This window comes from Salmo salar, chromosome ssa04, assembly GCF_905237065.1.
Source record: "Salmo salar chromosome ssa04, Ssal_v3.1, whole genome shotgun sequence".
In the NCBI taxonomy this organism is placed as follows: domain Eukaryota; kingdom Metazoa; phylum Chordata; class Actinopteri; order Salmoniformes; family Salmonidae; genus Salmo; species Salmo salar.
This window is the reverse complement of record NC_059445.1, coordinates 25,395,022-25,539,200: the sequence shown is the minus strand read 5'-3', so window position 1 is coordinate 25,539,200 and position 144,179 is coordinate 25,395,022. Positions and strand designations below refer to the sequence as shown.

General features: G+C 41.4%; 2 protein-coding genes and 2 long non-coding RNA genes across 7 annotated transcripts; 1 reads left to right on the top strand and 3 right to left on the bottom strand.

Moving 5' to 3' along the window:
• Positions 1-10,850: 10,850 nt before the first annotated feature.
• On the bottom strand, positions 10,851-18,746 carry LOC123742572 (uncharacterized). Its single transcript, XR_006769730.1, has 3 exons — positions 18,441-18,746; positions 11,030-11,337; positions 10,851-10,926 (listed from the first exon to the last, which is right to left on the bottom strand). It is a non-coding gene; the product is annotated as an uncharacterized lncRNA (long non-coding RNA).
• Positions 18,747-23,839: 5,093 nt separating this feature from the next.
• LOC106602780 (T-lymphocyte surface antigen Ly-9-like) lies at positions 23,840-39,638 on the bottom strand. Its single transcript, XM_045717634.1, has 9 exons — positions 39,464-39,638; positions 33,795-34,115; positions 33,131-33,433; positions 32,742-32,843; positions 32,575-32,630; positions 32,189-32,316; positions 29,510-29,532; positions 28,918-29,199; positions 23,840-28,766 (listed from the first exon to the last, which is right to left on the bottom strand). The coding sequence occupies exons 1-9, from the start codon at positions 39,504-39,506 to the stop codon at positions 28,570-28,572; spliced, it is 1,455 nt and encodes a 484-aa protein (XP_045573590.1). The 5' UTR covers positions 39,507-39,638; the 3' UTR covers positions 23,840-28,569.
• A 32,313-nt stretch (positions 39,639-71,951) lies between these two features.
• Positions 71,952-105,493, bottom strand: LOC106602781 (leucine-rich repeats and immunoglobulin-like domains protein 1). 4 transcript variants are annotated; one of them, XM_045716748.1, is made up of 6 exons: positions 105,313-105,493; positions 78,278-78,601; positions 76,041-76,319; positions 75,783-75,899; positions 75,282-75,352; positions 71,952-74,435 (listed from the first exon to the last, which is right to left on the bottom strand). In XM_045716748.1, the coding sequence occupies exons 1-6, from the start codon at positions 105,362-105,364 to the stop codon at positions 74,316-74,318; spliced, it is 963 nt and encodes a 320-aa protein (XP_045572704.1). In that variant the 5' UTR covers positions 105,365-105,493; the 3' UTR covers positions 71,952-74,315. The 4 variants fall into 4 exon arrangements, with proteins under 4 accessions (XP_045572704.1, XP_045572705.1, XP_045572706.1 ...); XM_045716749.1 differs by having other exon boundaries at positions 75,290-75,352; XM_045716750.1 differs by lacking the exon at positions 75,282-75,352.
• Positions 105,494-105,527: 34 nt separating this feature from the next.
• Positions 105,528-143,389, top strand: LOC123742435 (uncharacterized). Its single transcript, XR_006769585.1, has 3 exons — positions 105,528-105,656; positions 141,690-141,871; positions 142,466-143,389. It is a non-coding gene; the product is annotated as an uncharacterized lncRNA (long non-coding RNA).
• The last annotated feature ends 790 nt before the right edge of the window (positions 143,390-144,179 follow it).

Genomic DNA, 144,179 nt, shown 5'->3' with positions numbered 1-144,179 from the left:
GGAGATGTGGTAAATCCCTCTGTCTCTGAACAGCTTCTCTCAAGCAAGGGATCTGACACCACAAACCATGCTCTCAGTCCCCTGCACCTAAATTTAGCAGGCACTCTTATCAAGAGTGACTTACAATAAGTGCATTGAAATAAAGTAGGTAAAATAACCAGACGTCTAGTTAGGGTCTCTAAGCTAGACAGGATGTGGTGGGGCTGCAGAGAAACAGAGATGATAGATAATGGGGGCAGGGAGAAATACACCATCTCTGACTGATATCGTCAACCACACGGCCAAGGTGACAAGCAGCAAAAACCTGTTGAAACTAGATTCATTGAAAGTATTCAAATTAGGATTCAGAGTAGGGCAAATGCCAAATAAAGTTGTGTTAATTGTATAGAATTGGACCTTTTGAGGATATGGTAAAATATTTATTTGGCTCTTGCAGATGGCGGAGTCTTAGCAAAAGATAAGGGATGGCTGCTGTGTGAAACTACACTGTAAAAAGTAGAAAGTCTCAAAACAGCATGGTTGTGGAATGAATCCATGGAGAGTAGTGCACCTAATCAAAAAGCTGATCAAATCAAACGTTATTGGTCACATACACATACTTTGCGGATGTTATTGCAGGTGCAGCGAAATGCTAATGTTTCTAGCTCCAAAAGAGCAATACTGTAATACTAGGGGCAGCACATAACCTGGCAGTTTAGAGCATTGGGCCAGTAAACGAAAGGTCAAATCTGTCATTCTGCCCATGAGCAAGGCATCTAACCCTAATTGCTCCAGGGTATTGGCTGATCCCTGGCCAAAACCCCACTCTGAGGGTGTCTCAGGGGAGGGGGATATGCAACAAAACACATTTCCATTTCACACCTCACACTTGTACAGGTTACCCACTTGTACATACAGTGTACATGATTGTAAAACTACCCCCCTAATTATAACAATACACACAAATCCCCAACATAAAAATAATGGAATTAAGAAATATCAGAACAAGTAATGTCAGAGTCTGGAATATATATATATATATACGGCACTACAAGTAAAGTTTGGGTCACTTAGACATGTCCTTGTTTTTGAAAGAAAATGACATTTTTTGTCCATTAAAATAACATCAAATTGATCAGAAATACCAATACCAATTATCAGCAACCATCACTCCTGTGTTCCACTTCTTAGACTTGCTTTCAATAAGAATGACAGATATACATATTTCAGCTAAATAAATGATCCATCATAATAAATGAAACAAGCTAATTAAGAGAGACAAGTTAGGCCAGAACAAAATTTTTGCGAAAAGTGATAAAGAGTCTAAAAACACTCAAGATCAAATGGCAAATCAAGATCTACAGAAAAAAAAGTAAATCTATTGTTAATAGCTTTTGTTATTAAAGCTTTTGTTATTACATCTATGGACCTAAAGGAGCCTAACAGCCATTGCTGCTAAGGAGTAGGAGGCTTTATCTCAAACGCCTGCTTTTTTTCTATTATGTACACAGCTGCTATCCACTGGCAAGCTAAACAATGACCAGCTATAAAAAGATACAGGGGAGGCACCTACATTTAAACAACAAAACAGTCATAACTGAAAAGAAGCTTTGGCCAGCAGTAGCATAGCAAACACCAAGGGTGCCACATGTCCCCCACATTCTGAAATATCATTTGTCCCCCAGTTTTATCATTGGAATGTGATACAAAACGAGGCAATGGTGTGCTTTAGGACCATACCGGACGCCTCCGAGTGGGCGGGTAGGTTGTTTTGGAGTGTTTATCCGACAGGATAAAAAGTTATGTCCTCCACTTCCAAAACCAAAGTTGTGCCCAGTATTAAAATATATGTTCCATTTGTTTTAACTTATACATTGGGATTGGGACAAAAGGCAGCTGAAAAGAAGGATTATCCTGACCCTGCTACTAACTCAATAAATAGTTATTGAATTGGTCCTTATCAGTGGATGTCAGCAGAGGCCTCTATTTGACAGGTCTGTGAGAATGACCTACAAAAAAAGCCTGAAGTTATAACATCAGCGCAACAGTTCAAGGGATTTTTTCTCCCATAACAACTGTGCCTCAAAAGGTTTTCTGGGTGATTATTATTTTACTTTCATTTTGGTTAAATGTCCTCTTTATGAGCTTATCATGTTGGCTTCTCAGTGACTTCCAGTTCTGTTCCTTCATGCTGGTGTCCAACATCCCTGCTGTCAGCCATGCGATGTAACTGCAGTGTATCATAAACTGATGCCATTTCAGGGTTGTCTCTATGCGACTCAGTTCTGGTATACTTCTTCGCTCCTCCTAGGCAGGGAGAGGGAGGTAGGGAGGGAAGGAAGGAATGAGAGGTACAGGGAATAAGGGACAGGGAAAGACGGGAAGGGCAGGAAAGCACCAACAACAAAAAATAATAGTATGTTTCATTATTAGATACTTCGTACCAGAGGAAGGAGCAAGACACGTCTGACGCTCTCTTGTCTACACTCATTGTTCTGCAGCTGGTAACTCAACTGTCATCACAACACATGTAGGATCTTTCCTAAAACTAGTGGGAGGAAACACAAAGCCTAACTTTAAAAGTCCACAGACTTTTTTGCACATACTCTAAAAGACAATGTGAAGATAAAAGGCATTACTGCCCATACCATATGTGCTGAGTGGCTTCTCATTGTGCAACCCAACCATATCATATGGGCAAAACTGGTTGCAATGACATCAGGCCGGGTATCAAACTCAGGTGGGATGTGCAACTCAAGACTTAATAAAATCGCCTTGGACAATATGACAGGATTATTCAGTCTTTCAGGCATGATAGAAGATGCTTGCATAGTGCTAAACCTTACAGTTGTAGCCATGATGGCTGCAATAGCTGGTTTATTGTCTATCAGCCTGTAGCATTATTACTAACCTGGTTACCTGTTTGTTTTATGTAAGTAATCGTTGCATACTCAATGTCAACTTGCACTCTTTCGGATGAATCTATGAAGACAAGTAAAGTCAATTAAATATATGGCGGTGTGACTGAGCCACTGACAGAGACATACAGACGCTCATCTCCTGGACAGGTTCTGTAAAACCCTCAGGACTACTGTTTGACGATGGTACCTGCTCTCTGCTAGCGGTATTTGTGGCACCATAGAAGCCAATCTTTAAAGTAATGATTTTCAGAGCGTGTTTGTTGTGGGTGCCAGCTGCTTTTTCAACATTTAGAGAGGTGGTATCAGGAAGGTCTTGAGATGATAAATACTGTCTGACTAAGCAGAGGAATTGTGACACTTTATTTGACCTGCATCCTGTGTTCAAGTAAACAGTTCCTACTTTTACCAAATTACTTTTCTTGATAATAAAAAAGGCAGATTATGAGCATGTTTTGACTGACCTCAGACCTCTAAAGATGAATACCTGCCTTGTGAGTGTTCTTATTTCCCCTCTGCTTTAGATTGATTGCAAGTCCAACCAGCCCTGAGGCAACCAAAACCAAGATTACAGCAATAATAAGCATACCCCCGAGTCATCCCATCACTGTCTGAAATAAATAAAACACAAGGGAAATGATTAGTGTAAAATATCGCAAGGGGTTTGGCAGTATGTTTTAAATGGGCTCAACTAATAGTTTTACTTAATTGTTTTGGAAGTTGCTATTTTCTGGATGGCTTTAATTCAGAATTGATACTCTTACCTGTCTCCTTGGGATGACCATCTTCACTGCAACATTTTGGGACAAGAATCAAGATGAGCATCTATTATCTGCTATGGTTGGTCTTATTCAACAACACAACAAACCGTGATAATCCCTCATATCAAATCAAATCAACATTTTATTTGTCACATGCGCCTTAATACATGGCAGTAGAGCAAAGTGACTAAGTGCATAGATAATAAAACAGAGAGAAAATAGAAGAAGAATAGGGGATTGGCAGCCCTTGGATTAGCTGTTCAGGAGTATTATGGTCAGACAGTTAAGAAGCCTTTTGACCTGCAGAATCACGCCTGGTATCGCTTTGCCTAGCGGCAGCAGAGAGAGAACAGTCTATGACTAGGTGGCTGGGAAATTTTAGGGCCTTTCTTGCCTGACACCCGCTTGGCAGCAGAGGTCTGGATGGCACAGGGTTTTGCCCCAGTGATGTATCGAGTAACAAAAGACTACCTCAGTAGTGCCTGCGGTTGCCAGCAGTTGCCAATACAGGCAGTGATGCAACCAGTCAGGATGTTTCGGATAGTGCAGCAGAACCTTTGAAGATCTGAGACTCATGCTAAATCTTTTCAAATACCTGAGGGGAATAGGCTTGTATGCCATCTTCATCACTGTTCCTGTGTAGTTTGAACCATGTTAGTTGTTGGTGAACAGGAACTATGAACTTGTAGCTCTCAACCACTGCAGCCTCTGTTGATGAAAATGGTGAATGTTTCAGTCCTTCTTTTCCGAAGTCCACCCAGAACTACATTGTTCCTGATCACGTTGAGGGAGAGGCGTTGTTGTCCTGGCACCACGACCAGGTTCCTCCTGACCTCTCCTCATAGATTGCCTGGTACGTGTGGTGATCAGATTCCAGCCACTGTTGGTGTATTCGGTGCAAATTTAATGATGGCGTTGGAGTGTGGCCCGGCCACGCCTAATGGCTTGAGTGAATAAACAGGGAGTACAGAAGGGGACTGAGCACGCACTCCTTGAGAGGCCTGTGTGGAGGATCAGCGATGGATGTGTGTTGTTAACCACACCTACACCTGGGGGCGGCCCGTCAGGAAGTCCAGGATCCAGGTTGCACGTTTAGTCCAGAGTCCTGCTTAGTAATGGAGCTTTGACGGCATTCATGGGTTGAAACGCTGAGCTGGCCCCACCACCTAGTATCAGCATTATGTGTAGCAATTAAGTTTCTTCGCTGTCTTCTTCTCTTCTTAGCTCCTCTCTGGTGTACCTATGTAAAAGGCTGTAAGACTTCCCATCACCAGCTGAGGCAGTCTAGTGACACTTACTTGTCACAGGTTTTGATCTCTTCCTGTGCTTCCTCCTACTGGATGATGTTTACCTGGAACTGCTGAGAAGGAACAGGAAAGGAGTGGAAGTTGAGTTAACAAATCCACAGGAACAAACAATTTACATTTTACCATTACTGTACTGTAAATAAAGTGCTACTCCACTACAGATCTGTAACCATAGAAGCATAATATTATTTTCTCAATTTCTCATTTAAATGCATCTTACTGGAGTTCAAAAACAAGACGCACAGGTTTTGTGTGTGGTCATCAGGTAATTATTACTAGACACTACAGCAAAACTTGGCAACGAAAAATTGGGAAATAAGATTTATTATGAGGTAGAATTTCAGATCGCCTTCGATTGCCACGCTGTTACAGTGAATACAACATAGTTTTAAGAGAATGCCTAAGAAAGTGCTGTTCATATTTTGAATGACTTCGACAGTATTGCTACATGGAGATGATATCACGCTATTATCTGCAATCACACGCCTGATGCTCAGAACGCCAGCTCCACGCATCGCCCGTCTTCAGCCGATTTTTCCTCATCAACTGACACACACAAACACACAGGAAAACATGAACATGCATTGAGGTGAGGTGAAGAAGAACATTTCTGTGCATGCACTAAAGTGGACCGGCATTGATGTTTTACAGGGACATAACTCACTGTAAACTTTTAGAACACCTATATTCAAGGGTTTTTTTTTCTTAATTTTTACTGTTTTCAGAGAAACTACACTGTGAAAAGGAGAAAGTTTCAAAACAGCATGGTGGTACATTGCTAACAGTTAATTTTGTTTATTGCACAGACCAGAGGACATTTCCAAAAAGATTATCATGTGAGAAGCAAAATCGGCAGTCTGGCTTTTTTATGGCAATTAATTGAGACCTTTCAGGTTATGCTTTCGTATATAGGACTTGTTTTACTGAATAATTTTTTAGCATCTTCACAAAGGTCTTTGCTGTGTTTGGGATTGATTTGGTACTTTGGATCCACAGCAGCGTATTTAGGAGACAGAATGTGTCTCCTTTGGCCCTGAGCGGTATGACGCTGCGTTGGTCCTATGGTGTTTATACTTGCGTACTATTGTTTGTACAGATGAATGTGAATTTATGGCTTTTGGGAAATTGCTTATGATGAACCAGACTTGTGGAGGTTAATTTTTTTGAGGTTTGGCTGATTTTGATTTCATGATGTAAGCAAAGAGGCATTACCTTGAGTAGACTGAATTGACTCAGAGATGTAGTTAGCTTATCAGAAGCTTCTGAAGCTAGACATGATTTTCTGGAATTTTTCAAGCTGTTTAAAGGCACAGTCAACTTTCTAGTGTATGTAATTTTGACCACTGGTATTGTGATGAAGAGTGAATGGTATATGTGAAGTAATTGGTAAACAATGTTGGAAAATTATTGCGTCATGCACAAAGTAGATGCCCTATCCAACCGATTCTGCCATAGTTTGTTAACAAGAAATGGGGAGTGGTTGAAAACAAAATGACTCAACCTATGTATGTAAATTACCTTCAATTAGAAGCTTTTAGTGTAGTTGAAAATATACGTTCAATCTTTCTGAGATGGTAGCAAGGTGAATATGCCTTGTGGTCGGGTGATTGAGGTACTTGATATAACTTTCGACCTTCCTGTGAAAGCAGGTGCTGTGGAGTAGAGGGAGGTAGTAAACGGAGATCTGGTGTTTGTATGTAAACTCAACGAAAGCGTTTTAATACACAGAAATGAAGCTGTAAACCTACATATTGAATTGTTAAGAGAGTGAAAACACTTTTTTTTAGTGCATGTAAAAGATAAAACACAATAAACAATGGTTTAGAAATGAAAGTTAAAGGTAAATATATTGATTTTAAGGACCTATTGAGAATAGTTTTTGCGGAATTTCACCTTTATTTTTTTCTATGCTTTATTAAGACAGATTGGAAACATGAGGGGCAGTAAGATGGTATATTTCATTTCGGAATTTTACCCCTCTCAACCACATAGCTACATTGTAAGAATAGAGTCTGTGGTGAATTGAAATTTAAATAAAAAACAAAAAATTATAATATATACAGTGCATTTGGGAAATATTGAGACCATTCCCTTTCACATTTGTTAGTTACAGACACATAATACAAATGACAAAAAAACAGAAATATATTACTTACATTAGTAATTTGATCCTTTTTATGAGACTCAAATTGAGCTCATGTGCATCCTGTTTACATTGATCATCCTTGAGATGTTTGGACAACTTGATTGGAGTTGTAGGAATGTCGAGAGCTAGAGAGGATAGTGTAGCACAGATCTGGGGAAAGGTACCAAAAAGAGCATAATCAAGAAAAATAAAGGAAGAAGTTTAGAACCACCAAGACTATTCCTAGAGCTGGCCTCTCGGCCAAACTGGAGCAATCAGGGAGAAAGGCCTTGATTATTGATAGAGCTCCAGAGTTCCTCTGGGGAGAGTGGGGAGAACCTCAGAAGGACAACCATCTCTGCAACACTCACCAATCAGGCCTTTAAGTGGTAGAGTGTGCGAGACGGAAGCTACTCCTCAGTAAAAGGCACATGACCGACTGCCTTGGAGTTTGCCAAAAAGCACCTAAAGGACTCTCAGACCATAAGGAACAAGATTATCTGGTGTGATAAAACCAAGATTGAACTATTTGGCCTGAATTATGGAAATTGTATGTTCAGTAAATTGTTATGGTAGTGCAAGTGTATTGCCTAAAGTGAAAACCAGTGTAATGTACGGAATCTGCAGTACAGTAGCATACTACATTCAAAGGGCAATTTTGAAACATGTATCATATTTTTTGCTATTGGATTAATTGGTTGCTAAAATAACTAAACACAATATTTGCCAATTAATATCCAGCAATATGCTCATGTCTGTCATGCTTGTGATGCCCACGTTTGTCTATCACTCCGTGTGAAGCCAGTTGACGTGATAACCATCTATTGGGTTGACAAAATACTTTCTTTCCGCAAAACCTCTCATGTTATAGATGCTCTGCAGGAAATCACTTTTTCCATTTCCTGGTTGTTTAGTGACAAAACAAGCAACTATAGCGAGGGGAGAATCATTGTACCAATCTAAACCGCTGTGGAATATATTTTCCATAACGAAAAATATTAAGTGTTTTCCTCTGTTTGAAGCTGTTGTACAAAACCAAAAGTAAAATACACAAAAGCAAAACTCAAGCATGGCAAAAATAGAAATAGTGACATAGAACATATCTACCACTTCTTAGACTTAGCTTTCAAATAAGAATGACAGATAACATATTTCAGCTAAATAAATGATCCATCATAATAAATGAAACAAGCTAATTAAGAGAGACAAGTTAGGTCAGAACAAAATTTTACGAAAAGTGATAAGAAGAGTCTAAAAACACGCAAGATCAAATGGAAATCAAGATCTACAGAAAAAAAAGTAAATCTATTGTTAATAGCTTTTGTTGTTAAAGCTTTTGTTATACATCTATGGACCTAAAGTAGCCTAACAGACATTGCTGCTAAGGAGTAGGAGGCTTTATCTCAAACGCCTGCTTTTTTATATTATATAACAGCTGCTATCTACTGGCAATCTAAACAATGAGCAGCTATAAATGATACAGGGGAGGCACCTACATTTAAACAACAAAACAGTAATTACTGAAAAGAAGCTTTGGCCAGCAGTAGCATAGCAAACACCAAGGGTGCCACATGTCCCCCCACATTCTGAAATATCATTTTGTCCCCCCCAGTTTTATCATTGGAATGTGATACAAAACGAGGAAATGGTGTGCTTTAGGGCCATACGGACGCCTCCGAGTGGGCGGGTAGGTTGTTTGGAGTGTTTATCCGACAGGATAAAAAGTGTCCTCCCACTTCCAAAACCAAAGTTGTTCAGTATTAAAATATATGTTCCATTTGTTTTAACTTATACATTGGGATTTGGGACAAAAGGCAGCTGAAAAGAAGGATTATCCTGACCCGGCTACTAACTCAATAAATAGTTATTGAATTGGTCCTTATCAGTGGATGTCATCGAGGCCTCTATTTGACAGAAGGTCTGTGAGAATGACCCACAAAGAAAGCCTGAAATTTTCTCCCATAACAACTGTGCCTCTAAAAGGTTTTCTGGGTGATTATTATTTTACTTTCATTTTGGTTAAATGTCTCTCTTTATGAGTTATCATGTTGGCTTCTCAGTGACTTCCAGTTTTGTTCCTTCATGCTGTGTCAACATCCCTGCTGTCAGCCATGCGATGTAACTGCAGTGTATCATAAACTGATGCCATTTCAGGGTTGTCTCATGCGTTCTGGTACTTCTTCGCTCCTCCTAGGCAGGGAGAGGGAGGTAGGGAGGGAAGGAAGGAATGAGAGGTACAGGGAATAAGGGACAGGAAAGACGGGAAGGGAGGAAAGCACCAACAACAAAAATAATAGTATGTTTCATTATTAGATACTTCGTACCAGAGGAAGGAAACAAGACACGTCTGACGCTCTCTTGTCTACACTCATTGTTCTGCATCTGGTAACTCAACTGTCATCACAACACATGTAGGATCTTTCCTAAAACTAGTGGGAGGAAACACAAAGCCTAACTTTAAAAGTCCACAGACTTTTTTGCACATACTCTAAAAAGACAATGTGAAGATCAAAGGCATTACTGTATACCATATGTGCTGTGTGGATTCTAATTGTGCAACCAAACCATATCATATGGTCAAAACTGGTTGCAGTGACACATCAGGCCTGGTATCAAACTTAGGTGGTCTGTACAACTCAAGACTTAATAAAATCGCCTTGGACAATATGACAGGATTATTCAGTCTTTCAGGCCTACAGATAGAAGATGCTTGCATAGTGCTAAACCTTACAGTTGTAGCCATGAGGGCTGCAATAGCTGGTTTATTGTCTATCAGCCTGTAGCATATTATTACTAACCTGGTTACCTGTTTGTTTTATGTGAAGTAATCGTTGCATACAATGTCAACTTGCACTCTTTCGGATGAATCTATGAAGACAAATAAAGTCAATTAAATATAAGGCGGGGGTGTGACTAACTGACAGAGACATACAGACGCTCATCTCCTGGACAGGTTCTGTAAACCCTCAGGACTACTGTTTACGATGGGTACCCGTCTCTCTGCTAGCGGTATTTGTGGCACCATAGAATCCAATCTTTAAAGTAATGATTGTCAGAGTGTGTTTGTGTGGGTGCCTTCTGCTTTTCAACATTTAGAGAGGTGTATCAGGAAGGTCTGAGATGATAATACTGTCTGACTAAGCAGAGGAAGTGTGCCACTTTATTTGACCTGCATCCTGTGTTCAAGAAAACAGTTCCTACTTTTCCAAAATACTTTTCTTGATAATATAAAAAGGCAGATTATGACATGTTTTGACTGACCTCAGACCTCTAAAAGATGAATACCTGCCTTGTGAGTGTTCATTTCCTCGGCTTTAGATTGATTGCAAGTCCAACCAGCCCTGAGACAACCAAAACGCAGATTACAGCAATAATAAGCATACCCCGAGTCATCCCATCACTGTCTGAAATAAATAAAACACAAGGAAATGATTAGTGTAAAATATCGCAAGGGTTTGGCAGTATGTTTTAAATGGGCTCAACTAATAGTTTTACTTAATTGTTTTGGAAGTTGTTATTTTCTGGATGGCTTTTAATTCAGAATTGATACTCTTACCTGTCTCCTTGGGATGACCATCTTCACTGCAACATTTTGGGACAAGAACTGTCTCCTTGCTGACAGGGTTAGCAGCCACACAGCTGTAGGTGGAGTTGTAGTTCTTTCCTCTACCTCCAAACGGAGAGATAGATCAGTGGTGAGGTCAGGACTGCTGGTCTGGTTTAGTATTTCCTCTCCCCTGTACAAGGTCAAGGTCACCTCTTTTTGTTGTCCACAGAACACACCACACTACAGGAGCTGCTGTCACACTCTGTCACCTGAGGTTTGGAAACAACATCTGGAAGACAAATAGTAAATACATTGGAGGAATGGAACTTATATTTAATGTTTTTGTAATATAGCACGCACGCACGCACACACACGCACACGCACACACTTACAGTAAAGAGTGAGGTTAAATTTAGGTATCCTCTTCTCTCCGTCTTTATTCTCCACAGAATAAACCCCAGCATCTTCTATCTGTAGGTCTGACAGACTGAATAATCCTGTTACATTGTCCCAGTTAACGCGATTTTTAAATCTCTTCTAAATCTATGGCTTTGTCCATTGATCACACTTGCAGTAGTGTCTTCTCCATACCTTAAATATCCAGTTTTAAACACTCTCTCTGGAAACGATAAAGACTGTCCCACAATGCCTTTCATCTGCTGAGTCTCAGACTTTACTGTTTGCTGGGAAGCACAGAGAACTGTGGACAGAGAGAGACTCAATGTCAACACAATAACAGTATTCCAGGAGGTCTGAAAAACAGTCACACAATAAATCTCACAATACCTGGATAAGTGTTTAACATGTCAGTAACTGCACCCATATGATATTGCAATCTGATGCCAGAAGATAACAATGACATTCTATCGTTAGTTGATTTGTGCAGCACGTCTACAATGTAGTTGCCTGGAACAACACTATTGACTTGAGTATCACAGTTTCTCTTTGCTAATAACAGGTCTGATGTGATGGTGAAGGTCAGGAAACAAAGTTTTAGGACTGGTAAGTTTAATATTTTGTCTGTAGTTGAGTTCACATACATTCTCTGAGCAAGGGAAAATCTTTCACTAAAAGATTGTTTTCTTTTCCTTCCAAAATAAAAAAAATCAAGGATAATTGAAAAACACATGGTAGAGGGATATTTAACAAATTTCCACTAGCTAAACAGGTGAGGCTCAAAACTGTGCCCCACCTGCCCTGAATGACGGGTAGCCACTGTTCATGCCACGAGAGGTACCGGATCCTGGAAAATAGGTTTCGGAATGAAACAGTCCGAAACTGAGAGGTGCCGGATCCTGTTCTCAAATTAAGCACTGGTTTCATTGTCACATCCTCTGAAGAGACATACAGTGGGGGGAAAAAGTATTTGATCCCCTGCTGATTTTGTACGTTTGCCCACTGACAAAGAAAGGATCAGTCTATCATTTTAATGGTAGGTTCATTTGAACAGTGAGAGACAGAATAACAACAAAAATATCCAGAAAAACGCATGTCAGAAATGTTATAAATTGATTTGCATTTTAATGAGGGAAATAAGTATTTGACCTCCTCTCAATCAGAAGGATTTCTGGCTCCCAGGTGTCTTTTATACAGGTAACGAGCTGAGATTAGGAGCACACTCTTAAAGGGAGTGCTCCTAACCACAGCTTGTTACCTGTAAAAAAGACACCTGTCAACAGAAGCAATCAATCAATCAGATTCCAAACTCTCCACCATGGCCAAGACCAAAGAGCTCTCCAAGGATGTCAGGGACAAGATTGTAGACATACACAAGGCTGGAATGGGCTACAAGACCATCGCCAAGCAGCTTGGTGAGAAGGTGACAACATTTGGTGCGATTATTCGCAAATGGAAGAAACACAAAAGAACTGTCAATCTCCCTCGGCCTGGGGCTCCATGCAAGATCTCACCTCGTGGAGTTGCAATGATCATGAGAACGCTGAGGAATCAGCCTAGAACTACACAGGAGGATCTTGTCAATGATCTCAAGGCAGCTGGGACCATAGTCACCAAGAAAACAATTGGTAACACATTACGCCGTGAAGGACTGAAATCCTGCAGCGCCCGCAAGGTCCCCCTGCTCAAGAATACATATACATGCCCGTCTGAAGTTTGCCAATGAACATCTGAATGACTCAGAGGACAACTGGTGAAAGTGTTGTGGTCAGATGAGACCAAAATGGAGCTCTTTGACATCAACTCAACTCGCCGTGTTTGGAGGAGGAGGAATGCTGCCTATGACCCCAAGAACATCATCTCCACCGTCAAACATGGAGGTGGAAACATTATGCTTTGGGGGTGTTTTTCTGCTAAGGGGACATGACAACTTCCCCGCATCAAAGGGACGATGGACGGGGCCATGTACCATCAGATCTTGGGTGAGAACCTCCTAATCTTCTCAGGTTTTGGCCTGCCATATGAGTTCTGTTATACTCACAGACACCATTCAAACAGTTTTAGAAACGTTAGAGTGTTTTCTATCCAAATCTACTATTCATATTCTAGATTCTGGGCAGGAGTAGTAACCAGATTAAATCGGGGACGTTTTTTATCCGGACGTGAAAATACTGCCCCCTATCCCAAACAGGTTAAACAGGTCAACATTCACAAGCCTACAGGGCCATACGGATTACCAGGACGTGTACTGCGCTGACCAACTGGCAAACAGCTCCCTCTGAAGCTGGATCCTGGACTTCCTGATGGGCCGGCCCCAGGTGATAAGGGTAGGTGACAACACATCCGCCCAGGGGCGGAAATCCCGGGGGGGACGGGGGGGACACGACCCCCCCATCCTGGGAAAAATATGATTTGTCCCCCCCAATATATCACTGAAACATAACTATGTAGTTTAAATAATATTAATAATACGCAATGAAAGCAATTATGCTGATTATAGACACTTAATAGCGCGTTTTTAACCTGTTAGGGCTAGGGGGCAGTATTGACACGGCCGGATAAAAAACGTCCCCGATTTAATCTGGTTACTACTCCTGCCCAGTAACTAGAATATGCATATAATTATTGGCTTTGGATAGAAAACACCCTAAAGTTTCTAAAACTGTTTGAATGGTGTCTGTGAGTTTAACAGAACTCATATGGCAGGCCAAAACCTGAGAAGATTAGGAGGTTCTCACCCAAGATCTGACGGTACATGGCCCCGTCCATCGTCCCTTTGATGCGGTGAAGTTGTCCTGAGAAGAAACCTGAGAAGATTCCATGCAGGAAGTGGCCTGTCTGACAAGTTGTGTTTCATCTTGGCTCTTTTTATTGAAGACTGAGGATCTTTGCTATAACGTGATACTTCCTACGGCTCCCATAGGCTCTCAGAGCCCGGGAAAAAGCTGAACGATATCGAGGCAGCCTCTGGCTGAAACACATTATCGCTTTTGGCAAGTGGCCGATCAGAGTACTATGGGCTTAGGCGCGTGCCCCAGTCGACCCCATACTTTATTTTATTTTGTCTGTTTACCTAAACGCAGATTCCCGGTCGGAATATTATCGCTTTTTTATGAGAAAAATGGCATAAAAATTGATTTTAAACAGTGGTTGACATGCTTCGAAATACGGTAATGGAATATTTTTTTGTCACGAATTGCGCCACCCTTATTTATCGTTTCGGATAGTGTCGAACGCACGAACAAAACGCCGCTATTTGGATATAACGATGGATTATTTTGGACCAAACCAACATTTGTTATTGAAGTAGAAGTCCTGGGAGTGCATTCTGACGAAGACAGCAAAGGTAATAACTTTTTTCTTATAGTAAATCTGACTTTGGTGAGTGCTAAACTTGCTGGGTGTCTAAATAGCTAGCCCTGTGATGCCGGGCTATCTACTGAGAATATTGCAAAATGCGCTTTCACGAAAAGCTATTTTAAAAGTGCATAGAGGAGTTCTGTATCTATAATTCTTAAAATAATTGTTATGCTTTTTGTGAACGTTTATCGTGAGTAATTTAATAAATTCACCGGCAGTGTTCGGTGGGAATACTAGTCACATGCTAATGTAAAAAGCTGTTTTTTGATATAAATATGAACTTGATTGAACAAAACATGCATGTATTGTATAACATAATGTCCTAGGGTTGTCATCTGATGAAGATCATCAAAGGTTAGTGCTACATTTAGCTGTGGTTTGGGTTTATGTGACATTATATGCTAGCTTGAAAAATGGGTGTCTGATTATTTCTGGCTGGGTACTCTGCTGACATAATCTAATGTTTTGCTTTCGTTGTAAAGCCTTTTTGAAATCGGACAGTGTGGTTAGATTAATGAGAGTCTTGTCTTTAAAATGGTGTAAAATAGTCATATGTTTTTGATCCACTGCCAGTTCCTTAGCTTGCTAGGTAACAGAGAGGTCGTATCTACTGTCTGAAAGGCACTCAATGCACTATCATTGGATATTGGAGCAGGTGTTCCGCTAGCGGAACGTCAAGATGTAAGAGGTGTGTTTGCAGATGACACAACAGTGGTAGGTCTGATCACCGACAACGACCAGACAGTCTATAGGGAGGAGGTCAGAGACCTGGCCGTGTGGTCCCAGGACAACAACCTCTCCCTTAACGTGATCAAGACAATGGAGATGATTGTGGACTTCAGGAAAAAGAGGACTGAGCATGCCCCCATTTTCATCAACGGGGCTGCAGTGGTTGAGAGCTACAAGTTCCTTAGTGTCCACATCACCAACAAACTAACATGGTCCAAGCACACCAAGACAGTCATGAAGAGGGAATGACAAAACCTATTCCCCCTCAGGTGACTGAAAAGATTTAGCATGAGTCCTCAGATCTTCAAAAGGCTCTACAGCTGCACCATCGAGAGCATCCTGACTGGTTGCATCACAGCCTGGTATGGCAACTGCTCAGCGTCCGACCGCAAGGGACTACAGATGGTAGTGCGAACGGCCCAGTACATCACTGGGGCCAAGCTTCCTGCCATCCAGGACCTCTATACCAGGCGGTGTCAGAGGAAGGCCCTAAAAATAGTCAAAGACTCCAGCCACCCTAGTCATAGACTGTTCTCTCAGCTACCGCATGGCAAGCAGTACCGGAGCGCCAAGTCTAGGTCAAAGAGGCTTCTAAACAGCTTCTACCCCCAAGCCATAAGACTGCTGAACATCTAATCGAACGGCTACCCAGACCATTTGCATTGCCCCCCCCCCCCCCTACTCTCTGTTGTTATCATCTATGCATAGTCACTTTAACAACTCTACCTACATGTACATATAACCGGTGCCCCTGTACCGGTACCCCTCTGTATATAGTCTCGCTATTGTTATTTTACTACCGTTCTTTAATTACTTGTTACTTTTATTTCTTATTCTTATCCGTATTTTTTTAAACTGCAGTGTTTTTTAGGGGCTCATAAGTAAGCAATTCACTGTAAGGTCTCCTGTTGTATTTGGCGCATGTGACTAATACAATTTGATTTGATTAGATTTTTATTTATAATTTTTTGCAGTTTGTAGGATCCATGTCAGCCTATAGGTGTCTTATAGGTGTCTTCGGAAGTGAAAGTTTTACACAGGAAAAAGGAGGACTGTTCTGCATGGGTGTGTAGGCCTGGGAGTGTAACTGTACAGTGCTTTTGTGAAACATTGTTTTCACATTTTCTAAGTGAATGAGATATGCAAATTGGTAAAGACTAACATGATCTTCATTATCACCCGATTTGCATATTAATTTGCTTAGAAAACGTATTCTGCCTGTTCTTCAACAGAAGCTAGCCTCCGGCTTACATACTCCAGGCACTTGATAATAAAGTATGCAGACGGTATAAGTCTAATATCTTTCTGTGTTTAAGTCTCACCCACACAAACTCACAAACCAAACATCTTTTCATCTAAAATGTTTTAGGATCCTGTTCACTAGAATTTTCTACTAGAATTTAATTGACTTTAAAATATTAATACTTACCTAAAGCTTCCACTCCATGTAACTTGCAAGAGAGAAAACAACAATTTCTCCAATTCTAAACATTTTATTTGAACATCCTTAATGTGGATAATGTTTTTGAGGCCCAAAGACTATTTTACATGGAAAACAACATGACTTAATTCATTTGCAAAAATGTAAAAAAAAAATGTTTTTGCTTTGTCATTGTAGATTGATGAGGGGGGAAATCATACATTTTAGAATAGGGCTTATGTTTGAAATTACGATATTCATTTTAGTACTTTTATGTATCGAATGGTTGTAATCGATATAGGAATGTCCAAAATTGTAATTTGGGTTATCAGGTTGATTGTGGAGGTTTACACTGCTAAATGTATAGTAATTTAGACTAAGAATGCATTGAGATACTGATCTGTAATTATGATCATGATTGGAAAGTTAATACTAGAATTATGGATAATTATACTGTATGTTAAATGTACATTCTGCCAGAGTCGGTGTGCGTTAAGTTGAGGGTTTTGTCTTTAAGTGATAGCTTAACTAATGTGAAACACTAAGCATTGTCATTCTAAATTTGGGTTGAATAATGAATTGGGGTTTATTTATGATTTGTAACTGAATTATATATTTTTAACTGACTGATTGATTTGAGTATGTTAACAACTACATGAGTGGAGCAATTAATGTATTATGGATTGATTGTTTTGATTGTTGTTATGTTAATGCGCTCCTGACTATGGGATAGTGTTCACACCAGTTCAACGATACGAAATAAGGGGGAAATGTGCCAGAGTTCGGATAAACCACTCCAAACCAATTTGTTGTGAAAGCCCGCTAAGATTTGAAAAGCTATGCCTCCCCTGGCTCAGGCGACCCCCCCCACAAACACACATGCACAACCAGAAATTGATTGATTGGAGACAGCTTGTGTCAATTCCAGAACATGTTCTAGAATGTTCTGCAGCAACACTGGTGGTTAATGCTAGAAAAACTGGTAAAAGCACAGCGTCTCCATTTCTAGAACAAAATGCAGGGCCCTAACTCCCTAAGTATTACATATGGATTGTGGATCCTTGAAATGGGGAATCAGCATACTTGTTGATACCCTCAGAACACAATTCTGAAGCGTTTGTACGGATATTTGCGTCGTAGCTCTTATTGCTCTTGAATGCCTTCATTCTCAGTTAAGATGTTCAGTTAAGATGTTCCATAGTTTTTTTGTCCCATGGTATGAAACTCAGCTACTCATCAAATGTACCATTCGAATGTAGCTTCAGTACCACTTTGAGTGTTAATTTTACCTAAAGACTTTTAGATATAGATTTTTTCATTTTGTGCATGAAGCCACGTCCATGTCCTGTAATGATTCAACATGGTTGAGGGAATTGCTAAGTTCTAACACCATAAAGGTGTATGTTTTATTGTCACATCCATAGTCATTAGTCTTTTCAAACATCATTGGGCAGGCACTGTGAGCCTAAACATAGTAAGCCTGTGAGCTCTGTGAGTTCATTTCAAATGACTAGCTACAGTCTCAGTCTCAGAGAATTATAAAAGGTTGTCAGCCTGTTGTTTCCAAAAGATTATTCATCTCTCATCTAAATGAGTTTATGAATCAATAAAGTATTGGCATACTCTGTAGTTGGTGTATAGATCACAACCTTTTATAGCCTACACCTCTTTCATCCCATGAAAGAGCTCTGTTTTAGAAACTAGTCTCTGTCTGTATCTATCCCTTAATGTAAATATTCCCATTCGGTCTGTGCTCCACACACTACAGCCCCTAGTCCAGGCTCCCTTGTCAAGAAACACAACAAGCGTACAAACATATGATAGATCAAAAGTTACCAATTAAAACATTGAATACTTTATGTTAGTGAAGCAAATCAGTAACAACAAAAGAAACATACCATAAATGATGAAATATAGCAGCATGAGCCTTGTCCATCCAAACAAATGGTTCATTGCTCTAAAGCTCGAGCTGTTCAGATGTGTGCAAGATGTGACCTTGTCCTGGTACAGAGGAGAGAATAGACTCAACCAGACCAGCAGCTCTCTAGGGTGTATTCATTACGCAGATTCTGTTGCAAAACCTTACTTAAAATGGAAGCAAACGGAACAGGTAGGGACCTACCTGAATTTGTCCAATAGAAACTCTAGTTCTAGTTGCAACTGTTTGGATTAATGATTACACACCTGATATCATTGCCAACTCCATCTACAGTGGTGTAGCTGACAAGCCTGTCAGTAATCACATCATCACTGTCAACATCACAACACCCTGTGGAGATGGAGGACTTGGAGAAGACGTATGTGTGAGAAATCATATAATCCATTATTGCCATCAGCTCTGAGCTCATTACCCTATAATACCTATCCCTCTTGCGCTAGGGGGACAGGTTAGTAGACTTGTTGTCTAGTGACGAACCAGAGTGTATGTTGTTACAGTGCACCTTCTAGTGGAGAAGATAGAGAATTTCACTGTGAATGGTTTGCACTTCGCATGATCTTGTGTTGTAGCCTGTGTTCTATTATGTGAGGTATGAACACTGAGTGCACAAAACATTAGGAAAACCTGCTCTTTCCATGACATAGACTGACCAGGTGAATCCAGGTGAAAGCAATAATACCTCAATCCATTCAGAAAGTATTCATACCATTGACTTATTCCACATTTTACAGCCTAAATTCAAAATAGATTAAATATATGTTTTTCCTTCACCTATCTACACACAATACCCCATAATAACAAAGTGAAAATGTGTTTTTAGAAATGTTTTCACATTTATTGAAAATGAAATACAGAAATATCTCATAAATATTTACATAATTCTTCACACCCCTGAGTCAATACCTTGTAGAAGCATCTTTGGCAGACATTTCAGCTTTGTCTTCTGGGTAAGTCTCTAAGAGCTTTGGACACCTGGATTGTACAATATTTACAAATGTTTCTTATTATTCAAGGTCTGTCAAGTTAGTTGTTGATCATTGCTAGACAGCCCTTTTCAAGTCTTGACAGATTTTCAAGACGATTTAAGTCAAAACTGTAGCTAGGCCACTCAGGAACATTCAATGTCGTCTTGGTAAGTAACTCCAGTGTATATCTGGCCTTTTGTTTTAGGAGTGTCTTGCTGAAAGGTGAATTTGTCTCCCAGTCTTTTGGATAGCAGACTGAACTAGTATTCTGCCTGTGCTTACCTCTATTCCATTTATTTGTATCCAAAAAAACTCCCAAGTCCTTGCCAATGACAACCATACCCATAACATGATGTAGCCACCACCATGCTTGAAAATATAAAGAGCAGTACTCAGTGATGTGTTGTACATAAATCCCTGAGCGGTTTCCTTCCTCTCCGGCAACTTAGTTAGGAGGGACACCTGTATCTTTGAAGTGACTGGGTGTATTGATACACCATCCAAAGTGTAATTCAAATCTTCACCATGCTCAAAGAGATATTCAATGTTTTTTTTAAAATATTTTTACCCATCTACAAATAGGTGGTCTTCTTTGCAAGGCATTGGAAAACCTCCCTGGTCTTTGTTTTTGAGTCCATGCAACTTATTATGACTTTATTTAGGCTTGCAATAATGAAGGAGTTGAATAGTTATTGAGTGAAGACATTTAAACTTTTCATTTTTTATTAATTTGTACACATTTCTAAAAACATAAGTCCACTTTGATATTGTGGGGTATTGTGTGTAGGCCAGTGACACAAATCAATTTTAAATTCAGGCTGTAACACAAACATATTTTGAAAAAGTCAAGGGGTGTGATTACTTTCTGAAGTCTCTGTATATACAGTATATGTAGGCCTAGGGACTCATTCAAGCTTTGGTTGCACTGTATGTAAAGTTTTGTATTTGTTTTCCCCCACACAACTCCACACAACATAGATGAGAAGCATGGAGGAAGATGCTATCCTGTTGTCCCACCAGCAGCCTTGGTGGTGTTCCCAGGAATCTTTGCAGTGTCATTCAACATAGGGTGAGGCCAACAAAGGTAAGATACATTTACTGTAACACAGTTCACTTATACTGTACATGTTCTTCATAAACAGCTATTTCTGTCTAATCTATTCTGCGTGCATTAATTTTCTCACTTCATATTCTCCAGAGAATCTTTGAAAGTTGAGTGATGGTGGATGACCAATTCTATGAAAAGCAGAGAGCAAAGTTAGTGAGAGAAAGTAGGTTGGTTGAAATTGAAAACCGGTTGGATAGTAACACAACGCTGCTTGGAAGAGTCTTTGGAATCTCCCTGATTTAACCCTTTTCAATGTTTACCAAAAGAAAAATGATACAATTCATTATTTTTTCAACCTGAGACTCATTGGCCTTTGGCTCATTTTCTGTGAAGAACATGTAAAATAAGACATTTCCATTGAGTGCACACTGTGCACCCCCCTACACATTTATATTACATATGTGGTGTTCGGTGCCACTGGAACAGAGAGTAATAAAAGTGTGGGAAAATGTGTTGGTAAAAACAAGTAAAAATTAAACAAAAAGGTTTCCTGTGTGCCTTCACTCTGTATCCCTCCTCCCTGGGCCTGCTGTTTCAACATAGCCGCAAGAACCTGTCTGTCTCCCTGCCTGTCTCCCTGTCTTCTGCTTTTCTCGCACTCTTTACCCTTTGTAATGTGTGAAACTACACTTTGTCTTGCGGGAACCTGCACAATGTTATTACAATACTTTATTTCGATACATTATTTCGATACATTGAAAAATCGTAGTATTTTCTCACACTCTACCCCAGCCAGGTGCAAATTGGGGCAGGTGTCACACCCTAACCTTAGATTGCCGTTTATTTTCTCTTTTTTGGTTAGGTCAGGGTGTGATGTGGGGTGGGCATTCAATGCCATTCTAGGTTTTCTATTTCTTTGTGTTTGGCCGAGTATGGTTTCCAATCAGAGGCAGCTGTTTATCGTTGTCTCTGATTGGGAATCATACTAAGGCAGCCTTTTTCCTCTTTCTGTGTGGGATCTTGTTTTTGTATTGCTCAGTGAAGCCTGCAGAACGTGATGTTCCTTTTTTCTTTGTTTATTGTTTTGATTGAGTGTTCTGAGTTAAATAAATACAAATATGAACACTTACCACGCTGCACCTTGGTCTACCTTTAACGACGAACGTCACAGCAGGGACACAACAAATAAATTGCTTTGCATGTGTGGCTTCTTACCACAATCAATCACTATGGCAAAAATAATCTCTGCTCAGAGAAATCATTTTTGCAGAGAGAAGCTAGTGTGGAAGGAGAGTCTTCCACTTCGGAGTCTGACAGTGAGTTGGAAGAAGAGGATTAGTGAGATTGACCCTTAGCCAGCCCTAGGACCAGGCCGTCAGCAGCCAACCCCAGGACCAGCCCGTCAGTAACCAGCTCATCAGCAGCCTGCAGGAGAAATATGTATGTCAAATTGTGAAATTGAATGGTCTTCTTGCCCAAGGTATGAGCCACCCCGCATGGCTGCCAATGTGATAAGGATGCAAACAGGGCCGACACGGATGGAGGTTACTCATGTGCAAGACATAAAGACTTTTTTTGAACTGTTCATCCCAGACACCATCCAGAAAATTATTCTGGACTGCACTAATTTGGAGGGAAGGTGTGTTTTTGGAGAGATGGAAGGAGGTCGACCAAACTCATTTACATTCATACTTTGGGGTTCTTATCCTTCCTGGTGTTTTCAGATCCAATGGGGAAACCATTGTGGGATGTAGAAACTGGCAGATAACTTTTCTGTGCAACAATGTCTCTGGAAAACATCCACATTATTTCCAGGATTATCCGCTTCGATAACCGAGACACCAGACCAGCTCGTCTGCAGAGAGACAAGCTAGCTGCAAGCAGGTCAGTGTGGGTGGACCGCCTTCCCCTGTTTTACAACCCTGGGCCCAACGTTACTGTTGATGAGCAGTTTATGCCATTTAGGGGCCGTGGCCGCTTCAGGCAGTACATACCGTCTAAACCCCCAAAATATTGAATCAAGATCTGGATTGCCTGTGACGCTGTTTCATCATATGCGTGGAAGCCAGATGGAGGAACCCCTGATAAGAACCAAGGGATGCGTGTTGACCTGGATGTGACACATAGACTCCGTGGTCACAACATCACATAGGATAACTTTTTTAATTCACACAAGCTGGGACAGGAGCTCCTCAAGAGGATCCTGACGATGGTAGGAACAGTACGAAAAAACAAGCCAGAGCTCCGACCTCAGCTGCTGAATACACGAAACAGGCCTATCAATTCCTCTAAGTTTGTGTTCACGTCCGACACGTCCCTAGTGTCCTACATGACAAAGAAAGGCAAAAATGTGGTACTCATGAGTACGCTGCATAGGGATGGGAGAATCTGTGGCCAGGAACATAAAAAAACAGAAATCATAATGGATTACAATGCCACAAAAGGAGGGTTGGACAATTTAGACAAGCTGGTGACTGGCTACAGTTACAAAAGAAGAACCCTACGCTGGCCACTTGTGATATTCTTCAACATTCTTCAATATCTTGGACATCTCGGCGTGCAACTTGTTTGTCATCTGGATGGCGTTGAACCCAGATTGGAACAGAGGGAAGCTCCAGAGGAGACAGCTCTTTCTCAAGGAGCTGGGCAAGGTATTAGTAAGACCTCAAACCAGAGGAGGCAACATATCCCAAGTACCCCAATTTCTGCAGCAATCTTGTGGAGCATTTAGGAAGACGATGCTGGTGCCCCATCTGCCCGACCCACAGAACCAACAACTCCAATACCTGAAGTAAGTGTGAGTGATGCTGTTTCATGTGTGTGTGTCTGACTCTCCTACCTTGGCCTGCTGTAACTATATAAGTGAGTGAGTGAGATGTTAGTAAAATTCCTGAACTAAGTCTTCTCATCATTCTAGATTGCAGCTGGTAGCAACAAGAAGAAGCGCTGTGATGCGTGTGGACCCAAGAAGGACAGGAAGACACAGTCCACATGCATCAAGTGCAAGAAATACATTTGCAACACACACAGTAAAACTCTGTCCCTCATGTGGTGTGTAGACCAGACTTAATTTGTGTTCAATGGGGCTAATTTATAATTTCCCAAAAATACTGTATGTAAAAGTTGTCCTTCCAACTTGTTCATTTCAAAGCAATAAACATAAATAGTGATGAAAACCATGTTTCATATATATTTGTTCAAGATAAACATGATTTATTCCACCCATGTCTTGATTATAATTGATTTTTGTAACACAAAAATCACATTTTATAAAAAAAACGAACAGCGCTTTTATTGATAATGTGATCTAGCAGAGTTAAATGGCAAATATTGTCACGATTACCAGGATCAGTAGAAAGGCAGAGTCAATTGCGGGAGACAGAGGTCCGGTAGATCGTAGTATTTAATAATAATCCGGAAAACACAAGAAGCCGAAAGGCACAGGGCGCACACAATAATCAAAAAGGGAAACACGTTCCCAAAACAAATGACGCACGGGGCGCAGCCCGGTCAATAATAGAAAATAGGGAGCAGTGCTCACTAACGTCTATCCTGAAATGACATCAAACAATCCCGCACGAAATCCTGAACTGAAAAGACACACTAAATACCACCCCACTAATGACAGACAAGAAACAGGTGCGGAACAGACAGACAAAACCAAAAGACACAGAAACATGGATCGGTGGCAGCTAGTAGGCCGGCGACAACGACCGCCGAGCGCCGCCCGACCGAGGAGGGGCGCCACCTTCTGTGGATACTGTGACAAATATTAACAATGTATGCTGTCTATATTGCTTGTAATTGATATAAGTCAACATCTAATTATTAAGTATTAAGCATTTTTACATAAATTGTTATGGCTGTATTGTTTTACAAACCCAATAATGTCGTGGGTCCATCAGACCCGCGAACGTTGGGCCGGTAACCGAAAGGTTGCTCGATCGAATCCCCGAGCTGACAAGGTAAAAATCTGTCGTTCTGCCCCTGAACAAGGCAGTTAACCTACTGTTCCTAGGCCGTCATTGTAAATAAGAATTTGTTCTTAACTGACTTGCCTAGTTAAATAAAATGTAAAATAAAAAATATATATATATATTAAAAAATAACAAAAAATAACAAAAACATGAACATCACACAAGGGTAAAGGCTGGGCTGCAGGTGACTGAACACAGACATATGCCTCAGGAATACATTTTGGAAGAGCAGCCAGATTGTGGGAGGGTTGGGGGCCTGTGTGGGGTAACCAGAGATCTGTGTAGGTGTGTTGCATCGGCTAACTCAGCCAGGTGAAAGCTAGAAGATTTTACTTGGAAGGGGTGGGTGGGATAAACAAGCTGTGAGGGGGGCTGAAATTTGACTTGGCAAAGAGCTCATCAACTGCTTTAGCGTTTAAATGAATAATTTACCCCGTCCACAATCAGACATACAGTGCTGAATGTATCATCAATATCATATTTGCATATAACTGTACCGGTCTCTGACTCTCTCATTCCCTTCATAAGTTAACCTGGTTGCTTTAGCTCATGTAAAACTACACAAATAAATGTATAAAAATTAATGAGTGTCAACATACTTGGATTCAGTCAACACCACAACACCCCATATTGTCTGTGTGTGTGCGTGTGTTAGTGTGCGTGAGTGTGCATGTACACTTCTCTATCGCCATCTATGTCAGCGTGTGGTTATCGCTTATTTGTTCTCTCTGTTGTCAGTAGCCTATATGGGTCAGTCGCTGTCATTCTTCTAATAGGGGAGATGTGGTAAATCCCTCTGTCTCTGAACAGCTTCTCTCAAGCAAGGGATCTGACACCACAAACCATGCTCTCAGTCCCCTGCACCTAAATTTAGCAGGCACTCTTATCAAGAGTGACTTACAATAAGTGCATTGAAATAAAGTAGGTAAAATAACCAGACGTCTAGTTAGGGTCTCTAAGCTAGACAGGATGTGGTGGGGCTGCAGAGAAACAGAGATGATAGATAATGGGGGCAGGGAGAAATACACCATCTCTGACTGATATCGTCAACCACACGGCCAAGGTGACAAGCAGCAAAAACCTGTTGAAACTAGATTCATTGAAAGTATTCAAATGTGGGATTCAGAGTAGGGCAAATGCCAAATAAAGTTGTGTTAATTGTATAGAATTGGACCTTTTGAGGATATGGTAAAATATTTATTTGGCTCTTGCAGATGGCGGAGTCTTAGCAAAGATAAGGGATGGCTGCTGTGTGAAACTACACTGTAAAAGTAGAAAGTCTCAAAACAGCATGGTTGTGGAATGAATCCATGGAGAGTAGTGCACCTAATCAAAAAGCTGATCAAATCAAACGTTATTGGTCACATACACATACTTTGCGGATGTTATTGCAGGTGCAGCGAAATGCTAATGTTTCTAGCTCCAAAAGAGCAATACTGTAATACTAGGGCAGCACATAACCTGGCAGTTTAGAGCATTGGGCCAGTAAACGAAAGGTCAAATCTGTCATTCTGCCCATGAGCAAGGCATCTAACCCTAATTGCTCCAGGGGTATTGGCTGATCCCTGGCCAAAACCCCACTCTCTGAGGGTGTCTCAGGGGGAGGGAGATATGCAACAAAACACATTTCCATTTCACACCTCACACTTGTACAGGTTACCCACTTGTACATACAGTGTAACATGATTGTAAAACTACCCCCTAATTATAACAATACACACAAATCCCCAACATAAAAATAATGGAATTAAGAAATATCAGAACAAGTAATGTCAGAGTCTGGAATATATATATATATATACGGCACTACAAGTAAAAAGTTTGGGGTCACTTAGACATGTCCTTGTTTTTGAAAGAAAATGACATTTTTTTTGTCCATTAAAATAACATCAAATTGATCAGAAATACCAATACCAATTATCAGCAACCATCACTCCTGTGTTCCACTTCTTAGACTTGCTTTCAATAAGAATGACAGATATACATATTTCAGCTAAATAAATGATCCATCATAATAAATGAAACAAGCTAATTAAGAGAGACAAGTTAGGCCAGAACAAAATTTTGCGAAAAGTGATAAGAAGAGTCTAAAAACACTCAAGATCAAATGGCAAATCAAGATCTACAGAAAAAAAGTAAATCTATTGTTAATAGCTTTTGTTATTAAAGCTTTTGTTATTACATCTATGGACCTAAAGGAGCCTAACAGCCATTGCTGCTAAGGAGTAGGAGGCTTTATCTCAAACGCCTGCTTTTTTTCTATTATGTACACAGCTGCTATCCACTGGCAAGCTAAACAATGACCAGCTATAAAAAGATACAGGGGAGGCACCTACATTTAAACAACAAAACAGTCATAACTGAAAAGAAGCTTTGGCCAGCAGTAGCATAGCAAACACCAAGGGTGCCACATGTCCCCCCCACATTCTGAAATATCATTTTTGTCCCCCCAGTTTTATCATTGGAATGTGATACAAAACGAGGCAATGGTGTGCTTTAGGACCATACGGACGCCTCCGAGTGGGCGGGTAGGTTGTTTGGAGTGTTTATCCGACAGGATAAAAAGTTATGTCCTCCCACTTCCAAAACCAAAGTTGTGCCCAGTATTAAAATATATGTTCCATTTGTTTTAACTTATACATTGGGATTTGGGACAAAAGGCAGCTGAAAAGAAGGATTATCCTGACCCTGCTACTAACTCAATAAATAGTTATTGAATTGGTCCTTATCAGTGGATGTCAGCGAGGCCTCTATTTGACAGGTCTGTGAGAATGACCTACAAAGAAAGCCTGAAGTTATAACATCAGCGCAACAGTTCCAGGGGATTTTTCTCCCATAACAACTGTGCCTCTAAAAGGTTTTCTGGGTGATTATTATTTTACTTTCATTTTGGTTAAATGTCCTCTTTATGAGTTATCATGTTGGCTTCTCAGTGACTTCCAGTTCTGTTCCTTCATGCTGTGTCAACATCCCTGCTGTCAGCCATGCGATGTAACTGCAGTGTATCATAAACTGATGCCATTTCAGGGTTGTCTCTATGCGACTCCAGTTCTGGTATACTTCTTCGCTCCTCCTAGGCAGGGAGAGGGAGGTAGGGAGGGAAGGAAGGAATGAGAGGTACAGGGAATAAGGGACAGGGAAAGACGGGAAGGGCAGGAAAGCACCAACAACAAAAAATAATAGTATGTTTCATTATTAGATACTTCGTACCAGAGGAAGGAAGCAAGACACGTCTGACGCTCTCTTGTCTACACTCATTGTTCTGCAGCTGGTAACTCAACTGTCATCACAACACATGTAGGATCTTTCCTAAAACTAGTGGGAGGAAACACAAAGCCTAACTTTAAAAGTCCACAGACTTTTTTGCACATACTCTAAAAGACAATGTGAAGATAAAAGGCATTACTGTATACCATATGTGCTGAGTGGCTTCTCATTGTGCAACCCAACCATATCATATGGGCAAAACTGGTTGCAATGACATCAGGCCGGGTATCAAACTCAGGTGGGATGTGCAACTCAAGACTTAATAAAATCGCCTTGGACAATATGACAGGATTATTCAGTCTTTCAGGCATACAGATAGAAGATGCTTGCATAGTGCTAAACCTTACAGTTGTAGCCATGATGGCTGCAATAGCTGGTTTATTGTCTATCAGCCTGTAGCATTATTACTAACCTGGTTACCTGTTTGTTTTATGTAAGTAATCGTTGCATACTCAATGTCAACTTGCACTCTTTCGGATGAATCTATGAAGACAAATAAAGTCAATTAAATATATGGCGGGGGTGTGACTAACTGACAGAGACATACAGACGCTCATCTCCTGGACAGGTTCTGTAAACCCTCAGGACTACTGTTTACGATGGGTACCTGTCTCTCTGCTAGCGGTATTTGTGGCACCATAGAAGCCAATCTTTAAAGTAATGATTTTCAGAGCGTGTTTGTGTGGGTGCCAGCTGCTTTTTCAACATTTAGAGAGGTGTATCAGGAAGGTCTGAGATGATAATAATACTGTCTGACTAAGCAGAGGAATTGTGACACTTTATTTGACCTGCATCCTGTGTTCAAGTAAACAGTTCCTACTTTTTACCAAATTACTTTTCTTGATAATAAAAAAAAGGCAGATTATGACATGTTTTGACTGACCTCAGACCTCTAAAAGATGAATACCTGCCTTGTGAGTGTTCATTTCCCCTCTGCTTTAGATTGATTGCAAGTCCAACCAGCCCTGAGGCAACCAAAACGCAGATTACAGCAATAATAAGCATACCCCGAGTCATCCCATCACTGTCTGAAATAAATAAAACACAAGGAAATGATTAGTGTAAAATATCGCAAGGGTTTGGCAGTATGTTTTAAATGGGCTCAACTAATAGTTTTACTTAATTGTTTTGGAAGTTGCTATTTTCTGGATGGCTTTAATTCAGAATTGATACTCTTACCTGTCTCCTTGGGATGACCATCTTCACTGCAACATTTTGGGACAAGAACTGTCTCCTTGCTGACAGGGTTAGCAGCCACACAGCTGTAGGTGGAGTTGTAGTTCTTTCCCTCTACCTCCAAACGGAGAGATAGATCAGTGGTGAGGTCAGGACTGCTGGTCTGGTTTAGTATTTCCTCTCCCCTGTACAAGGTCAAGGTCACCTCTTTTTTGTTGTCCACAGAACACACCACACTACAGGAGCTGCTGTCACACTCTGTCACCTGAGGTTTGGAAACAACATCTGGAAGACAAATAGTAAATACATTGGAGGAATGGAACTTATATTTAATGTTTTTGTAATATAGCACACGCACGCACGCACACACACACACGCACACACACGCACACGCACACACTTACAGTAAAGAGTGAGGTTTGTCCCAGTGAACGCGATTTTTAAATCTCTCTTCTAAATCTACATGGCTTTGTCCATTGATCACACTTGCAGTAGTGTCTTCTCCATACCTTAAATATCCAGTTTTAAACACTCTCTCTGGAAACGATAAAGACTGTCCCACAATGCCTTTCATCTGCTGAGTCTCAGACTTTACTGTTTGCTGGGAAGCACAGAGAACTGTGGACAGAGAGAGACTCAATGTCAACACAATAACAGTATTCCAGGAGGTCTGAAAAACAGTCACACAATAAATCTCACAATACTTGGATAAGTGTTTAACATGTCAGTAACTGCACCCATATGATATTGCAATCTGATGCCAGAAGATAACAATGACATTCTATCGTTAGTTGATTTGTGCAGCACGTCTACAATGTAGTTGCCTGGAACAACACTATTGACTTGAGTATCACAGTTTCTCTTTGCTAATAACAGGTCTGATGTGATGGTGAAGGTCAGGAAACAAAGTTTTAGGACTGGTAAGTTTAATATTTTGTCTGTAGTTGAGTTCACATACATTCTCTGAGCAAGGGAAAATCTTTCACTAAAAGATTGTTTTCTTTTCCTTCCAAAATAAAAAAAATCAAGGATCATTGAAAAGCACATGGTAGAGGGATATTTAACAAATTTCCACTAGCTAAACAGGTGAGGCTCAAAACTGTGCCCCACCTGCCCTGAATGACGGGTAGCCACTGTTCATGCCACGAGAGGTACCGGATCCTGGAAAATAGGTTTCGGAATGAAACAGTCCGAAACTGAGAGGTGCCGGATCCTGTTCTCAAATTAAGCACTGGTTTCATTGTCACATCCTCTGAAGAGACATACAGTGGGGGGGGGAAAGTATTTGATCCCCTGCTGATTTTGTACGTTTGCCCACTGACAAAGAAAGGATCAGTCTATCATTTTAATGGTAGGTTCATTTGAACAGTGAGAGACAGAATAACAACAAAAATATCCAGAAAAACGCATGTCAGAAATGTTATAAATTGATTTGCATTTTAATGAGGGAAATAAGTATTTGACCCCCTCTCAATCAGAAGGATTTCTGGCTCCCAGGTGTCTTTTATACAGGTAACGAGCTGAGATTAGGAGCACACTCTTAAAGGGAGTGCTCCTAACCACATGTTGATGCTCCAGATACTCAACTAGTCTAAAGAAGAAGAATAAGTCTGCCTTGAATTCTAAATCAATCACTGACAGTGTCAATGACAAAACACACCCACACCATCACACCTCCTCCTCCATGCTTCACGGTGGGAACCACACGTGTGGAGATCATCCGTTCACCTACTCTGTGTCTCACAAAGACACGGCGGTTGGACCCAAAAATCTACAATTAGGACTCATCAGACCAAAGGATAGATTTCCACCGGTCTAATGACCTTTGCACATCTTTCTTGGGCCAAGCAGGTCTCTTCTTATTATTTCTGTTCTTTAATAGTGGTTTCTTTGCAGCAATTCGACCATGAAGGCCAGATCCACGCAGTCGCCTCTGAACAGTTGATGTTGAGAGGGAACTGTTACTTGAACTCTGTGAAGCATTTATTTGGTCTGCAATTTCTGAGGCTGGTAACTCTAATGAACTTATCCTCTGCAGCAGAGGTAACTCTGGGTCTTCCTTTCCTGTGGCGGTCCTCAATAGAGACAGTTTCATCACAGTGCTTGATGATTTTTGCACTTGAAGAAACTTGAAATGTTCGGCATTGATTGACCATCATGTCTTAAAGTAATGATGGACTGTCGTTTCTCCTTACTTATTTGAGCTGTTCTTGCCATAATATGGACTTGGTCTTTTACCAAATAGGACGTTGTTCTGTATACCACCTCTGCCTTGTCACAACACAACTGATTGGCTCAAATGCATTAAGAAGGAAATAAATGATTTTAACAAGGCACACCTGTTAAAGAGTTACCATCTCTTGCCAATTACTTTCATAATTGTTCATATTTCATACACAACGTTAAGGATGGAGACTTCGTACATGTAGTGTATATACATTCAAGTTACAGTATTTCCTTTCCTTTTTTTTATTACATAAACAAATAACAACCCATTTGACATTAGCGTTTTGGCGGGAGACAAAGCACATTCCTTTGTGAATTTGGAGAGGGAGACCCTGGATCTCCTCTCCTGTAATTTACAACAGGGCATGAAGTGTCAACCCCCCACTAGCTCCCGCCTCCCCCTCTCTGTGGGTGAGAGAGGGTCTGGTTGAAATCATCCATTTCCAAGCTAATCTGACCTATTTGGATCCTCACAGGACAGTCATGACAGTAGTTTGGTAAATAGTGGAGAACATAACAGAGACTCTAGAGGGAAGATAAAGGCAGGACAAACCTACATGAAAACATTCAACCACAAGTTTAAACATGCCCATGAGATCAGCAGGTTTGGGCAGTCGGTTACAATCATTTTGAAAATAAATGGTAAAAGCGTTTCAGGGAGTGGATGTGGTGCCATGATTTAAATCATTTGCTTGTTTACATGCTACTAATCCCGGTTTTCAGACAAAATGTTCTGACCAAATAACAACAATAATATTGCATTTTTATCAAACACATTTCTTGCAAAGTAAGGTACAGCACTATGAAAAATACACATTTAAAATGACAGTAAAGACATACACACAGCATGTAACATTGACATAGTGGTATGGTTGCCTACCTATAGCACCATGCTAACGTGAAACATGTAGGACCAATGCTGTTATTGGTCTGGTCCCTCACCGGAGACCAATCCGGAATGGCTAAACCTACCAGGGGCCCAAGCCCCCTCCGGCGTAGCTCTCAGGGTCATTGAGAAACACAAGCCTCTTAACCACGCCAAGGTCACAGCTTTGAGAGAGGAGTGATTGAATCTAGTCCTGTCTGAACAGAAGGTAAGATTCTGACATCTGAGTATAAAACAGACTCTTCTGGTGAACAGACTCCTCCGGTGCCAGATACCAGTATATACCCAACCTGTAATGCCAGCACAAACAAATAGAAACAGAAGCCTGCAATTCAATGAGATTTGCATATTGTGCTTGTTCTTGTGTATTCTGTATTTTCACATTGGCTGGTATGTTATACAAGCCAACAACAAGTGACCACTTCCATCCTAAATGTGTATGTGTGTGTGTGTTCACAGATACAGAAGTTGCATAGAAAACCAAGTAGCATAATATGCATGCACATATATAGACAGTACATACACACATCCATACACATAGACCTTACCAATGTATGAAATTTCACTTCAGCATAATGTTGGTCTTCTTCTCTTTGCTTGCCGGCTGCATTGAAATAAAGGGAAAAGGCACAATATTACACGATTACTTATGTTCTGTGTTTGTTGCCTTCAGGGTGCTCTGTATGATGTGAACTGTAACACTGATTGTACTTACCTCCACATTTTCTTATTTTAATTGCCCAGAATATACCACCACGTATTATCCCAACTGCTAACAATGTGACCAGTACGATTGCGACAGGATTGGGACCAGACTCTGTTAAAATAAATACAATATGATAATATGCATGTTGAGGGATTTTGTAAAAACTGCCTTCAGGTTTTACTATTAAAAATAAAATAGGTTATTTTTCCCCTTACTATGCTACAAAATAAGTTGTTAGTGAGGAAACAAAGAGCAGACACTGTCTGGGAGTCGGCTCTGTCCAATGAAATCTCTGGTGAGGTCGTTATAAACAGAGCCTGTTATTTACTGGTCTGTCACTACGGTCCCTCACTGATCCACAAAACAGAAAAACAATACTATATGCAGTGTTGACATACCTGTGAGGGCAGAGCGTGTGGACAATTGAGGGCAGAGAATTTCAATGTTGAGTGGAGTTGGTTTTGAGTCAGCAGGGTTGGAAGCCTCACAGCTGTAGGTGTCAACATTTCTTTTGTTTAACTCCAGAGGGAGAGAGAGATTGGCGAGAAGATCAGGGCTGCTGGTCTGGTTGAATATCTCTTCTCCTCTGTACCAGGACAAGATCACCTCTCTCCCGTTCTTCACAGTGCACACCAATGAACAGCTCACTTTTTCAAATGGACTGTCCACTGAGTGACTGATGTGAGGAGCAGACACTGAGGCTGGGATAGCAGAATGATTAAGCAGTGACTCAATGACAAACAGAGATTTAAAATAAAGTGTGTGTAAAGTAAGAAATAAGATGTCATAAATGAGATGTAAACATATATGAAGAAGTGGGCTATTTCTTTTTCAAATATGTGGCAGACTCAGGCGGCAGACTCACAGTAAAGTTTACAGTGTAAATGTTGTGAATTGCTTGGGATTTTTGAGACCAGCCATGGTACATGTTATAGTTTAAAAACAAGTAACTAAATACAAAGGTCTTTCTTGATCTTAATTGAAAACAACTCTGGGAGATAGGTAACAGAGTAAATGGGAGAATGGAAAAAAGGGAAGTAAAAAATTAAGCCATACACACACCATAGACAGTTAGATTTGCAATCTTCGATGTAGTCCCTGTATTGATGATAACTATTTTATAATGTCCAGAGTCGTTGATGGTGAGGTTTGTGATGGTGAGAGATCCAGTCTGAGTATCCAGCTTCAGTCTGTCTTTGAACTTCCTACTGTAGTCCGTTTTAATCACACCAGCATTCAGCAGAGCTATGTTATCAAATGAATCTGAATGACTCAAAGTGAAAGACCATGATATAACTATGCCACTAGGTAGTTCAGTAAGTCCAGTCGGTAAAGTTACTTTCATTCCCTCTTTTCCCATCACATTTACAGCATCAATCAGATCTGAAAGGAAGAAAGAAAACATAGTCTAAGGGCAGTAGCTACATCAATACAAGACATTAACAGGACTAAATCCTGTAGGTGATCCCGGATCCAAGCCAAGCACATGATAGACTGCATGCAGTGACCAACGTACATTTTTGTTTTATTGTCTTTGTATTATTATTAATATTATTTTATAATCCATTGAGTTGTAGTTATGACTACTAGGTGCAGTCTAGTTCACATGTCTAACTTGTGAACACTAAATAAGACTATTTTACCTTTATTTAACCCAGAGCTGCCAACTCCCAAGCATTGGCCATGAGACACACGCATTTCACCCTTTTCTTACACATTCACGGCACACCTCATACAGGACTGCCAACTTTTGAAAAAAGCGTGGAGTGATGTTTGCTATGTGAATTTCATTGCCCCCAGTACAATCCCTAGACGGGGGACTGTGGGTCCCCCCCCGGGAGATTTTACTGTTTTAAAGCAAATTTACTGCAATCCTACGTATTTTGACATGAATTAGGTCTAAGATCATGGTGCAATATTAGGTGTATTCAGTGTCATGACATTGGCCTCTTTGGGTACAGGAAGGACAGTTGACCCCCTCCCCTTTGTACCATCCCCCAACCTACCTTCCACCCAACCCAGGCCCTGTGTGAAAGGGTTGTAAAAACTCTAAGAGGATAATCTCCTACCACATGTTTCATAGAGAGACAAAGGAAATTCTTCCAACTCATAGAATTGGAGAACCGAGCGACATGTGTGTTCTGGAGAAGGTATGGAAGATTGGTGAAGAATCGATACGAACTGGTCCACTTGGTACAATTTTGTGATACTCAGAAGAGACAATATAGCCATATTACCATAAAACTGTTTATATAATAGCCTCAGCGATGAGACTTGCATCATAATGGTTGTATAAAATGTATTAATAAGGATAAAGCTATTTGTAATACATTGAGATGCTATGTACTGATGTTAATGTGATGGAATTGGATTTCTGTACCAATTCTAACTCAGCCATCGGCACGCCCCCCATGTTTTCTGTTAATTACTTAGTGTAGTAAATAAATGATTTTAAGACAATTGATGTATGGATGATTTTAGTAAAGACTGGGTTCGTGCAGATACAACAATTTACGACGTTTGGAATGAGACTGAACGCGAGGTAAAATACACCATTTAAACCAGAAGATAATCGGCCTATATTATAATATAGGAAAGTTATATTAGGAAAATTATAACTTTGTAATCTGAATATTCTCCTTGGTGCCCCGATCTCCTAGTTAATTACAATTAAACGATTAATCAGTTTAATCGCGTGATAATAATTACAGGAAGTTAATTGATAAACATGTCTTCAGTTTAATGGTACCCCAAAGACACGACATCAGGATGCTTTTAACATTAAATCAAAATTGTTACTTTGAGAATTTTGGGGGATGAAATGTAAAGTATGCTAATATTTGTTAGGTGGTTTGACACTTTATTCAGACAGTAATGAAATGGGGAGAGAGGCAAATGCTAGAAACAGTGGGAAGGTTGGATGCAGGGATTGATCTCTGTTCTCAGTTGGAAAGTTGTATGTGACACATGCCGAGGAGTGTTACGCACTACACCAAGGCTCTGCACAGGAAATATTATTGGTTGATGGCAGTGGGTGACCAAATAATAGATTGCAGTCTGCTTGTCCATAGACTGCTTTCAAGGTAAGGACACAAACATTGTATATTTTCTAATTTGGGTGAACTATTTAAAATAGGGCTGGAAGAATCCTGTTTGCTCTCCAAGAGCCCCCCCCCCCCCCCCGATCTGTTTCCCAAGTGCTGGGTGTTTGAAAATGTTCTTGTTATAACAATTAATTTCTCAAAATCACCCAACTTTCAAGAGAAATGAAATTAATATCAATATTCAGGTGTTTTATGTTTACTAGTTGCGATCCTTGACATCATCTTACATAGACAAAATATAATGTGTTTATGAGTCACCGTACTATCTCTGCCTAGCATGTGCACAATACTAAAATGTAAAAATTATATTTGATTCCTGGAGCATTTAATATCCTATGCTTATTTGAATTATTCAAAACTGTCCATGAATGGCTGCAAAAAGACATAGCCTCATATAAGTCATTTTCAAAGACACAAGTAGGCATATCAGATTTCAAATATGTGATTACACTGACAAAATTGTGAAGAAGTGGAATAATCAAATAAGTGTGGGGAATAACAGTAGTGTTCTTGCTCACAAGCACAGTAATTAGCCTATATATATATTTTAGCCCATTGTTAAGAATGAGAAATGTTCCACTGATCAGACTCAATAAAGTAAATAGCTAATTAAATCTCCTGAAGACTAGGTGACACAAATCTGCCCCTACGCCCTAACCAAATTATTTGTCTAGTTATTGTCCCCCTGTCACAGTATCCACAGAAAATGGTGCCCTTCCTCGGCCGGGCGGCGCTCGGCGGTCGTCGTCGCCGGTCTACTAGCTGCCGCCGATCTGTGTTTCTGTGTTCACTGTGTTTTGTCTGTCTAGGTCCGCACCTGTTGTCATTTCTGTCATTAGTGGGGGGGGTATTTAGTTTGTTCCTTTGGGGTTGTGTGTTGTGCGGGATTGTTTGTTTGTCAGCGGGTTTACGCTGTGGCCGTGTCTTCTCTATCGTTTTTATATTGGAGGATTTATTTTCTCGCCGGGCTGCGCCCCGTGCGTGATTTTCCCTTTGTGGATTACCTGTTTCCCTTTTGGGTATTGTGCACTCCCAGTGCCTTTTGATCACCTAGTGTTTGGGTGTGAATAAACTTCGAGCTACTGGACGATATCTCCTGCATTTGACTCTACTCCTTCCTCCTGCCCTAAGTACCCGTGACACCCCCCTCTAGAATAAAACTTACACTTTTGGGTTCACAATCTGTTTGCAAAATTATTTTCATAGTTACAAATCAGGTCACCCTACCAAACTTCCCTGCTAAAACCTATTGTAGTGTATGTCTGTCTGTCTGCTGCCTTTTCATTGTCACAGCCAAAAAGCCAATCAGCAAAAGAGCGGACTAACGCAAGTGTGGATTAAATCGACTTTAGTACATACTGTCTGTAGTGTCTTAGCTCTTATTACTAATGGATATAATAAGAAAGACTCTGAATACATTGAAGTGAACTGGAGCTTCACATTTACTAAAGCTAGTTAGTACAAGAATAACATAGAGCACCACTGCACATGACCAAGGACGCGTCACGATCTGAACCTCTATCGTCGTCCTGTCTTGCCACAGCACTGTGAACCGCCACACATTGAAGCATATGATTAGTCTAGTTATCTAAGGAATCAAGAGGATTGGATGGAAAAATAAACTCCCCTCAAGGTTAGAGTGGAGCTGAATGGAGAGAGAACTATCTCTCCTGAGTTTATAGAACTCTAAAAAAGAGTAGCATGGTACCACTGTTTTATGTACAATATACAATGCAGTATTTTGACAGCATGTACAAAAGTTGATTTAATCCACACTAGTCCCCTCCTTTGGTGATTGTCATTTAGGCTGTGACAACGTAAAGGCAGCAGACAGACCTACCTACAGTGTACGTTTTAGTCTAGAGGGGGGACAGTAAATAGAAAAATAATTTGGTTAGGGTGTAGGGGCAGATTTATGTAATCTTGTCTTCAAGCGATTTGATTGTTTATTTACTTTTTGTCTGATCAGTGGAACAATTCTCATTCTTAACAATGGGCTAAAATATAGGGTAATTACTGTGCTTGACTTGTCAGCAAGAACACTACTGTTATTCCCCACACTTATTTGATTATTTCACTTCCTCCCAATTTTTCCACTGTAATCACATATTTGAAATCTGATATGCCTACTTTTTTCTTTGAAAACAAATGATATAAGATATGTATTTTTGCAGCCGTTCATGGACAGTTTTGAATAAGTCATACAAATAAGAAGGTGAAAATCAACAAAGACCTCTCTCTCACAATCATCTCTGCTGTGTACAATGACAAGGGCCCATATGAGTGTGTCTGTCATAATCGGACTGTTGCAGATGTAAAGCTAGATGTTCTGGGTAAGTTGAACAGACATGACGAAACTTTCCATTTTGAATGTTGACTGGGAACAAGAACTATGGCTACTTTACTCAGGGACAAAACACTATATCCACCATTTTTTTTATAAGAAATGATTGGTTATGGGTACCTTCATGTGTCTGTAAAATATTACTGTTCTCAGAAATTTACATTATTTTTTGGGGGGGGCAAACTGCCATATATAAAAAAAATTTAACTGGAATGGAATGTTCGTATCCTGTATATTTCACAGTGATATGTGATTGGTTTCTTAGGTATCTCTTTATGTAGTGTTGTGGTGTCTCTCATGCCGTGATGTGTTAGGTTCTATTTGTTTATATACATTTTTTAATCCCAGCCCCCGTCCACTTCCCCGCAGGAGGGCTTTTGCCTTTTTGTGTGCCATCATTGTAAATAAGAATTTGTTCTGACTTGCCTAGTTAAATAAAGGTTAAATAAAAAAAATATAATAAAAAAGCATTGGCTATTAAATGCTCCAGGAATCAATATAATTTTAAACATTTTAGTATTGTGCACATGCTAAGCAGAGATAGTACGGTGACTCATAAACACATTATATTTTGTCGATGTAGAGTAAGATGACGTCAAGGATGTTCAACTAGTAAACATAAACCACCTGAATATTGATATTCATTAGATTTTTCTTGAAGGTTGGATGATTTTGAGAAATTAATTGTTATAACAAGAACATTTTCAAACATCCAGCACTTTTGTGTCATTACCTTGAAGAGCAGTCTATGGATAAGGAGACTGCAATCTATGATTTGGTTCCCCACTGCCATCAACCATGAATATTAAAAATGTACTTCACATTACATCCCCCAAAAATCTCAAAGTAACAACCTTGTCGAATTTTGAGTGTTCATTTCATGTTCAAATCATTCTGAATACAACTGATGTGTTTTTTTTTACCCTGGTCATGCGCCTAAGTCATGTCAAAATACATAGAATTGGAAGAAATTTGCTTTAAAACAGTACAATTTTCGTCTGTACCAGGGGGCAATGAAATTCACATAGCAAATCTCACTCCAAACATTCTTCAAAAGTTGGCAGCCCTGATTTAACCGGTAAGTCATCGAGAACACATTTTCTCTTTTACAATAACGACATGACCAAAAAGCGATAATGAAATTATAACAGCATTTTTTTTCTGCAGCATCTGCCACAACACTTGCAATAATATAGCACATTCACATCAATTACACAAGAGTCATGTAACATGATAGTAGCCTACTTTTGTAATTGACTCTCAGTTTGACAAGGCAGACTTACCACTTTCGAGAAAGAGTAATATCCAGAGAACGGATCGTATCATTTTTCTTTTCAATAGGGTGTTCAGATGAAGTGTAATTCAAAGATACATTTTTGCCATGTCTCTCTGTCGCTCTCTCACTCACTCACACACTCTCTCACTCTCTCACACGCATTGTGTGCCCAGTCTCTCTATTCCTCTTAATCTCTTTCACACATTGTGTGCACTGTCTCTCTCTCTATCAGGAAAACATGTTAGAGAAAGTGGGGAGTGTCCCTTCTTGTATTTTTTGTGAATTAAATTAAATTCAAAGGGCTTTATTGGCATGAGAAACACATGTTTACATTGCCAAAGCAAGTGAAGTAGATAATAATCAAAAGTGATACAAACAATAAAAATAAACAGTAAACATTACATTCCCAAAAGTTAGAAAGGAATAGAGACATTTAGAATGTCACAGTATTGCTATATCTAATGTTGTAACGATGTGCAAATAGTTGAAGTACAAACATAAATATGGGTTCTATTTACAATGGTGTTGGTTCTTCACAATCTTGCTGCTATCAAATAAAATAAAATTGTATTAGTCACATGTGCCGAATAGAACAGGTGTAGACCTTACAGTGAAATGCTTACTTACGAGCCCCTAACCAACAGTGCAGTTTCAAAAAATACGGATAAGAATAAGAGATAAAAGTAACGAGTAATTTTAGAGGGCATCAGTAAAAACTAACAATATATGCAGGGGGTGCCGGTACAGAGTCAATGTGCGGGGCACCTGTTAGTTGAGGTACTACGGACATGTAGGTAGAGTTATTAAAGTGACCATGCATAGATGACAACAGAGAGTGGCAGTGGTGTGGGGGGGGGGTAATGCAAATATTCTGGGTAGCAATTTGACTAGATGTTCAGGAGTCTTATGGCTTATGGGTAGAAGGTGTTTAGAAGCCTCTTGGACCTAGACTTGGTTGCTCCGGTAGCAGAGAGAACAGTCTATGACTAGGTTAGCTGGAGCCTTTGACAATTTTTAGGGTCTTCCTCTGACACCGCCTGGTGTAGAGGTCCTGGATGGCAGGAAGCTTGGCCCCAGTGATGTACTGGGCCGTTTGCACTGCCCTCTGTAGTGCCTTGCGGTCGGAGGCCGAGCAGTTGCCATACCAGGCAGTGACGCAACCAGTCAGGATGCTGTCGATGGTGCAGCTGTAGAACATTTTGAGGATCTGAGGACCCATGCCAAATCTTTTCAGTTTCCTGAGGGGGAATAGGTTTAATCGCTTCACAACTGTCTTGGTGTGCTTGGACCATGTTAGCTTGTTGGTGATGTGGACACCAAGGAACTTGAAGCTCTCAACCTGCTCCACTACAGCCCTGTCGATGACAATTGGTGCGTGCTCGGTCCTCTTTTTCCTGTAGTCCACAATCATCCCCTTTGTCTTGATCATGTTGAGAGAGAGGGTGTTGTCCTGGCACCACACAGCCTGGTCTCTGACCTCCTCCCTGTAGGCTGTCTCGTTGTTTTCGGTGATCAGGCTTACCACTGTTGTGTCATCGGCAAATTTAATGGTGGTGCTGGAGTCATGCCTGGCCGTGAAGTCATGAGTGAACTGGGAGTACAGGAGGGGACTGAGCACGCACTATTGAGGGGCCTCTGTGTTGAGGATCAGCATGGTCAGGGTGGAATGCAATAGAGATTGCATCATCTGTGGATCTGTTGGGCGGTATGCAAATTGGAGTGAGTCTAGGGTTTCTAGGATGATGGTGTTGATATGAGCCATGGCCAGCCTTTCAAAGCGCTTCATGGCAACAGATGTGAGTGCTACGGGTCGGTAGTCATTTAGGCAGATTACCTTAGTGTTCTTGGGCACAGGCACCATGGTGGTCTGCTTAAAACATGTTGTTATAACAGACTCTGACAGGGAGAGGTTGAAAATGTCAGTGAAGACACTTGCCAGTTGGTCAGCGCATGCTCGCAGTACACATCCTGGTAATCCGTCTGGACCTGCAGTACACATCCTGCCGATTCATCTGGATCGGCTGTGGAGAGTATGATCACACAGTCTTCCGGTACAGCTGGTGCTGTCATGCATGTTTCAGTGTTATTTGCCTCGAAGCGAGCATATTAGTGGCTTAGCTCATCTGGTATGCTCGTGTCACTGGGCAGCTCTCGGCTGTGCTTCCCTTTGTAGTCTGTAATGGTTTGCAAGCCCTGGGACATCCGACGAGCGTCAGAGCCGGTGTAGTACGACTCGATCTCAGTGCGGATAGTGCCTGTAATCCATGGCTTCTGGTTGGGGTATGTACGTACGGTCACTGTTGCGACGACGTCATCGACGCACTTATTGATTTAGCCAATGACAGATGTTGAGTACTCCTCAATGCCATTGGAGGAATCCCGGAACATATTCCAGTCTGTGCTAGCAAAACAGTCCTGTAGCTTAGCATCTGCTTCATCTGACCACTTTTTTATTGATCTGGTCATCGGTGCTTCCTGCATACATTTTTGCTTGTAAAGCAGGAATCATGAGGATGGAATTATGATCAGATTTGCCAAATGGAGGGTAAGGGAGAGTTTTGTATGCGTCTCTGTGTGTGGAGTATAGGTGGTCCAGAGTTCTTTTCCCTCTGGTTGCACATTTAACATGCTGATAGAAATTTGGTAAAACTGATTTAAGTTTCCCTGCATTAAAATCCCCGGCCACCAGGAGCGCAGCCTCTGGGTGAGCGTTTTCTTGTTTGCTTATGGCGGAATACAGCTCATTCAATGCTATCTTAGTGCCAACCTCTGACTGAGGTGGTATGTAAACAGCTATGAAGAATACAAATGAGAACTCTCGGTAGGTAGTGTGGTCTACAGCTTATCATGATATATTCAACCTCAAGCGAGCAATAGCTCGAGACTTCCATAGATACTGTGCACCAGCTGTTGTTTACAAAAATACATAGCACACCGCCCCTTGTCTTACCAGACACTGCTGTTCTATCCTGCTGGTACATCGTATAACCAGCCAGCTGTATGTTGATATTGTCGTCATTCAGCCACGACTCTGTTAAGCACAAGATGTTACAGTTTTTAATGTCCCATTGGTAGTTTAATCTTCCCTGTATCTCGTCAATTTTATTGTCCAAAGATTGCACGTTTGCTAGCAGAATTGAGGGAAGTGGGGGTTTATTCGACTGTCTTCGAATTCTCAGCAGGCAGCCCGCTCTCCGACCTCTAATTTCCCCGCCTCCTCTTCGCGCAGATCACAGGGGTTGGGGTCTGTTCCCGAGGGAGCCGTATATATCCTCTGCTTTGGGCTAGTCAGAGTCGGGAAAGAAGCAAAAGGATTCTGCCAGTCCTTGGTGAGTAATCTCATTCCTGATGTCTAGAAGTTATTTTCGGTCATAAGAGATGGTAGCTGCAAACTTATGTACAAAATTTGTAAAAATATAAGTTACAAACAACGAAGATAAATGAACAAAAAAACACAATTTTACATGGCACGCTGGTATTTCACCCAATAGTCTCGGGAGTTTATCAAAATTGGATTTGTTTTGAATTCTTTGTGGGTCTGTGTAATCTGAGGGAAATATGTGTCTCTAATATGGTCATACATTTGGCAGGAGGATAGGAAGTGCATCTCAGTTTCCACCTCATTTTGTGGGCAGTGTGCACATAGCATGTCTTCTCTTGAGAGCCAGGTCTATATTCAGAGATACTAACATCAGATAACATTTACATATTAGCCATTTCGGAGACTCGCTTAGATAACTAATTTGATGATACAGCAGTAGCAATACAAAGATATAACATCTATAGAAGAGACAGAAATGCTTATGGAGAGGTGTTTCTCTATATTTTCAGAGCCATATCCCTTAATGCTTAGAGAAGATCTTAATTGAAGTGTTATTGAAGTGGTGTGGTTTCAGGCTTACTTGGCACATCTGAAGCCTTTTATTTTGGGGTGTTGCTATAAGCCACCAAGTGCTAATAGTCAGCATCTAAATAATATGTGTGAAATGCTTCATAGTGTATGTGATGTAAACAGAGAGGTCTACTTTCTTGGGGACCTGAATATTAACTGGTTTTCATCAAGCTGTCCGCTCAAGAGGAAGCTTCTCACTGTAACCAGTGCCTGCAATCTGGTTCAGGTTATTAATCAACCTAACAGAGTGTTTACAAACGCTACATGAACAAGATCTTCCACATGTATCGATCACATTTTTACCAATACTGTAGAACTTTGTTCTAAAGCTGTATCCGTACCCATTGGATGCAGTGATCACAATATAGTGGCTAAATCCAGGAATGCCAAAGTTCCAAAAGCTGGGCCTAAAATATTGTGTATGAGATCATACAAAATATTTTTCTGTGACTCTGATGTGGATTTGTTGGTCTGATGTGATTAATAAGGAGCATCCAGACGCTGCACTTGATGAATTTATGAAATCGCTTCTTCCAATTATTGACTTTCCTCTAGGCTGTGGTATTCATACCATTTACTCAGTACTTCGTTGAAGCACCTTTGGCAGTGATTACAGCCTTGAGTCTTCTTGGGCATGACGCTACAAGCTTAGCACACCTGTATTTGGGGAGTTTCTTCCATTCTTCTCTGCAGATCCTCTCAAGTGCTCTCTGGTTGGATGGGGAGTGTTGCTGCACAGCTATTTTCAGGTCTCTCCAGAGATGTTCGATCGGGTTCAAGTCCGGGTTCTGGCTGGGTCACTCAAGGAAATCCAGAGACTTGTTCCAAAGCCACTCCTGCTTTGTCTTGGTTGTGTGCTTAGGGTTGTTGTCCTGTTGGAAGGTGAACCTTCGCTCCAGTCTGAGGTCCTGAGTGCACTGGATCAGGTTTTCATCAACGATCTCTCTGTACTTTGCTCTATTCATCTTTCCCTCAATCCTGGCTAGTCTCCCAGTCCCTGCCGCTGAAAAACATCCCCAAAGCATGATGCTGCCACCACCATGCTTCACCATAGGGAAGGTGCCAGGTTTCCACCAGACGTGATCCTTGGCATTCAGGCCAAAGAGTTCAATCTTGGTTTCATCAGACCAGAGAATTTTGTTTCTCATAGTCACAGTTTTTAGGTGCCTTTTGGCAAACTCCAAGCGGGCTGTCATGTGCCTTTTACTGAGGAGTGGCTTCCGTCTGGCCACTCTACTATAAAGGCCTGATTGGTGGAGTGCTGCAGAGATCGTCCTTCTGGAAGGTTCTCCCATCTCCACAGAGGAACTCTAAAGCTCTGTCAGTGACCATTGGTTTCTTGGTCAGCTCCCTCCCTCCCATGTCCAATCAATTGAATTTACCACAGATGGACTGCAATCAAGTTGTAGAAACATCTCAAGGATGATCAATGGAAACAGGATGCACCTGAGGTCAATTTCGAGTCTGATTGCAAAGGGTCTGAATACTTATGTAAATAAGGTATTTCTGTTTTTCTAAAAACCTGTTTTCACTTTGTCATTATAGGGTTTTGTGTGTAGATTGTTGAAGGGAAAAAATTCTTTAATACATTTTAGAAAAAGGTTGTAATGTAACAACATGTGGAAAAAGTCAAGGGGTCTGATTACTTTCCAGAGGCACTGTATAACCTCTAACTTGAGTTCAGTCTTTGAAGTGGAAAGGTCTAGGAGCAACAATGACTCAGCCATAAAGTGGTAGGCAACAAAAGCTCACAGAATGGGAATGCAGAGTGCTGAAACATGTAGCACGTAGAAATTGCTTGTCCTCAGATGCAACACTCACTACAGAGTTCCAAATTGCCTCTGGAAGCAATGTCAGCAGAATAACTGTTCGTTGGGAGATTCATGAAATGGGTTTCCATGGTCGAGCAGCTGCACATAACCCTAAGATCACCATGCGCAATGCTAAATGTTGGCTGGAGTGGTGTAAAGCTTGCCGCCACTAAATCTCAAATCAAATCAGCATAAAATGACATTCTAGAGGATTCTGTGCTCACAAATGTGTGGCAACAGTTTGAGGAAGGCCCTTTCCTATTTCAGCATGAGAAAGCCTCCGTGCACAAAAAACTTTTTGCTCTGAAATCAGAATACAGCCCATTATGCACATACCGCATTTAATTGTACCAATATTCGAAAAATGTTTGCATGTGCCTTGTATTTTGCCTTGTAATCACACTTCTCAGGAACTGAACTTTAAATCTTGGTATATTTCGCAGCTACAATACATGTACAGCATGTACACAAAAAGGTTATACATGTACAATGGCGATTTTAGCTTGTACATTTTGGTGGGGCAAAATAAATAATTTGGGATGCATGCCAGCAAAGCCACTACACAACACAACACTACTGGCACTATAACAGTGACAAACGGTGCCCACAAACTGTTAGGGCCTACATAAAGTTGTCCCAAAAGCAGAGTCCCAACAGCATTCCCAACACCTTACCACCGCTACACCTGGCTTTCAGCGGAGCCTTGTCTGGCAGCGAAACAGTTCATTCAGCCTCATTTACTGCCTTTAAAAAAACATAGTTGATATGGCTGACTTGCTGAACAAATGTGGTTTCTATTGACAATTGAGATGTGTAAACTATGGCATAAGGGACGACAAGCAGATGAGAGGCAATCCGTAATTTCGATTAAGATATTAATGAGCAAGCGACGATGGACGTAGTCAATTTAACTATTTGTTCATCACTTTTGAAATGTACAGCGGCAGAATTCAGAACATGGGCCGTTCTTACAGTGTACTCTCTGAACAACACGTCAGAACCATAGGATAAATAAAGGGAGCATATAAACAGACAATGAAAGCCCTACAATATTCAATGATTACATTTCCTTAAAACAGGTTATAGGCAACATGTCCACCACCAAGTTAGCCTGTCTGGGCTAGGGGGCAGTATTTTCACGGCCGGATAAAAAATGTACCCGATTTAAACTGGTTACTACTCTTTCCCAGAAAAGAGAATATGCATATTATTAGTAGATTTGGATAGAAAACACTATGAAGTTTCTAAAACTGTTTGAATGGTGTCTGTGAGTATAACAGAACTGATATGGCAGGCAAAAACCTGAGAAAATTCCAAGCAGGAAGTGGCCTGTCTGAGAAATTGAATTTCTTCTGTCTAGTCCCTTTCGAAACTACAGTATCTCTGGGGTTACGTTGCACTTTCTAAGGCTTCCATTGGCTCTCTAAAGCCTTCAGAAAGCGGATTGAGGCGTCTCCTGTCTCTGGGCAGAGTATACTAGCACAGTTTGTCAGTGGTCTGCCTAGTGACAAAGAGATTGGAGCTGCGCGGTCCCGCGACCATGCTGTTTTTTATTTTTCTCTTTGAATGAATACACTATTGTCCGGTTGGAATATTATCGCTATTTTACGAGAAAAATACCATAAAAATTTACTTTAAACAGCGTTTGACATGCTTCTAAGTATGGTAAAGGAACATTTCAAATTTTTTGTCTCGAAATGCGCTCGTGCGTTACCCTTTGGATAGTGACCTGAACGCACGAACAAAAGGTATTTGGACATAACTATGGATTATTTGGAACAAAAACAACATTTCTTGTGGAAGTAGCAGTCCTGGGAGTGCATTCCGACGAAGATCAGGAAAGGTAATACAATTTTTCTAATAGTAATTCTGAGTTTAGTGAGCCCCGAAGTTGGCGGGTGTCAAAATAGCTAGCCGTGATGGCTGAGCTATGTACTCAGAATATTGCAAAATGTGCTTTCGCCGAAAAGCTATTTTAAAATCTGACACAGCGATTGCATAAAGGAGTTCTGTATCTATAATTCTTAAAATAATTGTTATGTATTTTGTCAACGTTTATGGTGAGTAATTTAGTAAATTCGCCGGAAGTTTTGGGTGGGAATGCATGCTCTGAACATCACATGCCAATGTAAAAAGCTGTTTTTGGATATAAATATGAATTTGATTGAACAAAACATGCATGTATTGTATAACATGATGTCCTAGGAGTGTCATCTGATGAAGATCATCAAAGGTTAGTGCTTCATTTAGCTGTGTTTTCGGTTTATGTGACATATATGCTTGCTTGGAAAATTGCTGTGTGATTATTTGTGGCTATGTACTCTCCTAACATAATCTAATGTTTTGCTTTCGCTGTAAAGCCTTTTTGAAATCGGACAATGTGGTTAGATTAAAGAGAGTCTTGTCTTTAAAATGGTGTAAAATAGTCGTATGTTTGAAAAATTGAAATTATTGCATTTTTGAGGTTTTGTATTTCGCGCCACGCTCTTCCACTGGCTGTTGAATAGAGTGGGACGGTGACGTGCCACCTAGCCCATAGAAGTTAGAACAGTAGGTGAAATTAAGAGGTGAAAATAGACCAAATTATTAGGGTGAGGCACAATGAATGCTGTTTGGGTCTTTGCGTGTCAAAAAAGACACACGTCAAATAACACTATTTCACGCGTTAAATAAGCTTTTAATTGCAAGCCAAGCACCACCACTACTATCTGTAGTACTGTCAAAGCTGTACAAAAAAGTTGGCAATCAAGCACACGCCATGAACGATGTGTTTACAATAACGCATTGGTGAAAATAGACCAAATTATTAGGATGAGGCACATTGGCTACTAACAGCTTACTACACAATATACACTTAGTGTTACTTTCTTAGCTACAGTATACATATCTTCCTTGCATATTACATAATTTATGCAGCAGCATACAAGACATTTTTGGACTCACCTTGTGAAGGTGGCGCAGCGGGCCTTTGTGGGCAAATTTTGTCATCAAACTTTCATAAAAGTCTGGCATTCTCTGGATTTATGGTGGGATCTCAGGAAAAAAAACACAGCCACTCCATTGAATAGCAGGCTAACATTACTAGTTGCTTTGCAATGCTTGCAGTTAGCCACTGATTCCTTCCAAACGACTCATTGTTGAATTTGCGATTTCCAACTTGTTGTGTAATCTTTATGTCCAATGGCCGATGAGCACCGATATGTTTTATCTATAGTTTCTCTTCATTATCTCTCTTGATATGACAAGGATTAAAGGATTTGCCAGTAGATTGTTGACTTGATTCATGATGATGACTGCTAGCTCAGACTTTGAAAGTAAGATGTTGACATGATCAGTCCGATCAAAGCTACTGTACACACTGTACATATGCAAAGCGAAGGCGGCGCCGGAGAAGATGGCTGACATTTATGTGCTCCTAACCGATTCTGTTTTTATGTCAATTTTTTTGCATTGTTTGTGACTTATTTTTTAGCTTATTTTGTACATAATGTTGCTGCTACCGTCTTAAATGACTGAAAATAACTTCTGGACATCAGAACAGCTATCACTCACCACGAACTGGCAGAAGCTTTTTTTTCCTTTAACGAGTCCGATGAGCCCGATGTGAACGACATACTGCTCTCCCGGGAACAGGCCCAAATCCCCATCATTTACGTGAAGAGACGACGGAGAAAAAGAGGACGGAAATGGGCTGACTTCTGAGAATTCAAAGGAGATTAAATAAACCCCTGGTGCCTTCCATTCTACTAGCTAACGTGCAATCATTGGAAAATAAATCCGATGATCTACGAGGAAGATTAACCAACCAACGGGACATTAAAAACTGTAATATCTTATGCTTCATGGAGTCGTGGCTGAACAACGACATTATCAATATTACAGCTGGCTGGTTACACGCTGTATGGGCAGGATAGAACAACGGTGTCTGGTAAGACAAGGGGTGGTGGACTATGCATATATGTAAACAACAGCTGGTGCATGATATCTAAGGAAGTTTTGCTCACCTGAGGTAGAGTTTCTCATGATAAGCTGTAGACCACACTATCTACCTAGAGAGTTTTCATCTGTATTTTTCGTAGCTGTCTACATACCACCACAGATCGATAGTGGCACTAAGACTGCACATAATGTGCTGTATTCTGCCATAAGTAAACAGGAAGACGTTCATCCAAAGGCAGCGCTCCTAGTGGCCGGGGACTTTAATGCAGGGAAACTTAAATCTGTTTGACCAAATTTCTATCAGCATGTTAAATGTGCAACCAGAGGGAAAAAACTCTAGTCCACCTTTATTCCACACACAGAGACGTGTACAAAGCTCTCAAAGCTCATCAAATTATAAGCTAAGGACCCTGGAACGAAACACCTCCCTCTGTAACTGGATCCTGGACTTCCTGACGGGCCGCCCCCAGATGGTAAGGGTAGGTAACAACACATCCGCCACACTGATCCTCAACACAGGGGCCCCTCCAGGGTAAGTGCTCAGTCCCCTCCTGTACTCCCTGTTCACTCATGACTGCACAGCCAGGCACGACTCCAACACCATCATTAAGTTTCCCGGCGACACAACAGTGGTAGGCCTGATCACCGACAACGACGAGACAGCAGGGATGCTGGCCTTATAGGCAGAGTTGCAAAGAAAAAGCCTTATCTCAGACTGGCCAATCAAAAGAAAATATGAAGATGGGCAAAGAACACAGACACTGGACAGAGGAACTCTGCCTAGAAGGCCAGCATCCCGGAGTCGCCTCTTCACTCTTGACGTTGAGACTGGTGTTTTGCGGGTACTATTTAATGAAGCTGCCAGTTGAGGACTTGTGAGTCGTCTGTTTCTCAAACTAGACACTCTAATGTACTTGTCCTCTTGCTCAGTTGTGCACCGGGGCTCTCCCAGTCCTCTTTCTATTCTTGTTAGAGCCAGTTTACGTTGTTCAGTGAAGGAAGGAGTACACAGCGTTGTACGAGATCTTCAGTCTCTTGGCAATTTCTCTCATGGAATAGCCTTCAATTCTTAGAACAAGAATAGACTGACGAGTTTCAGAAGAAAGGTCTTTGTTTCTGGCCATTTTGAACCTGCAGTCGAACCCACAAATGCTGATGCTCCAGATACTCAACTAGTCGAAAGAAGGCCTGTTTTATTGCTTCTTTAATCAGAACAGCAGTTTTCAGCTGTGTTAACATAATTGCAAAAGTGTTTTCTAATAATCAATTAGCCTTTTAAAATGATAAACTTGGATTAGCTAACACAACGTGCCATTGGAACATGGTTGCTGATAATGGGCCTCTGTACGCCTATGTAGATATTCCATAGACAAATCAGCCGTTTCCAGCTACAATAGTCATTCATGTCTACACTGTATTTCTGATCAATTTGATGTTATTTATTATTTTAACTTTTGAACGGTAGTGTTGATATTTTTTGCTAAAAATGTTGGGCTCAAAACAAGTGGGGCTCTGAATGACGGTTTGCCAATGTATATGTACACTCCCTAAAGCAAGTGTCACTTATTTACTTTCAAAAGGCAACTTTAACTGACTGCTCAAACCTGTTCATCTTATGAACACGTATGGAATTGTTGAATTGCTGGACCAGTCCTCTGAAAATCTTACTGACTCTGTTGATAACTGGCTACAAAAACATTTAGAGAAAGCATTGTTAATACAGTAGTGTTTCTATTTTGTACCACATACTTGGAATTATATATAGAAATTAGACTGACTGATATAATGGCTGTGTATGCTATTATATTGATTAGCCTTACACCAGCCAGATACAGAATACTAACACATACAGTAGCACTCTGTTGACATTGTGTAAGGATGTGGGTTTTGGCAAGTAAAAATGTACTGGTAAACCTTTGTCCACTTTCGAAAAAAGGATGTCTTTGGCAGACAACAGCAGAGGAGTGATAATATGTTCCAAGTCATGCGACAATGCACATGACAGAGATTACTCTTATGGTGGGGGCTGAGTGAATAACAAGTGATGACTCTTATGGTGGGGACTGAGTAAATAACAAGTGATGACTCTTATGGTGGGGGCTGAGTGAATAATAAGTGATGACTCTTATGGTGGGGGCTGAGTGAATAACAAGTGAAAACAGCAGCTTTGGGTTGGTTGTAGTTGGTCCCCTTACAGGGCTGAAATGTCATTTAATCTATGATGGATTGACCATAACCACCACACATCACTAAGAATAAGGAAATTACTAATAAAAAATAGTTACAACAATTTTGTTGTCATTTATTTGCACAAATGCAAATATACAAAGCAAAGATCCTGAGAAAGATGCGGGCTGTCCAGACACCATAGGATACGAGACATTCAAGGCCGGTTTCCTGGACACAGATTAAGTCTAGTCCTGGAGTAAAAAGCTATTTCAATGGAGATTCTCCATTGACCGTGCATTTTAGTCATGGACTAAGCTTAGTATGTGACAGTGGTGCATAATAATAATTAATAATGAAATCAAACTCATGATTCATTGAATACTGTCTCTCCATAAGATCGTTCAGAGTTGCTATAGAGTAGCTCATGTTATACAATGGCTCCCTCTAGTGACAGACAGTTGAAGGACAGACTACCAAAGCGCATTGAAGACGTGTCACAGAAGACATGGAGAAGATTGCCCTAGGTATAGAGAGTTTGTTTCAAATAAATAGGAAGATACAGTATAGAGAGTGGGAGAGAGAGAGAGCATAAATGTACAGAAATCAAATTGCGGATATTCAAAGCACATCAAGTATATTAATGCTATAGATTGTGGTTATACCTGCACGTTGCAGACAGTGCTCCTCGATGTTGAGTTTCATTGTCTGGTTACTGACAGGTTTAGCAGCCACACAACTGTAGGTATCATTATCCTCTTCCTTTTTCTCCAAAGGGTAGAGACAAATTGGTATATGTGTGTGTGTGTGTGACTATTTGTGTTATCCAGTTTTTCCTCTCCTCTGTACCAGGCCAGGGTAACGTCTTTTCAGATCTCCACAGAACACACCACTGAACAGCTTTCAGTAACTGATGGACTAACAGCTGACCTGGGGCTCCTAATGTAGGGAGCTGGGACTCCAACTGCAAAATTAGAGGAGAAACAGACATATACAGTGCCTTCAGAAAGTAAAAACACCCCTTGACGTTTTCCACATTTTGTTGTGTTACAGCCTGAATTTAAAATTAGTTAAATTTCGATTTTGTGTCACTTGCCTACACACAATAGCCCATACTGTCAAAATGGAATTATGTTTTTAGAAATGTTTACAAATTAATCGAAAATGAAAAGCTGAAATGTCTTGAGTCAATAATTATTCAATCCCTTTTTTTATGGCAAGTCCAAATACTTCAGGAGTAAAAAATGTGCTTAACAAGTCACATAATGGGGTGGCAGGTAGCCTAGTGGTTAGAACGTTGGACTAACCGTAAAGGTTGCAAGATTGAATCCCTGAGATGACAAGGTAAAAATCTGTCCTTCTGCCCCTGAACAAGGCAGTTAACCCACTGTTCCTAGGCTGTCATTGAAAATAAGAATTTGTTCTTTAACTGACTTGCCTAGTTAAATAAAGATATACAAATAATAATAATAAGCTGCATGGACTTACTCTCAATAATAGTGTTTCAGATAATTTTTGAATGACTACCTCATCTCTGTACCCCACATATGCAATTATCTGTAATGTCCCTCAGTCAAGCAGTGAATTTCAAAAAGATTCAACCACAAAGACCAAAGAATATCTACATTAAAAATATATAGTGAACAAAAATATAAACGCAACATGCGACAAGATTTTACTGAGTTATAGTTAATATGTGGAAATCAAAAATTGAAATAAATTCATTGGGTCCTAATCCATGGATTTCACATGACTGGGATTGGTCACAGATAGCTTTAAAAAAAAAGGTAAGGGGTGTGGATCAGAAAACCTGTCATGCAGCGCAACACATCTCCTTCGCATAGAGTTGATCAGGCTGTTGATTGTGGCCTGTGGAACGTTGTCCCACTCCTCTTCAATGGCTGTGCAAAGTTGCTGGATATTGGAACACACTGTAGTACACCTGTAGTACACCTCGATCCAGAGCATCCCAAACATGCTCAATGAATCAAATCACATTTTATTGGTCTCGTACACATGGTTAGCAGATGTTATTTTAATGTGAGTTCCGATAGTGCAGTAATATCTAACAAGTAATCCAACAATTCCCCAACAACAACCTAATATACACAAATTTAAAGGGATGGAATAAGAATATGTACATACAGTTGAAGTCGGAGGTTTACATACACCTTAGCTAAATACATGATTACTCAGTTTTTCACAATTCCTGACATTTGATCCTAGTAAAAATTCCCTATCACCACTTTATTTTAAGAATGTGAAATGTCAGAATAATAGTAGAGAGAATGATTTATTTCAGCTTTTATTTCTTTTGTCACATTCCCAGTGGGTCAGAAGTTTACATACACTCAATTCATTTTTTGGTAGCATTGCCTTTAAATTGTTTAACTTGGGTCAAATGCTTCAGGTAGCCTTCCACAAGCAATAAGTTGGGTGAATTTTGGCCCATTCCTCCTGACAGAGCTGGTGTAACTGATACAGGTTTGTACGCCTTCTTGCTCGCACACACTTTTTCAGTTCTGCCCACAAATTTTCTATAGGATTGAGGTCAGGGCTTTGTGATGGCCACTCCAATACCTTGACATTGTTGTCCTTAAGCCATTTTGCCATTGTCCATTTGGAAGACCCGTTTGCGACCAAGCTTTAACTTCCTGATGTCTTGAGATGTTGCTTCAATATATCCACATAAATTTCCTGCCTCATGATGCCATCTATTTTGTTTTACTGTGGATATAGATACTTTTGTACCTTTTTCCTCCAGCATCTTCACAAGGTCCTTTTCTGTTTTTCTGGGATTGATTTGCAGTTTTCGCACCAAAGTACATTCATCTCTAGGAGACAGAACGCGTCTCCTTCCTGAGCAGTATGACGTGTTCCCCTGGTGTTTAGACTTGAGTACTATTGTTTGTACAGATGAATATGGTACCTTCAGACGTTTGGAAATTGCTCCCAAGGATGAACCAGACGTGTGGGGGTCTACAATTTTTTTCTGAGGTCTTGGCTGATTTCTTCTGATTTTCCCATGATGTCAAGCAAAGAGGCACAGAGTTTGAAGGTAGGCCTTGAAATACATCCACAGGTACTCCTCTAATTGACTAAAATTATGTAAATTAGCCTATCAGAAGCGTCTAAAGCCATGACATCATTTTTTGGAATTTTCCAAGCTGTTTAAAGGCACAGTTGTAACGGCTGTCGTCGGAAGAAAACCAAGATGCAGCGGAGGTTGTGTGTTCATCTTGATATTTAATAAAAATGAACCACTACAAAACAAAACACTCGATAGCAACGACAGCAAACAGTCCTGTCTGGTCCCAACTGAACAAAACAGAAAACAATCCCCCACAAAACCCAAAGGAAAAACCTGCTCCTTATGTGTGACTGGGAGCCACACATGGCCAAAAACAAAGAAATACCAAAAACCTAGAAAAATAACATAGAACGCCCACCCAATGTAACACACTGGCCTAACCAAAATAAAGAACAAAAACCCCCTCTCTATGGCCAGGGCGTTACATTACCCCCCCCCCCCAGGTGTGGACTCCGGCCGCAAAACCTGACACTGAAGGGGAGGGTCCGGGTGGGCCTTCTTACGGCGGCGGCTCTTGTGCGGGACGTGGCCTCTGCCCCACCCTTGGCGTCGCTCTCTTAGGTGGTGCACCTGGCCGCGCCGAAGGTCTGGTGGGCAACCCTGACTTCGCCCGGCTGGCGGGCAACCCTTGTTGCGCCTGGCTGGCGGACGACCATGGCTGCGCCCGGCTGGCGGGCGGCGATGGCTGCGCCCGGCTGGCGGGTGTCCCTTGCTGCGCCCGGCTGGCGGGCGGCGATGGCTGCGCCCGGCTGGCGGGCGACCCTTGCTGCGCCCGGCGGATGACTCTGGCTGCGCCCGGCTGGCGGGCGGCGATGGCTGCGCCCGGCTGGCGGATGACCCTGGCTGCGCCCGGCGATGGCAGATCCGGACATGCGGGCCAATCTGGCAGATCCGGACAGGCGGGCCACTCTGGCAGATCCGGACAGGCGGGCCACTCTGGCAGATCCGGACAGGCGGGCCGCTCTGGCAGATCCGGACAGGCGGGCCGCTCTGGCAGATCCGGACAGGCGGGCCGCTCTGGCAGCTCCGGACAGGCGGGCCGCTCTGGCAGCTCCTGACTGGCGGGCGGCTCTGGCAGCTCCTGACTGGCGGGCGGCTCTGGCAGCTCCAGACTGGCGGGCGGCTCTGGCAGCTCCTGACTGGCGGGCGGCTCTGGCAGCTCCTGACTGGCGGGCGGCTCTGGCAGCTCCTGACTGGCGGGCGGCTCTGGCAGCTCCTGACTGGCGGGCTGCTCTGGCGGCTCCGGACTGGCGAGACCCACTGGAGGCCTAGTCCTGGGAGGAGGCACAGGACGGACCAGGATGGGGAGACCCACTGGAGGCCTGGTCCGAGGGGGAGGCACAGGATAAACCGGGCTGTGGGGGAGCACTGGAGTTCTGGTACGGACGCTCGACATGCTTACTCCAGGCTGAATGCCCACTTTGGCCCGGCACAGGCGGAGAGCAGGCATTTGGCGAACTGGACCCTCCCAGCGCCCTGGAGACCCAGTGCGCAACGCCGGCGCAGGATAACCTGGACCGAGGAGGCGCACTGGAGACCAGACGCGCTGAGCTTGCACAACCCGTCCTGGCTCGATGCCTGCTCTCGCATGGCACTTGCGGGGGGCTGGCATGTAGCGCTCCGGGCTATCAACGCGTACTGGGGACACCATGTGCTTTACCACATAACACGGTGCCTGACCAGTACTGCGCTGCCTCCTGTAAGCACGGGGAGTTGGCTCAGGTCTACCGCCTGACTCCGCCAATCTCCCCGTGTGCCCCCCCCAAATTTTTTGGGGGGCTGCCTCCCGTGTCCGTTGCGCTCCCTCTCTTTGTACCAGCGTCTCTCAGCTCTCGCCGCCTCGATCTCCCACTGCGGGCGGCGATAATCCCCAGCCTGAGCCCATGGTCCTTTACCGTCCAGGATTTCCTCCCAAATCCACGACTCCAGATAGCTTCTCCCCATTTTTCCAACGTCCATGAGTCCCGATAGCTCTTCTCCTTTCTCCGCTGCTTGGTCCGTTTCTTGGTGGGGGATTCTGTAACGGCTGTCGTCGGAAGAAACCAAGATGCAGCGGAGGTTGTGTGTTCATCTTGATATTTAATAAAAATGAACCACTACAAAACAAAACACTCGATAGCAACAACAGCAAACAGTCCTGTCTGGTCCCAACTGAACAAAACAGAAAACAATCCCCCACAAAACCCAAAGGAAAAACCTGCTCCTTATGTGTGACTCCCAATCAACAACAACGAACTTCAGCTGTGCCTGACTGGGAGCCACACACGGCCCAAAACAAAGAAAGACAAAAAACCTAGAAAAAGAACATAGAACGCCCACCCAATGTAACACCCTGGCCTAACCAAAATAAAGAACAAAAAACCCCTCTCTATGGCCAGGGCGTTACAACAGTCGACTTAGTGTATGTAAACTTCCGACTTCAACTATATAAATATATGGATGAGCGATGGCCAAGCGATGGCCAAAGCAAGGTGCAATAGATTGTATAAGGTACAGTATATACATATGAGATGAGTAATGTAAGATATGTTAACATTATTAAAGTGGCATTGTTTAACCTCTTACATCTAGACGTTCCGCTAGCGGAACACCTGCTCCAATATCCAATGATAGGCGTGGCGCGAATTACATATTCCTCAAAAATACAAAAACTTCCATTTTTCAAACATATGACTATTTCACAGCATTTTAAAGACAAGACTCTCCTTTATCTAACCACACTGTCGGATTTCAAAAAGGCTTTACAGCGAAAGCAAAACATTAGATTATGTCAGCAGAGTACCCAGCCAGAAATAATCAGACACCCATTTTTCAAGCTAGCATATAATGTCACAAAAACCCAGAAGACAGCTAAATGCAGCACCAACCTTTGATGATCTTCATCAGATGACACACCTAGGACATTATGTTATACAATACATGCATGTTTTGTTCAAACAAGTTCATATTTATATCAAAAAACAGCTTTTTACATTAGCATGTGATGTTCAGAACTAGCATACCCCCCGCAAACTTCCGGGGAATTTACTAACAATTTACTAAATTACTCACGATAAACGTTCACAAAAAGCATAACAATTATTTTAAGAATTATAGATACAGAACTCCTCTATGCACTCGATATGTCCGATTTTAAAATAGCTTTTTGGTGAAAGCACATTTTGCAATATTCTAAGTACATAGCCCAGCCATCACGGGCTAGCTATTTAGACACCCGGCAAGTTTAGCCTTCACCAAAATCAGATTTACTATTATAAAAGTTTGATTACCTTTTGTTGTCTTCGTCAGAATGCACTCCCAGGACTGCTACTTCAATAACAAATGTTGGTTTGGTCCCAAATAATCCATCGTTATATCCGATTAGCGGCGTTTTGTTCGTGCGTTCCAGAAACTATCCGAAATGGTAAATCAGGGTCGTGCGCATGGCGCAATTCGTGACAAAAAAATTCTAAATATTCCATTACCGTACTTCGAAGCATGTCAACCGCTGTTTAAAATCAATTTTTAGGCAATTTATCTCGTAAAAAAGCGATAATATTTCGACCGGGAATCTCCTTTTCGGCAAACAGAGGAAAAATCACAAAGACGGGGGCGGCCAGGGCACGCGCCTAAGCCCACAGTCCCTTGATCGGCCACTTGAGAAAGGCGATAATGTGTTTCAGCCTGGGGCTGGGATGACAAAATTCTGTTTTTTCCCGGGCTCTGAGAGCCTATGGAAGATGTAGGAAGTGTCACGTTAGAGCAGAGATCCTTTGTAAAAGATAGAGATGGCAAAGAAATTCAAGAAATGGTCAGACAGGCCACTTCCTGTAAAGGAATCTCCTAAAGTTTCTAAAACTGTTAGAATGGTGTCTGTGAGTATAACAGAACTCATATGGCAGGCAAAAACCTGAGAAGATTCCTTACAGGAACTGGCCTGTCTGACAATTTCTTGGGCTTCTTGACTCTCTTTATTGAAAACTGAGGATCTTTGCTGTAACGCGACACTTCCTACGGCTCTCAGAAACCGGGAAAAAGCTAAATGATGTCTTTGGAGCCCCTGGCTGAAAAACATTAGCGCATTTGGATGGTGGTCGATCAGAGTACAATGAGACTGAGGCGCATGCACGAGGCGACCCCATGTTTTTATTTTCTCTGTCTTTGAACTAAAACACGGTTTCCTGGTCGGAATATTATCGCTTTTTTATGAGAAAAATGGCATAAAAATGGATTTTAAACAGCGGTTGACATGCTTCGATGTACGGTAATGGAATATTTAGAATTTTTTTGTCACGAAACGCGTCGGGCGCGTCACCCTTCTTTACCCTTTCGGATAGTGTCTTGAACGCACGAACAAAACAGAGGATATTTGAACATAACTATGGATTATTTTGGACCAAACCAACATTTGTTATTGAAGTAGAAGTCCTGGGAGTGCATTCTGACGAAGAACAGCAAAGGTAATAACATTTTTCTTATAGTAAATCTGACTTTGGTGAGGGCTAAACTTGGTGGGTGTCTAAATAGTTAGCCCGTGATGGCTGGGCTATCTACTCAGAATATTGCAAAATGTGCTTTCACCGAAAAGCTATTTTAAAATCGGACATAGCGAGTACATAAAGGAGTTCTGTATCTATAATTCTTAAAATAATTGTTATGTTTTTTGTGAACGTTTATCGTGAGTAATTTAGTAAATTCACCGGAAGTTTGCGGTGGGTATGCTAGTTCTGAACGTCACATGCTAATGTAAAAAGCTGGTTTTTGATATAAATATGAACTTGATTGAACAAAACATGCATGTATTGTATAACATAATGTCCTAGGATTGTCATCTGATGAAGATCATCAAAGGTTAGTGCTGCATTTAGCTGTGGTTTGGGTTTATGTGACATTATATGCTAACTTGAAAAATGGGTGTCTGATTATTTCTGGCTGGGTACTCTGCTGACATAATCTAATGTTTTGCTTTCGTTGTAAAGCCTTTTTGAAATCGGACAATGTGGTTAGATTAACGAGTCTTGTCTTTAAAATGGTGTAAAATAGTAATATGTTTGAGAAATTGAAGTAATAGCATTTTTAAGGTATTTGCAAACTGAGGTGGGTCTAGGGTGGCAGGTAAGGTGGAGGTGATATGATCCTAGTCTCTCTAAGCACTTCATGATGACTGAAGTGAATGCTACGAGGCGGTAGTCATTTAGTTCAGTTATCTTTGCCTTCTTGGGTACAGGAACAATGGTGGCCATCTTTAAGCATGTGGGGACAGCAGACTCGGACAGGGAGCGATTGAATATGTCCGTAAACACACCAGCCAGATGGTCTGCACATGCTCTGAGGACACGGCTAGTGATGCCGTCGGGGCCAGTAGCCTTGCGCGGATTTACACATTTAAATGTCTTACTCACGTCGGCCACGGAGAAGGCGAGGGGGCCCGCAGTCCTTGTTAGCGGGCCGAGGTGGTGGCACTGTATTATCCTCAAAGCGGGCAAAGAAGGTGTTTAGTTTGTCTGGAAGCGAGACGTCGGTGTCCGTGACGTGGCTGGTTTTCTTTTTGTAGTCCGTGATTTTTATAGTCTTGTGTCTGAGCTGTTGAATTGCGACTCCACTATACCGACATTTTGCTTCTTTTATTGCCTTGCGGAGGGAATAACTACACTTTTTATATTCAGCCATATTCCCAGTCCTCTTTCCATGGTTGAATGCGGTGGTTCACACTTTTAGTTTCTGCAAATACTGCCATCCATCCACGGTTTCTGGTTAGGGTAAGTGTTAATAGTCACAGTGGGTACAACATCTCCAATGCACTTCCTTATAAACTCACTCACCGAGTCAGCGTATAGATCGATGTTATTCTCTGAGGCTGCCTGTAACATTTCCCAATCTTTAAGTGTGGTTTCCGATTGGTCAGACCAGCGTTGAATGGTTCTAGTCACGGGTACATCCTGTTTGAGTTTCTGCCTATAAGACGGTAGGAGCAAGATAGAGTCATGGTCGGATTTGCCGAAGAGAGGGCGAGGGAGGGCCTTGTATGCATCACGGAATTTAGAGTAGCAGTAATCGAGTGTATTGCCCGCGTGAGTGCTGCAATCAATATGCTGATAGAATTTAGGTAGCCTTGTTCTCAAATTTGCTTTGTTAAATTCCCCAGCTACAATAAATGCAGCCTCAGAATATATGGTTTCCAGTTTACATAGAGTCCAATGAAGTTTCTTGAGGGCCATCGTGGTGTCTGCTTGAGGGGGTATATACACCGCTGTGATGACAACTGACGAGAATTCTCTTGGGAATTAATATGGCTGGCATTTGATTGTAAGGAATTCTAGGTTGGGTGAGCAGAAGGACCTGAGTTCCTGTATGTTGATATGATTACACCATGTGTCGTTAATCATGTAGCATACACCCTCACCCTTCTTCTTCCCTGAGAGGTGTTTATCTCTGTCGGAGCGACGCATGAAGAAGGCCGGTGGCTGAACCGATTCCGACAACGTATCTCGAGAGAGCCATGTTTCCGTGAAACTGAGAATGTTACAATCTCTGATATCTCTCTGGAATGCAACCCTTGCTCTAATTTCGTCTACGTTGTTGTCAAGAGACTGGACATTTGCAAATAGTATACTCAGAAGCAGTGAGCGGGTGCATGCCTATGGAGCCTGACCAGGAGGCCGCTCCATCTGCCTCTTCTGCGGCAACGTTGTTTTGGGTCGGCTTCTGGGATTAGATCCACTGTCCTGGGTGGTGGTCCGAACAAAGGATCTGCTTCGGGAAAGTCGTATTCCTGTTCGTAATGTTGGTAAGTTGGCGTCGCTCTTATATCCAATAGTTCTTCCAGGCTGTATGTAATAAATAACATTTAAGATTTTCTGGGCTAACAATGTAAGAAATAATACATAAAAAACGAAATACTGCATAGTTTCCTAAGGACTCGAAGCGAGGCAACCATCTCTGTCGGCGCCATCTTGTCGAAATGAGTGACATGTCTGGGTGAGTATGCAGGCAATGGAAGAACTGGGCCATTTTCAGCTTCCAGGAATTGTGTACAGATCCTTGCTACATGGCCGTGTGTTATCATGCTGAAGCATGAGGTGATGGCGGCTGATAAATGGCACGACAATGGGCCTCAGGATCTCATCACGGTATCTCTGTGCATTGAAATTGCCATCGATAAAATACAATTGTGTTTGTTGTCTGTAGCTTATGCCTGCCCATACCATAACCCTACCTACACCATGAGGCACTCTGTTCACAACGCCCACACAATGCCATACACGTGGTCTGCAGTTGAGAGGCCGGTTGGACGCACTGCTAAAATCTCTAAAACAATGTTGGAGGCAGCTTAGGCAAAAGAAATTAACATTACATTCTCTAGCAACAGCTCTGGTGGGCATTCCTGCAGTCAGCATGCCAATTGCATGCTCCCTTAAAACTTGAAACATCTGTAGCATTGTGTTGTATGACAAAACTGGACATTTTAGAGTGGCCTGTTATTGTCCCCAGCACAAGGTGCACCTTTGTAAAGATCATGCTGTTTAATCAGCTTATTGATATGCCACACCTGTCAGTTGGATGGATTATCTTGGCAAAGGAGAAATGCCCACTAACAGGGATGTAAACACATTTCTGCATAAACTTCATGGAATCTTTTATCTCCGTTCATGAAACATGTGACCAACACTTTACAAGTTGCGTACATTTTTTTGTTCAGCATTCTGAACAGAACCACAATTTGTTTTGTTTCATTCCACTGTTCCGACAAGCATAATAAAGTTCTGAACCGGTTCGAACCAAAAGAAAGTACTGGTTTACATTGTTGGAATCGGCTAAACTTTGAACATTGAGATATTAAATGAATGATAGGAAATGAAAGAGACTGGGTTATGTTAGAAGTTAATGGTTCTCAGAAGAAAGAAGACTTTGGAATGTGTTTGATGGAGAGGAGAGTGATGTGTTGATACAGGGGAGACAGATGGACATCTGTGTATTAGATGAAAGAGGGGTTGATGTAACAGAGCCTCTCTATGGAGGGGGGTGTGTGGAATCAGGAGCAGGAGAGCAGAAGGGTTCCAGGCAAATCCACCGTTTATTTTGGCAGATCCGAAAAAACACAACGACACATACAGGGGAGAAACCTCAACTCCATAATGCCTACAAGCAAAATGTCCACGGTAACACATACCGTACAAACAACTAACAACGCCAGTGGTGCAGGCACGCACCCCTTACATGTTGCCTACAGCAAAATAATCCCGCACAAAGCCTAACCTGCTGCGGGGAAATATAAAGCCACCGAAATCAACAAAACAAGACACAGGTGTGTAAAACCAGACAGAACTAAATGAAAAGGAAAATGGGATCGGTGGCAGCTAGTAGGCTGGTGACTATGACCGCCGAGTACCGCCCGAACAGGGAGTGGAGCCACCTTCGGTGGAAGTCGTGACAGTTGAGGTCAGGAGGTCAGGAGGTGAGGACAGATTCTCTTAAGAGAGTAATAAATGTTTGGAATCCTGTTACCCTCTTTATTAGCTTCCTGTAAAATGTAAGGACTGGAGAGAAAGGGGAGTGTCTTAAGTAGGATGCATATAAACTGTGAAGTCTGAAATCTTTAACTGTCTGATTACAGCTGTACAGAACCTTTGGGAAGAATAAACTTGGTTAAAGCGTCTCTAGTGTCTGTGGGTTATTTACTCTGAAAAATAAGAACCTAACAATATCCTTTCTTTCTGTTCCTTTTTTTAACCTGTAAAATCATCAGTATTGTACATTTAGCTCATTAAGTTACTTCAACAATCAGTGCGGATAACGCAGTCAAGCTAGTTGTTTACATGAGTGTTGGCCAGACAAGTGTAGCCTATGGCGCAAGATGTCATTGAAATTTTGCGAGAGTGGGTTGAGGAGGAGGCTTGAAGTCGCTGGGCATCTTGTTATGACATGCATTATATGAATTAGGTCCACAGACTAATACCTAGGTGGAGCGGCATCTATGGAGGAACTTTTAATGTCCTTTGTGTCACGTCCTGACCAGTAAGGGGTTATTTGTTATCATAGTTTGGTCAGGACGTGGCAGGGGGTATTTGTTTTATATGGTTTTGAGTGTGTGTTTATGTAGAGGGGCGTTTGATTTATGTATTCCGGGGTTTTTGGTTTAGTTCTATGTTGTATAGTTCTATGTCTGTTCTAGGGTATTTAGCTCTATGTTTAGGTAATTGGGATTGGGGCCTTCAATTGGAGGCAGCTGGTTATCGTTGCCTCTGATTGAAGGTCCTATATTTAGGAGTATGTTTGTTATGGGTATTGTGGGAGGTTGTTCTTTGCACGGCTGTATTTAGCCTGCAAGACTGTTAGGTCGTGGCTTGTTTTGTTTATTTAAGTGTTCACAAATAAAGTTAAGATGAGCATTCGACCCGCTGCGCCTTGATCCATTCACTACGACGAATGTGACACTTTGAGCTAACTAGCTAAGAAGCTTGTGTGTTACGTTCCCCAGTTTCTGTTGTGGTTTGTGTATTATCATGTATGTATTTCAGGAGATGGATTCCTGAAGTTCTCAACGAGCAGCTGATTGGTCAATCAACATTGATTGTTTGGAGAGCTGACCCCGCCCCCTCATCAGGACGCAGCTGTCTCCAGTTCTGTTGCTCAGAAGGGAGATGATTGCTGAGAGACAAGGCTAATGGCTGAGGGTTATAGCATGTTGGTTGTTTCCAAGAATTTTGGTATGTACTGTGTCCGTTGTTGCTGAGGGAGCTGATTGGTTGTGTGTGTCAATAGGATGCAGTGTTTTGATTATTGACTTACATTTGTGTAATTTTGTTTCATTTGTTCCCAGGGGGGAAGGGGAAGGCACCTAGGGAGTGTTTAGGCAAGAGGCCCGCGGGCATACATATACCCGTAGTAGTTTGCTGTCTATGCACACTAGGAAAGACCTGGGCGGACCATCCCCTGTATTTTGGTTAGTGCACCAGGTGGTGCTAGATAGGTAAGTAGTGGGTAGTCAGGTAAGGTAGGAGAGGGGGCTTTGATATTTACTTTCTTTGCTTTGGTTCCGTCCAGCCCCTTTTTCCCAAACCTTATCACATGAAGGAATAAATTCCCTGTTAACGGTATTCTCAACATGAAATGTGAAAACTAGGCCTATAGTATTCTTAACTAGCATTGAAAAAGTTAATCCATTGTTCTCTAGACAATTCAAATTATCTCTCCCTATCTTCTGAATCAAGCTTGTAATGTCAAATCAAGCTTGTAATATCAGTACATTAGCCTAGGCTTTAGAGGGGGGAGGGTCAGGTTTAGTTTTAAACAAATACAGGCGAAGATTTCCGATTGCAGGTAGACACTAGATTACGTTTCTGAGTGACAGAGTGAGGGCTTTGCATAGGCACTTTGTTGCGTGACTAGAAAAAATGCCTGGAACGTAAAATGACGTTATTAACTGGTTCCCATGCTTTAAAAAATAACGTTCTGGATCACTTTCGTTCCAGGTTCCTTTCTGTTCCTTGAAAAATGTCATTATTTTACGGTTTTGTTCCCTGAACCGGTTCCAACCCCTGATTCACATACTTTCATATTCTAAATTCAATATCTTTAACAGTACATACAGCTATTCCTAATCAATGAATTAGTATCTGTACGAAAATAAAGGTTATTTACTTACAAGTAATGCACAAGGTATTCTGTCTAGCATATAAAACCATCAAATTGTATGTACACCGAGTATACAAAACATTAAGAACCCCTGCTCTTTCCATGACAGACTGACCAGGTGAATCCAGATGAAAGCTATGAACCCTTATTGATGTCAGTTGTTTAATTTACTTCGATCAGTGTAGAGGAAGGAGGGAGACCGGTTAAATAAGGATTTTTAAACCTTGAGACAATTGAGACATGGATTTTGTATGTGTGCCATTCAGAGGGAGAATGGGCAAGAACAAATATTGAACGCTGCTGGGTTTTTCAATATCAACAGTTCCCTGTGTGTATCAAGAATGGTCCACCATCCAAAGGACATCCAGCCAACTTCATAAAACTGTGGGAAGTATTCGGGTCAACATGGGCCAGCATCTCTGTTGAAGCTTTTGACACATTAAACATGACAACAACAATAACCCATGAAATAGTTAGCAAAACATATTCTTACTATTTCAAGGTATATTTTGTGTAGTTACATTAGATCTTGACCAGCTACACCATGCTGGTCAGACCAGCTTGACCAGCATCCAACCAGCACTGACCAGCATAGACCAGCATGGACCAGCTTGAAATGTATTCTGGTCTATGCTAGTTTTTTCAGCAGGGGTGCTCTTCCTTCTCTCCAATCCAAGTGGCTATTCCTCGCGCACCTAGAACCTAATGCTTCAATATAGCCTACATATTTGTCATTTAACTTTCAAATGTATAACCTTTTGTATGTGGCATAAACACAACCAGTCACAATGTTTCAATCTGATTAGGCCACTTCAAAAGTCTGCTGTAGGGATGTGCACATTAGTCCAAAATATAATATAAACCTTTTTCTGCGAGTTAAGTACATGTCGGATTAAAATGTCACCATATCATGGGAATGCATGCATTTTATTAGGCTACAGATTAAATAAATTATGATAAACTTCAAAGGGTGGTGAAAGTGTATGGTGATGAGGCTGATGCTCCTTTCAATAAATATCAAGGATCTTATTCTGGTGACATGATGATTGATGCTTGGCTGCCATTTGACAAATTAAAATAATCTGGCACTTTTGCATATAATAATCTCACCATATGTAGCAAAATTTGAATTATATATGTTTTTACATTGGATAAAAGTAGAGACTCAGAGCCACAAAATGGTATATCATACAGTACAATCTGCTTTGAATGTTGATAGACTTGTAAACTCACTTTTGAGAAAAGGGCCTTTGTTTGTTTTGGTACCTACTGGAGAGCTCTCCTTTGTCTACACCCATTCAGCATTGTTCACACCCTCTTAAGCCAGCCCCACCCATCTCTTTAAGGATTCACATGAGGTCATGTGCTAAACAGTGAGTAGTGTATAAAAGATTAATACTAAAAGTGGTAGTAGCCTACAATAAGGAAACAATCCAGGTAAACAGTGTCCAGATAAAAATATTTTAGAATTATTAGATGATGCTTACCCAGACACACTTGTCTAAATTGAGGGGTCATGTGAAAGAAATGCTAAAACCCCCAGCCACATCTTGCCAAGTGGATGGGTCTCTACAGAAGGTGGAAACGGTATAGCCAAATGGTTACTTGCATAGTAGCAATATCAGAAATAGATAGTATCAATATAAATAAAATAATATACAGTATGTACAAGAACAATATCAATAACGATATAAATCAGGAGTAAAGTGGCTGAGCAGCAGGATAGCAAACATGTAGCGGCAACGTGTGCTAGGAGAGAGTCATTTGAATAGAGGCACTGCAGATAGTGTTGATGACTGGTCCATCCGAAACACGCATCAACAAGGGAATCTATATTCGGAGAGCCTGTTTCTGTCTTGCCCTTGACTTTGGTGCAGGGCATGTGATGTCCATAGCCTCTTCGTCGTAAAACTCCCTGATCTTCTCAAAAATATATGTTTGTCTAGCTGTGTCCAGTCCAGGTGGTGCTTGTACAGGCAGACCATCTATGGGAGGAAGGATGTCAGCGTTGCGCAGCAGAAACCTGGTCTTGACAGTCCGGACGCTCCTTGGCGACAACAACACCAGGCTCCAGAGCATCGAAGCTGTAAAACAGGAAATAACAAAAAAATTAGAAGACATTACAACCTTGCACAACGTCAATTCAACTCTCAAGTTTAGATAAGAATAACCTTATACAATGAAAATTATTTTCAACTGAAGTGCTGGTACTGCATGAACTGTCAGGTGTTGTTGCCAGCCGTAGCTTTCCACCAGCACCGTACCATCCTCCAGTCCAACCAGCTGTTGGATGTTGACACCTGTCAGAGCGCTGTCCTTTACAACACCAGCAATCTCAGACAAAGTGTTCACTCTGGTCTTTCTGAAGAGCTGCTTGATGAGGCCGAAGCACCAGTCGGGGGTTTGGCCTGTGATCAGGAAGTGAAGGTCCATGCTGTGGTGGAGCTTGTGCATGGTCTGCCAGGCACAATACCAGAGCACAAACTTGTTCTTGTTTTGGCCACTGCAGTTATCACAATTCAGGTCCACAGGTGTTTCCCCAACTCTGTAGTTGGTGAAGAAATGGTGCATTTAGTTGATGACTGCGCTGCTGCCTTTGCTTGCTTGGGCCAGCTCTCTTTTTGATGGGAGGCATTAGACCATTCTCCTTGTATGACTGGTGGAGGAGAGTCAGGTGTGTTCTACTGATGCTGAAAGACAAATTCCAGATACAAATATGTTAGCATTATTATACAATAGATGCGAAATGGCATTCTGAGATAACATCACTATACACACTTCATACACGTAATGTTAGCTAGCTAGCTAACAGCAAGCTTTAATAATATGCAACATGTAACCTAATGCAAACCTGATCTACTTTGATTGGCATCTGTGCAAGTGATTAACACTAGAAAAGTCTGGCCTCGTTGGACCCCCCTTCGGACCAATGACATGTCTGTTGAAATTCAACATTCTAGCAGTCTAATAAATACATTTCATTTATGCTATCGTAAAAATTATAATCTGGTTGTGTTTATGAAGGTCTTAGGTAACATTATGATACGAAAGAAAATGTATTTCAAAGAACACAATAGCATTTCCATTAGTTTAGGCTGTATGTACAAAATAAAAACCACTACAACACCACAACTCAAGTGTGAGAATCCATTAATTACTTAGCATTTTTAAAGTTATGTCCACCCCGTTCTTGACCTTTCCTAAATCAGTCTATCTAACACACTATCCTGGTTAGAATCTTAATATCACAAACAGAATTTGTGTTATGAACAGTTTTACGAGGACATGTCTTTTGGGGGGGGGGGGGGCTGAACTAAACTATATTGAAACTAATTTCTCACATATAATAATAGAGTCAGCCTAAAGACAATATTAAATTGCCAGTAGTCTGATGGGTGAGAATATTATCAATTGTTAAATGTATATGAAGAATCTCATTAACAGTGCAGCTTGGAATTGACACAGAGGCAGGGAAATGAACTGGAGTGCCAAAAAGTGACTTTTGCTCATTCCTCTAGTCACAAGCAGATAAGACGTTTTGATGTCTATAAAGTATCATAAAGATCAGATTCTGACACCTTGAGCTCTATTTCAACATTCTGGGCAAAATTAGTGTATTACACGTGCTCCCCACATGCACTTGCAACACTCAATGCACAGTAATTTAAACTCAAAAAATGCCATTCTGTTGTTTTGAAAATACTTTTCTGAAATTCATGAATTAATTCCTTAAGACCTGCTCTTAACAAATTAATAATGAATTATATTTGTTACGGTGTTTATTTAACTGACTTGCCTAGTTAAATAAATGTTAAATAAAAAATCTCCTGGGTCCTGAGCCTAGCCTATTATCTCCTTGTCACTGAGCCTAGCCTAGCCTACTATCTCTTGGTCGATGAGGTTGTCAAGCCTATTGTGATTATTACTGTTATTTCAGGTCATGATGTTCTAGTCTCATAGTCTATTAATTATAGGCCTATGGTTTATTATGTGAGTCGTAGGCCTACAAGACTGTTTTATCTCTATTGTGAAATCATGTTAGATGATTTGTTGTGTTCGATCGATTACAGTAGGGTATTGTGTACGCTTTTCTGATAATTAAAACATTTTGGCCCACCTACATTTTTTGTAATGTTATACCTCTGAAAGGAGGGAAATATGAGAACTGATTCACACAAGTTTGGGAACCAATGTACTAACTTCTCTCTGCTTACTTCCTCCCTCCCCTCTGTGTCCTCTGCTTCCTCCTGCATGCATTGCAGCCTGCCTCAGCCTCACCACTGAACGCTACATCAATGTTTGTCCAGTATTCTACTCTCTGTAAAGCAAAGTTATTAGAGCTTAGTAGGGTATTTTTTGGCTTCTGCTGAGGTAGGCTCCGTTTAATGTTAGCTTCTTACTTCATCCTTCTAGCTGGCTAAGTAATACTAGCCAGAGCCCTTCAACATTACTGCAAAATAAGTATCTGGCGGCAGCTAGACACCTGACTGACTGACATATCTATAAGCGAATATTTACCAGTTGTGCACTCCAGAGGAGGTTTTGGGAGGAGCTATAGGAGGACGGGCTCATTGTAATGGCTGGAACGGAATTTGTGGAACGGAGTCAAACACGTTGTTTCCTTGTGCTTAGTGTGTTTGGTACCATTCCATTTCATGGGCCCCTCCTCCTATAGCTCCTTCCACCAGCCTCCTCTGGTGCATTCATTTTCCGAGAGTCGTTTTTTTATTATTTGGGGATGTCTGTGGACACGGCAGGAGTTGCGAGACAGTTTTAAAATTGCCTTTTGTCCTTTGAAGAACACTACAAAGATTCCTGGGTACACCACAAAGGCTGCTGGGATAAGAATATAGTATTTTCTTCCATGCCTCTCATATTTGTTGTGTGGTGTTGTGTGGGTGAAAAACAAATACAATACGTTACATTTATACTGTACCTCACATAATACAACACAGAAGCAAGGTAATGCAAACTGCAAACAGTTGAAGAAGCAGCAGTTATTCTTCCACAAGTTCAAGTATATAACTGTATAAGTTCACAGTGAAATTTTACATTTTCTCCAATAGAAGGTGCTCTTGACCAATCTACGCTCAGGTTCATCACAATACAACAAGTCTACTAAGCCCTTGTCACAAGAGAGATTTATACAATAGTGCATAGAGCTCAGAGCTGATGGCAATAAAGGATAATGATTTATCTTACCTTGCTCATCTCCCGGCTCTCCATCTTCACAGGGTGTAGTGATGTTGACAGTGATGACCTGGTTACTAACAGGGCTGGCAGCTACACAGCTGTAAATGGAGTTGTAATGTTCTCTCTCTACCTCCAGAGGGAGTGAGAGGTTAGATTGGTGGTGAGATCAGGTCTGTTGAGCTCTCACATGCACCTGTAAGGTCCTAACCATTAAGATATGGAGGGCTCAACTTAAGTTTAGGCTGTTATGTCTTGTCGGTATGTAGGCCTTTATTTATGTTTTATGTTTATATTTATGTTTACCTTTATTTACTTAAATTATGTGCATTTGGTTTATTGATTGCAGCCTAATATGGTGGGAATTATGTTAGTGCTGAACATACCAGCAGCCTATTTTACAGCTACGCCTAAACCTTAAGTGTAATCCTGTATGTCCTAATAATATAATTAAAATGAAAGGACATTGCATAGGCCTACGATATGGATGCTTTATTGATTGGGGTAGTCTTAGTCCTGATAGGGGGATTAGGCTTGCAGTCAGTCGTGCGTCTTATTAGACATCTGGGGAATGGGTTTTCCATATTCCCTACACAACATAATTAATAAATAAATAGTTTTGTCAATCATGTAATAATTAAATAATGATATATTTATGCTAATATAAGAGTGATGGTGCAGAGGTTGAGTAGATACAGACTTTAATTTAAGTCATTCAATGAATTTCATTACAACATTGATGTCCTACTATTTTACCTATAGGTTGGTTTGTTGTATTGAAACAATATGTTTTATTTATCTCAGTGCAAACCATTCCACTCTTTCCTTCTGTTGCAGAGAGAGAGAGGTTAATAGGGTAGTAAATTGAGCTCTTTCATGGGAGAAGGAAGCTCTTACAGGTTGTGGTCTACACAATATCTCTAACATGGTCTCAGGGGAATTCGTAAGATTACTATATAAATATGTTCCCCACCATTTAGTATGATACATTACTTTAGGTTAGGTTACATTATGAATGGAATAGCGGTCGTACAATATCACACAAATTAGAGGACGGCATCACAGTCCTTACGAATTGGATGACGTAACCTATCATACATCTTGGAGGATGTATCGTATTACACGTGTTTCTCTGAGACCAGGTTGCTTGTTGTGTTGTAACAACAATTCGAATTATGGGGAGAATTTACGTTAGTGGTTCGGAAAACTAACGACAAAGGTTAGGATAATTTACATAAAATGTAAAGTGAATTGGGTGAAGGGGAAGCTAAAATGCTACAGTTCACCCTGATGCAACTTGAACACACAACCTTTGGATTGCTAGACGTCGTGATATATGTCCTACCCATCCTCCCCAACCAACCTCCCTCCTATAATTTCTGTCTTAAGTAAACTTTTGCCTTTATAATCAATACTACTTATTGGAGGGGCAAAGATTTACGTAAAATACCAAACGTCTGTCCATTGAGTCCAGTCTGGCACAATAACTACAGAGTAGGTGAAAGAGATTGTGGGAAAGTCTTTCTTTTTCCCAGAGCAGGTGTTGGAAGTGGGCAGTTAAATTTATAAAGGGCAATATTGCACAGGTGTAGCCTACTAAACAAAGCATTATCAACCCTGATAAGAGATTAGAAAACCACCTACTCTGGGACAATGTTACAGGATACTTAACTGTGTCAGACTTTCAGATAGAAGATTACAGGGTTATACTGTGGAGAATACAGATGGAGAGAAGAGGAAACGTACATTTGAGCATGGGGGTTTTGAATAAAACAACTTATAGATGGTGATGTTAAGTCAGACCACTTTATCGTAAAACATTTTTTACATACAGGTAAGGAAATGATTTGCCCAGTATCTTCATTCAGTTAATCAATATTAAGATGAAATGTTTTCATTTTAGTGCAGGACAACTGTTCTGCCAACTCTTCTACATTAGGCCTATATAATGTCTTCCAATCTGAATCTTGTCTTGTCTGTTCCCTGAGTTCCTTGATGATATTAATAAATTCTTCACAATTCTTCACAATTCTTCACTATTTAATTTGGTTTTCACTTTGTTCACTACATATATTTTATACATTTAATTAGTTATACATATAGGCTGGTTTCTGGTGAAAAAGTTCAACAACCAGACACCTCTGCACCGGAAGGAGGGATTGTCAGTGTGTCCTGCAGAAACATCTGTTTTAGGGGGAGCCAAAGGGAGTTCTGCACACTGACCATAATGCTAAAGATCAGGAATCAAAGTTCAAATGTAAAGGTACTCAATACCTTGTCCATGCTGCTGCAGACTGAAAGAGTGTACACCTAATCTGTTTTTTATACAGTAATGTTTCTAATTTCCTGTAACAAAACACTGGAGTCACAGCATTACGCAGTCTGACCTTTGTAGAAAAATACACCACATAAATACACAGAATGATAACTGAGGCACTCATGTTTTCTGACCAAAATGTGATAAAACATATCATTGGCATGTCATAATTTACAAGACATGTTTTTGTAGAAAATATAATAATTTGGCACAATAATGCATGACCACAGTCCAAATGTAAAAGCATAGAAAGGGAACCATTTGAGAACATTTTACTGACACATGATTTAAGTTACACTTACAATATACAGTACACTGGCTCAGACTACAACATGGTGTAGTATGTACAGTACAGTATACTGAAATATAAAAACATTCAACCACTAGATGAGAAAAATACATTAGAAGAAAAACACATTGTTTCCTTGAAAGCAATACTTGAAATGTAATAGGATTAGTCATCATTCTTTTAATATTAGAAATGTACAGCTGCCTGGCATTAAAAGTAACAGGACAAAACATCCCAAATACACTTAAACTCAATAAATAGAGAAACACACTTGAAAAAACCCCAACAATTACAGTGGTCTCTCCTAGACCCTAGAAGTAGGCTAAATTTGGTATTTGGTATTTTATTAGGATCCCAATTAGCTGTTGCAAAAGCAGCAGCTACTCTTCCAGGGGTCCACACAAAATATGACATAATACGGAACATTAATAGACGAGCACAGCTCAAGGACAGAACTACATCAATAAAAAAAGGCACACGTAGCCTACATATCACTACATACACACAAACTATCTAGGGTAAACATTAAAACCAGAATCTAGAGGTTGTGTGTCTCTGGAGAAACGTTGCCAATCTCAAACTCTAAAACGTAGCTATGGCCGCAAGGACTGACATTTTTTCACAGGTATGTTGTAGCAGTACAATCTTTGTTTCCAAAAATTCTAATGACAACAAAAATATAAACAATGGAGTAAAATTAAATCATATTGTGGGTTGTGATAAGGTAAGTATATTTTTCAAGCATGTATGGGGGATTGACGACTATTTAACATTAGGAAATATCAAAGATTGTATACTTTTAAATGGAATGTATAGGTAAGTCTGACGTAATGTATTGAAGCTCAGGTAAAAAAAAAGCTCAGTAAACAAATCTTTAACACTTTGAATAAGTCATAAGCTTATTTTAGAATAGTGAAATGTGAATTATATTATCTTAATATTCAGTCTCAATAACTACTCTGAAATAGAAATGTAATGGCCAACGTAGCCTAATAGCCATTGTGCTGAGGAGTAGGTGGCTTTATCTCACCAAACATCTGCTTTTTATGTACACAGCTGCTATCCACTGGCAAGCTATACAATGACCAACTATAAAAAGATACAGGGGAGCCACCTACATGTAAACAACAGAACAGACAGTACTGAAATAAGCTTTGGCACAGCAATAGCATAGATAACACACTAGTGAATTGTATTAAAAGAGGTTCCATTTGTTTTAACCTATAAATTGGGACAATGGGCACTTGAAAAGAGGGATCACCCTACTAATAACCCTAGGCATAGCTATTGAATTTGTCTTTATCAGTGAATCTCATCGAGGCCCCAATTCAACAAAAGACTGTGAGAATGACCAACAAAGGAAGTCTGAAATCATAACAACAGCACAATGGTTAAATGGGAATTTTCTCCAGGAACAACTGTGCCTCCATTAAGTTTTCTAAAATGAATATTGACTATAATTTTGTCTTAACGTCCTCTTTAGGATGTAACGCCTTCTCTTGGATGTGAATTATCACGTCTCCCTCTCAGAACCTTCCTGTTTTGCTCCTTCATGCAGTGTTAACATCCTCGCTGGCAGCCATGCGATGTAACTGGAGTGTATCATAAACTAACGTCAGGTTAGGGTTGTCTGTAAGCGACTCCAGTCCTTGTATACCTGTCCGCTCCTCCTAGACAGGGAGAGGGAGAGAGGTAGGGAGGAAAGAATTGAGATGGACAAGGAAAGAGTGGGGTAGGAAAGAAAAAAGGATCATATGTTTCGTTATCAAATACTTTGTACCAGAGGAAGGAAACAAGACAAGTCTGATGCTCTGTTGTCCATTCTCATTGTTCTGGACTAGGTAACTCAACAGTCAACACATCTAGAACCATTCCTAAATCTAGTGGCAGGAACCATGAAGCCAAGTTTAAAAGTCCACAGACTTGGCAAATACTGTAAAAGACACAGGAAGATCAAAAGCATTACTATACTGAACAAAAGTAGAAATGCAACATGCAACAATTTCAAAGATTTTACTGAATTACAGTTCATAAAAGGACATCACTCAATTGAAATAAATTAATCTATGGATTTCACATGACTGGGCAAGGGAGCAGCAATGGTTGGGCCAGGGAGGGCATAGGTCCACCCACTTAGGAGCCATGTCCCCCCACACCCCCAACCCTCCCAGAAGACCTGCAGGTGAAGAAGCCTGATGTGGAGACCCTGGGCTGGTATGGTTACACGTGGTCTGCAGTTGTGATACCAGTTGAATGGGTAGGTGTGTCCAAACATTTGACTGGTACTGTATGTACAATATGCAGTGTGGCTTCTCATTGTGCAACCCAAACATTTCATATGGGCAAAACTGGTTGCAATGACATCTGGCCGTGTATCAAACTCAGGTGGTCTGTGCAACTCAATACCACATTAACCCACTGGCACAGAGCTAAAGCCTACAGTTGTAGCCATGAGGGCTGCTAAAGCTGCTGTATTACATCTCCTATGTTTATCAGCCTGTAGCATTATTACTAACCTGTTTACCTGCTGGTTTAATGTGAGTTATCTCTGCATACTGAATGTCATCTTGCTTTCTTTCAGGTGAGTCTATAAAGGCAAATAAAGGAAATGAAATATACAGTGTGGGTGGGAGTAACTGACAGATATGCACAAATGCTCACCCCCAAGACAGGTTCTGAAAACACTAAGAACTCATGTTACTATGGATTCCTGTGTCTGTGCTAGCTGTCGTTTTGGCACAAGAGAAGCTATAAAGTAATGATTGTCAGAGTGTGCTTGTGTGTGTGTGTGCCTTCTGCTTTTTCAACATTTAGAGAAGTGGTCTGAGACAATGCAACTGTCTGACCAAGCAGAGGAAGTGTAGAAGATACACCACTTCATTTGACCTGCATCCGTTGTTCAGGCAAACATTTCCTACCTTTTCCAAAACACTATCCATGATGATTAAAAAAGGTTGTGCACAACATGTTTTGACTTTGACAAGGAGAATGACCTCACCCCGTTAAAAGCTAAATACCTGCATGTGAGTGTCTGTTTCTCTTCTTAAGATAGATTGCAAGTCCAACAAGTCCTGAAGCAACCAAAACGCTGATTACAGCAATAATAAGAGAACCTCGAGTCCTCTCATCACCATCTGAAGTAAAAAGATAGCAGCTATATTTTAATTAAAACATTGTGTTTCATAAAATGAGCTCTACCATACTTATTGTTTCATATCGAAGTTGGTATTGTCTGGATATTTGCAATGTAACATTGCTACTGTACATGTTTTTACCTGTCACCTTGGAGGGATCACTCTCTATACAAGAATTTGGAACATCAGCAGACTCCTTGCTGACTGGGTTGGCAGCCTCACATCTGTAAGAGTCTCTGTTCTGTTCATCCACCTTGAGAGGTAGAGAGAGGGTGATGTTGAGGTCAGGGCTGCTGGTCTGGTTGAGTATGTCCTCTCCTCTGTACCAGGACAGGGTCACCTCTCTCCCGTTCTCCATAGAACACACCACTGTACAGGAGATGTTATCATGGACCGTCACTTGAGGTTTGGACAGAACATCTGGAAGACAAATAATGAAAAAATTGGAATTAGTGAAATGGAACTGATCTTTAAAGTAGCAAAGACCAGTTGCTACATTCATTTTTGGACTTATAAATGAATGATATGCACTCATTGATTCTTGAAGAATATTTATAAATGCCTCATGAGCTTAGTCCCCATCAGAGAACCCATAAACTTGTTTAACTCCGGTGTTTGTAAACAAAGAAAATGTAAACAAACACTATATAAACTCATCAAAAAAAGAAATGTCCTCTCACTGTCATCTGTGTTTATTTTCAGCAAACTTAACATGTGTAAATATTTGTATGAACATAAGATTCAACAACTGAGACATGAACTGAACAAGTTCCACAGACATGTGACTAACAGAAATGGAATAATGTGTCCCTGAACAAAGGGGGGGTCAAAATCAAAAGTAACAGTCAGTATCGGTGTGGCCATCAGCAGCATTATGTACTGCAGTGCATCTCCTCCTCATGGACTGCAAAAGATTTGCCAGTTCTTGCTGTGAGATATTACCCCACTCTACCACCAAGGCACCTGCAAGTTCCTGGACATTTCTGGGGGGAATGGCCCTAGCCCTCACCCTCTGATCCAACAGGTCCTAGACGTGCTCAATGTGATTGAGATCCAGGCTCTTCGCTGGCCATGGCAGAACACTGACATTCCTGTCTTGCAGGAAATCACGCACAGAACGAGCAGTATGGCTGGTGGCATTGTCATGATGGATGGTCATGTCAGGACGAGCTTGCAGGAAGGGCACCACATGAGGGAGGAGGATGTCTTACCTGTAATGCACAGCGTTGAGATTACCTGCAATGACAACAAGCTGAGTCTGATGATGCTGAGACACACCGTCCCAGACCATGACGGACCCTCCACCTCCAAATCGATACCGCTCCCGAGTACAGGCCTCGGTGTAATGCTCATTCCTTCGACGATAAACACGAATCCGACCATCACCCCTGGTGAGACAAAACTGCGACTAGTCAGTGAAGAGCGCTTTTAGCCAGTCCTGTCTGGTCCAGCGACGGTGGGTTTGTGCCCATAGGCGACCATGTTGCCGGTGATGTTTGGTGAGGACCTGCCTTATAACAGGCCTACAAGCCCTCAGTCCAGCCTCTCTCAGCCTATTGCTGACAGTCTGAGCAGTGATGGAGGGATTGTGCGTTCCTGGTGTAACTCGGGCAGTTGTTTTTGCCATCCTGTATATGTTCCGCAGGTGTGATGTTCAGATGTACCGATCCTGTGCAGGTGTTGTTACACGTGGTCTGCCACTGCGAGGATGATCAGCTGTCCGTCCTGTCTCCCTGTAGCGCTGTCACAGGCGTCTCACAGTACAGACATTGCAATTTATTGCCCTGGCCACATCTGCAGTCCTCATGCCTCCTTGCAGTATGCCTACGGCATGTTCACACAGATGAGCAGGGACCCTGGGCATCTTATTTTTGGAGTTTTTCACAGTCAGTAGAAAGGCGTCTTTAGTGTCCTAAGTTTTTATAACAGTGACCTTAATTGACTAACGTCTGTAAGCTGTTACTGTCTTAACGACCGTTCCACAGGTGCATGTTCATGAATTGTTTATGGTTCATTGAACAAGCATGGGAAACAGTGTTTAAACCCTTTACAATGAAGATCTGTGAAGTTATTTGGATTTTTACGAATTATCTTTGAAAGACAGGGTCCTGAAAAAGGGACAATTTTTTTTTGCTGAGTTCATCTGAAAACTATAATTTTTATACAATGGCTGATCAGTCCTTGCATCCATAGCTCTGTCTGAATTTGAGAGTGGTTACATTTTTCCAGACCCATCCCTCTGCTTTTTACCAAGCCAAAAGGTGACAGCCTTAGTGTTGTTTCTACTGCTGATTGCCGCTTTAATGATTTTGTAATTTACAACGCACGCATGCACGCACGTGCGTGCGCAACACACACACACACACACACACACTTACAGTACACAGTAAGCTGAAATGTATGTGTCGTCTTCCCTTCATCTTCATCTGCCTTCTCCACATTATAAACCCCAGAATCGTCTATTTGTAGGTCTGACAAAGTGAAGAATCCAGTAACATTGTTCCAGTGAAGGCGGTTTTTAAATCTCTTCACAAGGTTGGTATTACTTTGTTTACCAGGGTACACCTGTGCAATATTGCCAAGGTCTCCATAAAGTAAATTGCCAGACTTCAACACCCTTTCTGGAAAAGAGAGAAACGTTCCCACGATGCCATTCACCTGCCGAGTCTCTGAATGGGCTGAATACTGTGCTGAGCAGAGTACTGTGGAGAGAAAGAGAGACTCAATATTCAACGCATTGACTTAATAAATATCATAGTTCTTCTCTAATAATATAGCAATGTAGCAAATTAGTTTTTCTCGATTTCTTGATAAAATGTGTCCAAACAGAATTAACATTTTATAAACAACTAACATGCAGCCATAAAAACTGAAACAGGTTGGCCAAAATGACACATTTAATTAGCAAAATGCATTAAGACTCAAAATATTAAATACATGAAACAAAATCAACTACCTCCATCAAAACATACAACTTGTAATCTATTGAAAAGTTATTTCAATAAATCGTTACACAATAGCCCAATAAATACGAACTAAACTATCAATATACTCTAACATGGTTTACCTTCTTTCATATTTCTGTGCATTTGTTGATACTATAATTATAGTATGCACCATAAAGTCATGTAAACATATCAAAGCACGGGCTGTATTATTATTATATTTCCTAAAATGATTTTACCAAAGTTGACCAATGCAGAAAGAATGTCACTGAAGAGCATGAATATCCAGAAACAAAAGGCTTTATTTGACCTTTTACCATGTTGTCCTTCACAAATTCAATAATGCTGTACAGTATATACAGAGAATAAAAATTAAAATACACCAAGCTAACAAATCACTGCAAAAACAAAGCAATGTAAAAAAGGCAACACCAATACAGTATACACCACATTCAGTCCATTTGTTCTTGTCAGTCAGGCCACATGTTTTCATCAACATCACCCTGGATGTTTTCCGTTAAAATGCAGTGAGGAAAACATCTCCTTGCATGGCACATCCACGCTTGGCAGTCCTCTTCAGTGATTGCCGTATAACCGGAATTCATTGTGTCTAGGAGGGACATCTGGTCATGTGGACGGTAATCATAAACGTTCCACCTCCACACATCTGAACCCCTCTTCATCTATGGGCCCCTCTACCTCTCCTTTGTCCTTTCCCTCGGCTTCTTACTCGGTCCATTCTTGCAAACAGCAACTCAGAAGTGAGTGACCTCTCAATTAAACTTTTAATGGAACTGATCTCTATCATAACCTAATGCGCACAACAGTATTATTTTTTTGTAAAACTGTAAGTCATTACTCATTGCTTTCACACAAAATGCAAATGCTAAGCACATTTTTGCAAAACAGTAAAAACAACTCACTACAAAAGACGTAAAACATTTGGTGACAGCTGATACAAATTACTCCTATGAATGTGAACCTCTTCTGCATACGTTCACACTTCTTTACACAATTGTTCACTCAGCAATCAGTGCTTATTCATGGTTTAAAGAGGTCAAAACTGTAAAGGCCTGATGTGATGGTGACGGTCAGGAAAGAAAGTACATAAAATGGTTCCAAAAGAGTTCTTCGGCTGTCCCCATGTCCCCTTTTTGGTTCTAGATAAAAAGCATTTTTGGTTTCAGGTTGAACCCTTTTGAGTTCCATGTAGGGGCCCCTGGGGTAAGGGTTCTACATGGAACCCAAAAGGGTTCTGCCTGAAACCAAAAATGGTTCTTCAAAGGGTTCTCCTATGGGGACAGCTGAAGAACTGTGTTAGGTTTTACACACTGAAATTAAGTAAACAAATTGTTATTCTGCTGTTGATGGCACAATAACTGAAATGCCATCATTGTGAGAATGAAAAAAACAATCCTTTATTACTTTCTTTTTTGGTACTTTTATTTTAAGAGGCAAATTCCATTGAGACCAAAACCTCTTTTGCAAGAAAGCCCTGCATGTGCACAAATTATACAAAATATGCCTGAACTGCCCTAGAGGCACCAGACATTCACAGTGCAGAGAGCTCTGCAGATCATTCCATATATGGGGCGCAAAAAAAACTGAATGCAGATTTACTTAATTCCGTAGTGATCAACAGGATTTCTAGAGTTAGTCATCCCTGTGATCGGGACTGGTAGCTCTTATGTCTGTAATTTAAAAATGAAAATGAGGCCCACAAAAACGTAGCGCCGGTATTATGGGTCGTATCTTTTGAACCGTAAAAGCTACAACCAAGCTGTTTTCTCTGAGGAAAAGAGTGAGACTTGGCTACACCGAACCTGGCCACGAAATGCAGTGGGGAAAGTGAGAGGATTGAGCGAGACTATAAACTCAAAGACAACCTACCTCTATACTCAAGAAAGAGAAAAACATAGCTAGACTGTTCCATCACTATTTAAATCAATGCTGCTATTGTTTTTAATTTCGTAAAGCAGCTTGTGTTTCTTATCCAGGCAAAGAGAGAGTCACCTGCACCAGTCGCCTGCGCGATGTGTAGCCGATAATCAGAGAAGAATCTGTCTGCCTTTCTGCCCACACTCATAGTTTGCTCACCTGCAGCTCACCAGCTGATGTATAGAAGGCTGTGACGTCTTTCCTTCTGCTTAACAGAACTGTTCCTGCGCAGACACAGTCTATTTAGCAGTCCGATTTTAGTAGCAGAGATAATTTAGTCAAGTTTCATTTTAGTAAACTGAAATGAAAAATATTTGAGCCTATAGTTTGTTCTTGGTCTATTTAGCCAGTGTTTGGCGAATATTTTTGTCACTATTTTTGTTGATGAAATTAACACTGATCCAAACAATTTACCACTTAATCTTACATCTAGACGTTCCGCTAGCGGAACACCTGCTCCAATATCCAATGATAGGCGTGGCGCGAATTACAAATTCCTCAAAAATCCCAAAACTTCAATTTTTCAAACATATGACTATTTTACAGCATTTTAAAGACAAGACTCTCCTTTATCTAACCACACTGTCCGATTTCAAAAAGGCTTTACAGCGAAAGCAAAACATTAGATTATGTCAGCAGAGTACCCAGCCAGAAATAATCAGACACCCATTTTTCAAGCTAGCATATAATGTCACAAAAAACAAAACCACAGCTAAATGCAGCACTAACCTTTGATGATCTTCATCAGATGACACTCCTAGGACATTATGTTATACAATACATGCATGTTTTGTTCAATCAAGTTCATATTTATATCAAAAACCGGCTTTTTACATTAGCATGTGACGTTCAGAACTAGCATTCCCACCGAACACTTCCGGTGAATTTACTAAATTACTCATGATAAACGTTCACAAAAAACATAACAATTATTTTAAGAATTATAGATACAGAACTCCGTTATGCAATCGCTATGGCCGATTTTAAAATAGCTTTTCGGTGAAAGCACATTTTGCAATATTCTGAGTAGATAGCCTGGCCATCATGGCTAGCTATTTTGACACCCGTCCAAGTGTGGTACTCACCAAACTCAGATTTACTATAAGAAAAATTGGATTACCTTTGCTGTTCTTCGTCAGAATGCACTCCCAGGACTTCTACTTCAATAACAAATGTTGGTTTGGTTCCAAATAATCCATAGTTATATCCAAATAGGGGCGTTTTGTTCGTGCGTTCAAGACACTATCCGAAGGGTAAAGAAGGCCCGGCGCGTTTCGTGACAAAAAAATTCAAAATATGCCATTACCATACTTCGAAGCATGTCAAACGCTGTTTAAAATCAATTTTTAAGCGATTTTTCTCGTAAAAAAGCGATAATATTCCGACCGGGAAACCCTGTTTTCGTTCAGAGACGAAAAAATAAAAACATGGAGTCGTCTCGTGCACGCGGCCCCAGTCTCATTGTTCTCAGATCGACCACTATCCAAATGCGCTACTGTTTTTCAGCCCTGGCCTGCAAAGTCATCATTCAACGTTCTGGTGCCTTCTGAGAGCATATGGGAGCGTTAGAAAATGTCACGTTACAGCAGAGATCCCCTGTTTTGGATATAGATGATCAAGAAGGCCAAGAAATAGTCAGAGAGGGTGCTTCCTGTTTGGAATCTTCTCAGGTTTTGGCCTGCCAAATGAGTTCTGTTATACTCACAGACACCATTCAAATAGTTTTAGAAACTTTGGAGTGTTTTCTATCCAAAGCTAATAATTATATGCATATTCTAGTTTCTGGGCAGGAGTAATAATCAGATTAAATCGGGTACGTTTTTTATCCGGCCGTGAAAATACTGCCCTCTATCCATAACAAGTTAATAAAATACTTCAAAGTCCTATTAAAAGTAGTTTTTTGGGGTATCGGTACTTTACTTGATTATTTATATTTCTGACATGTTTTACTTTTACTTCACTACATTCCCAAAGAAAATTATATACTTTTTACTCCATACATTTTTCCTGACACCCAAAAGTACTCTTTACATTTTGAGATCAGGACAGGAAAATTATCAAATTCACACACTTACCAAGAGAACAACCCCGGTCATCCCTACTGCCTGTGATCTGATGACTCACTAAGCACATGCTTCCTTTGTAAATGATGTCTGAGTGTTGGAGCGTGCCCCTGGCTATCCATAAATTAAAATAAACAAGAAAATTATGCCGTCTGGTTTGCTCAATATAAAGAATTTGGAATTATTTATAGTTTTACTTTTGATACTTAAGTATATTTTAGAAATTAGATTTACTTTTGATACTTAAGTATATTTCAAACCAAATACTTTTAGACTTTTACTCAAGTAATATTTTACTGGGTGACTTTCACTTTTACTTGAGTCATTTTCTATTAAGGTATCTGTACTTTTACTTAAGTGATGACAATTCGGTACCTTTTCCACCACTGCTTCATTTAAAACCAGTGATGTTGCTGAGATGGTGCTATGCCTTAGTCTGAAGCCTGACTGATACTCATTTAGAATAGATTTCGTAGCTAGCAGAGATCTAAGTTGACAGTTGATTAGAGATTCATTAATTTTGTCAAACTGGTCCTTGACTAAAAAACACTTTCAATGAAAATGTTAATTCTTCATTTGTGTCCGGGAAACCAGCCCTAAATGTCTACAATGACGTGGTGCTCTGTTTTTCTCTGTCTATTTGTTTTCCTGCTCATCCAGGATAAGCAAACACTGACATACAAAAACAAAGGTTAGAACATAGCTTTGTTTAATAAATTGTTAAAAACATGTATTTTGAAAAATAAAACCACTATTGCATCTAGCTGCCACAATTTTGCAAGTGTCAGAAAACACCTCAAACTGTTATGTTAGGATGTAGGACTATGTTTAATAATCAACACAATCACAAAAAAACGTGTTCACGCATTATAACGGTCAGAACATACAGTAGGTCTACAACAAAATAGAGAAACACATTAATCTTAGTCAAAATTGACCAGGACAAAAGACGACAAAAGCTCTTCGCATGCATGACTTGTTACAGCAACATATAACTTCAGAACTGGCCGAAATATCTTTGTACTGGCTAAAGCCAGTGGCATGAATTTAAATTGTTTATATAGTTAGAGACAGATACAATATATTCAGTGCTCTCCACTAATTTTGTCACCCTTGGTAAATCTGAGCAAAATGGGCAGTGAAAAAACGTCTTTATTGTTTATCCTCTTGGTCTTTCATGAAATAAATTCACACAAATCCAACCTTTAATTAAAGCAAAATAATTGAAAGAAAAAATACATGCTTATCATAAAACAAATATTTTTTCGCAAATATACAGTACCAGTCAAACGTTTGGACACACCTACTCATTCAATGGATTTTCTATATTTTTACTATGTTCTACATTGTAGAATAATAACACATATGGAATCATGTAGTAACCAAAAAAGTGTTCAGCATATAAAAATATATTTTAGACTTTAGATTCTTCAAAGTAGCCACCCTTTGCCTTGAAGACAGCTTTGCACACTATTGGCATTCTCTCAACCAGCTTCATGAGGTAGTCACCTGGAATGCTTTACCAACAATCTGGAAGGAGTTCCCACATATGCTGAGCACTTGTTGACTGCTTTTCCTTCACTCTGTGGTCCAACTCCTTCCAAACCATCTCAATTGGGTTGAGGTCGGGTGAATGTGAAGGCCAGGCCATCTGATGCAGCATTCCATCACTCTCATTATTGGTGAAATATCCCTTACACAGCCTGGAGGTGTGTTTTAGGTCATTGTCCTATTGAAAAACAAATGATAGTCCCACTAAGCGCAAACCAGATGGGATGGTGTATCGCTGCAGAATGCTGTGGTAGCAATGCTGGTAAAGTGTGCCTTGAATTCTAAATAAGTCAAAGACAGTGTCACCAGCAAAGCACCCCCACAGCATCACACCTCCTCCATGCTTCACAGTGGGACCCACACATGCGGAGATCATCCGTACACCTACTCTGCGTCTCTCAAAGACATGACGGTTGGAACCAAAAATCTCTAATGCCCATTGCTGGAGTTTCTTGGCCCAAGCAAGTCTCTTCTTCTTATTGGTGTCCTTTAGTAGTTTTTTTGTTGTTGCAGCAATTCATCCATGAAGGCCTGATTCACACAGTCTCCTCTGAACAGTTAATGTTGAGATATGTCTGTCACTTGAACTCTGTGAAGCATTTATTTGGGCTGCAATCTGAGGTGCAGTTAATAGCCGATTTCTGAGGCTGGTAACTCTAATGAACTTATCCTCTACAGCAGAGGTAACTCTGGGTCTTCTTTTCCTGTGGTGGTCCTCATGAGGGCCAGTTTCGTCATAGCGCTTGATGGTTTTGCGACTGCACTTGAAATTCTCCGGATTGACTGACTTTCATGTCTAAAGGTAATGATGGACTGTAATTTCTCTTCACTTATTTTAGCTGTTATTGCCATAATATGGACTTGGTCTTTTCCATATAGGGCTATCTTCTGTATACCAACCCTACCTTGTTACAACAAAACTGATTGGCTCAAACGCCGGAAGGAAAGAAATTGCACAAATTAACTTTTAAAAAGGCACACCTGTTAATTGAAATGCGTTCCAGATGACTACCTCATGAAGCTGGTTGAGAGAATGCCAACAGTGTGCAAAGCTGTCATCAAGGCAAAGGGTGGCTAGTTTGAAGAATCTCAAATATAAAATTTATTTAGATTTGTTTAACCTGTTAGGGCTAGGGGGCAGTATTGACACGGCTGGATAAAAAACATACCCGATTTAATCTGTTTACCACTCCTACCCAGTAACTAGAATATGCATATACTTATTACATATGGATAGAAAACACCCTAAATTTTCTAAAACTGTTTGAATGGTGTCTGTGAGTATAACAGAACTCAAATGGCAGGTCAAAACCTGAGAGATTCCTTTACAGGAAGTGGCCTGTCTGACCATTTCTTGAACTTCTTTTCCATCTCTATCATTTACTAAGGATCTCTGCTCTAACGTGACACTTCCCACGTCGTCCATAGGCGCTCAGAGCCCGGGAAAAAACAGAATGTCGTCATTCCAGCCCCAGGCTGAAACACATTATCGCCTTTCTCAAGTGGCCGATCAAGGGACACTGGGCTTAGGCGCGTGACCCGACCGCCCCCGCCTTTGGGATTTTTTCCTCTGTTTGCCGAAAAGGAGATTCCCTGTCGGAATATTATCGCTTTTCTACGAGAAAAATGTCGTAAAAATTGATTTTAAACAGCGGTTGACATGCTTCGAAGTACGGTAATGGAATATTTAGAATTTTATTGTCACGAATTGCGCCATGCGCGCGACACTTCTTTACTATTTCGGATAGTGTCTGGAACGCACAAACAAAACGCCGCTATTCGGATATAACGATGGATTATTTTGGACCAAACCAACATTTGTTATTGAAGTAGCAGTCCTGGGTGTGCATTCTGACGAAGACAACAAAAGGTAATCAAACTTTTATAATAGTAAATATGATTATGGTGAGTGCTAAACTTGCCGGGTGTCTAAATAGCGAGCCCGTGATGCCTGGGCTATGTACTTAGAATATTGCAAAATGTGCTTTCACCAAAAAGCTATTTTAAAATCGGACATATCGAGTGCATAGAGGAGGTCTGTATCTATAATTCTTAAAATAATTGTTATGCTTTTTGTGAACGTTTATCGTGAGTAATTTAGTAAAATGTTAGCGAATTCCCGGAAGTTTGCGGGGGTATGCTAGTTCTGAACGTCACATGCTAATGTAAAAAGCTGGTTTTTGATATAAATATGAACTTGATTGAACAAAACATGCATGTATTGTATAACATAATGTCCTAGGGTTGTCATCTGATGAAGATCATCAAAGGTGAGTGCTGCATTTAGCTGTCTTCTGGGTTTTGGTGACATTATATGCTGGCTTGAAAAATGGGTGTCTGATTATTTCTGGCTTGGTACTCTGCTGACATAATCTAATGTTTTGCTTTCGTTGTAAAGCCTTTTTGAAATCGGACAGTGTGGTTAGATTAACGAGAGTCTTGTCTTTAAATTGCTGTAAAATAGTCATATGTTTGAGAAATTGAAGTAATAGGATTTTTAACGTTTTGAAAATCGCGCCAGTGGCTGTTACGTAGGTAACGCAAGCGTCCCACCTAGCCCATAGAGGTTAACACTTTTTTGGTTACTACATGATTCCATATGTGTTATTTCATTGTTTTGAGGTGTGTTATTTCATAGTTTTCACTATTATTCTACAAATAGGCATTTTCAAGCGTTTAGCAATTTTTTTATAGCCATTTCCTGATTTGTGCAGCTCAACAACCTTTTGTTGCACATCATTACTGTATTCTCGGGTCTTTCCCATAGTGATGCAGAAATATGGAAATTGTATGTCCTCATATTTATACCCCAGTGAAACAGGAAGTCATGGCTTACCACTTAAGTGTTCCTAACTTAAAAACGTAAAATATGAATGGGAATTTACTTGATTTATTTCTAGGGGTGCCAATAATTGTGGCACACATGTTTCAGAGAGAAATATTAATCACATCATTTTTTTTCAATAATCTTACTTCAATTAAAAGGTTCTATTTTTGTGAACATTTTGAATGAAAAACCAAATAGGATAAACAGCAACAACAACAATAATTCACAACCCGTTTTGCTCTTTATACCGAAGTAAATGTTATGATGTAACATTAGCTAGAGCTAGGCAAAAGGGCACTGTATACCGAAGTAAATGTTGTGATGTACCATTAGCTAGAGCTAGGCAAAAGTTGGCAAACGTTAGCTTGCTAGTTCACTAACTTTAGCTATTATTTTTGCCTCAGTCACACTAGACCTGAATCAAACAATGAAATAAGCGGCCAAACTATTAAACAGCAATATATTCCACCGTAATGTGAGTTGTTATTAGTCAGTATAGCAATGTAACGTTATTGATCTGTCAGTTTCACTAGCTAACTCCCTACTTTTCACACTTACACGGTATAAACAGCTCTACAGACTTCACTGTCATGGTGCACAGTCAGTACACAACACTATGCTCATCATGTCTTAGCAGGATCAGATGGTGACAGGTGTCCCAGCAGGGTCAGACAGCCAGGGAAGACCAGTCTATGGAGCTCAGGTGAATTTTGCAATATATTATAACAATCAGTGAATGGATACAAAGTTCCATCTTGAGTTGATGGGTAGGCTACAGTGTGATCTGGGAATAATGGTAATTTCAATTATTGAACCATTGATTGTTTTCTTGGATAATATAATGTATAAATGTACACCAAGGTAATTCTTTGTCATGCGTCATCTGAGCAGTATCAGATGGTGACAGGGGTCTCATCAGGGTCAGGCAGTCAGGGAAGACCAGTCTGTCACTGCGCAGAGGGGAAATTTTGCAGATGCTACACTTTACTCTCTCAGTGCAGCAAACACTGGACAGGCAAGAAGCTTCAATATTAAAATTATTTTAAAGCAGTTAGACAAACCTCTAAAGTTGATTTCCAAACTGTTTCATGGGTTGATAGTGGCTTTTCACGATGACACAAAATATGTAAAATAAAAATGTGTGGAAGACCAGGGAGACACTATTGATGATGATGAATGGATACAGATATGCCCTGTCATGTTCAAATAATCTCAGACATAAATAACTGCAGTTTAAGATCATCCATAGAATGTACTACAGTGGAAAGAAAAGTATGTGAACCCTTTGATATTACCTGGAGTCTAATTCACAACACAGCCCCTTTTTTTCAATTTTCGCCTAAAATGACATACCCAAATATAACTGCCTGTAACTCAGGCCATGAAGCAAGGATATGCATATGCTTGGTACCATTTGAAAGGAAACACTTTGAAGTTTGTGGAAATGTGAAAGGAATGTGCAATTTCGATTTTGTCCACTAGATGGCAGCAGTGTATGTGCAATGGTTTAGACTGATCCAATGAACCATTGCATTTCTGTTCAAAATGTTGTATCAAGACTTCCCAAATGTGCCTAATTTGTTTATTAATAGCTTTTCATGTTCAAAACTGTGCACTCTCCTCAAACAATAGCATGGTATTATTTCACTGTAATAGCTACTGTAAATTGGACAGTGCAGTTAGATTAACAAGAATTTACGCCGATCACAAAGATGTTTTAATTAATAACACACAAACAATTATATGCTTTCATGTCTTTATTGAACACACCGTGTAAACATTCACAGTGCAGGGTGGAAAAAGTATGTGAACCCTTGGTTTTAATATCTGGTTGACCCTACTTTGGCAGCAATAACCTCAACCAAAGTGTTCTGTAGTTGCGGATCAGACCTGCACAACGGTCAGGAGGAATGTTGGACCGTTCAGCAATATTCTTGGGATGTCTGGTGTGAACCGCCCTCTTGAGGTCATGCCACAGCATCTCAATTGGGTTGAGGTCAGGACTCTGACTGGACCACTCCAGAAGGCATATTTTCTTCTGTGAAGCAATTCTGTTGTTAATTTACTGTGTTTTGGTTCGTTATCCTGTTGCATCACCCAACTTCTGTTGAGCTTCAATTGGCGGACAGATAGCCTTACATTCTCCTGCAAAATGTCTTGATAAACTTTGGAATACATTTTTCCGTCGTTGACAGCAAGCTGTCCAGGCCCTGAGGCAGCAAAGCAGCTCCAAACCATGATGCTCCCGTCACCATACTTTACAGTTGAGATGAGATTTTGATGTTGATGTGCTGTGCCTTTTTATTCTCCACACATAGTGATGTGTGTTCCTTCTAAACAACTAAACTTTATTTTCATCTGTCAACAGAAAATGTTGCCAGTAGCGCTGTGGAACATCCAGATGCTCTTTTGTTAACTTCAGTGTGTGCAACAATGTTTTTATTGGACAGCAGTGTCTTCTTCCGTGTTGTCCTCCCATGAACACCATTCTTGTTTACTATTTTACGTATCACAGACTTGTCAACAGAGATGTAAGCATGTTCCAGAGGTGTCTTTAAGTCCGTAGCTGACACTAAGTTTCTTCTTAACCTCATTCAGCATTCTGCGCTGTACTCTTGCAGTCCTCTTCGCGGGGCGGCCACTCCTAGTGAGATTAACAACAGTGCTGAACTTTCTCCATTTATAGACAATTTGTCTAACCGTGGACTGATGAACATCAAGGCTTTTAGAGATACTTTTGTAACCCTCTCCAGCTTTATGCAAGTCAACTTTTCTTAATCTTGGGTCTTCTGAGATGTCTTTTGTTTGAGGCATGGTTCACATCAGGCAATGCTTATTGTGAATAGCAAACTCACATTTTGTGAGTGTTTTTATAGGGCAGGGCAGCTCTAACCAACATCTCCAATCTCGTGTCAATGATTGTACTCCAGGTTGGCAGACTCCTGATTCCAATTAGCTTTTGGAGAAAGCCCAGGGTTTTTCCAAACTACACTGTGAATGTTTAAATGATGCATTCAAAATAGACAATACAAATACAATAATTTGTGTTTTATTAGTTTAAGCAGACTGCGTTTGTCTGTTGTGACTTAGATGAAGATCAGATAACATTTTATGACCAATTTATGCAGAAATCCAGATAATTCCAAAGGGTTCACATACTTCTTCTTGCCACTGTATATGCAAGTTAAATTGAATTGCATTATTCTGCTGGAGGTGTAAAGCACAAAAGGAGGCACATTTGCAAATGTTATTGTCTTGTGAAGGGTGGATGAATTTTGGCAAAGAGTATGTTCTTTTATCTCATTATGTCCACATTTTCTCCCTGTTTTTGTTTGCTTGGAAATGTTGATACTGGAGACTGTTATCAGAAGAAACTGTGTAACCTAGCATTTATAGCGGCTAAGAAATGCATTGCCAGTAATTGGAAGGTTGGTTATCCTCCCAAAATGTCACAATGGATGGCAGAAATGTCAAGTTATGTATCACTAGATTTGATTTATTACACAATTAAGGGTATACTTTGCAACTTTCATAAGGTCTGTATTCCTTAAATGGAATACTGTATGATAACTGGAGTCTGCATTGAAAACATGCCCACGTCAGGTGAGATACCCACTTAGGCAATCCCTAGCTGCCGGGCTGCTCACGCTTGGCCCTTGGGGTCACTCTGGCCTTGGCCTATCACACGTGAAACATATAATGAATGGTTGTAATCTTAATGAAGGGAAAAAGGCCATTCTTGAACATGTGGTGAGACATTCTTACTAATCTGTTAGAGAACCAGTTTGTATTTAATTAAGTATAACTTTTGTATGACTAAGGCCTTTAGTGAGAGGTCTAATGGTTTAATATTTAATCATTTCTGCCCTCTGAATTCATATTCTTAATATACAGTGGGGAGAACAAGTATTTGATACACTGCCGATTTTGCAGTTTTTCCTACTTACAAAGCATGTAGAAGTCTGTAATTTTTATCATAGGTACACTTCAACTGTGAGAGACGGAATCTAAAACAAACATCCAGAAAAACAAATTGTATGATTTTAAGTAATTCATTTGCATTTTATTGCATGACAAGTATTTGATATATCAGAAAAGCAGAACTTAATATTTGGTACAGAAACCTTTGTTTACAATTACAGGGATCATACGTTTCCTGTAGTTCTTGACCAGGTTTGCACACACTGCAGCAGGGATTTTGGCCCACTCCTCCATACAGACCTTCTCCAGATCCTTCAGGTTTCGGGGCTGTCGCTGGGCAATACGGACTTGCAGCTCCCTCCAAAGATTTTCTATTGGGTTCGGGTCTGGAGACTGGCTAGGCCACTCCAGGACCTTGAGATGCTTCTTACGGAGCCACTCCTTAGTTGCCCTGGCTGTGTGTTTCGGGTCGTTGTCATGCTGGAAGACCCAGCCACGACCCATCTTCAATGCTCTTACTGAGGGAAGGAGGTTGTTGGCCAAGATCTCGCGATACATGGCCCCATCCATCCTCCCCTCAATACGGTGCAGTCGTCCTGTCCCCTTTGCAGAAAAGCATCCCCAAAGAATGATGTTTCCACCTCCATGCTTCACGGTTGGGATGGTGTTCTTGGGGTTGTACTCATCCTTCTTCTTCCTCCAAACACGGCGAGTGGAGTTTATACCAAAAAGCTCTATTTTTGTCTCATCAGACCACATGACCTTCTCCCATTCCTCCTCTGGATCATCCAGATGGTCATTGGCAAACTTCAGACAGGCCTGGACATGCGCTGGCTTGAGCAGGGGGACCTTGTGTGCGCTGCAGGATTTTAATCCATGATGGCGTAGTGTGTTACTAATGGTTTTCTTTGAGACTGTGGTCCCAGCTCTCTTCAGGTCATTGACCAGGTCCTGCCGTGTAGTTCTGGGCTGATCCCTCACCTTCCTCATGATCATTGATGCCCCACGAGGTGAGATCTTGCATGGAGCCCCAGAGCGAGGGTGATTGACCGTCATCTTGAACTTCTTCCATTTTCTAATAATTGTTGCCTTCTCACCAAGCTGCTTGCCTATTGTCCTGTAGCCCATCCCAGCCTTGTGCAGGTCTACAATTTTATCCCTGATGTCCTTACACAGCTAACTGGTCTTGGCCATTGTGGAGAGGTTGGAGTATGTTTGATTGAGTGTGTGGACAGGTGTCTTTTATACAGGTAACGAGTTCAAACAGGTGTAGTTAACCTGTTGGAGCTAGGGGGCACGGCTGGATAAAAAAACGTATCCGATTTAAACTGGTTACTACTCTTGCCCAGAAGCGAGAATATGCATATAATTGGTAGATTTGGATAGAAAACTCTTAAAGTTTCTAAAACTGTTTGAATGGTGTCTGTGAGTATAACAGAACTCATATGGCAGGCCAAAACCTGAGAAGATTCCATACAGGAAGTGCCCTGTCTGATAATTTGTTGTCCTTCTGTTGCATCTCTATCGAAAATACAGCATCTGTGCTGTAACGTGACACTTTCTAAGGCCCCCATATGCTCTTTAAAGCCGCCAGAAAGTGGAATGGGGTGTCTGCTGTCTCTGGGCGAAGAACAGCAGGATAATTTGTGAGTGGTCAGCCTGGGGACAGTGACACTGGAGATGCGCGTTCATGAGAATTCGCAATTTTTTTTATGAAAACAACGTTGCCCGGTTGGAATATTATCGCTATTTTACGAGACATTTATTTTAAACAGCGTTTGACATGCTTCTAAGTACGGTAATGGAATATTTTGCTTTTTTTTTGTCACGAAATGCAGTCATGCGTCACCCTTCGGATAGTGACCTGAACGCACGAACAAAATGGAGCTATTTGAATATAACTATGGATTATTTGGAACCAAAACAGCATTTGTTGTTGAAGTAGAAGTCCTGGGAGTGCATTCTGACGAAGAATAGCAAAGGTAATCCAATTTTTCTAATAGTAATTCTGAATTTAGGTTGTCCCAAACTTGGTGGGTGTCAAAATAGCTAGCCGTGATGGCTGGGCTATGTACTCAGAATATTGCAAAATGTGCTTTCGCCGAAAAGCTATTTTAAAATCTGACATAGCGATTGCATAAAGGAGTTCTGTATCTATAATTCTTAAAATAATTGTTATCTATTTTGTGAACATTTATCGTGAGTAATTTAGTAAATTCACCGGAAGTTTGCGGTGGGTATGCTAGTTCTAAACATCACATGCTAATGTAAAAAGCTGTTTTTTGATATAAATATGAACTTGATGTATTGTATAACATAATGTCCTAGGAGTGTCATCTGATGAAGATCAGGTTAGTGCTGCATTTAGCTGTGGTTTTGGATTTTGTGACATATATGCTTGCTTTGAAAATGTCTGTGTGATTATTTTTGGCAGGGTACTCTCCTGACTTAATCTTATGTTTTGCTTTCGCTGTAAAGCCTTTTTGAAATCGGACAATGTGGTTAGATTAACGAGAGTCTTGTCTTTAAAATGGTGTAAAATAGTCATATGTTTGAGAAATTGAAGTAATAGCATTTTTGAGGTATTTGTATTTCGCGCCACGCGCGTCCCACCTAGCCCAGGGAAGTTAATACAGGTACGGAATTCTTACTGGTTGGTAGGTGATCAAATACTTATGTCATGCAATAAAATGCAAATTAATTACTTAAAAATCATACAATGCGATTTTCTGGATTTTTGTTTTAGATTCCGTCTCTCACAGTTGAAGTGTACCTATGATACAGATCTCTACATGCTTTGTAAGTAGGAAAACCTGCAAAATCGGCAGTGTATCAAATACTTGTTCTCCCCACTGTAAATAGGACTGTTTAATTTTGTCTGGCTTGCCGTTTCAAATAAAATGGAATATTCGTTCTTTCATCTAATTAACAAAACGAGTCGCTAGGTGTAGACAAGACCGTAAGCAAATAGGTAAACTGCGATATGACTGAAGAGTTAATCAGCGTGAGTATGTCCACTTCACCAGCATACCATTTTATTGGTAAATTACACGGTAATGCAAAAGTTGTCTTTTTTTGCGATCCAATATGTAATATAGTACAGTTATAATAATTTGGTTCTAATCCAGAGAGGTTAGATTATCTATGAGGCTGCATTCAAGTTCAAGTTTTTAAGCGTTGGATTTCTAGGCCCTTGATATTATTGTCAGATCTGATTTTAATAGCTAACATTTCGATGGCCATAATAAATACATATGCTGATGGTGGACAACCTTGTTTTACTCCTCTTGACAGTTTACTTGTTTCTGAGATGTAGCCATTATTTACTATTTTACACCTAGGGTTACTATACATAACGCTAACCCATTGTATAAGAGATTCTCCAAAATGTAAATATTCTAAGGCACTTATATATAAACTGCAGTCGTACTTGTTTTTATTTCCTTTTATAGGAAAAGGCTACTTCAGGAGTATTTTCGTTGCTGACTGAAAGCTAGTTAATTTTTGATTTAGCTGATTGACAGTTAATTATATGTATATTTAGATTTTCTTTACTCAAGGTCTATGCATATGGTGTGGTTGTTGGTGTTTCAAATGGTCATTATCTTTTTTTCTTTATAATTTAATTTAGTCAAATAATTTTGGATACTGTCAATATTTATGGATACAACTCAAAACAAGAAAATGATGTCCTTGAGGCTGTAGAAAATATATATTTTAATTGATATTCTACATTTCCCAGATCCTTACTCTTAATAGGTAGAGATTTTAATATTGCTTTAGATAATTATCTTGATAGCTGGCCACCGCAGCAGTCTACTTCTCTGATTGCCAATCTAAAGTTATTTCTGCAGAAGATTGATCTAGTGGATTTATGGAGAGAGTTTCTTCTTGAGAGATCCTATACCTGGTGTAACAAAACATATACTAGACGTTCACGTATTAACTATTGGCTGGATTCAGAGTGCTAAAAAAATGATGTTTCTTTTCAAATTATTGACACGCCTCTAACAGACCATAGAGCTATTTGCATACAAGTGTGAATATTGCACTGTAATGAGAGTCACTGCTAAGCTTCATAATGGAAATTGAATAGCTTTATATTAAAACATGAAATTGTCAAATTTCATAAGTTTTATTATACATTTTTGGAATAAAGCCCAGAGAGAAAGTGTATATAGGACAAACTGGGAACTTCTAAAATTTGAAACTGCTAAATATTTAAGAAAATATAACAGTGATCTTGCAAAGACCAGAAGGATAGAAGAGAAAAATTTTACATAATGTCACGTCCTGACCAATATAAGTTGTTATTTTCTATGGTAGAGTGGTCAGGGCGTGACAGGGGGTGTTTTTGTGTTTGTTCTATGTTATCTATTTCAATGTTTGAGTTTCTAGTTTATCTATTTCTATGTTGAGGTTTATTGGTTTAACCTTCAGTTGGAGACAGCGGTTCCTCGTTGCCTCTAATTGGAGGTCATATTTAGTAGGGGTGTTTTTTCCTGTTGTTTGTGGGTAGTTGTTTCCTGTTTAGTGTATGTTCACCTGACGGAACTGTTTTTGTTGTTTTTGTTCTAAGTGTCTTCACAATTAAAGTAAAGTATGAGCACTTCACACGCCGCGCCTTGGTCCCCTTTGTACGACCCGCGTTACAGAACTACCCACCATGACTGGATCAAGCGGCGTGCCCAGGCAGAGATGGACACCTGGTCGTACGTGGAGTGGATGGAAAGGAGAAACTGGACTTGGGGCCAAGTCATTGATAGATATCGGAGCCTACCGGGGAAGAATGAGAGGCAGCCCCCAAAATTGTTTTGGGGGGGGGCACACGGGTAGTTTGGCTGGGCCAGGGGTGAGCCCTGAGCCAACTCCCCGTGCTTATTGTGGTGAGCACGTGCCCGCTTCTCGCACTCTCTCTCCGGTACGCCTCCATAATCCAGTACGTCCTGTTCCTGCTCCCCGCACTAGCCCTGAGGTGTGTGTTACTAGTCTGGCGCTTCCAAAGCCAGCCCCACGCACCAGGCCTCCAGTGCGCCTCCATAGTCCAGTAAGTCCTATGCCTGCTCCTCGCACTCTCCCTTCAGTGCGCAGCCATAACCCGGTACAGCCAGTGCCTGCTGTGAGCACTCGGCCATTAGTACACCCTGTTCCTGCTCCCCGCACTAGCCCTGAGGTGCGTGTTACTAGTCTGGCGCCTCCAAAGCCAGCCCCACGCACCAGGTCTCTAGTGCGCCTGCCCAGCACAGTACGTCCTGTTCCTGCTCCCCGCACTCGCCCTCCAGGGCGCCTCCATAACCCGGTACAGCCAGTGCCTGCTGTGAGCACTCGGCCATTAGTGCGTCTTCCCAGTCCGGTGAGACCGATTCCTGTTCCTCGCACTCTCCCTCCAGTGCGCCTCCATAACCCGGTACAGCCAGTACCTGCTGTGAGCACTTGGCCTTTGGCGGTGATCTGCAGCCCAGAGCCTTCGGCGGTGGTCTGCAGCCCAGATCCTTTGGCGGCGGCTTTTAGCCCAGAGTCTTCGGCGGTGGTGGGCGGTCCGAAGCCTCCAAAGATGATCCATGGTCTGGTTCCTCTCGACAAACAGAAGCGGGGGGATCAGCGGGCGGTGGGGGTACTACGCCCGGAACCAGAGCTGCCACCATAGACATTTTTTCACCCTCCCTTTAGGTTTGGGTTTTTTGTTGTTTAGTGTTGCATTCGGAGTCTGCACCTTTGGGGGGGGGGGGTACTGTCACGTCCTGACCAATATAAGTTGTTATTTTCTATGATATAGTGGTCAGGGCATGACAGGGGGTGTTTCTGTGTTTGTTCTATGTTATCTATTTCTATGTTGAGGTTTATTGGTTTGACCTTCAATTGGAGGCAGCTGTTCCTCGTTGCCTCTAATTGGAGGTCATATTTAGTAGGGGTGTTTTTTCCTGTTTGTGGGTAGTTGTTTCCTGTTTAGTGTATGTTCACCTGACGGAACTGTTGTCGGTCGTTTTTGTTCTAAGTGTCTTCACAATTAAAGTAAAGTATGAGCACTTCACATACCGCGCCTTGGTCCCCTTTGTACGACCCGCGTTACACATAAAGAATTACCTCACTCTTCCAGAGACCTCCTAATCGTCTTTCAGATACGGATAAAGCTAAGTTAGTTAACCAACAAACTGGTTGAAATTAACAAGGTTAAGGCAGGAGGTGCTTTCATCAGATCAATGAAAAAATGGCTTGAAGGAGAGCAGAACTCTACTTATTTTTTCATACTGGATAAATGTAACTCTAAAAGTAACACCACTCAACAGTTAAAGGGAATGATATGATCTCTGATGTCCCTAGGACAATTGACAACTTCTGTGCCAATATTTACAGGAACTTACAGTGCCATGAATAAATATTTGCCCACTTTCTGGTTTTCTCTATTTTTGCATATTTTTGATACTGAATGTTATCAAATCTTCAACCAAAACCTAGTATTAAATAAAGGGAACCTGAGTTTACAAATAACAACAAAATGCCCTTGTGTGTATAAGTAATTCCCCCCTTACACTCAATAACCTTTAGCTGCAATAACTGCAACCATTGTTTTTATTTCACCTTTATTTAACCAGTTAGGCCAGTTGAGAACAAGTTCTCATTTACAACTGCGACCTGGCCAAGATAAAGCAAAGCAAATGCTTCCTGTAGTTGTTGATCAGTCTCTCACATCACTGTGGAGGAATTTTGTCCACTCTTGCATGCATAACTGCTTTAACTCAGTGACATTTGTAGGTTTTCAAGCATGAACTGCTTGTTTCAAGTTCTGCCGCAACATCTAAATTGGGATTGGGTCTGGACTTTGACCCAGCCATTCCAAAACTAAAAATGTGTTGATTTTAAACAATTTTCATGTAGACTTGTCTGTTTTTGATAATTGTCTTGCTGCATGACCCAGCTGCGCTTCAGCTCACAGACAATTCTCTGATACATAGCAGAATTCATGTTTCCTTCTATGGCAAGTCATCCAGGTCCTGAGGCAGCAAAGCATCCACAATCCATCACACTACCACCTGTTTGACCGTTGGTATGAGGTTCTTACTGTGGAATGCAATGTTTGGTTTTCACCAGACATAATGGGACCCATCTCATCAAGAAACAAAAAAATGGAAGCACTTGGATGATCATCAAGACTCTTGGAAGAATGTTCTACGGACAGATGAGTCAAAGGTATAACTTTTTGGACGACTTGTTTCCCATTATGCCTGGCGAAAACAAAACACACCTTGGGTAAATCAGAGCTAGGTCTAACCTGCTTATGAGAAACCAAGGCCATACAGGTCATTCATTCATTCTAACCATTGATCCCAGTGGAGTCACTGTGTACAGCTGTCCCGATGGCCGACGCTCTGTCTAACCGGCTAATAATCATTGCATGCAATACGATTTCGGCAACTACAGTAACTTTACCTTCATATCACCCCAAAATCATTTTACAAATACAAATTATGCACTTAATGTGCATCGTTTTGACACAGATTCCCACATTTGTGTTTTTTGCTGAATATTTACCTGAACTAGGACACTAAAGGAAAACAGAACAAACATTGGCTCAAAGCTGTGTTATACAAAAAAATATTGGTGGAAATCTGTGTTAAAACAGATAACACTAAGTTTCTTGTGTAGGCCTACTTTTAAAGTTATTTCTGGATGATTATTAAGTTGAATGTTCAAGGTTTCCAAAACTGTATCACAATCAAGGATCAACTGTTGCACGATTGAGCATTTCACACTTGACCAAATCACCTCAGCTAATCAAAAGGGAAGTTGAGTATCTCCAATGTGGAGTCAGAAGGGCATGGTATTACCAGGGATAACAAAATTAGATTCGATTAGACAAAGTGTACTGTCCTCAGAAGATTTAAATCCTTTCCACAGCTCACATATGTATAAAGAAAGCACAAAAACACACAAGACACAAGCAAAAGAGACAATTAGACAGAGGCCTAATCAGGCATGACATTCCCAGCCCATGTCAGTCTACATAGAGACCACTTCAACCATTTCCATGATGGTTCCATATCATTTCAAAATGAAGCCTGGAAAGTAAATAGGCCTACAATTGAAGTTGCATGTACTAGTCTAATCAAAGCTGGGATAAGACCTGAGGTGGTAAGAAAAAAGTTGACTATACACAGCACAGTTCAATCATATCTTGTAAATTATTTCGTACTTAATTTTGTTGTCTGATTCCTGTTACGTTTTTATGTGTTTGACGTCCACGGTCTGTGAGGCAAATGAAGCAGAGGGCTTTGTGACCAAATGGCGGTCGCTTGAGCAGAGAGTAGTTATTCTTAGTCAGCCAGTGTAGTCAGCAGAGGCTTGGCTTTCACTCGTCCAGGTATTAATCTGAGCAATAATAAAAGACAGAAAGTGAAATATTTTTGTTGCTAAAAGTTACAAAACATTTGCAGAGCCTCTATTAGAGTATGCCTAGTAGAGCGTAAATCCAGATTAAGGCCATTATAGGCTATAGTCAGTCTTGGCAGTTACCGATATGCAAGAAGTGATTTTTATTAATCAAAGTAATACAATGGCTATTTCCTATTTTTCTACCCTTAATAACTTCTTCTCATGTTTTGACATCTATGTCCTCAAGCATTTAGTCGACCTGTGGATAATTACTTTTAGTAGTAGTAGTAGTAGTAGTAGTGGTGGTGGTAGTAGCATCCTCATTTTGTATTTTTTGTAGTTCTTACTAACACATCCTTCTCTTCCTAGATGAAGATGGTGTGTGAAGCTGGGAAGAGGGCAGAAGGCAGCACCTCATTGGCCTTCATGGTATGGATTGAGTACCCTAAGAACGATAAACCCATATTCCATCATTCAGGTAATGTACTTTTCAAATACATATTATGTACTATGAGCGACATGTTGTGGCTTGTGCAATGCACTTTTATCTAAAATAAGATGCGGCTAACAGTGAAACCTAGAATTTTCAGGCCTGTTATATAACATGTCATAGTGTTAAGATAACAAATGAATAGTCTAACCCAAATTAGCAGATGTTATGCTTTGTTACAGTCTCATAAATGATGACTTAGTCTATGTAATTTGATACATTGAAGAGATGGGGATATTTGATGGAAGTAGAATTATTCAGAAGGGAAGCACTGTGCTTTCAATGACAGTTGTTGTGCAGTGTAGATATGATTCATTCTGGCTATAAAAAAAATCCATGTGAAGACCCTGGGTTCCTGAAAGGCATTTGGACAGGAAGTGGAAAGTGGAAAGTCGAACTCCTGGAACACTCCCAGAAAAAGAAAGCCCCCCCAAAAAAGAATTTGAGATGTAAACTTTTGTTTTTATTGGTCATGAATTTGTATGTTTTATGTCTCTCTGTATGTCATGAATTTGTTTCCTATCGCAGTGCATTTTCTTGTACGTAAAACAAATATTGCAAAATCTGACAAAGAAATCTCTAGGAGACAAAATTAAATTAGCTGTGAATAAACGGTTACTCGCTCTGAACCACATCGCTCCTTTGCTGTTCTTTGGAAGCAAAACATCTGATTGAAACCAATATTATTGAGTGCAAACGATTTGGTTTAATTTGAAGTTATTTATGTGGGAGTTTACATTCTAGGGAATAAGCTGGTTTGCTGGGTCCTCCATATTACATTACATGACTCGGTTTTATGTAATAACAAAAAAAAAAAAAGTTTGGTGGAACTTTGATGCGTGTACTAATGCAAATCCATGTTATATGTGGTTAGTTTTATGCTACCTTCCCTTTAATGCATTTTCTTGGTCAACAGCCAGGTGTGTTTTTCCAATTAGGGGGTAGTTGAAATTTACACTATTGTGACCCGGAGGAAAATAGAGGAGAGTCATGCTTTTTCAATTTCAGTCAAGGGGAAGGTTTAGTATTTTTTTATTTAGTACAGGGGAGGGTCATGTCATTTGTTACCTTCTCCCATTTCTAATCAACTCATCCCTAACCACTGGCCCCTCTGACTTCATGATGGCCAATCGCTCCCCTTCTCAAAAAACCAACACTCGACCCCTCTGATGTCAAACTACAGACCGGTATCCCTTTCTTTTCTTTCCAAAACACTTGAGCATGCTGTCTCTGACCAACTCTCTGGTTATCTCTCTCAGAACGATCTTCTTAACCCTAACCAGTCAGGCTTAAAGGCGGCTCACTCAACTGAGACCGTTCTCCTCTGTGTCACAGAGGCTCTCTTCTCTGCCAAAGCTGACTCTCTCTCTCATCCTACTAGATCTGTCCACTACCTTCGCCAACATGGACCATCAGATCTTCTCCTTCCTGCTCTTCTCCTTCCAACTTCTGACACCCAAGTGGCAACATGGGTCTAAGCTTAGATGTCGGCCAACCACCTCAAGACCAACCTCGACAAAACAGAGCTGATCTTCCTCCCGGGAAAGGCCGTCGCGTGACCCTGGACAACACCCTGTCGTTCTCTGTAAACATCAAAGCAGGGACCTGCTCCTGCAGGTTCATGCTGTACAACATCCGTAGAGTACAATATTTCCTCACACAGGAAGCGGTGCAGGTCCTAATCCAGACACTTGTCATCTCCCATCTAGACTACTGCAACTCTCTGTTGGCTAGGCTCCACTCTTGTCCCATCCAACCCCTGCAACTTACCCAGAATCCCGCAGCCCACCTGGTGTTCAACCTTCCTAAGTTCTCCCATGTCACCCCGATCCTCCTCACACTGCATTGGCTTCCAGTCGAAGCTCGAATCATCTTTACGACCCTGGTGGTTACCTATGGAGCAGCAAGGGTAACTGCACCTTCTTACCTTCAGGCTATGCTCAAAGCCTACATCCCAAACCGAGCACTCCATTCCGCCACCTCTGGAATCTTGGCCCTCCCACCCCTTGGCCCTGGCACCCCAGCTCCCGCTCAGCCCAGTCAAAGCTCTTCTCTGGTGGAAATGCATTTATGCGCAAATATTTATATAAAAACCATCATATCGAAGTAAACTTGGAGTCACACGATGATACAGTGTGTGGTCCTCCCACTACGACTCGGAAACCATGCAGTTTATTAGGCTATAGATGAAATAACTTATGAACTTCACAGGGTGTTGAAATTGCACTGTGATCTTGATGCTCCTTTCCAATAAATATCGAGGATCTGATTCTGGTGACATGATGATCAATACTTGACTGCCGTTTTACACATAAAAAAATCCATAATAATGTCATCATGTAGACCAGGGGTAGGGAACCTTGTTCCTGGAGTTCCGCAGGTACTGCAGGATTTTGTTCCAACTAGGCACCATACCTGACCAACTGAGATAATTCAGCAGTTCAGTGATTGCTAAATTCAACACACCTGGTCTTCCAGGTCGGTTAAATCAATAACATGAAGTGTCTGCGGCACTTCATCAACAGGGTTGCCTACCAATCCATTACCGTTCGTAGAAACATGTCAAAACGATGTTTACAATCAGTCCTTAGGGTCTTTTAAAATAAAACGTTGATAATATTCCAACCGGACAATAACGTATTCATTACAGAAGAAACAGAATGAGCGGAGCGCCAGTGTGAACGCACAGTAAACAATTCACTGCTCCCAGGCAGTCCACTGATAGACTGAGCTCCTGTTCTCTGCCCAGTAACAGGAGACACATGAAAGACGTTTCTAAAGGCTGTTGACAGCCAATGGAAGCCTTAGAAAGTGCAAAATGACCCCACAGACACTGTAGTTTGAATAGGGATTAGATAGAAGAACTACAAATCACTTCCTGGTTGGATTCTTTCTCAGGTTTTTGCCTGCCATATGAGTTCTGTTATACTCACAGACATCATTCAAACAGTTTTAGAAACTTTAGAGTGTTTTCTATCCAAATCTACTAATAATATGCATATCTTAGTTTCTGGGAGTGAGTAGGAGGCAGTTTACTCTGGGCACGTCAGTCATCCAAGCAACTCAATACTGCCACCATCCTTAAGAAGTTAACCTAACTGCAGTGTCCAATTTACAGAAGCCATCACAGCAAAAGAATACGATGCAATTGTTTGAGGATAGTGCACAATAACAAAACACTTTTATCACGGCAACTCCTCGCAGACAAGATACAACATTTTGTGTAGTAATGTAATTCTTCACTGGATCAGTCTGAAAATTTTGCACACACACTGCTGGCATGTTGTGGACAACATCTTAATTACACATAGAATCATATCTCAATGTATGGCCTTGCATGTTTTTTTGTTTGTATTATCTTTTACCAGATCTAATGTGTTATATTCTCCTACATTCATTTCACATTTCCACAAACTTCAAGGTGTTCCCTTTCAAATAGTAACAAGAATATGCATATCTTTGCTTCAAGTACTGAGCTATAGATTTGGTTATGCCATTGTAGGAGAAAATCAAACCTTAGCAACATGCACATCCATTTTGCATTTAGGATGTATAAATAGACATTTCCAATAACAATTACTTATAATTAAACAATAATGACACAAAAATTGCCTTACTAAGCTATACAGTCATTCTACAGTGCCTTTGAATTAACTTTAAGAAACACGAGTTTGTCCAGTCTTTGGTTTGAGGATCATGTGGTGAGCTACGCATGCCTAGTTTGTTAATTTAGCATAGCAGATGTTCTTGTATTCCCATGCCCACAGTCAACACAAATCTATTTTGTAACAACAATATCATGGAATAAAATATAATAAATTAGTAGATAGTTTCCTGAATGTAAAAAAGTTACAAGTGCATATACTGTAGGCCTACCTGATGATATTTACATTTACATTTTTAGTCATTCAGCAGACGCTCTTATCCAGAGCGACTTACAGTGGTGAATACATTTCATGCATTTTTTTTGTTTGTTTTGTTTTTTGTACTGGCCCCCCATGGGAATCGAACCCACAACCCTGGCGTTGCATACACCATGCTCTACACACCATGCTCACACACATTGTTAAAAAACAAATGTCTTTTTCTCAAATTCGAAGATTAGAAACTTCAGATGTAACTGGTTCATTTTTACACTGTTAGCACTGTTCCTAACTTAGACCATCTTCTTTTTTTAACAGCCTGTATTGAAATCACAACCTTCTCACACTATCTTAAATACTTTGAGGGCTTGTTTCCCAGACACATATTAGGCCTAGTCCTGGACTAAAAGCCTATTTTAATGGAGATTCTACATTGTGCATACTCTTTAGTCCAGGGCTTAATCTGTGTCCAGGAAACAGGCCCTGAATGTTTGATCTACTGGGGTTCTTCATTTTGTTGATGGACCTATGCTCATTGTCATTCAATAATGCGACACCATGGAGGAGATTCCCAACTCTAGTTCTTATCACGACAATAATGTTTTAAATTGTCACACGAAATATAAACACAGTTGTTCATATTACAGTTTCAGAAAAGGGAAGTTGTTCAAGAGCAGCGCTTCAGGCAAGTTGGACAAACATCTAATGCAGTGAGTTGATAAAATCTTGTTACCAAGAGAAAATGCTCTCTCTTCTCCATCCTGAACACAGAGGAGAATGACTTGTGTGAGCTCACATTCAAGCCCAACATTCAAATAAGAGGCAAATTCAGTCAGTCAGATCATTAGTCCCAGAGAAATAGATAACATAGTCACCTCGAGTTACTCAAATGGATCAACTTCGCTTTCTCTATGAGATACAACAGAGTTTGTCTGCACAATTTCTTTTCACACAACTGTTGTTAGGTGTAGCCATCAACGCTTGTGAACATAGCCACGGGAAATAGGGGTGCTGTAGCACCCCCTGAAAAATAAAAAAGAAGGAAAAAAACTAACAGCAACCAGCCCCCACCATCAAACTGTTTTCTGCGGCTATGCTTGTGTAATTGCTTTTGCACAGAAAATCTCCCTACAACCTTAGCAAATGGATCACTGCCTCCTTTTATATTTGTTGTGTAACTTGAGGGTGTAGGCTACGCCTGGAACAACAGTGGAAGTCCCATAAAATTGTATAAAGCATCAGGTAGCCAAGCCTGCAGATATAGTAATTACATTTGGGAACATAACTAATAAGACTAATAAGCCGACATGTATAGCTTACACATATATATGACATTTCTGTATCACATGGAAAAATGTCTAAAGGTGTCACAAATGAGTTTAACAACAGCTGTCTCTAGTCTCAAGTCTCTACAACCACAGTCACAATAATCAAGGGGCACATACCGAAGAGATACAGTAGCGTCACCTTCTGTTTTTTTCTTTGAGAAAACAGCATTGTAGCCAATCATCCAACTGGTTCCACACAATCATCTACAAATGACATAGTCTGAGATACTCGACAAGAGCGCCCAGACATTAAGTTTGTTAGTTTAAGCTGTCCCAGGGGCCGGGTGGGTGGAGTTAGTAACAGCTATAACTCCATCTACAGCTGTATTTGCTTTTCACACACAACACAAAAAAGAGGAGGGGCATGGAGGGAGATATTATCCTGTTATCGGAGCGGCAGCCTTGGTGGTGTACCCAGGAATCTTTGCTGTGTTTTTCAATATGATGAAACCGCATCAAAGGTAACACCTGTTAATTTGTCTCTCAAAAGACTGTTATAGATTAACTTATCCTGTGTGCCTTCTTTCTTCTCCAGATAATTTTTGAATGTTGAGTGATGGTGGATGAGCATTCCATTTCGAGGCAGAGAGAGAGAGCGAGAGAGGGGGGAGAGCGAGGGGGGAGAGGGAGAGAGAGAGAGGGGGGGAGCGAGAGAGGTGGGAGAGTGAGAGAGGGGGGAGAGCGAGAGAGGGGAGAGCAAGAGAAGGGAGGAGAGAGAGAAAACAGCCAGGGACACTCGTTAATCATTCTTGATTAAACATTATTATTATATATTTTTTTACATCAAATAAAATGACATTTTATTGGTCACATGCACATATTTAGCAGATATTACTGCGGGTGTAGCGACGTGCATTTATTTAAAGGATATTGTATGTTTTGTTTTGTGAACAATTTGACCAGGTGACACAATAATGATCGATTTGAACAGGGCGTAATGTGTTTAGTGTCTTTGTGTGCAGACAGTCAGCTGTCTATTTTGATCAACATTGGGTGAACCGTTTAGGAATTACAGCACTTCTTGTACATAGCTCCCCCAATTTAGGGGACCAAAAGTATTGTCACATTTCTACAATTGTTCTTTTAGTTTGAAAATGTGTTGTAGGTTGTGTATATCAGTGAGAAAAAAAATCCCAATTGAATCCCTTTTAATAATTTAATTTAAGGCGGCAAAATGTGAAAACTGCGCAAGGGTATGTTGGGTTGCTAGATCGGAAGGTTGCTAGATCGAATCCCCGAGCTGACAAGGTAAAAATCTGTTGTTCTGCCCCTGAACAAGGCAGTTAACCCACTGTTCCTAGGCCGTCATTGTAAATAAGAATCTGACTTGCATAGTTAAATAAAGGTTAAAAAAAAAACATTTCAGTAGGCAATGGGGACCCTATTCAGACTTGAGATAAGTTGATTTAACATGGACTTATGCCCCCCCAAAATGTACTTAAGTGAATTATTTGTCAATTTATCTCCGTCTGAATCAGAGCCTGTAAAAACTAAAACTACTTAACCCAACACCTAAAGCTAATAATAGCAAATTAAAATCAGTTACTGTACACTCAATAGTAACAATATACTTACTCTTTAGCACTTTGAGATTGTTTTTAACTGAAAGCAGGTTAAGAAACTAAATGTATTATTATTGATTACTGTTACTCTTAAATAATATGCATGTCAAGCAAATATGTCTACCTAGATAAGCTTTGTCACAGACATGTTCATTTATTCTTCAGTTCCTCACAGCTCGTTAAATACATTCTTATAACACATGAACTGACACATTTGTGAAGGTTAGCTGGACAGACATGTTTCACCTGCATTCTGATTGGTTTTCTCAAGTTTTGTGACGTTAGTATAGGGATATTGTATAGTATATTTTTCCCGTATTCATTTTGGAGAAGATCCTGCAGTTTGTGATTTATGAGGGATTGTGGAGTAGATGCCGTGGAGTAGATGCCGTGGAATTGTGGAGTAGATGCCGTGGAATCAGGACAAGACCGAGGTAAGACAACAATGGACACATTTCTGTAATAGGGTGAACTATAACTTTTATAAGATACACCGGCCAAAAACGACATGGCGACGGACGGTAGTGGCTGCTGAGCTGGATGAGCTGAGTCTTTATAGGTTATGGGACAGATGGCACAAGCTGTGGTCAAAGACATACTCCAGTGGGAGACAATTGTTGCGGCTGTCACGTCCTGACCCTTGTAAGAGGTCATTTTCTATAGTAGAGTGGTCAGGGCGTGACAGTGGGTGTTTTGGGTGGTTTTATTGTTTTCTGTTTCTATGTGGGCTTTCTAGATTTCTATTTCTATGTTGGGGTTATTGGGATGATCTCCAATTAGAGGCAGCCGGTTCTCGTTGTCTCTAATTGGAGATCATATTTATGTAGTTTTTTTTTTCCTTTTGGTTTTGTGGGTTGTTAATTTTTGAGTACTGTGTTTTCCTCTCTGCGTCATGTTTTGTTGTTTTGGTATTTCAAGTGATTGGTGTATTGCATTTAGTTTCACGGTTAATAAAGATGTGGAACTACGAACACGCTGCGCTTTGGTCCGATCATTTGAACAGCCGTGACAGCGGCTTAATGTCCCAGAAGGGAATAAGAGGACTGAGTAAGTAAGTATAACTTTTAACGCTAAGAAATATTGTAAATCTTGAACCTTTAAAATCTTGAATCTTGAAATTAATACCCCAATCATTTTGACATCCAAGGCAGTCATTCACATACAGGATAGTTGGTAAATACTAGGCTACATTGAATGGAACATGGATATGTTGCCAGTAAACAGTTTTTATATTGACACATTACAACATCTCTAGAAAAACACATTTATGAAAAAAATATTACAAATTAGAGATAAATATTGTATTTATTTCTCCTTTAAACAGACCCTTGAGGTTAGAAACCTATTGTGAGACGTTTATGTTAGCTAGTTAAACCATTTAGCAGTTGTCAGTTAATTCAGATGTACTAATAGCACTAAAGAAGTCTCTTTTCTTGTTCTACGGGAGTGTTTTTAACCAGAACAAGAACAGTTCACCACGTTCAGACACTCAACTTTGACACTATGATAACTGCGACACCCTCATAACCCACAGGTTTTTTCTTCTCACGCTATAACAGTATCATTATTGAGACATTCACAGCATTCTCAACAATCTTCCCCATCTCATTTACTGCTCTGACCACATTGACGTTTTACGTGAAGCCCACTGCCTGTTTCCTCAACCAGTTGTCTATCGTTCTGCTATCGCTCTTCTCTATGTGACAGACATTTCCTTTTAAAGAACAACAGTCTGATACCATTGAATGCATCTTAAATACTTGCCATTCTTTGAATTTGATCCATACTTGGGTTCTTCATTTTGTTGGTGGACCCAACAACATTGGAAGACTTGATATTGCTGACGGTCACTTTAAATGGAACACTAGTCACTTTAATAATGTTTACATACTGTTTTACTCATTTCATATGTATATACTGTATTTTTTTGTCAATGCCACTCAGGCATTGCTTCTCACAATATTTATATATTTCTTAATTCCATTCTTTTACTTTTAGATTTGTGTGTATTTTTCAGAATTGTTAGATACTAGTGCACTGTTGGAGCTAGGAACACAAGCATTTCGCTACACCTGCAATAACATCTGCTAAATATGTGTATGTGTCCAATACATTTTATTTGATGTACAGTACATTTCTATGTGGATGACACTGTTCTCTATTCAAGTGGCAGCAGTTTGACTTTGGCTTTTGAAAAAGCTCAAACAGCTTTTAACATCCGTCAACACAATCAGTTTGATTTGAAGCTTCTTCTGAATTCCTCTAAAACAAAATACATAGTATTTTCCAATACTAAACACTCTGAAAACCATGTCATTACTACCTTGGAAGGAAATTCCATAGAGCAAGTGAAGCTGAGTCTCCCTAATCATGTTGAGAACCTGGTAAAGAAGATCAAGTTGAGAATAGGTTTTTATTACCGGCATAAGGGTTGTTTTTTCTTTGGAGGCCAGAAAATAGCTGGTACGGGTACATTCCTGTATGTCTTGGACTATAGTGATGTAATTTATATACAGACCTCAACCACTACCCTGAAGGCAATTGATTTCGTGTATCATGCAGCTCTTAGGTTTATTAGCAACCAAAAGCATCTGACACATCACTGTGATCTCTATAGTGCTGTTGGCTGTTCGTCGTTGACTCTACTTAGGCTTACACATTGTTATACTATGATTTAGAAGGGCATTTTGGGAAAACTGTGACTTTATCACTGTTTTTCTTTGATAAGGTCAGGAAATAAATACCAGTTACGGTCTCACTACTTACTTTTAACAGTTACTAAAATCAGAAAGTATCATGGCAAAATGTATTTTAACTAATACCCATGGTTTTGTAATTCTGTCCAGACCAGCATGAATCTCCACGATCTTGTTTCCTTGGAGGAGTTTGAATGTTTGGTTGACTCACATGTTACCAAGGAATGTGATTGTCATTCGGACTTGATGCTGTGGTACATATGATATATATTTTTTTAAATCTAAGACGATTGTATGTTTCTGTAATTGAAATGTATGTCTGTCTATGTAAATGTTCATTTTTTATGGTGTGTCTATGTCTGTAAGTTGTTACAATATGTCTGATATTTGTATCAAACATTGCTCCCCCCTGCTGCTATCTTGGTTGGACCAGGTCTCTCTTGAAAAATGTATTTAATCTCAATGAGACTAACCTGGGTAAACAAAGGTTAAATAAAACAATAATAATTCTCCTCCAATGAAACATATTGGGGGTGTTTCCCAACTCAATGTTCCTGTTACAGTGTCAGAAAAAGTTCAAGAGGAAGTGCGAGCTCTGTCAGTTGGCCAATATTCAAAACAGAGGGAACATTTAGCTCCCAAGTGGCGCAGCAGTCTAAGGCACAGCATCTCAGTGCCAGAGGTGTCACTATAGTACCTGGTTTGAATCCAGGCTGTATCACATCTGGCCAAGATTGGGCGGCGCACAATTGTCCCTGTGTCCGGGTTTGACCGGAGTAGGCCGTCATTGTAAATAAGAATTTGTTCTTAACTGACTTGCCTAGTTAAATAAAGGTTAATTAAAAATAGTGATGGTGCAGCTTTAGAACCTTTTGAGGATCTGAAGACACATGCCAAATCTTTTAAATCTCCTGAGGGGGAATAGGCTTTGACGTGCCCTCCTCATAACTGTCTTGGTGTGTTTGGACCATGATAGTTTGTTGGTGATGTGGACACCAAGGAGCTTGAAGCTCTCAACCTGCACCATTACAGTCCCGTCGATGAGAATGGGGCTGTGCTTGGTCCTCCTTTTCCTGTAGTCCACAATCATCTCCTTTGTCTTGATCAGGTTGAGGGAGAGGTTGTTATCCTGGTCTCTGACCTCCTCCCTATAGGCTGTCTCATCATTGTCGGTGATCAGGCCTAACACTGTTGTATCGTCGGCAAACTTAATGATGGTGTGTCATGCTTGGCCATGCAGTCATGGGTGAACAGGGAATACAGGAGGGGACTGAGCATCCACCCCTGAGGGGCCCCAGTGTTGAGGATCAGCGTGGCAGATGTGTTGTTACCTACCCGTACCACCTGGGGCGGCCCATCAGGAAGTCCAGGATCCAGTTGCAAAGAGAGGTGTTTAATCCCAGGGTCCTTAGCTTAGTGATGAGCTTTGAGGGCACTACGGGGTTGAACGCTGAGCTGTAGTCAATGAATAGCATTCTCACATAGGTGTTCCCTTTGTCCAGATGGGAAAGGGCAGTGTGGGGTGCAATAGAGATTGCATCATCTGTGTATCTGTTGGGGCGGTATGCAAATTGGAGTGGGTCAAGGGTTTCTGGGATAATGGTCACGCCCCAAGTCGGTTTAGAGGGTACCAAACTAGGAGGCCCAGCGCAGTCCAAGCACACACAGGTTCCACCGGCTCCAAAAAGGGATTACAGCTGCACAATTAATTGAATTCAGATATCCATATCACAAGAGATCCATATGGTGTGCAATATTTTGAAACGCCACCCGGCCGTGTATCGCGTCCTTTTTTATTCCGTTTTTTTCCCCTCTTGCGGCTGCTTTTCACACACAACAAGTCCGGCCCCGCCACTCCAACAGCACAATTCCTCCTCGCTGTAGTATTTACTATAAGTTTGCATGCTGTTCTGTTAGGTCAAATGCAGTCAACAGATTGTTCCAAACAAGAATGATGCTGCTTTCCACTTTGTTTCTAAATATACATCATCAAACTTCAATTATTCCAACAGTTCACCCAAGTGTTTTGATATTTATTGCAAGTCAAATTGCAATTGTAATATTTGTTTTTTTAATAACGCTATATGATTTTTTGCCTATATCGTGCAACCCTAGTTACAGAAGCCACCTTTTTCCCTAATATTTACCAGAGAAGCGTGAACTGTCAGAGCCACATGTAGACCAATTCCATAGACCCCATGGTTTCAAAAACTATACTCACCTTGCGAGTCTAAAATGTCAGAACCTCAACGCCAAAACATTAGAACACCTGTCATGACTTGGTGAAACACACATGTGCGCTGCATAGCATAGACTAGAGTCGATTAACCATGGCAGCCCGAGGCCCAAACAGACAGGAAATCTGCAGTAACCTGAAAACTATATACTCGCACGCTGCCACAGCAACCAAAGGCTCAAATCCACAGAAAGCTGAGGTAATCCTGATAATGTGCACTTTAGGTGCTGCCACACCTAAAGGCAGCACAAGGCTCAAACTCACAGGGAACTGTGGTAAACCGGATAAGGGTTACCAGGCAGCACAACCTGTACGCTGCCAAACGCTATGAGCAACACTGGGAGCCGTTAAATCCAAGCGATAAAACCTTACAAAGGTATGTGTGGAACCCCAATTCACTGCAGCACAGTTATCACCAATCGTCATGCCCCTGAACAATGGCCAAGAAGCTGCCACACCCATATGGAGGAGATGAGAAAGGGAATAGTTTGAAAAGTGGGACCTGTAAGACATACAGTAGTTATAACATTGGGAGCAAAAGATGTATTAGGATGTAACATCATTTTGGAGTCGGCAGGTGCGAACTCCAAACAGGAAGGGTGTACTGATAGCTCGTGGAGATCCCAAACACGCTTGGCCGACACCAAGGCCATGAGCAGGACAGTCTTGTAGGAAAGGATTGTCAGAGCCACAGTCCAATAAGGCTCACACAGAGCGTCCAGGACCAAAGCCAGGTCCCAGGTCGGTGCCATAGCCTTCGACACTGGTCTGAGCTCACGCACACCTTTTAGGAACTGCACACAAGAGGCTGAGACCCCGGGGTAGAGCCATCAATTCCTACATGACACGCCAAAATGGCTGCCATTTAAACCTTCAATGCGGAAAAGAAAGGCCCTACACAAAAAGTTATAGCAAGAATGTCAAAATGTCCACCAAAGAGTTCTGAAAATGAGAAACTCAACCACTGAGGGGTGCAGTCTCCACGCCATAGAGATAGCTGTGAAGATACATCGCCCTGAGCGACAGGAAATTCGCACTGCTCCTTAAGAACAGATAATGTGCCAGGTTTAGGAGAGAGAGAGACCACATCCCCCTCGCCTGTTGATAGACCTTACCAGCACATACTGGCCCTCCAACATCTGAAATAAAAACCTCAGCTATAGCAAAACTGTCTGTAGTTCTAGGGAATTAATATGCAGCATCCTTTGCGCTGTTTACCAAATCCCTCTTTCTGAGTAGCGCTCCATATCTCAGTAAGGATGCTTCGGTCACGATGACCCTGCAGTCACTACCCGGCCCATGAGAACCCCGCCTCCATGTTCTTGTTAAACTCTTGCAGCAAATCGATATGATACATCTATAGCATTGTGACCACATTCAACAACCGGTCCGCGACACCCGCAGCTTGGTACTCTTTGTCCAGCTGATGCTCTGAGAATCGGCAGTGTTTATTCAGAAGCACCGCGCTAGGATTTGGCCCCTTGTTAGCATCTGGAGCTAAGTAATTCGCCAGCATTCCATCTATCAGCGGTGTGCAAACGAGCCCAGCCTCCTCCATACCCTCTACAGGGCTCCTGAGTGGCACAGCAGTCTAAGGCACTGCATCTCAGTCCCTGGTTTGAATCCAGACTGTATCACATCTGGCCGTGATTGGGAGTCCCATAGGGCGGCACACAATTTTACCAGCTTGGCCAAAAGAGGGGTATCACAGCTCGCCTTTAGCTCATCGGCAAAATCTTTAAAGAGGGGGTAAGCGACGGCTTCACCAATGCAGGGACAGGAGATAAATACCTTCCCCCAAACCTGGTGGAACTCCACTGCAGGGGAGAAGACCAATAGTTCACTCTCCCCCGCCGAATCCAAAGCCGGGGCTTTAGGCTCCCCCAGACTGAGTTAATCCTATTCAAACTCTGAAAATCCTCCAGAGCCAACCAGGGATAGTATATCATTCCAGAATCCATACTCTAAACACTGCCAGAGAAATTGTCTCTGCTCTCTTCCGGCCTCAGACTTCGTCATTGCCGAGGTCGCTTCACCGTAAGACCCTTTGCCAGCAGTCTCAATCTCTCTCACAAAGTCAGCCCGACGCTCAATGGAAGTTGAACGCAGCCAGAGACAATGGTCACACAAACTGGTACGAGCCAAAGCCTCCTGAGTGTGTTTCTACCCCAGACAAACAGGACAGCACTCCTGAGTATCTTTTATTTGCATTGTCAAACTACATGCCCTAGGGTATGGCCGGAGGTTCAAACTCGGCTGGTTAGCCTTTGTGAACTTAATCTTACCACTGGCCATCTCACTCAAGCAAGGAAGCACTGGCTACACAAGCAGAGCAGAAAATAGTTGGCTTTTAGCAAATACAAAAACCGATACCACGACCCAAAACTCACAACATCTAAGGGCACGAGTACTCTCAACCCACTATCATAGACTGAAGTCACAGCTGAATTTCGTAGTCTTTGTGTGATTGAACATTTTGTAAATTCCTTGACACATTCTTCCTTCAGGCAATCTGAAGAGCAAAGAATAAGAAATGAATGCGTGCCCCGGTATTAGCACCAGGAAGACAGGGCTTTCGAGTGCGGGCTCGGCATCCATTGACCCATTGGGCGTGATTTCAGTTTTCAGGTAAATATGATTGGTCGTTAACTCCCCGTAGTATGTTATACCGAGTGACCGACTGAAAGAGAAGAGTTAGAAAATATGTAGAAATGATAATGGACCTATGTATTTTAAAATACCTGTCCTTTTTCTGCACCGCAAACAGCTTTCGAAGAAAAAATCATTCAGGAAAAGTATTATCAGCTAGGGTTTTCATTCTGATTCATTCACCTAAAAGAGCCGGCTCCGAACTTCCCTTCATTCAGAAAACATGATTGTGTTAAATAGACATGGACTCTGCCTGGGGCCTATAAATCACCACACACACACCACCACCCTTACACTCACACACCACCCCCCATGCTCTCTCTCACCTGCTGTCTCTCCCTCCTCTGTAAATATTTGTGTAATAAAATGCCATAAACAGGCCTATGCTCAGATAAGATAAACAAGAGGATGTCTCTATAACAGCAGTGGAAAGAGAAATTAATCTGCTGATAGGCAAGCAACCGGTAGCCTACCCCATGATGGCTAGTCTACTCCATTAGCGTCCAAGATCTTTATATTTTATGTCCAGAATTGAACTGGCTCTGGCAGCCAAAACAGTCTGCGAGTCTTGATTAATACATTTATATTTTCAGTTCAACACTTTTCTGGCTTCCCTCTTCTGTTACACACAGGTGTTCTGAGATGCTGGATAGCTAATTTGTCACAGCTGTTTGAAGGATTGGACCAAAATGCAGCGTAGTTTTCGTTCCACATATTTATTAAATGTGAAACTGAATGCAATAAACTTAAATACTTGAAACCACAAAAACAACAAACCGTGACGCAGAGAAGAAAACACACTACTCAAAATATAATCACCCAGAAAACAGGAAGAGAAAACCCCCTACTTAAATATGATCTCTAATCAGAGGCAATGAGGATCAGCTGCCTCCAATTAGAGATCAACCCCAAACGATCACAACATAGAAATAGAAAAACTAGAACTTAAACATAGAAATAGAAAACTTAGAACAACCAAAAACACCCCCTGTCACGCTCTGCCCTACTCTAATATAGAAAATGACATCTTACTAGGGTCAGGACGTGACATAATTAGTGGTCGTTTTTCTGTTCCATGAACAAGCACACACAGAGTTGGTGTAATATGGAAATATGGCCGTGGGATCCTTTTTGTTTTTAAATATGATTTCTCGATGATTTGAAAGTAAAGTTTCAAAGGTTTCCAAAACCGTATTGCAACCGAGGATTATTAAAGTTTACACAGAGCGTCGCCGGGACTGCTGTATAATTGTAAAACCTGAATCTTGTTAGGCCTATCTGAAAACACATACATTTTGAAGTCTTACATTGACAACACATGCATTGATCTTGAAATACATCGTGACATATTTAATGATGCTGTACGTTATCTTCATGCAATCTCGTTCCGGTACTGGACGAAGAGCTCAGGGAGGGTTTCACAACACGCAAGACAAAATATAGCCTAGTCTCTCGTCGGGGATTTAATTTATTTTGGGAGATTGCAAAATATGACCTTTTCATTCAATGCAGTAGAACAATATTGTTTCAGTTGATAATAAAACATGTTTGTTTAGTTACTTTTTCATCAACTTGTTTCTGTAACTTTCTAGCAAGTCAAGCAAGCCTACAGAGCATCTAACTAGCTAGCTAAAAGCTACGCTAAATTCTAGCTTGCGACCTGTTTTTAATTATCATCAAAAACTTCCTGTTCTGTGACGGACTCTGGCCGGACTGAAGAAGACGCATGGTTTCGATCCTTCAACCACAATGGAGCCTTCAACCACAAGGGGGCATTGCATTTCCACTCCGCTGTGGATGTCAAATGAATGACATCATGCGCAATGTAATGGGAGTGCTTATGGTTAATGTGAATGATTCCTATAGATGAAAATGGCCAATTTAGGTGCAATCAGTTAGCTTATTTTCTCAGAGACCAAATTATATATATATATTTTTTAATCTAGGAATGCTAATCTTATCTGTTTCAAGCTACAGAACTCATTTCAGAACAATCTGAGATGGTGGGTGACATGGCTTGCTGAAATGACAAGGAATGACCAAATAGATAAACAAAATGTAAACTGCCTGAAGGCCCAAAAAATGAGATATGGACAGGTTTTAAATATTTTTTATTTCACCTTTATTTAACCAGGTAGGCCAGTTGAGAAGAAGTTCTCATTTACAACTGTGACCTGGCCAAGATAAAGCAAAGCAGTGCAACACAAACAACACAGAATTACACATGGGATAAACAAACGTACAGTCAATAACACAATAGGAAAGTCTATATATAGTGTGTGCAAATGTAGTAAGATAAGGGAAGTAAGGCAATAAATAGGCCATAGTGGTGAAATAATTACATTTTAGCAATTAAACACTGGAGTGATAGAAGATGAATGTGCAAGTAGAGATACTGGTGTGCAAAGGAGCAAAAAATAAATAATATGGGAATGAGGTAGTTGGGTGGGCTATTTACAGATGGGCTATGTCAGGTGCAATGATCGGTAAGCTGCTCTGACAGCTGATGCTTAAAGTTAGTGAGGGAGACTCCAGCTTCAGTGATTTTTGCAATTTGTTCCAGTCATTGGCAGCAGAGAACTGGAAGGAAAGGTGGCCAAAGGAGGAGTTGGCTTTGGGGATGACCAGTGAAATATACCTGCTCGAGCACGTGCTACGGGTGGGTGCTGCTATGGTGACCAGTGAGCTGAGATAAGGCGGGGCTTTACCTAGCAAAGACTAATGGATGACCTGGAGCCAGTGGATTTGGCGACGAATATGAAGCGAGAGCCAGCCAACGAGAGCATACAGGTCACAGTGGTGGGTAGTATATGGGGCTTTGGTGACAAATCGGATGGCACTGTGATAGACTACATCCAATTTGCTGAGTAGAGTGTTGGAGGCTATTTTGTAAATGACATCGCCGAAGTTAAGGATCGGTAGGATAGTCAGTTTTACGAGGGTATGTTTGGCAGCATGAGTGAAGGATACTTTCTTGCAAAATAGGAAGCCGATTCTAGATTTAATTTTGGATTGGAGATGCTTAATGTGAGTCTGGATGAAGAGTTTACAGTCTAACCAGACACCTAGGTATTTGTAGTTGTCCAAATATTCTAAGTCAGAACCGTCCAGAGTAGTGATACTAGAAGGGCAGGCGGGTGTGGGCAGCGATCGGTTGAAGAGCATGCATTTAGTTTTACTTGCATTTAAGAGCAGTTGGAGGCCATGGAAGGAGTGTTGTATGGCATTGAAGCTCGTCTGGAGGTTTGTTAACACAGTGTCCAAAGAAGGGCCAGATGTATACAGAATGGTGTCGTCTGCGTAGAGGTGGGTCAGAGAATCACCAGCAGCAAGAGCGACATCATTGATGTATACAGAGAAAAGAGTTGGCCGAGAATTGAACCCTGTGGCACCCCGAAGAAACTGCCAGAGGTCCGGACAACAGGCCCTCCAATTTGACACAGTGAACTCTATCTGAGAAGTAGTTGGTGAAGCAGGCGAGGCAGTCATTTGAGAAACCTAGGCTATTGAGTCTGCCGATAAGAATGTGGTGATTTACAGAGTCGAAAGCCTTATCCAGGTCGATGAAGACGGCTGCACAGTTTTGTCTCTTATCGATGGCGGTTATGATATCGTTGAGGACCTTGAGCGTGGCTGAGGAGCACCCATGACCAGCTCTGAAACCAGATTTCATAGCGGAGAAGGTACGGTGGGATTCGAAATGGTTGGTGATCTGTTTGTTAACTTGGCTTTTGAAGACTTTAAACAGGCAGGGTAGGATAGATATAGGTCTGTAGCAGCTTTGGTCTAGAGTGTCTCCCCTTTGAAGAGGGGGATGACTGCGGCAGCTTTCCAATCTTTAGGGATCTCAGAAGATACAAAAGAGAGTTTGAACAGGCTAGTAATAGGGGTTGCAAAAATTGCTGCGGATAATTTTAGAAAGAGAGGGTCCAGATTGTCTAGCCCAGCTGATTTTGTTTTTAGAACATCAGCTATCTGGATTTGGGTGAAGGAGAAATGGGTGAGGCTTGGGCAAGTTGCTGTGGGGGGTGCAGAGCTGTTGACCAGAGTAGGGGTAGCCAGGTGTAAAGCATGGCCAGCTGTTAAGCATTTCCCAGTTTAGGTCCCCTAACAGTACCAACTCTGAAGATAAATGGGGGGCAATTAATTCATATATGGTGTCCAGGGCAAAGCTGGGGGCTGAGGGGGGTCTATAAGAGAGACTTGTTTCTGGAAAGGTGTATTTTTAAAAGTAGAAGCTCGAACTGTTTGGTCACAGACCTGGATAGCATGACAGAACTCTGCAGGCTATCTCTGCAGTAGATTGCAACTCCACCCCCTTTGGCAATTCTATCTTGGCGGAAAATGTTGTAGTTGGGGATGGAAATGTCAGAATATTTGTTGGCCTTAAGCCAGGATTCAGACACGACTAGGACATCAGGGTTGGCGGAGTGTGCTAAAGCAGTGAATAAAACAAACTTAGGGAGGAGGCTTCTGATGTTATCATGCATGAAACCAAGGCTTTTACGGTTACAGAAGTCAACAAATGATAACGCCTGGGGAGTAGGAGTGGAACTGGGGGCTACAGGGCCTGGGTTAACCTCTACATCTCCAGAGGAACAGAGGAGGAATAGGATAAGGGTACGGCTAAAGGCTGTAGGAACTGGTCGTCTAGTGCGTTGGGGACAGAGAATAAAAGGAGCAGATTTATTGTGGTATTGTGTACATTTACAATGAAGGTTACTGAATGTTAATGTCCATTGTGAGAGAATGGAAAATGGTAGTAAATGTGTCAAGACAAAACAACGCAGTACAAAAGAAAATGGAATAAATACGTCCAGAACTGCATGGTGAAAATACCTGAAAAACAAATTGCCTTTGTAGAAATATAAATGTTTGAGTTGTCAGATGCTATATATTTTCAACACTATGCAGGATTAAAGAACACTATATTTGAAAGTTATCCAGCATTCTGCAGCTACCATCAGAGTTGCATGTCCCTTTCGATGACTGTGGTGTAGTTATTTTATTTACATGTGATCAGAAGCATAGCTAATAGGAATGTGTTTTACAGAATATAGGCCTACACAGACGACTTCTGATCTTCTGTACATCACTGTTCTATCTGCAAGGTTCTTTGAATAAGCCCCTGACGTTAGTCTCATAACAACACCCACAAATGGAGAGAGAGTGTGGTAGATGCTTCTGTTTGCTCAATAAAGACTGCAAATACACATGTATCAAAATGAACATGTCAACCCACATGGATTCCATCAACCCCTTCATCATCCCCATAGTATGGTGGTTGCGTGAATATGCATGTGTGCATGTGCATTGCATGCTGTGCAGAAATGAGCTTCTTTCTCACCATAGCGTGTGGTTATCGCTTCTCTGTCTTTTCACTTTGTAGTCAGTAGCCTATATGGGTCAGTCACTCTCATTCTCACTTGCTTATATGAAAGATGTGGTACCTTCCTCCAGCACTGTACAGCTTCTCTTACGCAATACAGCTCAAGCCACAACCCATGCTCTCAATCCCCTTTACCCCCACTCCTCATTTCTATTTTAGGTTTGGATGGAACTTTCTCAGACTTTAAGAGTATTGGTCACAGTGTATTTTCACCTCCATCTTGGTTTTTCTGTGCCTTTATCACACTAGGTTTAACTGTAGCTAACCTCACCTGATAAAACATCCCTCTGTTCTCTGTCAGAGGAGAATATAATAAAACATGTATGCAAAGTCAAAGAAGACTGCGTCACTACAGAAATACTGTATGCACAGTATGGTTGATATTTTACTAATAGTGTCTTATATGGAGTTTATTATCTTGCTGCCTTGGGTTATAAGGGGACACACCATATTGGATCAATAAAAAACATTAACCATACCATTCCAAAGTGCTGTATGTGTTGCCTGGCACCATGTGGTAATGATGGGCAGGGCTTGACCGGAATTTAGTGTTAGGGGTGGTTGGCATGCACTAACGTGACAGAGAGATGTGTTAATTTGAAAACTTATCTTCCATTTGCTGAGAAATAGACAACAACAAGATTAACAGCAGCATCTTAATAAAACATTTTTAATAATTATTTAACTACGTAAGCCAGTTCGAACCCGGGTCTGTAGTGACGCCACTAACACTGCGATGCAGTGCCTTAGACATTCACTGCAACAGCCTTATTCTAAAATTGATTAAATTGTTTTTTTCCCTCATCAATCTATACACAATACCACATAATGACAAAGTAAAAAATGAAATATTACATTTACATAAGTGTTCAGACCCTTTACTCAGTACTTTGTTGAAGTTCTTTTGTCAGCGATTACAGCCATCTTCTTGCTACAGGCTTGCATACTTGTTTTTGGGGAGTTTCTCCCATTCTTCTCTGTAGATCCTCTCAAACTCTGTCAGGTTGGATGGGGAGCGTCGCTGCACAGCGATTTTCAGGTATCTCTAGAGATCTTCAATTGGGTTCGTCCTGGCAATGGCTGGGCCACTCAAGGACATTCAGTCCCAAAGCCACTCCTGCGTTGTCTTGGCTGTGTGCTTTGTGTCGTTGTTCTGTTGGAAGGTGAACCTTCACCACAGTCTGAGGTCCTGAGCGCTCTAGAGCAGATTTTCATCAAGGATCTCTCTGTACATTGCTCCGTTCATTTATTTTCCTCGATCCTGACTAGTCTCCCAGTCCCTGCTGCTGAAAAACATCCCCACAGCCACAACCATGCTTCACCGTAAGGATGGTGCCAGGTTTCCTCCAATTGTGACGCTTGGCAGTCAGGCCAAAGAGTTCAATCTTGGTTTCATCAGACCAGAGAACCTTGTTTCTCATGGTCTGAGAGTCCTTTAGGTGCCTTTTGGCAAACTCCAAGCGGGCTGCCAAATGCATAATACTGAGGAGTGGCTTCTGTTTGGCCACTCTACCAGAAAGGCCTGATTGGTGGAGTGCTGCAGAGATGGTTATCCTTCTGGAAGGTTCTCCCATCTCCACAGAGGAACTCTGGAGCTCTGTCAGAGTGGCCATTGTGTTCTTGGTCACCTCCATGACCAAGGCCCTTCTACCATGATTGGTCAGTTTGGTTGGGCGGCCAGCTCTACGAAGAGTCTTGGAGGTTCCCAACCTCTTCCATTTAAGAATGATGAGGCCCCTGTATTCTTGGGGACCTCCAATGCTTCAGAAATGTTCTGGTACCCTTTCCCAGATCTGTGCCTCAACACAGTCCTGTCTCGGAGCTCTACGGACAATTCCTTTGACATCATGGCTTGGTTTTTGCACTGATATGAACTGTCAACTGTGGGACCTTATACAGACAGGTATGTGTCTTTCCAAATCATGTCCAATCAATTGAATTTACAATCAAATTGTCCTAACATCTCAAGGACGATCAATGGAAGCAGGATACACCTGAGCTCAATTTCGAGTCTCATAAAAAAGGGTTTGAATACTTACGTAAATGTGATATTTCCGTTTTTTTGCAAACATTTCTAAAAAACAATTTTTGGTTCGTCGTTATGGTGTGTGTGGATTGATGTAGATGTATGAGGGGGAAAAAAAATGCATTTAATCCATTTTAGAATAAAGCTGTAATGTTACAAAATGTGGAAAATGGGAAGGGGTCTGAATACTTTCTGAATGCATTGTACAGTAAAGGGACAATCTAAAATATTTACAGCTGTATTCTCATTTCAATTATTGATACAATTAATGATAATATAACTTCTGAATGCCTCACAATATTTTTATAAACCAATAATGTTTTTCCTCGTAATACTGTATGTTTAAAACTTTAATTGTGATCTTATCACAATTCAGGTAAGACCCAAATGCCGACTGTGTTGAAGTAACAATGTTTATTACAGCAACAGGGGCAGGCAAATGACCGGTCAAGGCAGGCAGGGGTCGATAATACAGATTAGCGGGCCAAAGGTACAGGATGGCAGGCAGGGTCAGGTCAGGCATAGGTCAGTAATCCAGTGTAGTGGGGCAAAGGTACAGGATGTCAGGCAGGCTCATGGTGGGCAGAAAAGGTCAAAACTGGGAAAAACAGGAAAAATCAAGAGACAGGAACAGAGTGAAAACCGCTGGTAGGCTTGATGAAACTAAATAAATTGGCAACAGACAAACAGAGAACACAGGTGTAAATACACAGGGGATAATGGGGAAGATGGGCGACACTTGGAGGGGGGGTGGAGACAAGCACAAAGACAGGTGAAACAGATCAGGGCGTGACAGATCTCATGGACTCATTATATCCATAGCTCCATCTATGAATGTCAGAGCAAACCAACTGATGGAGGTGCTGTTTGGCTGAAAAACTAGTTATAGATTGTGGTTTCAGTTCCATTTTTGAAGTTTGACAGTCTTGTGCTCTCTAGATCCACCCTCTCTGTTTGAGATGAATCAAGGTAAATATAGTCTTTTAACAAGTTATCACTCAGTAAACACTTATATGACGTGTGCACGTCTTGTAGGATCTTCTTTGGAATGTGTCTCAGAGTTTAAAACGTGCCATTTCACATATGTAGTCACTGGTGTCATGGTGCTGGGGATAATGAATATGGGGTTGGAGCCAGACCTGAACTACGCTGAATTACGTATGAATTTTGCGAAGAGTAAAATGTCACCCGAGATCACTTTCTAAGTCGAAATGGAAATCAATATCTACCCCTCAGAAATGTTTCAACATAATCTACATGGTAAAAGGAAAAATAAACCTATGGACCTTTTGTTTCTAACATAGCATTACAATTTAGTCATTTAGCAGACACTCTTATCCAGAGCGACTTACAGTAGTGAATGCATACATTTCATACATTTCTTTTCTTTCCCCGTACTGGTCCCTTGTGGGAATCGAACCCACAACCCTGGCGTTGCAAAGACCATGCTCTACCAACTGAGCCTAACAACCACTGCTTCGAAGGAGTAGGTGGATTTATCTCAAACACCTGCTATTTTTATTATACACAGCTGCTGTCCACTGACAAGCTTAACGTTTAACAGCTATAACAAATACAGGCAGGGGAGGCACCTAAAACGGACATTTAAACAACAGAACAGTCAATACTGAAGAAGCTTTGGCCCAGCAGTAGCATAGCAAACGCACTAGTGAATTGTTTTAAAAGATAGGTTCCATTTGTTTTAACCTATACATTGGGATTTGGGACAAAAGGCATCTAAAAAGAAAGATTATCTTGATACTAACTCAATGCATAGCTATTGAACTGGTCCGTATCAGTGGATGTCATCGAGGCCCCTATTTTTATTGTATCTTTATTTAACTTGGTAGGTCAGTTAAGAACAAATTCTTATTTTCAATGATGGCCTAGGAACAGTGGGTTAACTGCCTTGTTCAGGGACAGACCTGCGGATTTTTACCTTTTCAGCTGAGGGATTTGATCTTGCAACTTCTCGTTACTAGTCCAACACTCTAACCACTAGGCTACCTGCCACCCCGTGAGAAAGACTGTGGAAATGACCAACACAGGAAGCCTGAAATGATGACATCAGCGCAACATTTATTTCTCCCATAATACCCTTAACATATGTTCATATTGTTTCAACGTGTTATTTTAAGGAAGGACTGTCCTCTCCAGGACGTGCTGTATCAATATCCCTGCAGGCAGCCATGCGATGTAACTGGAGTGTATCATGAATTGATTCTGGTATACCTTTTTGGTCCTCCTCGACAGAGGGAGGGAGGTAGGAAAGGATGGAGAGGGACAGGTTAAAAATGACAGGGAAAGAGGGGCAGAGAGAGGGGGTAGAAAATAGTAATATGTTTCATTATTAGATACTTGGGGCCAGAGGAAAGAAACAAGACACGCTCTCTTGTCTACTTTCATTGTTCTGCAGTAGGTAACTCAACAGTTAACACAACACACATCTAGAACCATTCCTAAAGGTAGTGGGAGGAACCACGAAGCCAAGCTTCAAATGTCCACAGACTTTGCAAATACTGTAAAAGACCATATGAATATAATAAAGGCGTTACTATATACTGTATGTGCTGTATGGATTCTCATTGTGCAAACCAACCATATCATATGGGCAAAACTGGTTGCAATGACATCAGGCTGGGTATCAAACTCAGGTGGTCTGTGACACTCATGACCACATTAACCCACTGGCACAGAGCTGAAGCCTACAGTTGTAGCCATGAGGGCTGCGAACTGAATGTCAACTTGCATTCTTGAGATGAAGTACAAATAAAGGAAAGTAAATATATGGATAGGGAGGGTGTGACTAACTGACAGAGATACACAGATGCTCACCTCTAAGGAAAGGTTCTGCAAACACTCAGGAGTCATGTGTTACTATGTGTACTATCTGTGTCTGTGCTTGCAGTCTTTTTGGCGTCAGAAGTCCAGCTATTCAAGTAATCATTGTTATAGTGTTTGTGTTACTTCTGCTTTTTAACATTTAGAGAAGTGAATCAGACAGGTTAAAAAAAAATGCAGCTGTCTGACCAAGCAGAGGAAGTGCCACTTTATTTGACCTGCATCCTGTGTCCAAACATGTCTGAGTTTTTTGGGCTAAAATGTCCTGGTACTGTACAGTTCACAATGCCGTTGACCTTAAGGGCCCCAGGACCAGTTGAAGCAAAATAGCCCCATAACATCAAAGATCAACCACCATATTTTACAGTAGGGATGAGGTATTTTCTGCATATGCATTGTTCTTTCACAGGCAAAACCCACCGCTGGTGTGTGTGGCCAACAAGCTCTATTTTCAGGTCATATGACCATAGTACTGGTTCCAATCCAAGTGCCAATGCCATTTATCAAATTCCAGGCAGTGATATGGTCAGATGTCATGAAAATAGAGGTCTTTGGCCATGCACACCAATGGTGTGTATTATTAAGGTTTTTGCTTACCTTTTATCAAGGCATCCAATATTTGTGGACCCCACTGTACATATGCGACTGTCTCTGCTTGTGATCACAGACTAATTTCCTTTCCCATCAGTCTGTCACATTGTGTGGTCAGTGCTTTTCTGTCACATGTTACTAGTGGTTTGACCCCACTGAGAAGCAGCCCCACACAGTCTTCTCTATGTACAGGAGGCCCGTCTGACACGCAGGCCTATGTTGTGAAATACCACTGCTATGAATACATTCTACTGCAGCGAACAAAATAGTTCTCAATATTTAAGGTCTACTCATAGTTTTGTCGGATCCATGTAGGCCTTAGGATTTCTAAAAGTGAAAGTGTTACACTGGAAAAAGGAGGGCTATTCTGCATGGGTTGGTAGGTCTGGGAGTGTAACTTTACAGTGCTTCTCTACAACATTGTTTTGACATTATCTAAGTGAATGAGGTATGCAAATCGGTGATGATTCCAGCGTACATACTCCAGACACTTGATAATAAAGTATGCATATGGTATAAGCTTAATATCTTTCTGTGTTTATGTATCACCCACACAAACTCACATACCAAACTCCTGTTCATCTAAAATGGTTTAGGATCCTATTCACTTGAATTATCCACTAGCATTTTCCACTAGAATATTGTTGATTTTAAATTAATTATACTTCACTAAAACTTCAAGAGTTTTCACCCCATAGGACTTGCATTAGAGAAAACAACAATTTCTCCACCTCTAAACATTTTATTTGGAAATTCTTATTGTGGTTTATGTTTTATATTTCAGTTGCGTATATTACATTTATTTGATTTGATGACGTTATGATTTCATCTCATCTCTATAGAGCTGCTGCCTATGCTGTCTGACAAAATCACTGTTTTAGTAGATCCGTTTCTGACGCACACTAACCGGCATAGGTGGTGGGCCAAGCCAAGATGCAGTACCTGCATTAGTTTTTGAGATGATCAATCTCTATCGAGGGAGGAGCTGTTTTTTTGTGGTGTTTTTTTCATATTTCTTTTTATTATATATATATTGTTTTACCCCTTTTTCTGCCCAATTTCGAGATATCAAATTGGTAGTTACAGTCTTGTCCCATCGCTGCAACTCCTGTATGGACTCGGGAGAGGAGAATATCGAGAGCCATGCATCCTCCGAAACACGACCCCACCAAGTCGCACTGCTTCTTGACACAATGCTTGCTTAACCCGTAAGCCAGCCGCACCAATGTGTCGGAGGAAACACTGTACAGCTGGCAATCAAAGTCAGCATGCATGTTTTTACATACGGTGTATATTTGTTTAACTCATTTACTTTTGTTGGCAATGTCAATTCTTGCAATTTTTTCCAAATACTTATTTTTATATTCGCTAGCTGGACAGGCAAACGCCGCCGAGTACTAAACTGTAAACCAATCAAAGATTGTGTACTGTCCATGGTACTATCACTGCTGATCACGTCTGCCAATCACATTATCTGTATCTAAGGAAGCAGACAGCTGGTGATGACCGCTCACAAGAGTTCTCTGTCCGACAAACTGCTATGAGGTAAAGTATTTTTTATTTATTTACACTGTAAGACTTTTCTGTAATTTCAATAGTAAAACACTGCAAGATGCACAGTGTAGTAACATGCATGTGTTTACAGCATTAATGCTGTAGATTGCACTGCATTATGGGTAAAATGATGAAAAATACAGTTATTAACTTTTATTCGTAAGCCTCCTGTAAAAATGACTCTAACATACTGTATTTCTTTACAGTAATAGCTTATGCCTGCCCCAATTCTCCTTCACCCAAGTCCAGATAGGTGATGTTCTGAAAGAACGGCAAAATCTGAACCCCTACAAATCAGCCGGGCTAGACAATCTGTACCCTCTCTTTCTAAAATGATCTGCCAAAATTGTTGCAACCCCTATGACTAGCCTGTTCAACCTCTCTTTCATATCGTCTGAGATCCCCAAAGATTGGAAAGCTGCTGCGGTCATCGCCCTCTTCAAAGGGGGGAGACACTCTAGACCCAAACTTCTACAGACCTATATCTATCCTACCCTGTCTTTCTAAGGTCTTCGAAAGCCAAGTTAACAAACCATTTCGAATCCCACCGTACCTTCCCCGCTATGCAATCTGGTTTCCAAGCTGGTCATGGGTGCACCTCAGCTCGGTCAAGGTCCTAAACATTATCATAACCACCATCGATAAGAGACAATACTGTACAGCTGTATTCATCGACCTGGCCAACGCTTTCGGCTCTGTCAATCACCACATTCTTATCGGCAGACTCAACAGCCTTGGTTTCTCAAATGACTGCCTCGCCTGGTTCACCAACTACTTCTCAGAAAGAGTTCAGTGTGTCAAATCATCGGAGGGCCTGTTGGCCGGACCTCTGGCAGTCTCTATGGGGGTGCCACAGGGTTCAATCCTCGGGCCGACTCTTTTCTCTGTATACATCAATGATGTCGCTCTTGCTGCTGGTGATTCTCTAATCCACCTCTACGCAGACGACACCATTCTGTATACATCTGGCCCTTCTTTGGACACTGTGTTAACTAACCTCCATATGAGCTTCAATGCCATACAACTCTCCTTCCATGGCCTCCAACTGCTCTTAAATGCAAGTAAAACTAAATGCATGCTCTTCAACCGATCGCTGCCCACACCTGCCCGTCCGTCCAGCATCACTTCTCTGGACGGTTATGACTTAGAATATGTGGACAACTACAAATACCTAGGTGTCTGGTTAGACTGTAAACTCTCCTTCCAGACTCACATTAAGCATCTCCAATCCAAAATTAAATCTAGAATCGACTTCCTATTTAGCAAAAAAAGCATCCTTCAATCATGCTGCCAAACATACCCTCGTAAAACTGACTATCCTACCGATCCTTGACTTCGGCGATGTCATTTACAAAATAGCCTGGTTTATTTGAAAATATTTTTTGTTTGTTGGTAATGTATTGTCAAGGACGTAGGGAATATTATTTACTGTGTCGATAGCGGAGTAGGCTAGTGTACAATAACGAAATTTGATGAGCTAGTATTATTTATTTAATGGATTAATTCAATTGTTGTAACGCCCTGGCCATAGAGAGGGGTTTTTGTTCTTTATTTTGGTTAGGCCAGGGTGTTACATTGGGTGGGCGTTCTATGTTCATTTTTCTATGTTTTTGTATTTCTTTGTTTTGGGCCGTGTGTGTGGCTCCCAATCAGGCACAGCTGTAGTTCGTTGTTGCTGATTGGGAGTCACACATAAGTAGCCTGTTTTTCCTTTGGGTTTTGTGGGTGATTGTTTTCTGATTCGTTCATTTTAGACCAGACAGGACTGTTTGCTGTCGTTGCTGTTTAGTGTTTTGTTTATAGTGGTTCATTTTATTAAATATTCAAAATGAATACACATCCTCCGCTGCACCTTGGTTTTATTACGACGACGGCCGTAACAATTGTAAATGAAATAACTACTTTTCACTGAAGGTAAACGAGGTACAACATGCAACTTCAATCGAAGACCTAAAACCATGCCTGACAAAATCACAACAGTATCCTAATATAGTGTGGATACAGTAGTAGCATATTCTACAGGAATGTAACTGTATGTGCTAGTATTATTTATCTAATTGATCATTTAAATTGTATATGTGGATGGGTACGCTATCTCATTCAATGATTACGTTATTGTACAAGGTAGATACAGGAGTAGTCTACAATAATGATGTAATTGAATATGCTATTGTATAATTTATTTCATTGATGAATACAATTGTAAATGGGGATGGGTAGGCTACTTCATTCAGTGAATACTGAATATATTGCTATCTCTGGGAGTATGTTAATGATGGCTTTTCAGCTGTTGAACTATGGCAATGTCTAACTAATTTCTATATCTCTTACTTTTAGTGAAGATGTGATGAGCCAGAGCAACCAATCAGCTTCACTGCAGGTGCTTAACCCACCACCCTCACTGTTCTCCCTCCACAAGTAACCACATCCTCTTCTCTTGTTCAACTACTTTGCCACCACACCAAAAATGACTGTACACATACCCCTGTGCCCATCTCAGGGTAACATGATCCATCCAAGGCCTCAGCTGGATGCCTAAAATGTGAGAAATGTAAGCAAGATGCTATATTATGTGTGTGTGTGTGTGTGTGTGTGTGTGTGTGTGGTGTGTGTGTGTGTGTGTGTGGATGGAGACTTGAGAAGATGGCAAAGGAGATAGTGATGAGAGTGAGAGCAAAAGTATGAAAATAAAGACCCCTTGGGATCTAAAATGAGTGTGTGGTGCCTCTTGTGTCTCCTTTTTGTCCGTTTGAGGATACTACAGTCACCCCTGGTGGAGGTTCTTGGAACACTACGATTTAAGTCTGAGCAGAGGTTGACGAAAACCTTCAAAGGTGGTGTTGCTATGTTGCATGTTATCTTGAATACCAGACAGATGTTTGAGTACAGAATCAAATGGTGTAAACTTAACAGGCTAAACTTGTTGAGTACACTTTGAGAAAGGGGTTCCAACAGGGTTCTTTGGTTGGCTTCTACCTGGAACTTTTTGGTTCCAGGTAGAAGTCTTTTTGGTTCCATATACATCCCTCTGTGGAATGGAGCCCAAAAGGGTTCTACCTAGACACAGAAGGGGTACTACCTGGAACCAAAAAAGTTATCCTATGGGGACAGCAGAAACAATCCTGTTGGTTTGTAGATAGCACCTTTTTATCTGAGTGTAGGCCTATATTGCAGTCGTGGTTCCGTGGATATCTGTAAAAAATAAAATTAATTGTTGGTGTTAAGATAATCAGAAATACTATGAAACATCCCCACTTTTAGCACACATTTTCAAGCAGGCAATGTAACCTGTGTGCTGAGGCATATGTGATCACACAACATTGACAGGACCAACAAAAACTCCCGAGTGGCGCAGCGGTCTAATACGGAACCCAAACAGGCTGCACGCGACCGCCTTCGTGCGCCATCGTGCATAAATGCATTTTGTCCCCCACACTAAACGCTATCACGACACGCAGGTTAAAATATCAAAACAAAACAAATTATATTAATTTGGGGACAGGTCGAAAAGCATTAAACATTTATGGCAATTTAGCTAGCTAGCTTGCACTTGCTAGCTAATTTGTCCTCTTTAGCTAGCTTGCTGTTGCTAGCTAACTTGTCCTGGAATATAAACATTGAGTTGTTATTTTACCTGAAATGCAAAAGGTTCTCTACTCCGCCAATTAATCCAAACATAAAACAGTCAACTGAATCGTTTCTAGTCATCTCTCCTCCTTCCAGGCTTTTTCTTCTCTTGACTTTATATTGCGATTGGCAACTTTCATAAATTTGGTGCATTACCGCCACTGACCTCGTTCGTCTTTCAGTCACACACGTGGGTATAACCAATGAGGAGATGGCACATGGGTACCTGCTTCTATAAACCAATGAGGAGATGGGAGAGGCAGGACTTACAGCGCGATCTGCGTCACAAATAGATCTGACTTCTATTTTAGCCCTTGGCAACGCAGACACTTGCTGGCGCACGCAAGCAGTGTGGGTGCAATAATTAAATAATAGAGATTTCAACATTTATTTTGCAACGCTTGCACACGCGACGTGAGCGGTGGTGTCAGCCTGTATGCAGAATTCTTGACGCACATCCAAAGATGCTGCCATATCCTGCCAGCACACTCAGCCACTCAGGCCCAGAATGATGCATGGAAAAGGGAAAGGAACGAGATTGGAACAAGAACAATTTGTTGCAAGTTGGGGAGGGGGGGCTACAACAGACTATTCAACCTTTACTAAAGAATAGTCTAATAGCCGAGCTAGGTCTGAAACCCCCCCTCCTATCACAGACCAGATTTGCCCTAACGACCAAGGGGTAGCTTGCTACTCAATGTAATAAAGTAATGACTTTTCAAATAAGTTACCTTACACGTTATGTTGGCTGACAAATTGTTAGCTACGCTGTCCTTACGAACCACATAACATATCATTACAGCAGTATGTACCCAACGTTAGTAGTTATACATCAAACTAGTATATTAACTATAGGCTAGCTAACTACCCAACGTTTATTGACTTGATTATACCCGTCATTCTTAGCTTAGCTAAATGGTATAATCGTTGTGCGTTCCCAATGGACATTCGGTGCTTTCGTAAATTCGCTCTGGCTATCTACACCGATTTCAGAGCATTCTCGTCTCGAGTGTACCAGAGCGCAGAATAATGAATTTATGAGCACTCAACACCGGTTGAATATGGCTGGTGTCAGTAAACGTCGGCAAAAAAGCATAATTAAATTGTTTCCAGCAGCACAGTTAGTCACCAACACTCTGGTTAACACGAACACTGCCTAACCAGCTCTGCTAGGGTGAGTAAAATGGTCAGAGTGGTCTCATTTGTGTCTGAAAGTAGCTAGCAAGCTAGCCAACGTTAGCTTGAGTGCGTGACTGCCATAGTAAGGCCAGAACCCTCAAATTAACCCTACTCGTTGGCCCGAACGTCCAGTGTGTGCTCCGAAAGCGAAACAGTCTGAATTTACAAAGACTGACAATGCTCTGAATTTATGAGTGTCACATTGTACAGTGCCATATTTTCATAAACCCGGAGGGTTTTTCGTTTTTCATGGAATAGAAACCCCATAACATTAATCAAATTAATTAAGCAAGTACCATTCAAAAGTTTGAACACACTTACTCATTCCAGGATTTTTCTTTTTACTATTTTCTACATTGCAGAATAATAGTGAAGACATGAATAACACCGGTCTCCCTCATGCCCCGCTTTCTGTAGTACAGACATGGCCTGCTCTCCCTTGTGTAAGGAATTAGGCACTTTCCCAAGTTTACTACAGTATGTATTGTAGACTGCACAGTAGCCTAATACACAAAGAAACACATTTCGTTAATAAAATAATGATAAAAAATACTCTTTCAAATTGCAGATGTTGATTTTAGTTATGGATCCATAACGAATTACTATGGGAATAAATATCACTGATTTACAGAAATATTGGAACAAAGGTGTCTAATGAAGGCAAACTATTTAGAATCCTCCAATCCTGTAGCCTACCCCCTACCGTCACGTTGTACAGCGCCATATTTTAAATTCCATCCTCACGAAAACCCGTGAGGGTTTTCATTTTTCATTTTCCTCTGAATAGAAACACCATAATATTAATCAAATTAATTGTCACGTCCTGACCATAGTAAAATGTTATTTTCTATGGTAGAGTAGGTCAGGGCGTGACAGGGGGTGTTTTGTGTTTTTCTATGTTTTGTATTTCTCTGTTTATGTTCTAGTTTTCTATTTCTATGTTGTTGTTTTTTTGGGATGATCTCCAATTAGAGGCAGTTGGTCCTCGTTGTCTCTAATTGGAGATCATACTTAAGTAAGGGTTTTTCCACCTGTGTTTGTGGGTAGTTTGTTTTGTGTTTTACCTGACAGAACTATGCGCTTTCGTTTCCATTGTTTGTTATTTTGTTTAAGTGTTCTGCTTTATATTAAATAATCATGAACACTCACCACGCTGCGCTCTGGTCCCCTCTCTACGACAGCCGTAACAGAACAACCCACCACCAAAGGACAAAGCAGCGTGGTCAGGAGGACTGGACCTGGGAGGAAATCCTGGATGGGGCAGGACCCTGGACAAGGCCTGGGGAGTATCGCCGTCCGCAGGAGGAAATAGAGGCAGCCAGAGCAGAACGGCGATACTATGAAGAACAAGCACGGCAACACGGGGGGGCACACGGGGAGGTTGGCAAAGTCGGGGTTGAGACCTGAGCCAACACCCCGTGCTTACCGTGGGGAGCGAGTGACCGAGCAAGCACCGTGTTATACGGGGATGCGCACTGTGTCGCCAGTGCGCAGCTACAGCTCGGTGCGCTCGGTGCAAGCTTCCCACAGTTGCCGTGCTAGAGTTGTCAGTGAGCCAGGAAGAATTGTGCCGGCTCAGCGTTCCTGGTCTCCAGTGCGTCTCTTCGGTCCAGGTTATCCTGCGCCAGCTCTATGCACGGTAGCCCCCGTTCACCAGCACAAGCCAGTTTGTCCTGTGCCAGCGATCCGCCCTTGCTGGGCTAAAGTAAACATCCAGCCAGGACGGGGTGTGCCAGCCCTAAGCTCCAAACCTCCAGTGCGCCTCCATGGCCCAGTATACCCTGTGCCTGCTCTGCGCATCCAGTCTCCTGTGCGTCTCCCCAGTCCGGTGAGACCTGTCCAGCTCCTCATAGGAAGCCTCCTGTGATAATCCATGGTCCGGAGCCTCAAGGGATAATCCATGGCAAGAAGCCTGTAGAGATGATCCATGGCCCGGAGCCTCCAGTGATGATCCATTGCACAAAGCCTCCAGTGATGATCCATGGCGTAGAACCTGTAGTGATGATCCATGGCACGGAGCCTGCAGCGACGGTCCCCAGTCTGGAGCCTCCAGCGACGCTCCCTAGTCCGGAGCCTCCAGCGACGCTCCCCAGTCCGGAGCCTGCAGCGACGCTCCCCAGTCCGGAGCCTGCAGCGACGCTCCCCAGTCCGGAGCCTCCAGAGACGGTCCCCAGTCCGGAGCCTCCAGCGGCGATCTACAGTCCGGATCCTCCTCCGACGATCCACGGCAGAGGGATCAGCGGGTGGAGCGGGGTTACGCTCCGAACGGAGCCGCCTCCTCTGCTGAAGGGTCTGCTGGAGGATAAGGTTATGTGGACTGCACTAGAGCGGCCATAGACAGGAGTTACCCACCCTATCCTCCCTTTTGTTTTTAGTTTTTTTCTGGGGGGGGATTTGTTGCTGTGTTTAGGTGCGGTCGGAGTCCACACCTTTGGGGGTACTGTCACGTCCTGACCATAGTAAGATGTTATTTTCTATGGTAGAGTAGGTCAGGGCGTGACAGGGTGTTTTGTGTTTTTCTATGTTTTGTATTCCTATGTTTAGATTCTAGTTTTCTATTTCTATGTTTTTGGGGATGATCTCCAATTAGAGGCAGCTGGTCCTCGTTGTCTCTAATTGGAGATCATACTTAAGTAAGGGTTTTTCCACCTGTGTTTGTGGGTAGTTGTTTTCTGTTTTGTGTTTTACCTGACAGAACTGTGCGCTTCGTTTCCATTGTTTGTTATTTTGTTTAAGTGTTCTGCTTTAAAATAAATAATCATGAACACTCACCACGCTGCGCTTTAGTCCCCTCTCTACGACAGCCGTAACATTAATTAAGCCACATTTCTTAAAATCAATCCCATATACTATGTTATTACAAAAAGGTTTTACATTTTCTGGTAATGCCAATACGGAATACTGTCAAATGCTTCTCAAAGATGCCCTCTGGTGGTCAAACTAGTAATAACAGAAAAAATGGCTGACAATTTAATGACGTGGCACAGAATTCTGCGGCAGCATTCAAGGTGTGCCGCAGTATGACGCAACTTTTAAAGGAGGAAACACTGTAGTCAGTTGTACAACTGAATGCATTCAACTGAAATGTGTCTTCCGCATTTAACCCAGCCCGTTTGAATCAGAGTGGTGCGGGGCTGCTGCCTTAATTGAAATCCACGTATTCATCACCCGGGGAACAGTGGGTTAACTGCCTTGCTCGTGCAAAATGAAAGAAAAGATTATCTTGTCAGCTTTGGGATTCGATCTTGCAATCTTTCAGTCACTGGCCCAACACTCTAACTACTAGGATACAAAGAAGCCCTTGTGTTTGTATTGATGCGAGAAATAGGCAAATGTATATGGTAATGGTGGCTGCGATATCAACTAGCCCAAAAAATGTTGCATTGAGATGATAGGCCTATTTTAGCTAAATCGACAAATGAAATTGAACAGACACTTAAACTAACACGTAATGTGTAACACATATAGACGTTTTTAAGTTGTTCATGGTATGATCATTCATAATGATCTTACACGCAAACTGATTACTCGATGTGAACACCACGTGAACACTACATCTACATAATGTGAACGCGTCGGCAGTTTGACGCTTTAGAAGCAAACTTGTCTCCATTGACAGTCCATGTTAATTCATGGCGTTATTTTATGGCTCTAGGAAGACGTTAGGTGACTTGGTGAGAGGTATCAGTAGCTTCACAAGGCTTAATTCTGCATCATATTGTAACTGACACTATTGCATTCTTGTCCCCAAAAAATATATTACAGGAGTGCCTTTTATTTGACGGCCTGCCACATGCACAGTTCGGCAAAACGACCGTTAGACCAGATGATGTGTCTCTGCTTAGCTAGCAAGCGGCGCCATGACATCACCTACAAGTGTGATCGGGGATATGGAGAAGCAGACTCAGCCTATCTTCATACTGTCCTGTCTTTGATATTGCGCTGCGGCGATTTCTCAGACGCAGGTGGTGACTCCACTTCTGTAGAAAGTGTCATTTTTTTGGACAGGTGGGACACTTTTTCAGCTATGAACCCATTGTGAGCTGGATGGAATTCGCCCATTGACTGATGCAATTTCTCGCCTGAGCAGCGGAACACGTCCTTTAGGTCTATTTCACCTCCAAATAGGATGTTTAGTCAATTTTACAAAGTTTGTAACTAGATTGCAAAAATAATTGATATATGGCTAGCATTATATGGGCAAATGCTCCCTTCTGCTGCTTGAGAGGCAGCACCCACACCTCTGGGAAGTGAACAACAATAGCAATTAGCAACAATAGTGGAATCTGCGGTTCGCATTCAAAATAAAAGTCCTGCATTGAAACTGGTGCAAACGGATAGAAATAGTGGAATCATGCTACAACTGGACTGGATAATGGTGAACAACGTTGAAAAGTCTTTACATAATTTCAACAAAAGACAGCAACAAATTAATTTCACAATAAACAGTCAAATCTGAAATCGCACTGTGGATGTATTATTAGACCTCAGAATTGCATTAGGGGCATAATTATATGCAATATACAGCATCCATGCAATGAGGTATCAGTCTACTCTGACATCTGCAGAACACAATTCTCAAGAGTAAGCACAGTTATAAAATAGGTTGGTTGGATCCTTGACGCTGATTGGTTGATAGCAGGGAGTTCTTGCACCACAGTCTCTGCAGGTAATGCCTGATAATACTTCTATGAGATGTATCATTACACATCCACTGTCCCACAGCCCTGCCAGGCGTTCATAAGCTTAATCTCCCCTGGAAAAAAAGCATCTAGACAATATTTCCCTATGCTACTAGTCTAGCATTTGGATTAGTACAGCTGGGTTAATAATATACGGGAATTACCATTTGATAACTGCCTCCTAAGGGTTGTTTCCCCTTAGGAGGGAGTTATATAGTTGATCATGCCAGAGAAGCCAGTGTTTGGAGGATATATTGGCACGGACGTTGTTATATCGTGGCAATATATCCTCCAAACATCAGCTTCAAGGGCTGTATCACTTTTATACAACGGTTTACCAACATTGCAACATTCTTATCCCTTGCTTGCTAGCCAGCCAACGACAGCTAAGTTACGGTCACATCAAACAGTGCAGCCAGAATAACAACAGTAGATGCATTTGTTTAAGCTATTTTCTAGTGAAATTTATTTGAATACATCCATAACAGTGAGCTAATGAGGCGCGATATCGCCTGGAGAAATTGTGCTCTCTCGTAAGGAACCTGTTGTTTAGAGGAGCTAGCCAACAACACAGCTACAACAATCACTTCAAACGGAATCTGGAAAGACAGCAAACTAGCTGCACTTCGTTTGTTTGACCTTTTTTCAATTTACATGTCTTTGTATATATCCATAGAAATTATGCCAGCTGATTCATTTCTTTTTCACCTTTATTTAACCAGGTAGGCCAGTTGAGAGCAAGTTCTCATTTACAACTGCGACCTGGCCAAGACAAAGCAAAGAAGAGCGACAATAAACAACAACACAGACTTACACGTGGGATGAACAAAAGTACAGTCAATAGCACAATAGAAAAATATATATACAATGTGTGAAAATGGAGTAAGGAGGTAAGGCAATAAATAGTCAATAGTAGCGAAGTAATTACAATTTAGCAATTTAACACTGGAGTGATAGATGTGCAGATGATGATGTGCAAGTAGAAACACTGTCACGTCCTGACCAGTAAAGGGGTTATTTGTTATTGTAGTTTGGTCAGGACGTGGCAGGGGTGTGTTTGTTTAGAGTGTTTCGGGGTTTGTTGGGCTATGTTCTTTTGTAAGAGGGGTGTTTGTTTAGAGTGTTTCGGGGTTTGTTGGGCTATGTTCTTTTGTAAGAGGGGTGTTTGTTTAGTGTTTTCGGGGTTTGTTGGGCTATGTTCTATGTTAGTATATTTCTACGTTTATCTAGTATGTCTAGTTTTATGTTTAGTTAATGGGGTTGACCTTCAATTGGAAGCAGCTGCTCCTAGTTGCTTCTAATTGAAGGTCCTATTTAAGAGGGGTGTTTTTCTGTGGGATTTTGTGGGTAGTTGTTCCTTGCTTAATGTTTGTGCACCTGACAGGACTGTGTCGTTTTGTTCTTTTTTGATATACGTATTTATTTGTTTCTCCTTCTTCAAAATAAAAAGAAGCTGAGTATACATATTCCCGCTGCATTTTGGTCCAATCCTTATGACAACCGTGACAAACACTGGTGTGCAAAAGAGCAAAAAATAAGTAAAATAAAACAATATGGGGATGAGGTTGGTAGTTGGATGGGCTATTTACAGATGGGCTGTGTAGAGCTGCAGTGACCGGTAAGCTGCTTAGATAGCTGATGCTTAAAGTTAATGAGGGAGTGTTAAGTTGCGTCAATTCAAATCTGGTATCAGAACAAAATAGTCAGCACATAGTAACTTCTGATTTCTTTGTACTTTAATGAATGCAAACACTTGAATGGTAAATGTGTGGCTCGTATATACGGGCTCCCTGTAACACCACGCAGGGCAGACAGAGAACTGGTATGACATCACAAGTTCTTCCTTAAATACTGGACAGACTTAGTTCCCTCTCCATGAGGGCCTGTCATAGTAGAGGCTAGAATATGGTTTAGACTTATTCCAGCCTATCGTTGGCGTGCAGGTTGGTCCCTTAACACCCCCCGCATATACCTTTCACCCATATCCTGTTATTGCTATTATTCTACAGAAAAGCTCTTGCAAAACCCTGTTTTAAAGCATCAGCATTCTGTCCACATGACCCACCATCACATGAGCCACTTCCTCTAACATATAGCAGTATTCAATTATCTTATAGTTAATAAACTTATCATTATATCATCTGTGTTATATTATATAGGTTATGCAAACAAATTGTTATATTATATAGGATATGCACACAAATAGTTGGTCAAACCCTAACAGGAGTTATAAGTCTCCAACTTCAGCGATTTTTGCAATTTGTTCCAGTCATTAGCAGCAGATAACTGGAAGGAAAGGCGGCCAAAGTAAGTGTTGGCTTTGGGGATGACCAGTGAGATATACCTGCTGGAGCGTGTGCTATGGGTGGGTGTTGTTATGGTGACCAGTGAGCTGAGATAAGGCGGAGCTTTACCTAGCAAATACATATAGATGACCTGGAGCCAGTGGGTCTGGCAACGAATATGTAGCGAAGGCCAGCCGACGAGAGCATACAGGTCGCAGTGGTGGGTGGTATATGGGGCTTTGGTGACAAAATGCATGGCACTGTGATATACTGCATCCAGTTTGCTGAGTAGAGTGTTGGAGGCTATTTTGTAGATGACATCACTGAAGTCGAGGATCGGTAGGATAGTCAGCTTTACGAGGGTATGTTTGGCAGTGTGGGAGGAGGAGGCTTTGTGGTGAAATAGGAAGCCGATTCTATATTTAATTTTGGATTGGAGATGCTTAATATGAGTCTGGAAGGAGAGTTTACAGTCTAGCCAGACACCTAGGTATTTGTAGATGTCCACATATTCTAAGTCAGAACCGTCCAGAGTAGTGATGCTAGTCGGGTGGGCGGGTGCGGGCAGCGAATGGTTGAAGAGCATGCATTTAGTTTTACTTGCATTTAAGAGCAGTTGGAGGCCACAGAAGAAGTGTCGTATGGCATGATTTCGACTGGCTGAGAAAATCTGCCTACCTGTCTGTCTCATCCCAACTCCTGACATGTTCATTACTATGGGACAGCTGGAGATCGAATTTCAATATTGAAACAATGTTGCAAATGTCGGAGAGACATACAGCAAGGTTTATACAAATCTCTGCTATTGAAAATGAAATGTTAGTCTAAAACAGGTATTCCCAAACAGGGGTATGCGTGAATGCCCATCGGTGATATCCCAAATAAAAATACAAATAAAAAATGAAATACAAAAAAATACAAAAATATTTAAATAAAACATTTAAAAATGTTTGCTTCACATTTTCAAACAGTCCACTTAGTAAGGCCCGCATCCATAGAGACACATACCAGATCTACTTGTAGTACTGCTACTACCAGCAGTACTACACCTGCACCTGTCGACGACACAAGTTGTTCTACTTCCACGAGCACATACAATGCTAGCATCAGTAATTCTACATGTGTTATTAGCCCAGAGTACACTGACAGTTGTGAATCTGATGCAGGCGAAGGGCTACTGCCCCTTACCCGGGAAAGCACCGAACAACAGACAGGGACGTTGGACCATCGAAGAGGCGCAAATATGATGAGAACTACATTGATTTGGGGTTTACTTATACTGGGAGTAGTGCCTTTCCTCAGCCACAGTGTGTAATATGTGCAAAAGTAATATCTCACAACTCGATTTCGTGCCATTGTGGATTGCACAGATGATTATGGGTCTCGTCCCGTGTGATAATCATTGTGCGCTTGTGTTATTTTTTTCGAGGTATTCCTCGCTCTTTTGTTTGGGTTTCAACCCTGTGTTTTGTATAGTGCTTGTTTGGTCTTCGTCCCCGTGCCTTTACACGGCACGCCGTAATTTGGGTGTAATAAAAAACCCTATTACGCATTCCCACGCCTGTCTCCCAACCCTTTATGCCAGCGTGATACCTTGGCAAATCGCGCTGTTAAGACACTGATGCTCTTTGCAACCACGTACCTATGTGACAGTGGATTCTCTGCCTTCACTAGCATGAAACTAAATACAGGCACAGACTATGTGTGGGAAATGATTTAAGACTGAGACTCTCTCCAATACAACCCAACATTGCAGAGTTATGAGCATCCTTTCAACCACACCCTTCTCATTAACCTGTGGTGAGTTATTCACAATTTTCAATTAACAAATAAGGTTTTATATGTAAGATGGTTAAATAAAGAGCAAAATGATTGATTATTATTGTTATTATTATTTGTGCCCTGGTCCTATAAGAGCTCTTTGTCACTTCCCATGAGCCGGGTTGTGACAAAAACTCACACTCATTCTTATGTTTAATAAATGTATTTTATAGTTTGCGTGTGACAGGCTTACAATGATGACAAAAACAACATTTGAGAGTGCGCTGACCCTGGTGCTAGAGGGGGTACACTGCTGGAGGTTGCATGTTTGAAGGGGTACGGGACTATAAAAAGTTTGGGAACCACTGGTCTAAAAGAAATGTGAGATAATGTCTAGATGGTTTTTATAGTGGAGAGTAAGTTCATAAAGTGCCTGGCTGGACTGATGAGACAGTGGATTGTGTAGTCAGATGAAACAGAGTAAATAGGTATTTTAACATCATAGATTTCAGTGAGATCAAGACAACTGAGAACTCTGAAAAAAAAGTTGGGAACATGGGCCTCTTTCTAGAGCTCCAACCTGAAGACAACCAACGTCATGATTTAATTTATTTTTTGACCACCAAGTATCGATACCCTCTCCCATTGTTGCCATCAGCCATCGAGCAGCTCCGCAGGGCCCGGTTCTTTACCAAACTGGACCTGCGGAGTGCTTACAATCTCATTTGCACCCAGGAGGGGATGAGTGGAAGACGACATTCAGCACGATGTCTGGTCACTATGAGTACTTGGTGATGCCCTTTGGCTTAGCCAATGCTCCGTCAGTGTTCCAGGCATCTGTTAATGAGGTGTTCAGGGACTTGCTCAGACACCATGTGGTCATGTACATCGATGACACCCTGATCTACTCGGCTACCCTGGAGGATCACTTCACTCACGTTCGAGCAGTCCTGGAACTCTTCCTGGCTAGCCATCTGTTCGTCAAGGTAGAGAAGTGCCAATTCCACCAGAGGTCGGTATCCTTCTTAGGTTACCAAATCAGCCCGCAGGGTGTGAAGATGGAAGACAAGAAGGTAGATGAAGTCAGGTCATGGCCAGTCCCAACCACCATAAATGGGTTACAACAGTTTTTGGGGTTTTCCAACTTCTAACGCCGCTTCATCAGGAACTTCAGCTCTGTCGCTGCTCCTCTCACCTCTCTCCTTAAGGCCCCCATAGGTTGGTGTGGAGCCCAGCAGCCAACGAGGCCTTCTGTCTCCTTAAGGGACGTTTCACCTCCGCCCCACTGCTCAAACATCCAGATCCCACGAGATCCTTTGTGGTGGAGGTGGATGCTTCAGAGGTAGGCGAAGGGGCAGTTATGTCTCAACGACAGGGTATTCCACTGAAATTGTACCTCTGTGCTTTTTCTCTAAGAAACTGTCGCCTGCAGATAGGAATTACGGTGTCGGGGATCGGAAGCTCCGGGTGATGAAGTTGGCATTATAGGAGTGGAGACACTGGCTGGACGGCGCCAATGAACCATTCGTCATTCTCACAGACCATCGGAACCTGGAGTACATATGGACAGCAAGGAGACTGAATCCGCACCAAGCAAGGTGGGCCATTTTCTTCACAAGGCTTGATTTCACACTGAACTAGCGCTCAGGCTCAAAGAACACCAAGGCCGATGCCCTGTCCCGTCTCTACGATTCAGGAGAAGGTCCTGTCCAGAATGCACCTATAACCCCTTCCTCCCGAGTCGTAGCTCTTGTGGTCTGGGTTGTAGATGCGGACATTCGCCAGGCTCTGGAGAGGGAGCCCGCACCCAATAACTCCTCCTGAATGCATTTACGTTCCCACAGGGTTAAGGGATCGGCTGCTGACATAGGCACACACAGCTGTTGTTGCTGGATATTCAGGTATTTCTCGCACTATCCATTCCATCTCTGGGAAATACTGGTGGCCAACCTTAGCACAGGATGTCACTCGCTACATCAACTCCTGTTCCATATGTGCTCAAACAAAATCCCTCCGGAACGATCCAGCAGGGAAGGCCCTTCCCGTGCCTCAGCGTCCCTGGTCGCATCTATCAATTGACTTTGTAACCAATCTCCCCTAATGACGTTTTCACCACCATTATGGTGGTAGTGGATAGATTTTCTAAGTCCTGTTGTTTAATCCCTCTTTCTTGTCTCCCCACTGCTCTCCAGGTCACTTAGGCACTCTTCTAGCAGGTGTTCCGGCACTATAGCCTTCCGGAGGACATCGTCTCCGACTGTGGCCCCGAATTCACATCACAAGTATGGAGGGTCTTTATGGAGAAGCTCGGGGTCACGGTCAGCCTCACTTCCGGTACCGGCCTCAGTCAAACGGGCAGGTGGAGAGGATGAACCAGGAGCTGGGGAGGTTCCTGAGGAGTCAATGTCAGGACCGGCAGGGTGAGTGGAGACGATTCCCTCCATGGGCAGAGTACACCCAGGACTCACTACCTCACTCCTCCACTGGGTTGACCCCCTTCCAGTGTGTTTTGGGTTTTCAGCTGGCCCTGGCTCTGTGGACTCAAGACCAGACCGAAACTCCTGCAGTTGTTGGGGGGTTCCGGCGCGCAGAAGAACTGTGGAGCGACGCTCACGTAAGTCTGCAGCACGCCGTCCAGCTTTAAAAGGAACAGGCAGACCACCACCGCAGTGAGACCCCTGTGTTTCATCCTGGGGATTGCGTCTGGCTTTCTACCAGGAACCTCCCACTCCGCCTGCTCTGCAGAGAAACTGAGCCCCCGGTTTGTGGGGCCGTTCAAGGTTCTCTGGAGGGTCAACGAGGTGACGTATAGATTATAGCTTCCCAGTCACTATCGCATCTCACCCGCTTTTCCTGTCTCTCCTCAGGCCGGTGGTTCCTGGTCCCCTAGCTGATGCTGTCCCCCACGACATCCCCTCACTCCCCCTGGACATCGAGGGGAGTCAGGCGTATGCTGTCAGATCCTTACTGGACTCCCGGCGTCATGGGGGTCGGCTCCAGTACCTGGTGGACTGGGAGGGGTACGGCCCAGACGAGCGGTGTTAGGTTTCGGTTGAGGACATTCTGGATCCCAACATCATCCATGATTTCCACCTTCGCCACCCGGACCACGTCAGGGGGGGTACTGTCACGTCTACTCCTGCTCCTCCACTCCGGCGTTCGACGTTGCCGGACTACTAACCACCGGTCCTGGGATTCATCATTACACACACCTGTTTATCATTATGATTCACACCTGGACTCATGACCATCCTCATTACCTCACATTCATCTGCCCCTCTCTTACGTTTGTTCCTCAGTCGCTATTGTTCCTATGCTTTTTCGCCACTGTGATGTTCTCGTTTCATGTTTATTGTTTTATTAAACGTTTCGCCTGCACCTGCTTCTCGACTCACAGCATCTCCGTTACAATAGAAATTATGGATTGCCTCTTATCCGCTCATTCCCTTATGCCATAGTTTTAAATCTCAATTGTCAGTAGAAACCACGTTTGTTTAACCAAGTCAGCCATATCAGCTACAGTGGTTCTTCTTTTAAAAGTTGCGTTATACTGCAGCACACCTTGCGGGCTGCCGCAGAATTCAATGGCACGTTATTTCAGTGTCAGCCATTGTTGCCAGTAATGCTAGTTAGTGCAGAGGGCATCTTTGAGAAGCATTTGACAGTTTTTAATATTGGCTGTACTAGAGAATTTAAAACCTTTTTTGTAAGATTGATTTTAAGAAATGTAGCTTAATTAATTTGTTTCAACGTGAACGGTTGGGAGTAGGCTAGTAAGAGCAAAATAATCCTAACATTTCCACCCCATAATTGTAGGCTAACCAATACCCAAACAGAGATTCAGGGAAAATAAAAATCTCATTGATTTATCAAGACCAGTCCCCATGCTTGTCCCAGAGCAGCACG

Bases quoted from the DNA above. Each gene is read 5' to 3' on its own strand.
- LOC106602780 (XM_045717634.1), bottom strand. From the start codon at position 39,506: ATGATACGATCCGTTCTCTGGATATTACTCTTTCTCGAAAGTG. The intron at 32,317-32,574 runs GTAAGGTCTATG...CTGGCATTACAG, and splicing joins AAGTGAAATTTCATACATTG to GTTGGGTATATACTGGTATC. The intron at 29,200-29,509 runs GTAAAGTCTGAG...TTTGTCTTCCAG, and splicing joins TCTGTGCTTCCCAGCAAACA to ATGTTGTTTCCAAACCTCAG.
- LOC106602781 (XM_045716748.1), bottom strand. From the start codon at position 105,364: ATGCTGTTTTCTCAAAGAAAAAAACAGAAGGTGACGCTACTGTATCTC. The intron at 78,602-105,312 runs GTATGTGCCCCT...TTCTCTCCACAG, and splicing joins GACGCTACTGTATCTCTTCG to TACTCTGCTCAGCACAGTAT. The intron at 75,353-75,782 runs GTATTTAGCTTT...TTGCCTTTATAG, and splicing joins AAACAGACACTCACATGCAG to ACTCACCTGAAAGAAAGCAA.